Source organism: Pseudophryne corroboree, chromosome 2, assembly GCF_028390025.1.
Source record: "Pseudophryne corroboree isolate aPseCor3 chromosome 2, aPseCor3.hap2, whole genome shotgun sequence".
In the NCBI taxonomy this organism is placed as follows: Eukaryota; Metazoa; Chordata; class Amphibia; order Anura; family Myobatrachidae; genus Pseudophryne; species Pseudophryne corroboree.
In genome coordinates, this window is record NC_086445.1 from 891,799,952 (window position 1) to 891,944,130 (window position 144,179).

The following is a 144,179-nucleotide window of genomic DNA, read 5'->3' on the forward strand; positions in this document are numbered from 1 at the left end:
AGGGAGATGCTTCTCAAAGTGACTGACAGCTTGGCAGACTTGCTTTTCAGTAATGTACTGTGTAGACCTGTTGACTCATGCACAGGGTAAGAACCAGTGGTGCCGCAAAAACTCAAATACCTTCAGAATTAGTATTTTGACTGACATCAGATCACATTAGGAAATGTGCAAAAAATGTGGAAGGAGCATTAGCTTTTTTTAATGGAGCGGAGGAGATAATAATTGAATAATCGATATTGAGACTGCATCTATTCATATGTATGTTCAGAGCGAGGAGAGTAAAGTTGGGGCTGAAAGAGTAAAGGTAAGGAGTGAAGGCCCTCATTCCGAGTTGTTCGCTCGCTGGCTGCTTTTAGCAGCATTGCACACCCTAAGCCGCCGCCCTCTGGGAGTGTATCTTAGCTTAGCAGAATTGCGAACGAAAGATTAGCAAAATTGCGAATAGAAATTTCTTAGCAGTTTCTGAGTAGCTCCAGACTTGCTCCTACATTGCGATCAGTTCAGTCAGTTTCGTTCCTGGTTTGACGTCACACACACACACAGCGTTCACCCAGACACTCCCCCGTTTCTTCAGACACTCCCACGTTTTTCCCAGAAACGCCAGCGTTTTTTCGCACACTCCGAGAAAACGGCCAGTTTCCGCCCAGAAACACCCACTTCCTGTCAATCACACTCCGATCACCAGAACGATGAAAATGCTTCGTTATGCCGTGAGTAAAATACCTAACTTTTGTGTAAAATAACTAAGCGCATGCGCTCTGCGAACCTTGCGCATGCGCAGTAAGCGACTAATCGCAGTATAGCGAAAATCGTCAACGAGCGAACAACTCGGAATGACCCCCAATTTGCAGTGTTCATAATAAGTACCCAAGTGTGACTTATATGTTATGAATATAATGGCTGCATGAGGAGACCACAGTGTCTCTTCTATGGGGTGATTGTTGGAACATTTATAGCGGGAGCTTCAATGTCCCAACAGAGCTTGATTTGCTAATATTACAGGACGGATGGAATCTATACTGATGTCATCATGGATTTCTGAGGGAAACCATCATCAGCATAAAACAACTTTGGGTGAAGCCACATACTCCGTTCATTCCTGGGCCATGAAAACTGTGCCCTAATACAAAGTGCAAGGCAAAGCAGACAAACTACGGCAGAACAACTTATTACAAATGTCAAACTGTCAGCTTCACACAGCAGAGGAGAAGATGAATCATCCTTCTCCAAGGTCTCAACAAACAAGTGAGTAGACATGCAACGTCAGCCTAAAGAATTTGATAACCCTGAGTGTTTAGTTCCAGCACTGGAGGATTATAGTGGTTCCCTAATTTTAGGAAACACATGTTCATAGTTCATAATATAGTTTGGGTCTAGTTATTACCCGAGAGGAAAGGTTAATACTATTCGCTACATAATTGTACCCCATGTTGCAGCATTGCTTTCCTGACGGAATGATAATGCTCCCATCCACAAAGCACTGGTAGTCACTTAATGGTTTGATAACACTGATGTTATACATAATTCATTGACGCCTCAATTTCCTGAGCCCATAAAATAATTTATGGAATAATATGGAATGACTCATATTACAGCATTTATGCTATCATCATCCAGGCTGTAGTTGTGTCACTTTCTTTTAGAAGAATAGTGCAATATTGCTTCAGCACAATTCCAGGGGATTGGTATGCGATCCCGGTGAACGGGATGCCTGCGATTACAATACCCGGCATCTTGATGGTCACAATCCCGACTGGGGTGAAGTAAGTATTCTACCCCTCTACCCTCCTAACCCTAACCCTCCCTTACTGCAGTCTAACCCTAACCTCCCCCTTTAGTGTCTAACCCTAACCTCACCCTTAGGGCCAGATGTACTAAGCTTGAAAAGTGATAAATATCACTGTGATAAAGCACCAGCCAATCGGCTCCTAACTGTCATTTTTCAAACACAACCTGTGACATGGCAGTTAGGAGCCGATTGGCTGGTGCTTTATCACAGTGATATATATCACTTTTCAGGCTTAGTACATCTCCCCCTTAGTGCCTAAACATAACCACACCTCTCAGCAGCCTAAACCTAACCCTCCCTCTTTGTGCCTAAGCCTAACCCCTCTCCCCCCCTCCGGTGGTGCTTATCCCTAACCTACCCCCCCCACTGCAGCCTAACCCTAACCCCCCCGTGGTGGTGCCTAAACCTACCCTCCCCAACACCCAAATCCTAAGCCTCCCAGCTATACTTACCTTTGGGATCCCAGCTGTTGCTCTTCCGGCATCGGGATGCTGACCTGTTAGAGATTCCGGCACCAGCATTCTGAAGGCAGTCGGGATTCCGGTGTCAGCATTTCGGCTACCAGGATCCCGACAGCCGGGATCTTGAACGTATACCCAATTCTGCACATTGGTCAACCTAATAACATAGGACATGCAATCTATAGTGCTGCATTTGGTGTCCTAATGCCTTACTAATTATATTACTTTATTTATGACATTCGATTTTTTGGGCACTACCTGTCATTCCATCGACTACAGTATGTATGTTCTCTGGCCTGCTGCATACTCCATACTAGTTAGTAAATGTGTTGATGCAGGAACTACAGTATTTAAAATAAATGATTATTTAACACAATGCAATGATAATCACAAAGGGTCTAACTATGTATTTTATATATACATATTGTAAATATTGAATTATATATACATAGAGATGTGTGTGGAGTCTCGTGTTTTGGTTCTGATTTCATGATTGTATTTTGGTTTTGGTTTTTCAAAACTGCACTGGACTGTTTGCACTATAGATGTGCTGCAGGCACTTTTCATGTTTTGTGTTTTGGTTTTGGTTCTAATTCCCAGCTCGTGTTTTGGTTTTGTATTGGTTTTGCCAAAACCACCCTTTCGTATTTTAGTTTTGGATCTGGACGATTTTTGAAGAAAAAAAATAAAAACGGCTAAAATCACAGAATTTGGGGGTAATTTTGATCCTACGGTATTATTAACCTCAATAACAGTTATTTTCACTCATTTCCAGTCTATTCTGAACACCTCACACCTCACAATATTGTTTTTAGGCCAAAAGGTTGCACAGAGGTGGCTGTATGACTAAGCTAAGCGACACAAGTGTGCGGCACAAACACCTGGCCCATCTAGGAGTGGCACTGCAGTGTCAGACAGAATGGCAGATTTAAAAATAGGTCCCAAACAGCACATCATGCAAAGAAGAAAAAGAATTGCAATGAGGTTGCTGTATGACGAAGCTAAGCGACACAACCACCTGGCCCATCTAGTAGTGGCATGCAGTGGCTAAATGTCGAAAGTGGCCCGCAATTTTTCAGTCCACTGACAGCATCTCCTGCACGCCCCTGTCATTTATAAAAAAAATCTGCAATTGGTGGACTTATACGGCAGTACCCCAGGACTGAAACAGCAGTACCCCTGGACTTATACGGCAGTGTCAGACAGGATGGCATTTTAAAAAACCATGCCCCAAACAGCACATGATGTAAAGATGAAAAAGAGGTGCACCAAGGTTGCTGTATGACTAAGCTAAGCGACACAAGTGTGCGGCACAAACACCTGGCCCATCTAGGAGTGGCATTGCAGTGGCAGACAGGATGGTACTTAAAAAACTAGGCCCCAAACAGCAATTCATGCAAAGAAGAAAAAGAGGTGCAATGAGGTAGCTGTATGACTAAGCTAAGCGACACAAACAATTGGTCCATCTAGGAGTGGCACTGCAGTGTCAGACAGGAGGGCAGATATAAAAAAGGCCCCAAACAGCACATCATGCAAATATGAAAAAGAGGTGCAATGAGGTAGCTGTATGACTAAGCTAAGCAACACAAACAATTGGCCCATCTAGGAGTGGAATTGCAGTGTCAGACAGGATGGCACTTTAAAAAAATAGTACCCAGACAGCACATCATGCCAAGAAGTAAAAGAGGGCAATGAGGTAGCTGTATGACTAAGCTAAGCGATACAAGTGTGCGGTACAATCACCTGGCCCATCTAGGGTTGGCACTGCAGTCCCACTGCACTAATGGCAGATACCGGACGCATGTCTAACACCAGCATAGTTGTTATGGCCTCAGTAATCCGCTTTGCAACAGGGAATATATACATATATATATATATTTATATATATATATATATACGGCAGTATCACTGGAATTCTATGGCAGTACCAATGGATATACTGTATACGGCAGGATCACTGGACTTATACGACAGGATCACTGGACTTATACGACAGGCTCACTGGACTTATACGGAAGGATCACTGTAATTATATGGCAGGATCACTGGAATTATACGGCAGGATTACTGGATTTATACGGTAGTACCGCTGGACATATACGGCAGTATCAATGGACATATTCGGCAGGATCACTGTACATATACGGCAGGATCAATGGACATATATGGCAGTACCACTGGACATATACAGCAGCACAGGGACACCACCACTGGACTGATGCAGGACAACACAGCACCACTGCAATGGACTGGACTTATACAGCAACACTGGACATATGGCAGCAGAGGACACCACCACTGTGACTGGACTGATGCAGCACAACACACCACCACTGAACTGATGCAGCACAACACAGCAACACTGTAAGGGACTGATACAGCAGCAATGGACATATGGCAGCAGAGGACACAACCACTGTGATTGGACAGATGCAGCACAAGACACGGACACTGAGGACGGAGACACGTCCTCTCTCTACACTCTCCAATGCCAGAGTGAAAATGGCAGCGACACCCGGCTCCTTATATGGAATCCAAAACCCGCGAGAATCCGACAGCGGGATAATGACATTTTGCCTCATTCTGGTTTCTGAGTCAGGCAGGAAAACCCGAGCTTGACTCGGATCCGGGCTCGGGTGGTGAAGTCCGGTAGGGTTCGGTTCTCTGAGAACTGAACCCGCTCATCTCTAGTTTGCACTCAATTGTTTTGGTTTGTAATTTGGATTTAAAATCTGAATCTTAAGTTTTCGATTTCTTGAAAATGAATAAAAATATGGGTGATATCGCGGAGGGTAATGTCTGGACGCTAAATAAATGTAAAAGGTGACAGTGCTGTGCAGTGCAGTGGGTGTTCAGTGTCACTGACACTGCACAGCACTCTCACCTTTTACATTGCTTCAGCGAGTCAGTCAGTTCTGCCAGCCAGTCACTATTGTTAGTGCCGGTGTACCAACGCGCTGCATTACAATGAAGTAGAAGCACTAAATAAACTACAGCTCCCAGCAGTCCCCAGTAGCACTCCCGCAATCGCCCCTACCCTACCCACGCCACCACCGCACCCGGCCCTTCCCCACCCACGGCACCCCAGCAACCGCTCCTACCCGCGGTGGCTCCGGACCCCCACCCACGGCACCCACGCACCCGCCCCTCCCCCACCCATGGCACCACTGCACCAGCCCCTCCCCCACCCACGGCACCCCGCAACTGCCTCTCCCCCACCCTCAGGCATCCCCGAACCCCGTTTCCCATCCACATCTCCCTCGCACCCGCTACTACCCCAACCACAGCATCTACACAGCACTTACTACATGTGCTGTTCACGCCATTGCAAGGGGCTACGACCACTTAACCATTGCACGCCCTTTGTCTGTGCAATATTTAACCACTCACTCACACAGTTATGATTGGAGGTAATACTCCATATAATACAAATATTGCATGCCACAAGGGCGTGCAAGGGTTAAAGGAACGTAGACCCTAACGGTGGTGTGAAGAGCGCCCGTAGGGCGCGATGAATCACCTAGTATCACATATTTATCCTCTTGTGCAATTAGCAAAGCTTTAAACAAAATGAATGTCTGCATAGCAAACTTATAAAGAGTATGTAGAAATACAGTATTCATAAGCCATAGAGTTGTTAATTGTAAAGCTTGGTGATGACCTTGCTAATAAACAATCTGTTAGTATAGCATGCAATTAGTTTATTTCTCATCTGTTTTAGTAGGATATAGCAGTGATTTTACTCACACACCATTTTGGAGGGAAAAAACATAGAAGAAAAGTAAAAGCGCAAGTTGTCAGTTAATTGAATTTAATAATCAACGCGGCCAGTGTAAAGAACTAAAATCTATTAAAATACCTCAAAGTGAGACCTGTAGTATAAATATCACATATTCATCCCTTTGTGTAATTAGCATAGCTTTAAACAAAAATGTATATCTGCATAGCAACCTTATAAATAGTATAAAATTGTACAAATCAGTATCTATAAGCCAGAGAGTTATTAATTGTAAAACTTGGTGGTGACTTTGCTAATAACAAGGTGTTAGTATTGCACGCAATCAGTTTATTTCTCACCTGTTTTAGTAGGAATGATTTTACTCACATTCGATCCCTACAGTGTTTGATTCACTTAGCGCTGGGCACAGAAGAATCCAAACTACAGCTGTGTGCTGGTGCATGATGAATTAGAAAATATAATACCGATGCACACACCAAGCACTACTTATCAAAATAATTATAATGATTCTGTAATCTAGCTGTCACAAGCCACCGTGGCTCATCTGCATTGCAGGTTCTCGTTGTTGCTAGGCTTCCTGCCGGTCGCTAGGCAACAAAGACACCTGGCGGCAGCGTGGGGGTTATAGGGCGGCACTGTGGACTCCAGCTGTACAAGATGTTAATTAAATGGGTCCTGACTGAGTCAGCTTCTGTATTGGCTCACCTACCCTTTATCTCCATGTCAGTCCTGTCAGGACCTGCCAGTTATAGTTCATGCTTGCAGTGTGAGTCCCTGGTCCTCTGTGCCTGGTTCCAGAAGGTTTATTCCTATTGGTACTCCTGTCGATTCCTAAGAATATCCTGCATTCCTGGCATGCCTTAATATCTGCCAGTACCCTGTACATGCTGGAACCGCAATCTCTTAGGCCAATCCTGCATTCCCGGCCTGCCTTAACATCTTTTGGTACCCTGCATGGCTGGAGCCACAGCCTCTTATCCTAATCAAGCATTCCTGGCCTGCCTTAACATCAGCCAGTACCTTGCAGGGCTGGAGCTGCAACCTCTCAGCCTAATCCTGCATTCCTGGCCTGCCTTTATATTTGCCAGTACCCTGCACGGCCAGAGCCGCAACCTTTTGGCCTACTCCTTCATTCCTGGCTTGCTCAAACATCTGCCAGTACCCAGCACAGCTGGAGCCAATGTCGGACTGGGGCATGTATTGCCCACCGGGGAATACAGTGGTAAGGGCGCATGTTTAGGGGTGTGGCCAGTCTCTAGAGGTGGTGTGCCCAGCCGCCACATTGGTTTGCCTAACCATTTTGCAAGTGTTGGTACCCTAGATAAATATATACAGTAAATACTGTAGTGCATGCATGATAATGTACTAGATTAGTAACAGCACAGTCTGGAACCTGATGCCTAGTGGAGGGAGTGGGGCCCCAGGCAGTAGGGCCCACCGGTGGTTTGCCCTGTAACCCTGTGGGCCAGTCCAACCCTGGCAGGAGCTGCAACCTCTTAGCCATATTCTGCATTCTTAGGTTCTCTTGTTTCTGCCAGAATTCTGCATGGCTTGAGCCACAGCTCTTCAGTCATATCCTACATTCCTGGCCTGCTTAAATATCTGCCAATACCCTACATGGCTAAAGCCGCAACCACTTAGCCACTTCCTGCCTTCTTGGTTCTCTAGTTTCGGCCAGAATCCTGCACTGGTGGAACCGCAACTCTTAAGTCAAATCCTTCATTCCTAGCCTGCTCAAGTATCTGCCAATACCCTGCATGACTGGAGCCGCAACCTCTCAGCCTAATCCTGTATTTCTGGCTTGCTCACACATCTGCTAGTACCCAGCACAGCTGGATCTGCAACCTCTTATTCATGTTCTGCATTCTAGGGTTCTCTCATTTCTGCCAGAATTCTGCATGGCTTGAGCAGTAGCTCTTCAGTTATATCCTGTATTCCTGGCCTGCTTACATATCTGCCAATACCCTACATGGCTAAAGCCGCAACCTCTTAGCCATTTCCTGCCTTCCTCAGTTCTCTAGTTTCTGCCAGAATCCTGCACTGCTGGAACCGCAACTCTTCAGTCATATCCTGCATTCCTGGCCTGCTGAAATATCTCCCCTGTCCAATGTATCAAAGAACCCAAAATAAACCTTCCCGACCAGTTTTCTGGTGACTCTAGGACATTTTTTAATCTTTGTGACAGTTGTAAATTCTCTTTTAAGCTTAGACCTCAATCCTCAGGTTCAGAAACCCAGCGAGTAAGGATCATTATATCTCTTCTTCAAGGTTACACACAGACTTGGGCTTTTGGTCTAAAATTAGGTTGTGAAGTGCTTCCCTCGGTGGATGCCTTCTTTACTGCCATGGGGCTTCTTTATGATTATCCAGATAAAGCAGCATCCACAGAAGCACGTCTTCATGCGCTAGACTTATTGCCTCTTACTTTTAGTCTCTTAAATGTGGATGTTGCCTAGTCTGTCGGTTGCAGGATAGCGGTGATAGGGCAATTTGCTCTTTCAATATTTCTCTAGGTCTAAGTTCTGTTGAACTATGTGATGTCATTGCACATCATTATGGGATTCGTCGTCAGTCCTTCTAAGGTATATGAGAAAAAAAAGTCCCACTCATCCTTAACACTGAAGCAGTTATTTGACTATATGTATAAGTCACATACCCCCTGATTTCAATAATTTTGTGGTTGACTAAAGGGGCGTATTCACGATTTGGGGAGAGATGTGTGCTGAGCGGTTCGCTCAGCACACATCTCTTTCCCCGCTCAGCACAGCGCGATGTGTGCTGAGCGTGTGAGGGGAGACGGGGGGGGGGCGCTCATTTTATGCAGTGTGTGAAGTGAGCGACCTGCTAGATTGGCCTGTATGCAGGCCAATCTAGCATCAGCGATAGCGATGCGCAGGACTGCGCATCGCTACCGCTGTGAGGGGTACACACAGAGTGATCGCTGCTTAAAATCTAAGCAATCTAGTCAGATTGCTTAGATTTTAAGCAGCGATCGCTCCGTGAGTACCCCCCTTTACACTTCTAGAGAGTCCAAAGGCCTCTTATCTTTATGTGTTTTGCTCTGAATCAAATTTCATTATTTGCATTTTAACATCACTCCAATGCACAGACTGCAATCCTTGCACTGCAAATTCAATTCCAATGGGAGTGACAAGCTAACACATTTCGAGTTTACACTGACAAATATGCAAAAGCAATTTTTAACCTACATTTGTTTGCAAATCATCAGCAGTGAGACATGGCTGTATAGGGAGCCAGGCTTTTTTCACCCTTTAGGGAAATCTTGCTTTGAGAGCTGTGCTAAAGTTAGGTTCACACTTCTTCAAACTCCCTTTCCAATTGCATATAGTGCTTAGAGATCTTAAAAGCTGACCTAGAATAGCATGATTCTGTTGTACCTTATGTAAGGGTATCTAATTTGTCCTAGATTTCTAAGGAGTCATTGATAAATAGTTTCCCATCTGAGCTTCTTATTTAATTTCCTATGTCGGAAAAGGAGAAATCAAATAGTATAAGAGTTGTTGGTCCCAAAGGTAATCTTTTTTTGTAACCATTTTTTTATATTTAAACCAAAGTTGTTTGAAAAATATACAGTACATGTGGAAGGCCATTGTAATCTATGCAACAACATGTAAAAATACATATATTAAAAAAAAAAAATGGAAAAAATCAGCATATTAATAGATCCTATACTAACATCTGTGTTTAGGAAATACAATTACAGTATTTGTATTTTGCTGTCAGTTATCTGTCAGTGCACATTAAGAAATCTACCAAACTAGCATACATGGATAGCAAGACCAACTATCCATATGTTAAGGGATGTCTTGGCAACCATCAAAATAATTTACTGTATGTTCTCTACATATTTTGTCCTAAATATTTCAACCAGACTACTAAACTAAAATTAGTATATTCCAGGTATGATGTGTTCTCATCTATAAGTAAACCTATAAATCTGAAATTTTGGAAAGTTGGGAAGTAACTTTATTCACTTAAGTCAATATTTTGGATGGTTTTCCTCCTAGTAGTTCACCTGAAACAGTCTCAGTAGTCCAGTCGTTCAGAGAATGAAGTGTATAGTTTCCAAATATGTGATAAATACACTTCTTTATAGTGCTATGGGGGCAGTGTCTGCCTATCTTCCCCCTCTGCTCACTTCTGCTCTATCACTAGAATTGTAAATATGGCAATTGCTATGATATCACTATGCAGTATATTATGGCAAAGAGAACAGTTTTCCCTGACCCTTTAGTCGAAGGGCTGACAGGCTTTTAGGGAATCTGTATGCAAAAACTGCAATCAGGATTATATACATAGAGACCTAGGGATGCCTTTGTACAGATGCGATTTTCAGTAGATAGCATTTAATCAATTAATCAATGAAAGCCAGATGTTCCAAATATAGTATAGCCATCTGTATTCAGAAATGCAGTATGTCTTCAGCATTTGAAGCACACACCGATCCAAGTGTGTGCACAATCCCTTTATACTGTTCCTTATCATTAGGCAGATTATGATACACATTAGTTACATATCAATTTGTGATGCATTTGTTTGCTTAATCAGATGCATGTGACTCAGTTGTGGTTATGCATGTGTTTTGTGATAATATAACACATTGGCAAGGCAAGCAGGATATCTCTGTAGAACATCTAAGCAATGATGAATATCAAAGTTGTATACCATATATGCAGTATGTATTTAGTGATGTGCACCGTACATTTTTCGGGTTTTGTGTTTTGTTTTTGGATTCGGTTCTGCAGCCGTGTTTTGGATTCGGACGCGTTTTGGCAAAACCTCCCTGAATTTTTTTTTGTCGGATTTGGGTGTTTTTTTTTTACAAAAAACCCTCAAAAACAGCTTAAATCATAGAATTTGGGGGTCATTTTGATACCATAGTATTATTAACCTCAATAACCATAATTTCCACTCATTTCCAGTCTATTCTGAACATCTCACACCTCACAATATTATTTTTAGTCCTAAAATTTGCACCGAGGTCGCTGGATGACTAAGCTAAGCGACCCAAGTGGCCGACACAAACACCTGGCCCATCTAGGAGTGGCAGTGCAGTGTCAGACAGGACGGCACTTCAAAAAATAGTCCCCAAACAGCACATGATGCAAAGAAAAAAAGAGGTGCACCAAGGTCGCTGTGTGACTAAGCTAAGCGACCCAAGTGGCCGACACAAACACCTGGCCCATCTAGGAGTGGCACTGAAGTGTCAGACAGGATGGCAGATTTAAAAAATAGTCCCCAAACAGCACATGATGCAAAGAAAAAAAGAGGTGCAATGAGGTAGCTGTGTGACTAAGCTAAGCGACCCAAGTGGCCGACACAAACACCTGGCCCATCTAGGAGTGGCACTGCAGTGTCAGACAGGATGGCACTTCAAAAAATAGCCCCCAAACAGCACATGATGCAAAGTTAAATTAAAGAAAAAAAGAGGTGCAAGATGGAATTGTCCTTGGGCCCTCCCACCCACCCTTATGTTGTATAAACAGGACATGTACACTTTAACAAACCCATCATTTCAGCAACAGGGTCTGCCACACGACTGTGACTAAAATGACTGGTTGGTTTGGGCCCCCACCAAAAAAGAAGCAATCAATCTCTCCTTGCACAAACTGGCTCTACAGAGGCAAGATGTCCACCTCCTCCTCATCATCCAATTCCTCACCCCTTTCACTGTGTACATCCCCCTCCTCACAGATTATTAATTCGTCCCCACTGGAATCCACCATCTCAGGTCTCTGTGTACTTTCTGGAGGCAATTGCTGGTGAATGTCTCCACGGAGGAATTGATTATAATTCATTTTGATGAACATCATCTTCTCCACATGTTCTGGAAGTAAAATAGAATAGTGTAGTTTGATCTGCGCTAAAACTTAATAGTGGCAGCCTATGTGGTACAGATGAGCCTTCACCAAGACCCCAAACAAGAACCAAACACACAATGTAGTGACCACACCCGGCGCTACTAGTTTCACCCAACAAGGATAAATCTTTTTGATAGCTTACTGCTTTTTGATACCGCGGTGGATGATATGCTATATTTATCCATATTTATGTGAGTTGAACAAATAAATAGCCCCTTCATCCACCATCAAAATTGGTTGCACTATGTTGTGTATGTCTTACTCTTTCAGACATGTGTCTTCCTTGAAATGAATTCATGACAACAAATGTAAAACATTTTTTCTAAAAAGTAAGCTATCAAAAAGATTTATCCTTGTTGGGTGAAACTAGTAGCGCCGGGTGTGGTCACTACATTGTGTGTTTTGTTCTGGAAGTAACCTCGTACGCCGATTGCTGACAAGGTGAGCGGCTGCACTAAACACTCTTTCGGAGTACACACTGGATGGGGGACAACGTAGGTAAAATAAAGCCAGTTTGTGCAAGGGCCTCCAAATTGCCTCTTTTTCCTGCCAGTATACGTGCCTACTTGGATGCGGTCACTCATATAATCCTCCACCATTCTTTCAATGGTGACAGAATCATATGCAGTGACAGTAGATAGCATGTCAGAAATCGTTGGCAGGTCCTTTAGTCAGGACCAGATGTCAGCACTAGAGATGAGCGGGTTCGGTTTCTCTGAAACCGAACCCGCACGAACTTCATGTTTTTTTCACGGGTCCGAGCAGACTCGGATCCTCCCGCCTTGCTCGGTTAACCCGAGCGCGCCCGAACGTCATCATGACGCTGTCGGATTCTCGCGAGACTCGGATTCTATATAAGGAGCCGCGCGTCGCCGCCATTTTCACACGTGCATTGAGATTGATAGGGAGAGGACGTGGCTGGCGTCCTCTCCATTAGAAATTAGATTAGAAGAGAGAGAGAGATTGTGCAGAGTCAGACAGAGTTTACCACAGTGACCAGTGCAGTTGTTGTTAGTTAACTTTTATTTATTTTAATATATATCCGTTCTCTGCTATATCCGTTCTCTGCCTGAAAAAAAACGATACACAGCAGCAGCCAGTCACACAGTGTGACTCAGTCTGTGTGCACTCAGCTCAGCCCAGTGTGCTGCACATCAATGTATAAAAGGCAAAGCTTATAATAATTGTGGGGGAGACTGGGGAGCACTGCAGGTTGTTATAGCAGGAGCCCCCAGGAGTACATAATATTATATTAATTTAAAATTAAACAGTGCACACTTTTGCTGCAGGAGTGCCACTGCCAGTGTGACTAGTGGTGACCAGTGCCTGACCACCAGTATAGTAGTATATTCATTGTTGTATGTATTGTATACTATCTCTTTATCAACCAGTCTATATTAGCAGCAGACACAGTACAGTGCGGTAGTTCACGGCTGTGGCTACCTCTGTGTCGGCAGTCGGAACTCGGCAGGCAGTCCGTCCATCCATAATTGTATTACAATATATACCACCTAACCGTGGTATTTTTTTTTCTTTCTTTATACCGTCATAGTGTCATACTAGTTGTTACGAGTATACTACTATCTCTTTATCAACCAGTGTACAGTGCGGTAGTTCACGGCTGTGGCTACCTCTGTGTCGGCAGTCGGCAGGCAGTCCGTCCATCCATAATTGTATTATTATTATAATATATACCACCTAACCGTGGTTTTTTTTCCATTCTTTATACCGTCGTCATAGTGTCATACTAGTTGTTACGAGTATACTACTATCTCTTTATCAACCAGTGTACAGTGCGGTAGTTCACGGCTGTGGCTACCTCTGTGTCGGCAGTCGGCAGGCAGTCCGTCCATCCATAATTGTATTATTATTATAATATATACCACCTAACCGTGGTTTTTTTTCCATTCTTTATACCGTCGTCATAGTGTCATACTAGTTGTTACGAGTATACTACTATCTCTTTATCAACCAGTGTACAGTGCGGTAGTTCACGGCTGTGGCTACCTCTGTGTCGGCAGTCGGCAGGCAGTCCGTCCATCCATAATTGTATTATTATTATAATATATACCACCTAACCGTGGTTTTTTTTCCATTCTTTATACCGTCGTCATAGTGTCATACTAGTTGTTACGAGTATACTACTATCTCTTTATCAACCAGTGTACAGTGCGGTAGTTCACGGCTGTGGCTACCTCTGTGTCGGCAGTCGGCAGGCAGTCCGTCCATCCATAATTGTATTATTATTATAATATATACCACCTAACCGTGGTTTTTTTTTCATTCTTTATACCGTCGTCATAGTGTCATACTAGTTGTTACGAGTATACTACTATCTCTTTATCAACCAGTGTACAGTGCGGTAGTTCACGGCTGTGGCTACCTCTGTGTCGGCAGTCGGCAGGCAGTCCGTCCATCCATAATTGTATTATTATTATAATATATACCACCTAACCGTGGTTTTTTTTCCATTCTTTATACCGTCGTCATAGTGTCATACTAGTTGTTACGAGTATACTACTATCTCTTTATCAACCAGTGTACAGTGCGGTAGTTCACGGCTGTGGCTACCTCTGTGTCGGCAGTCGGCAGGCAGTCCGTCCATCCATAATTGTATTATTATTATAATATATACCACCTAACCGTGGTTTTTTTATACCACCTAACCGTGGCAGTCCGTCCATAATTGTATACTAGTAAACTATCCAATCCATCCATCTCCATTGTTTACCTGAGGTGCCTTTTAGTTCTGCCTATAAAATATGGAGAACAAAAAAGTTGAGGTTCCAAAATTAGGGAAAGATCAAGATCCACTTCCACCTCGTGCTGAAGCTGCTGCCACTAGTCATGGCCGAGACGATGAAATGCCAGCAACGTCGTCTGCCAAGGCCGATGCCCAATGTCATAGTACAGAGCATGTCAAATCCAAAACACCAAATATCAGAAAAAAAAGGACTCCAAAACCTAAAATAAAATTGTCGGAGGAGAAGCGTAAACTTGCCAATATGCCATTTACCACACGGAGTGGCAAGGAACGGCTGAGGCCCTGGCCTATGTTCATGGCTAGTGGTTCAGCTTCACATGAGGATGGAAGCACTCAGCCTCTCGCTAGAAAACTGAAAAGACTCAAGCTGGCAAAAGCACCGCAAAGAACTGTGCGTTCTTTGAAATCCCAAATCCACAAGGAGAGTCCAATTGTGTCGTTTGCGATGCCTGACCTTCCCAACACTGGACGTGAAGAGCATGCGCCTTCCACTATTTGCATGCCCCCTGCAAGTGCTGGAAGGAGCACCCGCAGTCCAGTTCCTGATAGTCAGATTGAAGATGTCAGTGTTGAAGTACACCAGGATGAGGAGGATATGGGTGTTGCTGGCGCTGGGGAGGAAATTGACCAGGAGGATTCTGATGGTGAGGTGGTTTGTTTAAGTCAGGCACCCGGGGAGACACCTGTTGTCCGTGGGAGGAATATGGCCGTTGACATGCCAGGTGAAAATACCAAAAAAATCAGCTCTTCGGTGTGGAGGTATTTCACCAGAAATGCGGACAACAGGTGTCAAGCCGTGTGTTCCCTTTGTCAAGCTGTAATAAGTAGGGGTAAGGACGTTAACCACCTCGGAACATCCTCCCTTATACGTCACCTGCAGCGCATTCATAATAAGTCAGTGACAAGTTCAAAAACTTTGGGTGACAGCGGAAGCAGTCCACTGACCAGTAAATCCCTTCCTCTTGTAACCAAGCTCACGCAAACCACCCCACCAACTCCCTCAGTGTCAATTTCCTCCTTCCCCAGGAATGCCAATAGTCCTGCAGGCCATGTCACTGGCAAGTCTGACGAGTCCTTTCCTGCCTGGGATTCCTCCGATGCATCCTTGCGTGTAACGCCTACTGCTGCTGGCGCTGCTGTTGTTGCCGCTGGGAGTCGATGGTCATCCCAGAGGGGAAGTCGTAAGCCCACTTGTACTACTTCCAGTAAGCAATTGACTGTTCAACAGTCCTTTGCGAGGAAGATGAAATATCACAGCAGTCATCCTACTGCAAAGCGGATAACTGAGTCCTTGACAACTATGTTGGTGTTAGACGTGCGTCCGGTATCCGCCGTTAGTTCACAGGGAACTAGACAATTTATTGAGGCAGTGTGCCCCCGTTACCAAATACCATCTAGGTTCCACTTCTCTAGGCAGGCGATACCGAGAATGTACACGGACGTCAGAAAAAGACTCACCAGTGTCCTAAAAAATGCAGTTGTACCCAATGTCCACTTAACCACGGACATGTGGACAAGTGGAGCAGGGCAGGGTCAGGACTATATGACTGTGACAGCCCACTGGGTAGATGTATGGACTCCCGCCGCAAGAACAGCAGCGGCGGCACCAGTAGCAGCATCTCGCAAACGCCAACTCTTTCCTAGGCAGGCTACGCTTTGTATCACCGCTTTCCAGAATACGCACACAGCTGAAAACCTCTTACGGCAACTGAGGAAGATCATCGCGGAATGGCTTACCCCAATTGGACTCTCCTGTGGATTTGTGGCATCGGACAACGCCAGCAATATTGTGTGTGCATTAAATATGGGCAAATTCCAGCACGTCCCATGTTTTGCACATACCTTGAATTTGGTGGTGCAGAATTTTTTAAAAAACGACAGGGGCGTGCAAGAGATGCTGTCGGTGGCCAGAAAAATTGCGGGACACTTTCGGCGTACAGGCACCACGTACAGAAGACTGGAGCACCACCAAAAACTACTGAACCTGCCCTGCCATCATCTGAAGCAAGAAGTGGTAACGAGGTGGAATTCAACCCTCTATATGCTTCAGAGGTTGGAGGAGCAGCAAAAGGCCATTCAAAAAAAAAAACAAAGAACCTAGGCGCTAATTTTTACGGGAAAATTAAATATATTTATATATATATATATAAATATATACACATGCAAATATGCACATGTATATCCAGTTTAATCGTATCTCTTTAGTTCCCGTTCGCTGCTGCAAACAAACTTCTGTATGTTTGTAATTGTATATAAGAAATAGGAAAAAGATACAGCAGCGCCTGGGATCAACAGAGCATACAATATAGCACAATTAGTCAATTAATTACACATACAAATATAAGTCACCGAGTGTCAAATCAATCCAACCCAATCAATAATGCACATAAAATGTTTTAATATAACACAATAGAATTGTATTTAAAATATACTGTGCACAGTATTAAATTGGAAAGATGCTTTGAAAAAGCCAAAAGAGAGAACATATAAAACATAAACATAAAAATGTGTCCACTATTGAACACAGTAGTATAGCATGTATAATATCACAGACCTGTCTCAGTTAGAAAATGTGATCATTAAGAAACACTGTTGCGCAATTTAACTTGAAACAATGACTATGAGAACAGTGTATAGTCCTCAACAATGTATAGTAATAAGTAAGTTCGGACAGATATCTCAGTTCATCAAGTCCATATATATAAATAATAATAATGAGTAATGTTCTTGTTAAATGATGTTCATGCAGAGGAAAAATAAATATGAATACTTGTTCTCTGAAACATATACGTGTGGCGTCCCACCGTATTGTTACCTGGTGAGTAATAAAAATGGAACCGATGGTCAGATTAACCACACCTCGTGTGGCTGCTGAATAGATAGAAAATATCGAGACCGCTGATCCCTGGTTAATTAACAAAGGGAAAGGTGCGAATACTGAACGCCAGACTGCGCTGGCCTGAGAGATCACCTTATGACGTTCTCACCGGAGATTCCGTCCCATAGATAGTGCTGATGATGGCCGCCAGACCGCGCTGGCCCGAAGGATCGCCTCACACCGCTCTCACCGGCGGACCCGTCCTGAGGCGAGGAGGAGTCAAGCTGGAATTAGACACCTCACGTCGACCCACCGGGTCAGATGGAAACGATGAGGCCGATGTGCTGCAGCGGAGATCGGCTTGCTGTGTCTCATAAGCACCGATCTGAGCTTACGTATCGGTTCAGACCTCTGGATGTCAGACAAGAGGTTTTGCATGTATCAGGTGTCCCAGGTGGGAACAATGAGGAGGAGTCCTAACGCGTTTCGTCACGCCCACGTGACTTTCTCAAAGGTATGACTCCTATGGCCGGGTTCTGATTTATATACCCCTTCCATACAGCACCTGTGTAGTATTTTTAATCACAGTGCAAAGCTGTTCTCAACCTTAGATCTAATTGCGCACAATTGTTATTCGTGCTTTAGCAGATAACCACAGTAATATATGAAAAACAGAACAAATTAGTGATAGTTAAAAACTTGCATTATACTATACATTGTTTTCCAATCTATATCCTAGAATAATGACACTCGGTGGCCTGACCCGATAAAAGTAATAAGAATTTGAAGTAATATAACACTCATAAAAATACATAAAAATATATAGCAATTATAAACACAGAGAGAAAGAGGTAACAAAAATACGAGATAAATAATATAATATACATATATTCTATATGCATTTGAACAGAGATAATTAGATCAAAAGCATTAAAATAAGATCCTGAGTAGTAATATACATTCCTGTACCTAGACAAAAACATTATGTTGTATATAAATATGTATAAATAATGTTATATTCCTACATATGAATCGGACATAACTATACTATTATAAATTAAATTTATACATAAAAATTTGGAGAAAAATTATATTAAAATATAAAATATATATAAATGTATAATTGAATAAAAATTGATATAAAATATCCATATATAGTGTGTTGTAAGCAAAAGAGAAAGGAAAAGGAAAAGGAAAAAAAGCAAACAAAAACGGAGTTTATGGAGACACTAAACAAAATGAAAGGAAGAATGGAGGATGAGGATTATTAACTATATGCTGTGAGTGATAGAAATATTGATAGATCAAAGATCTATATCAATATGTTCATTAAGTCCCTCTGGAACGAGGGTCCCTAACCTGTGTATCCAATAATTTTCTCTCACGCAAAGCTTTCTAAATCTATCCCCACCCCTCAATGTTGGGCTAATAATTTCAATACCCAGCAATTTCAAATCCCGTAGGTTCCTGCAGTGAAATTCCGAGAAATGTTTGGATAATCCATGTGTAAGAATACCCTTCAGAATGTTGCGTCTATGCTCGAGAAAACGTACCTTAAGTGGTCTTGTAGTTCTACCTACATATTTCTTGTTACAATTGCACATTAGCACATATATAACATATGTGCTATTGCAATTGATAAAGGACTGTATTTCAAAGGTTTCACCCTCTACATTATTAGTGGCCTCAAACTGTCGTGTCTTATTTAAGATGAAAGAACAAGTTATACAGAAATTATGACCACATTTAAAGCACCCTTTAGGTTTCTCTGGAAGCCACTGTAAGGAACCTTTGTTTGAATGTTCCGTTTGTCTTTTATCGACAAAAAAACTAGGAGCTAAGTTCTGCTGCAAACTGGAAGATTTCTTAAACACAACGGAAGGAATGTCATTAATACACTTCTTTAGGAGAGGATCAGCATGAAGAATGGAGAAATTGTTGGTTAATATCCTTTTAATCTTAGTGGACGCAGTATTGTATTTAGTGATAAAATGTGGATTAGTAGGATCAAAAGAAGACTTTTTTCCCCTATATTGCAAGAGGTCATCCCTATTTATTTGTGAAATTTCTTTATAGGCTGCATCTGTCAAACTAACTGGATAACCCCTCTGGTGTAAAGCAGTGGTCAATTCCTTAGCTTGTTTCTCATAAGTGGCCATATCACTACAATTTCGGCGCAAACGCCGTAATTGTCCAGAGGGGATATTGTTAATCCATGGTCTATGATGTGAACTGTTAAAATGTAAAAAATTGTAATTATCCACTGTTTTCCTATAAGTTTTAGTCGTGATATGGTTGGCGTCAACAGAGAGTGTAATATCAAGAAAAGAGATGGAGTGAGCATCAATAGTACTACTAAATATCAAATTAAAATCGTTGTCATTAAGGAGTGCTGTGAAATTTGTGAAAGAAGAAACATTCCCATCGAAAATAAAAAATAAATCATCGATATAACGGCCATAGAAGACGAGGTCCGCGCCCAAGTCCCGCCCCCATATGTGCGCTTCCTCGAAAGCGCCCATATATATGTTGGCGAAGCTCGGCGCGAACCTCGTCCCCATGGCCGTACCAAGTGTCTGCAAAAAAAATTCACAATTAAATAAAAAATAATTGTGTGTAAGGATGAATTGGATAGAATTCAATATGAATTCACGCAGATCCTCAGATATCGATTTACTGTTCTCCAGACAGGACCTGACTGCCCAGATACCTTTCCGATGTGGGATGTTAGAATATAGAGCTTGCACATCGCAAGTGACAAAAAAATATGTGTTCTTCCATGTGATTTTAGATATAGAATTAAGAAAAGCTGTTGTATCTTTAATATGTGAACGTAAAGTTGTGACATGTGGCTGAAGAAAAAAATCTATGAAGTGAGATAAATTAGCAGTGAGGGAACCAACACCAGAAATAATCGGTCTACCCGGGGGTGCAGTGAGTGTTTTGTGAATTTTGGGAAGGTGATAATAAGTGGCGGTAACTGGATATGTGGGGATTAGATACTTCATCTCTTGTCTTGTAATCGTCCCCTCGTTGAACGCCTCTTCCACTAGGTTGTTTAAAAGGTGAAGATATTCTCTGGTGGGATCTGATGGTAACTTAATATATGTATTGGTATCTCTAAGTTGTCTTTCTGCTTCTTTGAGGTAATCTACTGTGTCCTGAATAACTATCCCCCCTCCCTTGTCAGCTGGCTTAATCACAAGGGAGGGGTCTTTTGCAAGAGTTTTAACTGCTAATTTCTCCCTAACTGAGAGATTATTTTTATATTTAAATCGTTTGAGTTCACGTTTGCATAATGCATTGAATTCATCTAATGTTTTTTTATAAAAGACATTAATAGGTGCACTCCTATATTGTGTAGGGAAAAATTGAGATTTATTCCTAAATTGGAAACGATTCTCCTGAGAACGGTCTAAATCGAAAAGTTTCACAGTATTAATACCTGTTTGACCTTCTAGGGATAATGACTCCAACATCTCTATTCCTATATTATCACTGTCATCCAATACTATTGCTGTTCCCTCTATTTCCTGTTTATTAAGATTTTTAGAGGCGAAATATCTTTTTCGTGTTAAAGTTCTAGTAAATCTGTTGAGGTCAACGAAAAGATCAAAAAAGTCAGGGGGTTGTGTAGGAGAGAACTTCAATCCTTTATTTAATAAACTCAACTCATGTTGGTCTAGTTGTCTGGAGGAGAGGTTATAAATGTTAGAATTGTCTATGTTCTTAAATCCTTTCTTTTTTTGTACTCTGCGTCCTCCTCTCGATCCTCTACACTGATTTCCCTTCTTCTTTTTGGGGTCTCCAATCGGAGTACCTCGTACCGATTTCTTGCAGTTGTGGGCGACAGCCTGTTCCCCCCCTGATCCTCCCCTAAAAAAGATGCATGTTTAGTACTCCCGTTGTATGTTAAAGTATCTCTATCAGTTTGCTTAGGTCTAACTGTTTTGTCTTCCTGTTGTCTAACTGGAAGATCTCTAGCCATTTGTCGTCCCTGGAAATCCCTATGATTTGTATATGAATTTTTAGAATATTCTGTTGAAGATTTCGAATGACTATTGCGTTCTCTAGGAACTAAATGTTCCCTGTTAAATGGAGAGCCTGAATATATATAGGGTCCACTTTTGGCCCTATAGTCTTTTTTGTAAGCTCCCTGATAATAAGGGTTAAAGGTATTTCTTTTGTTGGAATTGCTCCTCTGCCTGGAGGTCTCATATGGTTTTTTATTATATGTTCTTACCCTATCTCTCCTATAGTCATCAAGATCCCTACTAAATTTCTTGTTCTTCCCCTCTATAATATTTTCTATCTATTCAGCAGCCACACGAGGTGTGGTTAATCTGACCATCGGTTCCATTTTTATTACTCACCAGGTAACAATACGGTGGGACGCCACACGTATATGTTTCAGAGAACAAGTATTCATATTTATTTTTCCTCTGCATGAACATCATTTAACAAGAACATTACTCATTATTATTATTTATATATATGGACTTGATGAACTGAGATATCTGTCCGAACTTACTTATTACTATACATTGTTGAGGACTATACACTGTTCTCATAGTCATTGTTTCAAGTTAAATTGCGCAACAGTGTTTCTTAATGATCACATTTTCTAACTGAGACAGGTCTGTGATATTATACATGCTATACTACTGTGTTCAATAGTGGACACATTTTTATGTTTATGTTTTATATGTTCTCTCTTTTGGCTTTTTCAAAGCATCTTTCCAATTTAATACTGTGCACAGTATATTTTAAATACAATTCTATTGTGTTATATTAAAACATTTTATGTGCATTATTGATTGGGTTGGATTGATTTGACACTCGGTGACTTATATTTGTATGTGTAATTAATTGACTAATTGTGCTATATTGTATGCTCTGTTGATCCCAGGCGCTGCTGTATCTTTTTCCTATTTCTTTTTCCAAAAGGCCATTCAAGCCTATACAATTGAGCACGATATAGGAGATGGAATGCACCTGTCTCAAGTGCAGTGGAGAATGATTTCAACGTTGTGCAAGGTTCTGATGCCCTTTGAACTTGCCACACGTGAAGTCAGTTCAGACACTGCCAGCCTGAGTCAGGTCATTCCCCTCATCAGGCTTTTGCAGAAGAAGCTGGAGGCATTGAAGAAGGAGCTAACACGGAGTGATTCCGCTAGGCATGTGGGACTTGTGGATGCAGCCCTTAATTCGCTTAACAAGGATTCACGGGTGGTCAATCTGTTGAAATCAGAGCACTACATTTTGGCCACCGTGCTCGATCCTAGATTTAAAGCCTACCTTGGATCTCTCTTTCCGGCAGACACAGGTCTGCTGGGGTTGAAAGACCTGCTGGTGACAAAATTGTCAAGTCAAGCGGAACGCGACCTGTCAACATCTCCTCCTTCACATTCTCCCGCAACTGGGGGTGCGAGGAAAAGGCTCAGAATTCCGAGCCCACCCGCTGGCGGTGATGCAGGGCAGTCTGGAGCGACTGCTGATGCTGACATCTGGTCCGGACTGAAGGACCTGACAACGATTACGGACATATCGTCTACTGTCACTGCATATGATTCTCTCAACATTGATAGAATGGTGGAGGATTATATGAGTGACCGCATCCAAGTAGGCACGTCACACAGTCCATACTTATACTGGCAGGAAAAAGAGGCAATTTGGAGGCCCTTGCACAAACTGGCTTTATTCTACCTAAGTTGCCCTCCCACAAGTGTGTACTCCGAAAGAGTGTTTAGTGCCGCCGCTCACCTTGTCAGCAATCGGCGTACGAGGTTACATCCAGAAAATGTGGAGAAGATGATGTTCATTAAAATGAATTATAATCAATTCCTCCGCGGAGACATTGACCAGCAGCAATTGCCTCCACAAAGTACACAGGGAGCTGAGATGGTGGATTCCAGTGGGGACGAATTGATAATCTGTGAGGAGGGGGATGTACACGGTGATATATCGGAGGGTGAAGATGAGGTGGACATCTTGCCTCTGTAGAGCCAGTTTGTGCAAGGAGAGATTAATTGCTTCTTTTTTGGGGGGGGTCCAAACCAACCCGTCATATCAGTCACAGTCGTGTGGCAGACCCTGTCACTGAAATGATGGGTTGGTTAAAGTGTGCATGTCCTGTTTTGTTTATACAACATAAGGGTGGGTGGGAGGGCCCAAGGATAATTCCATCTTGCACCTCTTTTTTCTTTTCTTTTTCTTTGCATCATGTGCTGATTGGGGAGGGTTTTTTGGAAGGGACATCCTGCGTGACACTGCAGTGCCACTCCTAGATGGGGCCCGGTGTTTGTGTCGGCCACTAGGGTCGCTAATCTTACTCACACAGCTACCTCATTGCGCCTCTTTTTTTCTTTGCGTCATGTGCTGTTTGGGGAGGGTTTTTTGGAAGGGACATCCTGCGTGACACTGCAGTGCCACTCCTAGATGTGCCCGGTGTTTGTGTCGGCCACTAGGGTCGCTAATCTTACTCACACAGTCAGCTACCTCATTGCGCCTCTTTTTTTCTTTGCGTCATGTGCTGTTTGGGGAGGGTTTTTTGGAAGGGCCATCCTGCGTGACACTGCAGTGCCACTCCTAGATGGGCCCGGTGTTTGTGTCGGCCACTAGGGTCGCTAATCTTACTCACACAGCTACCTCATTGCGCCTCTTTTTTTCTTTGCGTCATGTGCTGTTTGGGGAGGGTTTTTTGGAAGGGCCATCCTGCGTGACACTGCAGTGCCACTCCTAGATGGGACCGGTGTTTGTGTCGGCCACTAGGGTCGCTAATCTTACTCACACAGCTACCTCATTGCGCCTCTTTTTTTCTTTGCGTCATGTGCTGTTTGGGGAGGGTTTTTTGGAAGGGACATCCTGCGTGACACTGCAGTGCCACTCCTAGATGGGCCCGGTGTTTGTGTCGGCCACTAGGGTCGCTTATCTTACTCACACAGCGACCTCGGTGCAAATTTTAGGACTAAAAATAATATTGTGAGGTGTGATGTGTTCAGAATAGGCTGAAAATGAGTGTAAATTATGTTTTTTGAGGTTAATAATACTTTGGGATCAAAATTACCCCCAAATTCTATGATTTAAGCTGTTTTTTAGGGTTTTTTGAAAAAAACACCCGAATCCAAAACACACCCGAATCCGACAAAAATAATTCGGTGAGGTTTTGCCAAAACGCGTTCGAACCCAAAACACGGCCGCGGAACCGAACCCAAAACCAAAACACAAAACCCGAAAAATTTCAGGCGCTCATCTCTAGTCAGCACTCGCTCCAGACTGCCCTGCATCACCACCAGCGGGTGGGCTCGGAGTTCTTAGCCTTTTCCTCACAGCCCCAATTGCGGGAGAATGTGAAGGAGGAGCTGTTGGCGGATCACGTTCCACTTGACTTGACAATTTTCTCACCAGCAGGTCTTTGAACCTCTGCAGACTTGTGTCTGCCGGAAAGAGAGATCCAATGTAGGTTTTAAATCTAGAATCGAGCAAGGTTGCCAAAATGTAGTGCTCTGATTTCAACAGATTGACCACCCGTGAATCCTGGTTAAGCAAATTAAGGGCTCCATCCACAAGTCCCACATGCCTAGCAGAATCGCTCTGTTTTAGCTCCTCCTTCAATCTCTCCAGCTTCTTCTGCAAAAGCCTGATGAGGGGAATGACCTGACTCAGGCTGGCAGTGTCTGAACTGACTTCACGTGTGGCAAGTTCAAAGGGTTGCAGAACCTTGCACAACGTTGAAATCTATCTCCACTGCGCTTGAGTCAGGTGCATTCCCCCACCTTTGCCTATATCGTAGGTAGCTGTATAGGCTTGAATGGCCTTTTGCTGCTCCTCCATCTTCTGATATATTCTGCATAAAGAGGGTTGAATTCCACCTCGTTACCACCTCTTGCTTCAGATGATGGCGGGGCAGGTTCAGGAGTGTTTGCTGGTGCTCCAGTTTTCGGCACGCGGTGACTGAATGCCGAAAGTGGCCCGCAATTCTTCGGGCCACCGACAGCATCTCTTGCATGCCCCTGTCGTTTTTAAAATAATTCTGCACCACCAAATTCAATATATGTGCAAAACATGGGACGTGCTGGAATTTGCCCACATGTAATGCACGCACAATATTGGTGGCGTTGTCCAATGTCACAAATCCCCAGGAGAGTCCAATTGGGGTAAGCCATTCTACGATGATGTTCCTCAGTTTCCGTAAGAGGTTGTCAGCTGTGTGCCTCTTATGGAATGCGGTGATACAAAGCGTAGCCTGCCTAGGAACGAGTTGGCGTTTGCGAGATGCTGCTACTGGTGCCGCTGCTGCTGTTCTTGCTGCGGGAGGCAATACATCTACCCAGTGGGCTGTCACAGCCATATAGTCCTTAGTCTGCCCTGCTCCACATATCCGCGGTTAAGTGGACTTCAGGTACAACTGCATTTTTTTGGACACTGGTGACTCTTTTTCTGAGGTCTGTGTACATTCTCGGTATCGCCTGCCTAGAGAAATGGAACCTAGATGGTATTTGGTACCGGAGACAAGGTACCTCAAGCAATTCTCTAGTTTCCTGTGAATTAACGGTGGATACTGGAAACACGTTTAACACCACCCAGGCTGCCAAGGCCTGAGTTATCCGCTTTGCAGCAGGATGACTGCTGTGATATTTCATCTTCCTCGCAAAGGACTGTTGGACAGTCAATTGCTTACTGGAAGTAGTACAAGTGGTCTTCCGACTTCCCCTCTGGGATGACGATCGACTCCCAGCCGCTACAACAGCAGCGCCAGCAGCAGTAGGCGTTACACTCAAGGATGCATCGGAGGAATCCCAGGCAGGAGAGGACTCATCAGACTTGACAGTGACATGGCCTGCAGGACTATTGGCTTTCCTGCGTAAGGAGGAAATTGACACTGAGGGAGTTGGTGGTGTGGTTTGCAGGAGCTTGGTTACAAGAGGAAGGGATTTAGTTGGCAGTGGGCTGCTTCCGCTGTCACCCAAAGTTTTTGAACTTGTCAATGACTTCTGATGAATGCGCTCCAGGTGACGTATAAGGGAGGATGATCCTAGGTGGTTAACGTCCTTACCCCTACTTATTACAGCTTGACACCAGTTGTCACACGGCTTGACACCAGTTGTCCGCATTTCTGTTGAAATTATTCCACACCGAAGAGATGATTTTGTTTGTAATTTGACCAGGCATGTCAATGGCCATATTCATCCCACGGACAACAGGTGTCTCCCCGGGTGCCAGACTTAAACAAACCAACTCACCATCAGAATCCTCCTTGTCAATTTCCTCCTCAGCGCCAGCAACACCCATATCCTCATCCTGGTGTACTTCAACAGTGACATTTTCAATTTGACTATCAGGAACTGGACTGCGGGTGCTCCTTCCAGCACTTGCAGGGGGCGTGCAAATGGTGGAAGGTGCCACCTCTTCCCGTCCAGTGTTAGGAAGGTCATGCATCGCAACCGACACAATTGGACTCTCCTTGGGGATTTGTGATTTAGAAGAACGCACAGTTCTTTTCTGTGCTTTTGCCAGCTTAAGTATTTTCATTTTTCTAGCGAGAGGATAAGTGCTTCCATCCTCATGTGAATCTGAACCACTAGCCATGAACATAGACCAGGGTCTCAGCCGTTCCTTGCCACTCCGTGTCGTAAATGGCATATTGGCAAGTTTACGCTTCTCCTCAGACGCTTTTTATTTAGATTTTTGGGTCATTTTACTGAACTTTTGTTTTTTGGATTTTACATGCTCTCTACTATGACATTGGGCATCGGCCTTGGCAGACGACGTTGATGGCATTTCATCGTCTCGGCCATGACTAGTGGCAGCAGCTTCAGCACGAGGTGGAAGTGGATCTTGATCTTTCCCTACTTAACCCTCCACATTTTTGTTCTCCATTTTTTAATGTGTGGAATTATATGCCAGTAATATATCAATAGCAATGGCCTACTGTACTGCTATATATTATATACTGGTGGTCAGCAAAATTATGCACTGTCCTCCTACTATATATACTGCGCAAAACTTAAATGCACCACAGGTATAGATGGATAGTATACTTGACGACACAGAGGTAGGTAGAGCAGTGGCCTACTGTACCATACTGCTATATATTATATACTGGTGGTCAGCAAAATTATACACTGTCCACCTACTATATATACTGCACACAACAACTAAAATGCACCACAGGTATGGATGGATAGTATACTTGATGACACAGAGGTAGGTAGAGCAGTGGCCTACTGTACCGTACTGCTATATATTATATACTGGTGGTCAGCAAAATTATGCACTGTCCTCCTACTATATATACTGCGCAAAACTTAAATGCACCACAGGTGTGGATAGATAGTATACTTGACTACACAGAGGTAGGTAGAGCAGTGGACTACTGCACCGTGCTGCTATATATTATATACTGGTGGTCAGCAAAATGATGCACTGTTCTCCTACTATAGATACTGCGCACAACAACTAAAATGCACCACAGGTATGGATGGATAGTATACTTGACAACACAGAGGTAGGTAGAGCAGTGGCCTACTGTACCATACTGCTATATATTATATACTGGTGGTCAGCAAAATTATGCACTGTCCTCCTACTACTGCGCACAACAACTAAAATGCACCACAGGTATGGATGGATAGTATACTTGACGACACAGAGGTAGGTAGAGCAGTGGACTACTGTACCGTACTGCTATATATTATATCTTGGTGGTCAGCAAAATTATGCACTGTCCTCCTACTACTGCGCACAACAACTAAAATGCACCACAGGTATGGATGGATAGTATACTTGACGACACAGAGGTAGGTAGAGCAGTGGCCTACTGTACCGTATTGCTATATATTATATACTGGTGGTCAGCAAAATTATGCACTGTCCTCCTACTATATATACTGTGCAAAACTTAAATGTACCACAGGTATGGATGGATAGTATACTTGACGACACAGAGGTAGGTAGAGCAGTGCACTACTGTACCGTACTGCTATATATTATATACTGGTCATTAGCAAAATTATGCACCGTCCTCCTACTATATATACTGCGCACAACAACTAAAATGCACCACAGGTATGGATGGATAGTATACTTGATGACACAGAGGTAGGTAGAGCAGTGGACTACTGTACCGTACTGCTATATATTATATACTGGTGGTCAGCAAAATTATGCACTGTCCTTCTACTACTGCGCACAACAACTAAAATGCACCACAGGTTAGGATGGATTGTATACTTGACGACACAGAGGTAGGTAGAGCAGTGGCCTACTGTACCGTACTGCTATATATTATATACTGGTGGTCAGCAAAATTATGCACTGTCCTCCTTCTATATATACTGCACAAAACTTAAATGCACCACAGGTATGGCTGGATAGTATACTTGACGACACATTGGTAGGTAGAGCAGTGGACTACTGTACCGTACTGATATAATACTGGTGGTCACTTGTCAGCAAAATTCTGCACTGTCCTCCTACTATATACTACAATGCAGCACAGATATGGAGCGTTTTTCAGGCAGAGAACGTAGATATTTTCAGCACACTGAGCACAGATATTTGCAAGCACACTGAGCACAGATATTTGCAGCACACTGAGCACAGATATTTGCAGCACACTGAACACAGAAACTGAGAGAACGCTGCACGTCCTCTCCCTATCATCTCCAATGCACCAGTGAAAATGGCGGCGACGCGTGGCTCCTTATATAGAATACGAATCTTGTGAGAATCCGACAGCAGGATGATGACGTTCGGGCGCGCCTGGGTTAACCGAGCAAGGCGGGAAGATTCGAGTCCGCCTCTGACCCGTGTAAAATGGGTGAAGTTCGGGGGGTTCGGATTCCGAGGAACCGAACCCGCTCATCACTATATGTATTCATTCAATTTTATTTTTTTATCCCTTTCTTGTCATTTGTTTTATAAATACTTTATTTTCAGATTTTATGCACAACATGCAATATGGCAGGTCGCCAGTCCAGTGGAAATGAAACTGAAATGTTATAGAATGAGAATACAGAATAAAAACACAGTAACATTTGGAAACAGCAAGTTCCTAAACTATCTTACATTTGAGTTAACAAGGAATGTGCCATTTATTGTAAGCAGTGGCGGATCTTGCCACGGGCAAGCAGGACTTTTGCCCGGGGCGCCGCCTTCCGGAGGGCGCCGGCGCCATCCGGAGGGCGCCGCACCATGGCAAGATCCTCCACTGTCAGTGTGCGCCCCCGCTGTGCCCCCCCTCCCGCTGTGAGAAGGGAACCAGACGCTATGCGTCTGGTTTCCCTTCGTGGCGCTGGTCCTCCCCCGCTCTGAAGGGAATCAGACGCTAAGCGTCTAGTTTCCCTTCATGGAGAGGACCTTTGGTGTGCGGTGCGCGATGACGTCATCGCGCACCGCACAGCATTGTGGCATAGACGCTAGGGGTCATAATTGACCTCTGGCGCTTATGCTGTGCTATGGGAGAGACGTCATGACTGACGTCTCTCCCATAGATCCGAGGAGAAGAGCGGCGCCGGTCTGCAGGGTCTGGAAACAGGAGCGGGGTACAGTAAGTATACTTTTTTTTTTTTTTTTTCCCCAGCGGCGCTACAAATGGGGGGCGTGACTGACCACGCTCCCATGTTAAGCCACGCCCCTAAATTTTGCCCGGGGCGCCGAAAGAGCAAGAACCGGCCCTGATTGTAAGCAGGCTTAATAAGGGAAATAGAAGATGGGTAAGGGGGAAGTGGGAAGGGGGGGGTGTTTGCCTTTGGCTGATATTAGAGATGTGCGGCTGGAACTTTTCGTGTTTTGGTTTTGGTTCTAATTAGAGATGTGCACCGGAAATTTTTTGGATTTTGTGTTTTGGTTTTGGATTCGGTTCAGCGGCCAGTGTTTTGGATTCGGACGCATTTTGGCAAAACCTCCCTGAAATTTTTTTGTCGGATTCGGGTGTGTTTTGGATCACGTGTTTTAAAAAAAAAAACCTCAAAAACAGCTTAAATCGTAGAATTTGGTGGTCATTTTGATCCCATAGTATTATTAACCTCAATAACCATAATTTACACTCATTTCCAGTCTATTCTGAACACCTCACAATATTATTTTTAGTCCTAAAATTTGCACTGAGGTCACTGGATGACTAAGCTAAGCGACCCAAGTGGGCGGCACAAACACATGGCCCATCTAGGAGTGGAACTGCAGTATCAGACAGGATGGCACTTAAAAAAATTAGCCCCAAACATCACATGATGCAGAGATAAATAAAAAAAAGAGGTGTAAGATGGAATTGTCCTTGGGCCCTCCCACCCACCCTTATGTTGTATAAACAGGACATGCACACTTTAACAAACCCATAATTTCAGCCACAGGGTCTGCCACATGACTGTGGCTGAAATGACTGGTTGGTTTGGGCCCCCAAAAAAGAAGCAATCAATCTCTCCTTGCACAAACTGGCTCTACAGAGGCAAGATGTCCACCTCATCATCAGCCTTCGATTCATCACCCCTTTCACTGTGTACATCACCCTCCTCACAGAGTATTAATTCATCCCCACTGGAATCCACCATCTCAGGTCCCTGTGTACTTTCTGGAGGCAATTGCTGGTGAATGTCTCCACAGAGGGATTGATTATAATAAATTTTGATGAACATCATCTTCTCCACATTTTCTGGAAGTAACCTCGTACGCCGATTGCTGAGAAGGTGACCGGCAGCACTAAACATTCTTTCAGAGTACACACTGGAGGGGGGCAACTTAGGTAAAATAAAGCCAGTTTGTGCAAGGGCCTCCAAATTGCCTCTTTTTCCTGCCAGTATAGGTATGGACTGTCTGACGTGCCTACTTGGATGCGGTCACTCATATAATCCTCCACCATTCTGTCAATGGTGACAGAATCATATGCAGTGACAGTAGACGACATGTCAGTAATCGTTGACAGGTCCTTCAGTCTGGGCCAGATGTCAGCACTCGCTCCAGACTGCCCTGCATCACCGCCAGCGGGTGGGCTCGGAATTCTTAGCCTTTACCTCACAGCCCCAGTTGCTGGAGAATGTGAAGGAGGAGCTGTTGACAGGTCACGTTCCGCTTGACTTGACAAGTGTCTCACCAGCAGGTCTTTGAACATGTGCAGACTTATGTCTGCCGGAAAGAGAGATACAACGCAGGCTTTAAACCTAGGATCGAGCATGGTGGCCAAAATGTAGTGCTCCGATTTCAACAGATTGACCACCCACCCGTGAATCCTGGTTAAGCGAATTAAGGGCTCCTTCCACAAGTCCCACATGCCTAGCGGAATCCCTCCGTTTTAGCTCCTCCTTCAATCTCTCCAGCTGCTTCTGCAAAAGCCTGATGAGGGGAATGACCTGACTCAGGCTGGCAGTGTCTGAACTGACTTCACGTGTGGCAAGTTCAAAGGGTTGCAGAACCTTGCACAACGTTAAATCATTCTCCACCGCGCTTGAGTCAGGTGCAATCCCCCTCCTTTGCCTATATCGTGGGTGGATGTATAGGCTTTAATGGCCTTTTGCTGCTCCTTTATCCTCTGAAGCATATAGAGTGTTGAATTCCACCTCGTTACCACCTCTTGCTTCAGTTGATGGCATGGCAGGTTCAGGAGTGTATGCTGGTGCTCCAGTCTTCGGCACGCGGTGACAGAATGTCAAAAGAGGACCGCAATTTTTTGGGCCACCGACAGCATCTCCTGCATGCCCCTGTCTTTTTTTAAAAAATTCTGCACCACCAAATTAATTGTATGTGCAAAACATGGGACATGCCCAGATGTAATGAATGCACAATATTGGTGGCGTTGTCCGATATCACAAATCCCCAGGAGAGTCCAATTGGGGTAAGCCATTGTGCGATGATGTCCCTCAGTTTCCGTAAGAGGTTGTCAGCTGTGTGCATCTTACGGAAAGCTGTGATACATAGCGTTGCCTGCCTAGGAACGAGTTGGCGTTTGTGAGATGCTGCTACTGTTGACGCTGTTGTTGCTGCAGGAGGCCATACATCTACCCAGTGAGCTGTCACAGTCATATAGTCTTTAGTGTGCCCTCCTCCACTTGTCCACATGTCCGTGGTTAAGTGGACACTGGATACAACCGCATTTTGTAGGACACTGGTGACTCTTTTTCTGACTTCTTGGTACATTCTCGGTATTGCCTGCCTAGTGAAGTTGAACCAAGATGGGAGTTGGTACCAGGGACACAATACCTCCATCAATTGTCTAAATCCCACTGCACTAATGGCAGATACCGGATGCACTTCTAACAACAACATAAGTGTCAAGACCTCAGTTATCGGCTTTGCAACAGGATGACTGCTGTCATATTTCATATTCCTCACAATGGACTGTCAATTGCTTACTGGAAGTAGTACAAGTTGTCTTCCGACTTCCCCTCTTGGATGAAGATCGACTCCCAGCAGCAACAGCAGGCGTACCACACAAGGATCCTCTGGAAGAATCCCGGTTAGGAGAGGACTCCTCAGTTTTGACAGTGACATGGCCTGCAGGACTACTGATGTTCCTGACTGAGGAGGAAGTTGACATTGAGGGAGTTGGTGGTGTGGCTTCCAGGAACTTGGGTACAGGAGGAATAAGGGATTTATGTGTCAGTGGACTGCTTAGGCTCTTACCCAAAGTTTCACAACTTGACACTGACTTATGATGAATGCACTGCAGGTGAGGTATAAGGGAGGATGTTCCTAGGTGGTTAACATCCTTACCCCTACTTATTACAGATTAACAGAAGCAACAGATTGCTTGACACCTGTTGTCCGGATTTGTGGAGAAATAATTCCACACCGAAGAGGTGGATATTTTGGTAGTTTGCCCAGGAATCACAATGGGCTTCTTCATCCCACGGACAACAGGTCTCTCCCCCGGTGCATGACTTAAACAAACCACATCACCATCAGAATCCTCAGCGCCAGCAACACCCATATCCTCATCCTGGTGTACTTCAACAGTGACATCTTCAATTTCAATATCAGGAACTGGACTGTGGGTGCTCCTTCCAGCACTTGCAGGGGGCGTGCAAATGGTGGAAGGAGCCACCTCTTCCCGTCCAATGTTGGGAAGGTCAGGCATCGCAACCGTCGACACACTTGGACTCTCCTTGGGGATTTGTGATACCATCTCAGAACGCTCTTTTCTGTGCTTTTTTCAGCTTAACTCTTTAAATTTTTCTAGCGGGAGGATGAGCGCTTCCATCATCAAGTGAAACTGAACCACTAGTCATGAACATAGGCCAGGGCCTCAGCCGTTCCTTGCCACTCCATGTCGTAAATGGCATATTGGCAAATGTACGTTTCTCCTCAGATCAATTTATTTTTTGCGGTCTTTTTACTGAACTTTGGCTTTTTGGAATTTACATGCCCTCTACTATCACATTGGGCATCACCTTGGCAGATGACGTTGATGGCATTTAATTTTGTATGCCATGGCTAGTGGCAGCAGCTTCAGCACTAGGAGGAAGTGTTTCTTGATCTTTCCCTATTTTTTCCTTCAAATTTTTGTTCTCCATTTTTTTTGGAGTTATATAACACAATATGTCCCACAGGAATGACTGATGGCTGATGGCCAGGACACTACCACTGGTCTGATGCAGCACAACACAGCAACACTGTAAGGGACTTGTTGTTGTTGTTGTTGTTGTTGTTGTTGTTACTGTTGTTGTTGTTGTTGTTGTTGTTGTTGTTATTATAATATGGCATCAGTGGACATATAGCAGCAGCGTATACCACTGTGACTGCCAGGTCACTGGAATTACTGATGGCCAGGACACTACCACTGGTCTGTTGCAGCACAACACAGCAATACTGTAAGGGACTAGTTGTTGTTGTTGTTGTTATTGTTATTATAATACAGCAGCAGTAGACATAAAGCTGCAGCATATACCACTATGACTGCCTGGTCACTGGAATGACTGATGGCCAGAACACTACCACTGGTCTGATGCAGCACAACACAGCAACACTGTAAGGGACTTGTTATTATTATAATACGGCAGCAGTGGATATATAGCTGCAGCGTATACTACTGTGACTGCTTGATCACTGTAATGACTGATGGCCAGGACACTACCACTGGCCTGAAGCAGCACAACACAGCAACACTATAAGGGACTTGTTGTTATTATAATACGGCAGCAGTGGACATATAGCAGCAGCATATACCACTGTGACTGCCTGGTCACTGGAATGACTGATGGCCAGGACACTACCTCTGGTCTGATGCAGCACAACACAGCAACACTGAACTGATACAGCACAGCAGCAATGGACATATGGCAGCAAGAGGACACAGACACCATGGCTTAACAAATACAGCACAAGACACTACCACAGAGGACACTGAGGACATTGAGGATGGAGACACGTCTTCTTTCTACACTCTCCAATGCCGGAGTGAAAATGGCGGGGACGCGCGGTTCCTTATATGGAATCCAAACCCCGCGAGAATCTGACAGCGGGATGATGACATTTTACATTGTTCTGGTTTCAGAGTCAGGCACGAAAACCCGAGACTGGTTCGGAACCGGACTCAAATGGTGTTTAAAATAACAAGGATTGACAACCACAGAGGGAAGAATCTGAGAGAGTTAAAAAAAAAAAAAAAGTCCCATAGAGACTATAAGGCATCTAGATACATTGATTATATGTTTGTCTAGTCATTCATTGAAATGCCCCAGGAGGAAGGACCATGAGATTTTTTTAGGGAGTAGGATGTTGGTCACCATTAGATATAAGCGGGTTCGGTTCTCAGAGAACCGAACTCTACCAGACTTCACATCATGAGCCCGGAACCAAGTCAGGCTCGGGTTTTCCCACCTGACTCAGAAATCAGAATGAGGAAAAATGTCATCATCCTGCTGTCGGATTCTCGCAGGGTTTGGATACCATATAAGGAGCCGCGCGTCGCCACCATTTTTACTCTGGCATAGAAGAGTGTAGAGAAAGGACGTGTCTCTATCCTCAGTGTCCATGTCTTGTGCTGCATCTGTCCAGTCACAGTGGTTGTGTCCTCTGTTGCCATATGTCCGGTGCTGTCCAGTGGTGCTGTGTTTTGCTGCATCAGTCCAGTGGTGGTGTGTTGTGCTGCATCAGTCCAGTCACAGTGGTGGTGTCCTCTGCTGCCATATGTCCAGTGTTGCTGTATAAGTCCAGTCCACTGCAGTGGTGCTGTGTTGTCCTGCATCAGTCCAGTGGTGGTGTCCCTGTGCTGCCGTATATGTACAGTGATCCTGCCGTATATGTCCATTGATACTGCCATATATGTCCAGCGGTACTGCCCTATAAATCCAGTGATCCTGCCGTATAGGTCCAGTAATCCTGCCATATAATTCCAGTGGTACTGGCGTATATGTCCAGTCCAGTAATACTGCCGTATATGTCCAGTGATACTGCCGTATATGTCCAGTGAGCCTGTCGTATATGTCCAGTGATACTGCCATATATGTCCAGTGATACTGCCGTATATGTCCATTGATACTGCCGTATATTTCCATTGATACTACCGTCCTGCGGTACTGCCATATAAATCCAGTGATCCTGCCGTATAATTCCATCAGAACTGCTGTATAATGCCAGCGGTACTGCCGTATTAATCCAGTGATCCTGCTGTATAATTCCAGTGATCCTGCCGTAAAAGTCCAGTGATCCTGCCGTATAAGTCCAGTGATCCTGCCGTATAAGTCCAGTGATCCTGCTGTATATGTCCAGTGACCCTGCCGTATTTGTCCAATGATCCTGCCGTATATGTCCTGTGATCCTGCCATATAATTACAGTGATCCTGCCGTATAATTACAGTGGTACTGGCGTATAAGTCCAGTCCAGTGATACTGCCGTATATGTCCAGTGATACTGCTGTATATGTCCATTGATACTGCCGTATATGCAGTAGCGGATCTTGCCACGGGCAAGCAGGACTTTTGCCCGGGGCGCCGCCTTCCGGAGGGCGCCGCACCAGGGCAAGATCCGCTGCTGCTGTGCCCCCTGCTGCCCGCTGCCCCCACTGCCGCTGGCCGCTGTGAAGGGAAACTAGAGTTTCCCTTCGTGGAGAGGTCCTTTACTGTACGGTGCGCGATGACGTCATCGCGCACCGCGCATTAAAGGATCTCTCCACGAAGGGCTTCACAGAGGCCAGCGGCAGCGGGCAGCTGGGGGGCACATTTCAGAGCGCTACAGTAGTCTGTACAGGGGGCGTAAATGACCACGCCCCCTGTACGAAGCCACGCCTCCCATTGCCGCCCGAGGCGTGCAAAGCCCCAGAACCGGCCCTGCGTATATGTCCATTGATACTGCCGTATATGTCCAGCGGTACTGCCATATAAATCCAGTGATCCTGCCGTATAATTCCATCGGAACTGCTGTATATGGCCAGCGGTACTGCTGTATAAATCCAGTGATCCTTCCGTATAAGTCCAGTGATCCTGCCGTATAATTACAGTGGTACTAGCTTATAAGTCCAGTCCAGTGATACTGCCATATATGTCCAGTGGTACTGCCGTATATATCCAGCGATACTGCCGTATATGTACAGCGGTACTGACGTATATGTCCAGCGGTACTGCCGTATAAATCCAGTGATCCTGCCGTATAATTCCAGTTATCCTGCCATATAAGTCCAGCGATCCTGACGTATAATTACAGTGGTACTGGTATATAAGTCCAGTCCAGTGATACTGCCGTATATGTCCAGTGATACTGCCGTATATGTCCAGTGATACTGCCGTATAAGACCAGTGATCCTGCCATATAATTCCAGTGATCCTGCCGTATAAATCCATATAATTCCACTCCAGTGGTGCTGCCATATAAGTTCAGTGGTGCTGTCCTGTGTTGTATATTATTAACTCCAAATAAAGGGGTTTTAATATTTAATCCAAATAATTTTCACAGGGTTTGCCCTGTTTTGTGTAGAGGTACGCTCTCCTATACCGCATATTTTTATATAACTCCAGAAAAATAAGAACCACGTCCTTCTAGTGCTGAAGCTGTTTCCACTAGTCATGACATAGACCAGGCTTTTTCAACCAGTGTGCCGTCACACACTAGTGTGCCGCGACCAGTTGCAAGGTGTGCCGCGGACCCAGAACAGCTTCCTGTACCTTCAGAGTGAACTGTTGGCTCGGATTCTTCTTAGAGGATCAGTCATGCTCCAGCTGTGACCTATGCCTTGATGACGCGGCAGTGTGATATCATAGGTCATGGCCGCCGTGTCTCACCACCCAGCCAGCCCACCCACCTGTGTACACATCTTCCAGTTCCCGCCTGCGTCCACAGCTTTCCTTGCACATCCACACCTGCCCGACTGCCCGCTGCTCAGTATTCACAGCACTCCACTATGAACAACCCCCACCACTGAGGGTCGAGGAGGAGGTCAGCTGACCAGTAGGGGCTAATATTTGTTATGTTATTTCTCTTGTGGGGAGCAATAGGATTTATGGTTTTATGGGGGGAACAATGTGAATAATTCATGTGGGGAGCAATAGGATTTATGTGGGAAGAAATGTGATTGATTTATATGTGAGCAACATGATTTATGTGGGGAGCAATGTAATTGTTTTTCCTGTGTAGGCCAATGTATGTGTGGATTCTTTTTTACTGTGAGGATCAATGTGTGTTTTTTGTTTTTTTTTCTGTGGGGAACTGATGGTGTGCCTTGGCAATTTTAAAATATTGTTCAGTGTGCCACAAGAAAAAAAAGGTTGAAAATCACTGACATAGACAATGAAATGCCATCAACGTCGTCTCCCAAGGCTGATGCCCAATGTGATAGTAGAGGGCATGTAAAATCCAAAAAGCCACAGTTCAGTAAAAACACCCCAAAAAAGAAATTTAAATGGTCTGAGGAGAAAAGTAAACTTGCCAATATGCCATTTACGACCCGGAGTGGCAAGGAACGGCTAAGGCCCTGGCCTATTCATGACTAGTGGTTCAGCATCACATGACGATGAGTTAAGCTGGAAAAAGCACAGCAAAGAACTTTAAAGTTCTAAGATGGTATCACAAATCCCCAAGGAGAGTCCAAGTGTGTCGGCGGTTGCGATGCCTGACCTTCCCAACACTGGATGGGAAAAGGTGGCTTCTTCCACCATTTGCACGCCCCCGGCAAGTGCTGGAAGGAGCACCCACAGTACAGTTTCTAATATTCCAATTGTAGATTTCACTGTTGAAGTACACCAGGATGAGGATATGGGTGTTGCTGGCGTTGAGGAGGAAGTTGACGATGAGGATTCTGATGGTGATGTGGTTTTTTGTTTGACAGCCCACTGGGTAGATGTATGACCTACTGCAGCAACAACAGCAGCGGCACCAGTAGCAGCATCTCGCAGATGCCAAATCGATCCTAGGCATGCTACGCTATGTATCACCACTTTCCGTAAGATGTACACCGCTGACAACCTCTTACGGAAACTGAGGGACATCATTGCACAATGGCTTACCCCAATTAGACTCTCCTGGGGATTTGTGATATCGGACAACGCCAACAATATTGTGCATTCATTACATCTGGGCAAATTCCAGCATGTCCCATGTTTTGCACATACAATTAATTTGGTGGTGCAGATTTTTTTTTTTTAAATGACAGGGGCGTGCAGGAGATGCTGTTGGTGGCGCAAACGTTTGGGGGCCACTTTTGGCATTCAGCCACTGCGTGCCAAAAAATGGAGCACCATCAAACACACCTGAACCTGACCTGCCATCACCTGAACCAAGAGGTGATGACAAGGTGGAATTCAACACTCTATATGCTTAAGAGGATGGAGGAGCAGCAAAAGGCCATTCAAGCCTATACATCCACCTATGATATAGGCAAAGGAGGGGGAATGCACCTGACTCAAGTGCAGTGGAGAATTATTTATTTCTTGTGCAAGGTTCTCTAACCCTTCGAACTTGCCACACGTGAAGTCAGTTCAGACACTGCCAGCTTGAGTCAGGTCATTCACCTCAACAGGCTTTTGCAGAAGCAGCTGGAGAAATTGAAGGAGGAGCTAAGATGGAGCGATTCCGCAAAGTATGTGGAACTTGTGGATGGAGCCCTTTATTCGCTTTGTCAGGATTCAAGGGTGGTCAATCTGTTGAAATCAGAGCACTATATTTGTCCACCATGCTCGATCCTAGGTTTAAAGCCTACGTTGTATCTCTCTTTCCAGCAGACACACGTCTGCAGAGGTTCAAAGACCTGCTGTTGAGAAAATTGTCAACTCAAGCGGAACGTGACCCATCAACAGCTCCTCCTTCACTTTCTCCTGCAACTGGGGCTGCGAGGAAAAGGATAAGATTTCCTAGCCCACCCGCTGGCGGTGATGCGAGGCAGTCAAGAGTGAAAGCTGACATCTGGTCCGGACTGTCACTGCATATGATTCTGTCACCATTGAAAGAATGCTGGATGATTATATGAGTGACAGCATCTAAGTAGGCATGTCAGACAGTCCGTACATATACTGGCGGAAAAATAGGCAATTTGGATGCCCTTGCATAAACTGGATTTATTTGCCTAAGTTGCCCCCCCCTCCAGTGTGTTCTCTGAAAGAGTGTTTAGTGCAGCCGGTAACCTTGTCAACGATCGGCATAGGAGGTTACTTCCACAAAATGTGGAGAAGATTATGTTCATCAAAATTAATTATAAATTCCTCCAGGAAGACCTTGACCAGCAATTGCCTACAGAAAGTACACAGGAACCTGTGATGGTGGATTCCAGTGGGGACGAATTAATACTCTGTGAGGAGGAGGATGTACACAGTGAAAGGGGTGAGGAATCGCAGGATGAGGTCGACATCTTGCATCTGCAGAGCCAGTTTATGTAAGGAGAGATTGATTGCTTCTTTTTTGGTGCGTGCCTAAACAAACCACTTATTTCAGCCACAGTCATTTGGCACACCCTGGTGCTGAAATGATTGGTTTGTTAAAGTGTGCATGTCCTGTTTGTACAACATAAGGGTGGGTGTGAGGGTCCAAGGACAATTCCATCTTGCCCCTCTTTTTGCAGATATAACATGTAAATTACAGTGTAAGAATAAAGCAGCCAGTATTTACCATGCACAGGTACAAAATAACTTACCCAAATCTAACTGTCTCTGCAAATGTTATATTTGCCCCACCTGCAGTGCACATGGTTTTGTCCAACTGCTAACAAATTTGCTGCTGCGATCAGATCTGAATTACTCCCTTTATCCCAAATTAACAACTTCTGTAAATTTCCACCTGTTGGGTCATTTTCTCCTTCCTCCTCAATCTGTTTTCTGTTTAAGTCTCCCTCCACACCTCATCTATTTACATTCTTCTCCATGTAGGAATTATTTCTTCTCAAAGTCTTTGCACTTTGCATGGAATTTTTGGTTGAGAACTTAAAAGCTGACCTAGAATAGCATGCTTATGTTGTACCTTATGTAAGGGTATCTATTTTGTCCTAGATTTCTAAGGAGTCATTGATAGTTTCCCATCTGAGCTTCTTATTTAATTTCCTATGTGGGAAAAGGTGAAATCAAATAGTGTAAGAGTTGTTGGTCCCAAAGGTAACCTTTTTTTTTAACCATTTTTTTTATATTTAAAATAAAGTTGTTTGAAAAATATACAGTACACGTGGAAGGCCATTGTAATCTATGCAACACATGTAAAAATAAATGTATTAAAAATTTTAAATAAATGAGAAAAATCAGCATATTAATAGATCCTATACTAACATCTGTGTTTAGGAAATCATTTTATTTTGTATTTTGCTGTCAGTTATCTGTCACTGCACATTAAGGAATCTTCCAAATTAGCCTACATGGATAGCAAGACCAACTATCCATATCAATCACCAATGTCAAGGGATGTCTTTGCAACCATCAAAATAATTTACTGTATGTTCTCTACATATTTTGTCTGAAATATTTCAACCAGACTACTAAATTAAAATTAGTATATTCCAGGTATGATGTGTTCTCATCTATAAGTAAACCTATAAATCTGAAATTTGGTACAGTTGGGAAGTAAATTTATTCACTTAAGTCAAGATTTTGGATGGGTTTCCCCCCAGTAGTTAACCTGAAACAGTCTCAGTAGTCCAGTCGTTCATAGAATGAAGTGTATAGTTTCCAAATATTTGATAACAATACTTCTTTATAGTGCTATGGGGGCAGTGTCGGCCTGTCTTCCCTGTCTGCTCGCTTCTGCTCTATCACTAGAATTGTAAATATGGCAATTGCTATTATATCACTATACAGTATATCATGGCAAAGAGAACAGTTTTCCTTGACCCTTTAGTCGAAGGGCTGACAGGCTTTTAGAGACTCTGTACGCACAAACTGCAATCAGGATTACATACATAGGGGGTAATTCTGAGTTGATCACAGCATGAACTTTGGTGGTCATTCCGAGTTGTTCGCTCGGTAATTTTCTTCGCATCGCAGCGATTTTCCGCTAACTGTGCATGCGCAATGTTCACACTGCGACTGCGCCAAGTAAATTTGCTAAGCAGTTAGGTATTTTACTCACGGTTTTTTCTTCCTTCTGGTGATCGTAATGTGATTGACAGGAAGTGGGTGTTTCTGGGCGGAAACTGGCCGTTTTATGGGCATGTGGGAAAAAACGCTCCCGTTTCTGGGAAAAACGCGGGAGTGGCTGGAGAAATGGAGGAGTGTCTGGTCGAACGCTGGGTGTGTTTGTGACGTCAAACCAGGAACGACAAGCACTGAACTGATCGCACTGGCAGAGTAAGTCTCGAGCTACTCAGAAACTGCACAGAGATGTCTTTTCGCAATATTGCGAATCTTTCGCTCGCAATTTTAAGAAGCTAAGATTCACTCCCAGAGGGCGGTGGCTTCGCTTGTGCAAAGCTGCTAAAAGCAGCTAGCGAGCGAACAACTCGGAATGAGGGCCCTTGTTAGCAGTTGGGCAAAACCATGTGCACTGCAGGGGAGGCAGATATAACATGTGCAGAGAAAGTTAGATTTGGGTGGGTTATTTTGTTTCTGTGCAGGGTAAATACTGGCTGCTTTATTTTTACACTGCATTTTAGATTGCAGATTGAACATACCCCACCCAAATCTAACTCTCTCTGCACATGTTATATCTGCCTCCCCTGCAGTGCACATGGTTTTGCCCATCTGCTAACAAAGTTCCTGCTGCAATCAACTCAGAATTACCCCCATAGAGTCCTAGGGATGCCTTTGTACATATGAGATGTTCAGTAGATAGCATTCAATCAATCAATCAATCAATCAATCAATGAAAGCCAGATGTTCCAAATATAGTATAACCATCTGTATTCAGAAATGCAGTATGTCTTCAGCATTTGAAGCACCCACCGATCCAAGTGTGTGCACAATCCCTTTATACTGTTCCTTATCATTAGGCAGATTATGATACACATTAGTTACATATCAATTTGTGATGCATTTGTTTTCTTAATCAGATGCATGTGACTCAGTTGTGGTTATGCATGTGTTTTGTGATAATATAACACATTGGCAAGGCAAGCAGGATATCTCTGTAGAACATCTAAGCAATGATGAATATCAAAGTTTTATACCATACTGTATATGCAGTATGTATTCATTCAAATCTATTTTTTTATCCCTTTCTTCTCTTTTTCAAAAAACAAACAAAAAACTTTATTTTCAGATTTTATGCACAACATATATAAATGTACACTGAGGGGGTTTATTGGAGCAATACTGTAAAGCCCTTCTTAGTAACCAAATGCATGCATAACAAAGATACTTATTTATCTAGTATAGTATATGTGTTTAAAATAAAAAGGATTGACAAAACATGTACTCCATTCAAAATATAGTCCTAATCTTCACCAGCTCTGAGTGGGAGCAAAATGCAAGCATTATTGCAGAGTGTACAGTAAACGGCTGTGAAAGGCAAAAAATTAAATTTAGCTTGATGGTTACCATATGACACAATGCTGGTCATTCCGAGTTGTTTGCTCTCTAGCTGTTTTTAGCAGTCGTGCAAACGCTAAGCCGCTGTGAGTCGTAACACTAGGAGGGTTGAGATTTGAGTCAGGACTCTTTGGGCTAGTTGAGCATACTGGTGTTTTGGTGAAGCTTGATGACATAAAAATGCTGTTCCTCATGTGGACCAGTAGAGGGTGAGGAGGTGGGCTGCTACAGTATAAAGAATACAAGGGCTGCAGCAGATGGGGGGGGGGGGGACATTAGCTGCACAGGATAGATTAGCCAAGGTGTAGTCACAGGAGCAGAATGCAGGTTTACAGACTACACTGAGAGAATAAACAGGTACAGCATTTGATGAATCCACAGATGTGATCGCAATCTAGGAGTAGGTCTGGAGCTACTCAGAAACTGCAAGAAAATATTTAGTAGCAATTCTGCTACTCTTTAATTTGCTATTCTGCTAAGCTAAGATACAATCCCAGAGGGCGGCGGACTAGCATTTGCAATGCTGCTAAAAGCAGCTAGCGAGCGAACAACTCGGAATGAGGGCCCATATGCAGGCACTTTAGGACAGGCTATGGTTTTCAGGCTCATCAATGTAAGTACACTGGTGCAGGTTTTCAGGATATCCAGCGTAGGAAGACTGGTGCAGGTTTTCAGGATTTCCAGTGTAGAATAGGGATGGACATCGAAATCCAATGTTTACTAACTATTAACGTTTTTATTTCGATGGTAGGTCATTTTTCAATTCGATTGTGACCTTCTGATGGTTTGCCACCAGCGATGATACTCATTTGATGGTGTTCCAATGGTGGCTTTTTAAAAAAAAAATCTTGATAGCTATGCCTCCCCCAACTCCTTCCTGACTGCTGTTTCTGTTCATGGAGTCTTCATGGGTTTGTTGGAAGGCTGTCTCTGACTCTCTGCCTGCCTCAGATGTGGCCCTGCTCAGTCCCCTCACTACTTTCCCTCTATAGGCTGCTGCTATGCAACAGGGCACATTGCTAGCTCTGATTGGCTCTTACTGTCTCAGAGAGCCAATCAGAGTGCAGCCTTTGCCCTGCAGCAGTCACTCACACAGAGCAGTGCAGCAGTGACAGTGTCTCTCCTCCTCACCACCTGGCTGTCTAGACTCACTTCAGCAGCAGCAGCTATAGTGTACCCTCCAGTCCGAGGCACACCAGAGCAGCGCTGCTAGTTACACTACTAGCGTTTGTCTGTTGCTCCAGGTTCCACCCCAAACCTGCCCCTAGTCATGCCCCAATCCTGGCCCTAGTCACACCCCAATCCCACCCCTAGTCAACCGAGCTGCAAAGGTTTTTGCGCATGCGCAAATCATATAACTAGTTTTTACCATTGAATACTTTTGATGCGATGGTTAGTTACCCTCGCATTAAAAGTTTCAATGGTGGAAGCCCAGCCATCATTTGATGGTGGGCTTCCGATGTCCATCACTAGTGTAGAAACACTGGTGCAGATCTTCAGGACGTCTAGTGTAAAAAGACGAGTGTGTGTCTTCAGGAAATCGAGTGTAGGCTCATTGGTGCAGGTTTTCAGATTATTCAGTGTAGGAACATGGGTACGATTTGCAGGATCTGATCTGCAAAATACTGGAAATGTATGCCGACCCCAATATTTTTGTTTTGGATTTGTATTTCCTTTGTGTTTTGGATTTGGTTTTGGATTAGCCAAAACCGCACTTGCACATTTTGGTTTTTCCAAAAAATCATAAAAAAAAGCTTAAATCACATAATGTATGCCTGTGTTTTGGGCTAATTCAGACCTGATCACTACTGTATGCATTTGGATGCTCCCATGTGCAATTCTCTGCGATCACTACGCACCCGTGTGTACATATACAAATGCACTCCCACATCGCACTCATGCACGAAAATACTGCACACACAAAAGAGGAGGTAACTGTACTTCAGTGCAAAGCAGCTATGTGCAGCGGTGCGAGTGTGTATCCATTAGCATGTGTGTGAAGAAGTTGCAAACTAGCAAACATTCGTTGTTGTATTTTTAATCCTTCTACCTAACAAATCTGTTTATTTACACAATTAAGTGATCAAACATTGCAAATTATATATATATATATATATGTATGTATATATATATATATATATATATATATATATATATATTCCAATAAAGAAGGTGTACTCACCAGGGAATTCATTTCATCAGTGACTCCAATTTTATTGGCTCACATTACCAGTGCAGACATACAGGTCGATGTTACAGCTACAAAATGCAGCCTTCCTCAAGACATCCCACCAGCAGAAGAGACGGAGGCATAATGGAAGCTGCCCTGGAGCTGCCTATGTACTGTAACCAATAAAGACCCAGCTCTACCCACCAGCAAACTGATCAGATAATTGCTGTACAATTAACCACAACTAAGTGACCAAATAAACCTCCTATCTCTCGACCCATGGCAAAATATAGACAACTGCCAGCTACAGGGTTAGCAGGTGGTTTTACAGGATATGACGGCCTATAACTGTGAGGTTCATAGACAACTCAATGATATGGCTACATATAAGAAATTGTTATGCAATCCTATGATGAAGATCAAGCAGAAGGTTGATCAATTGATTAAATTAGCTGTGTTCAATGGTTCGATTGATACCAACCTAAGTAATTTCTTGACTGTTGAACATACAGAGTGTCCAGTATTTTATACCTTACCAAAAGTTCATAAGACTGACTAACCCCCTTGGGCATCCGATTGTTTCTGCCTGGGGTTCAGTACTACAAGCCCTTGCATAACTAGTCGATTTTTATCTACAAGATTGTGTGAAGGGGATTGATGGTTATATCAAGGATACAACTGACATTCTGAAAGGGCTTCACTTGTTCAATGCAGATGGTGGCATCCTGAATAACTGTTTATTAGCCACACTAGATGTATGTTCATTATACACAGTAATACCACACATGGACGGCATTGAAGCAGTACGGAGATCATTGCAAAAGGGTCCTTATTCGGGACCCCCGATAAAATGTATCACCTCTCTTATTGAGGTTCTGCTTGAATGCAGTCCTTTTATGTTTTGTAATGAGTTCTTCATGCAGTTGCCGGGGACCGTCATGGGGTCAAATTTGGCCCCGGCTTATGCAAATATTTATATGGATGATTACAAGGATAAGCACATTCTACCACAGTTTGGGGAGAAGCTTCTGTAGTTCAAGATATTTATAGACGATCTTTTTGTAATTTGGCAAGGTATCGAGGATGAATTTCATGATATGGTGGCAACACTAAACACCCTTGATAGTCTTATACGCTTTACTACATCTATTGATAAATCATCTATGAACTTTCTGGACATTTTGGTCTTCCGTAAAGATAATAGGTTGCCACACATTCTATATGGCAAACCTACTGACCGCAATACCCTACTTGTTCCCTTGAGTCATCACTCAGATGGCTTGAAGAATAAATTACCAGTGTATTGAGAAATAATTCAAAAAAGGAGTTAGCAGAGGAACAACTTGAAGAGACCAAACAAAATTCTTACTTGTATTGAGAAATAATTCAGAAAAGGAGTTGGCAGAGGAACAACTTGAAGAGACCAAACAAAATTCTTACTTGTATTGAGAAATAATTCAGAAAAGGAGTTGGCAGAGGAACAACTTGAAGAGACCAAACAAAGGTTTCACTCGAAAGGTTACAGTAATAAGATTGTGGAGGGGTGCCTCACCAGGGCGAAAATATTGTTCCACCAGGGGACTGTAGAGCCTAGAGGACCGCAAAAATCCTGAAAGGATGATTCTGGGCACAAGATGTGACACTGGCCTATGGACAGTAAAGCGTTACATAAGAAAGCATTGGCCAATTGTGACGTCAGATGCGAGCATGGGTAATATTGGAACAGCCCCACCCTTGCTGAGTGTTAGGAGTGGTCCTAACTTGAAGGACATTCTCTACAAGACCAGCATGCAGGCACTGTCACCGAAAAGTGGAACCTGGTTGGTGACCAGCAAGGGCTGCTTTCAGTATAATTCTTGCTGTGCCCATGTGGACACAGCACTTAGGGTTAGAATGACCTAGCATCAGTCTGACATTAAGCTGGTGCATGAGAAAGGTACAATGGACAAACCGGTGCCATGCACTTTTTGCAAGCTGGTCCCCAGGTTACTACCTTGAAATACATGATAAATGACTGGGTACCTCCACTGAAGAGAGGTAGTGTTAAGGGGCTAATACTTTTAAAAAAAAAAGAGGCCAGATGGAAACATCACTTGGACACTGGCCCCAAAGGGCATGAATGAGTATAACCATCTTAATATATTTTTATGATACTTCTTGGTCTCACTGACAACTGCATTATTGTATTAATTGCATTGCTTTGCTCTTTTTGTTTGACTTAGACCTAGTGATTCTGTTGTGCCTCCAGGTATTCATTATTCAGATGATATGTGTTTGGTGTGATTTTATGTATTTCACATGATTGTTTTCACTATGTATTTTTATAATGTGGTTTCTGTATGTTCATGCTGGTCGCTGCCTTGGTGCCCCTTTGTGCCTTTAAATCTATAGTAGAACATTATTTGGGGACGGATTCATAATTTCCTGTATGCTAACACTGTCTGTCTTTTCACGACCAGTGGTTTGAATGGTCAGAGTATTAACGCGTTCACCGGCACTTCCGGTCGGTGGAATGCATATGTGGCTTACTTTCAGTGGCGGTGGAATGCAAACCGGAAGTAAAGCGGTGCTCAATGCTTATTTTAGCTGGATTACTATGTTTAGAGGAATTTAAGTTACTCCTGCTAACCCTGTAGCTGGCGGTTGTCTATATGTTGCCATGGGTTGGTGGGTGGAGCTGGATCTTTATTGGTTAGTGTATAAAGGCCGCTCCAGGGCAGCTTCCAGTATGCCTCTGTCTCTTCTGCTGGTGGTATGTCTTGAGGAAGGCTGCGTTTTGTAGCCAAAACGTCGACTTGTATGTCTGCACTGGTAATGTGAGCTAATAAAATTGGAGTCACTGATGAAATGAATTCCTGGTGAGTGCAACCCAAGCAGGTGTGTTCAAGCAAAGTGTGTGTGCCAACCACAACATGGAATCTAAATGAATATATATATATATGTATGTATATATATATATATATATATATATATATATATATATATAGTCCAGTGTAGAAGTTTCACTCACAAGTAAACCGAAATCCACAACAGCTGGGGTGTCAAATCCAGAGGAAAATCTGTATCAGCAGAATCCCCAAATATATGCAAGTAGAAACGGATGCACTCACCAGACTTCTTAATAATGAAAGTACTTTTAATCCAACCTCATATCAGTGATGACAGCATGTTCAGGGTCAACGTTTCGGTCCCCCACAGGACCTTTGTCAAGACCAGCGTAACAGCTGGCAAAGTCACAACATACTCACTGGCAGCAGACCTCATCTGTGCTTCCTGGAAAGTGAGGCAAGGTGGACACCACACTCTCAGTCATGCTAGCGTTGCTGCAGAGCTGTCCGTTGTCTTCTATGCGGTAGTGGTGTGCTCAACAGAGAAGGAGCCAAGTGCACCAATACATACATGACAGCGGGCAGCACTGCAGCCTATGGCAGTGGTGGTGAGCGGCCCTGTGGGTGCTGCCTGGCGGTGCGCTCACAGTGCATATGCGCTGTGGACAAGGCACCTCAGGCACACACCTAGTTACGGCCCTGGATATACTATATCATATTACTTTTTTATACCCTCTAACTTATTCATAATTCACAATAAAATAGTATTGTTATTATAGCATATTTATTGTTGTTTATTGCAGTTATTTTGTGTCCATGTGAACTTACATACATATGCAAGACTGACTGCCAATTTAAGGTACGGAGGGCAAAGCATCGCTATGCCATCCGGGAGGCTTTGAAGTCAGGGACAAGTGAGAAGCCAGTGGCCAGCATTTTGCTGTGGCTAGACATAATATGGCCACATTGCAGTACAAATTAATAGATCATGTACCATAAACATTAAGAGGTGGGGATCACTCTAAGAAATTATTATTGCAGATCGAATCCAAATGGATACATTTGTTAAACACTGTATACCATAAGGGGTTGAATGAAACATTGAACCTTAGATGCTTTAAGGTACCTTTGAAAAAGCTGCAAGCTATATTCAGTGAAACGCATCAGTTGCTATTGATTGACTTCGATCCGAACCAGCCCTTGGCACTCATCCATCCACCAGAAGGGTCTCAGAGAGGATACCGACACCCTATCGACACCGTATTGCATGAGGAACCCACTAATCAAATGGGACTGTACATCTGCTATTCCCTCTAACAGTGCATTGGATATTACATTATTACATTATTGATCGGACTCTCCTCACTTCCAAGAGACTCCTGCTGCACTGCACTTTATTTTTCAAAAGGGCACTTTTTTGAACGGATTCCTTTATTGACTCAACTACATACCTCCTGACCCATTACCCAGGGTACTATATACCTTTCTTAAATTTGTACATGAATTCATGTTAAATGTTTTATGTATGCATTCGTTATTTTTATTAAATTGCTAATTCTAAAATGTATTTATTTGAAATCAGCTAGTGTTGTTTAAATCTAAACATAGCGTAGCCTCATTTTGCTTTATATATCACTACCATGCCTTCAATAGGTCACAGGTACCAAGATACTCCAATCACGGGTGTTCATAACTTTGTTAAGTTCAGCACTCACTTGAGCCTCCATGACGTGGGTCTGATGCAAATAATAATAAAAAAAACACCTCCTGGTCTGTTTACACAAATTAGTATCTATCTGACTCACTATTATTTTGTTAAATGTAATTGCCGCCACAGAGAGTATTTGAGGAGTAACACACTCCAAGTAGGAAGTTTATGATCTCCCTACATAATTTCATTTAAGTCCCAGTTGTAATTGCTCAAATAATATCCTGTAGTACATATACAGTATGTAGCAAGGAATGGCCGAATTCTCAGGCAAAATGTATCCAATGAGACAGATACAGTCCAATGTTTTAAGAACATACAAAAAACATTAATAAATGTAACAGACAATGATAGTCTTTGATATACAATTTTGTTAAAAACAAAAAAGTTAAAAAGAACAATCTCACATGAATCTTTGCGGGAGAGACAAGAAGATGGAGCAATTCCAAATTCAGATTGGCTTCCCAAGAATTGTACACATACTGCCTATGGGATGTTCTATTTAGGGATAAGTCAAACAGCCCCCCTTCTTTCCTTGCATTCTGTAGCAATGCAAATGACAACATCTTATAGCCCTTAGTGGCTAATTCAGTATTGTACGAAATGGGGAATTATCATGCAATGGTGCAATGTATCGGGTTTGTGCATGCATGCAGTGTGTAATGCGCACACGCCAGTGAACATTTGCAAATGCATATGCAAGAACACAGATAGCTTAGGCAGAATACCGAGATACTGCTGGGCATGGGCATGTCAAAGGATTGGCTGAAAATTAATTGAAAAAGTGGGCGGAGACAGTGGCGTGAGATGGGCTGGGCTGGATGTGCACATGTTCACAATTGCATACTCACACACAATGATGTAGAGAGATAAACCTCTTAACTGAGCCACTGTGTCTGAGTAGCTCTGGGTGTACGTAGACAATGATAATGATATATGGTTCCAATGTTTTAATTTCTGTAGTTAAAATCGATAATCAAGTTAGGTCTTCTGTATTAGCAGAACCATCATGAAGTGTCTGTGGATACAGCAGTGATGCAAATAATTGCTAATGCCACAGGAGACGTCTGAAGAAAAAAGACACTTCCTGCCTGTATTGCAGCTCAGAGTGCTGCATACAAAGACTCCGTATCGGATTAACATTGCAACCATCAGTCTTGATAGTCACAGACATCGGCCATCTGAGTAAGCCTAAGTTTACCCACAACTACTATGCTGGGACCAGGAAATCAGGAAGACGCAGACGCTGGCTATGACAAACCTATAAGACGGGGGCTTGGGGGCACAGTGAGAAGCAATGCAGGACCCCTTTTGCACATACGCTGAACAAGTCCTGCACATGCGCAGTCAACACACCATCGGAGTAATATGCAAACCATTAGGGTTTGAGTGCTCCTCTGAATCTGGCTCTAGGCTGCATTTTGTTTATGCACAGTTTTATCTAGTCTTATTTTACTGGTTAACATCTGTGTACTGGTTATTTTTTGTGTTTCTATATTATAATATGGACTACAGTAACAATAGACCTGTTTAACTTTGTAATCTGCACAGGGGTGTTTCTAGAGAGGAAGAGGCCTGTGTACAGGCTTCGGCTTTGCCCCCTCCTCTCTAGACGGCAGCGCTGTGTAGACTTTGGGCACTAGGATCCCTAGGGGACCCTAGCGCTGTCTCAGAGTCTACAGCACATGCGCAGATCTCCGGGAAAATGGCACAGCTGCCATTTTTCCATTGTCTTTCCTACTGCGCATGCGCTAATCACTGGGAAAATGGCGCTGCGCCATTCTCCGAGTGATTTCGGCAGCGCTGCTGCTGCGCCAATTAATGGGTGCAGGTGCCCGTGTGCACAGCACACACTGCACCCATTATAAATACACCAGTAAATATGCATACAAATCCTCTTAACTACAATTAGATTTTTTTATGTTAATGGAAAAACATATATCATTAGCTTGAATAAAAACTTGATTTAATGTTATTCTTGAGCACATGCATGTACATTTCTGAACTTGATTTTACCTCCAGGGTGAACTGTTTCAGTGTGTCTAACCGGGAGTACAGTTACAATTTCCAGCCAAACTCTGACATAATTAAATTCTCCTTACAAGGCTATTTGTTTGCCGGAAAGCCCTCACACTGTGTAAAGACATACACTTGGCTCTATTAATTGCAACAAGAGCCAGACAGAGAGGAGTTTTTATGATGGCAGCCTATTTTCATAATGGAACAAGGCATTTATTATTGATATGCTATAGCGGTAGCCAGTGCTGTGACTAAAAGAGTGCATCCGTTTCAAGGCTGAAGTAACTGAGAGTAAAGACTTACAGGTGATATTGAAATACATTTACTGAAGAAATTCAAGGTTTAGATCATGTAACTATATCACAAAACTATTGTAAAACATGCAGTTACAATAAAGCATTGACACAAGCTTAACAGAAGTCTACCATAAAGCATTAAACAGTCTACCTGGTATTAACCAAACATACAGGTCAGTTAAAGACACTAAAGTGATTCTTTTAAACAAAACACCACATCCAGCACATTAGTAGATTTGCATCTTTATACTACAGTATTATGAACTTCTCTGACACGGTTTTACAGTTGTACATTTTGCAGTGATTTGGTACTTAATTTCCCGCATTCTGGGGGGAAAATGTGGGAAGTGGAGGTGCATGGGGTGTGGCTCTCTGAATATCATAATTGTGGAACCTCCCTCTCCCGCAGTTGTGCCAATGGGTAGCAGGGAGAGGGCCATGATGATACATCTGACTGCAAATCGCGGTCTGCAGTATGTATTGTCTCTACTGTTACTAATATTGTTAGAAAGTAATGCACTACTGCATTCCCCATCTCAGTCATATCCCCACTATGTATTCATGCAGGACACTAGGACTCAGGGAGGTCTGTTCTCCAATGTGGTGTACTGCTGCACCATGTGACTGTAGCCATCTTTAGTATAGTGAAGACTGTGTAAAAGAGACACAGCAGAAGCAGCATGTCTTCCACTTAACTCCAGAGAGACCTGATATAAAGCTACTCTTGCCTCTTGCACCACTACCTGCAAACAGCCGTTGCTTAGGAGTCGGAAATCTGCGCCTCCTGCTGACCCCTGCCTGGTGCTTAGCAACGCGTGGACATCAGACGCAAAGCCTTTTGATCTCCTCCCAGCGCCTAGCAACAGGCTGACTCCGAGCGCTGGGTGCCGCTGGTCTCCTAGCAACGGGGACGCTAGGGGCAGATGGCGTTCCCCGTTGCTGGGTGGTAATTAATGTACTCAGCTGTCTGTTAGGTACGTGCAGCAGGGCAACTGCACGGCATTGATAATTAGAGGTCCTAGCAGTTATTGGTGCAGCACCATTTATATTCTTCCCCAGTAAACTCCCAAACGCTGGTGATACAGTAGTACCTGCTTTTGTGAGAACCTGTCAGCTCGTGTGAGAACGAGTATGCTCGTGTGAGAACATGTCAGCCTGTGTAAACCCGTGATTCTGAGACCTTGCCTGATTGATTCATGATCTGATCCAGCTTGCCATGTTCTCAGGTTTTTAGTGTGAAATTTCCACACAGGCACTGTCTTGCCAACATTTCTTTATTGTAATATCTTGTGCACTGTTGCATTTACAAATCATTTATTCTACGGTCTTGTTGTTCATAACACCCTGTGCATTGTTGCATGTACATTGTCGTTGTGTTTATATCATATTCCAACCTGTACATTGTTGCACTCACATGCATTAGGTTATCTCTCTCTGTCCGCAGCGGTATCTAGATAGGGTTCAGTTAACATCTCACCGTACTGCAACCTACTCTTGTCCAGCCTCCAATAGCTGCCTTGTCTATACATAAAACCTGGGGGCATCTGAGTACGGGGCGAAACTAATCTGCCCTGGAACGGCGGCTGCTGTAGGAAGTGTTTGGATGCAGGAGGCTAAAAGACCACTGGGCAAGGGTAATTGCATGAGCGTGACCCAGAACCATCGGATAGCCTATAGCACACTGTAGTCCACGTAACACACATGCCATCATCTGTTTGCAATTTACAGCAACGGGATCAGAGTTTAAAGTTCTGCTCCAAAAAGTCTCTTTTTTTGGTAATGTCTATATTTTTCAGTACTGACTAACTGCACATCCCCAAATCCTGTTCTGCTTAGTGAGTTTCATTTGTAATATCTCTACTTAGTATTAATGCCATAGAAACTAAAGTTTATTGTATGCTGTATAATCTGATATTTGTAGTAGTAAAGTGTTTAACATTAGTCCAGTTGTCATGTCCAGTGGCGGATTTTACCTATGAGCTGAAGTACTGCAACCACCCCCCCAGTAAAATCTGCCACTTCAGTGAGCTCACCTGATCCAGCTGCAGTTTGTGTCTCTCCACTGGCTCAGTGGCTTCACTGTGACTGGCAGTGACTTCCTATTGGAAATCCTACTTACCAATCACACGCAGAAGAAGCAGTCCCATTGGGATGTGTTTCCTCCCTCTGTAACTGCCAGACCGGGCTTCGATTAGGAAGCCACTCCCTGATCATCAGCCCAATCCGGCTTCTATGGGCTGAATCTTCAAAAATGCAGGAGTGTCATGGCCATTTTTGACGCATGTTTCTGCCTTCAGCTGCGATAATATATGTAAAGAAGCATGGCGCCAGCGTCGCCACTGCTGCATCCAGTCTGCATGACCCCTAGACACAACTGGTGAGTCATTGTTTCTCAATTCTGCATCAATGCTGAGTATGTGAACTCAGCTGCTGATGACTTTACAATGGCTGCTTCAAATGTGATGCTTAGCAAGAACATAGGCTGAAAAATTACAAGCTGTGTAGGCATATGCGTACAAATCTAACTCAGGCCTCTAATGCTGACTATCTTACCCAATGGAAACATTAAATTTGCATGCGGTTTTGCCTCACCTTTATGTGGTTCAAGGGTTGCAGATCACAACTTATTGGATGATGTTTAAATTTTCACATCAGATATGATTTGGCTCTGACAACTTCATCCAATATATTTGAGAACCCCATAAAAAAAGCACAACAGTATATTTCCCAATTTTTTTTAGTTTTTGAATTTAATCAGAGAGAAATTGTGATGCTACTCCAATTCCAGTGCTGGAGCGAAATCGTAATTTGTACTGACAAGCTCTAAGAGTCTTTCTTAGATACGAAGTCTGTCTTGGCACTGACCCTTGTCATGCACAGGAAACCCAGTAGAAACAACATTTGTTCACAGAGCAGTCATTAAATTTTAATTTCCCAGATGTCTCCAAATTACTTGTTGCAAGATTTTCACCCCTGACACATCCAGCCTGTTATTGTATGTCATAAATGTGTCCTGACACATTGACTGTTATCGAGTCAGCAATGTAGAGACTCCACAATTTATGCAATTTACTGTACATTAAGTAATGCAAATAGATGAAATATCATCACCTTTACTTCTGTCTTTTACTGTCAATTAGTCCATATAATTAGCTGCAAACAGCACATTCTTTAAAAAATTGCAGTCTGAGAAAACCAGTTATACATTTAAAAATCCCCTGAGAAATTTATAACAATATACATAATTGTGCAGTGTATTTCATATACAGAAACCAAGCATTACAAAACTGGACGTTGCAGGTAATATTACGTTCAGATTACCCTGGACCTAATAATGATGATGACCTAAGAGACCTACAGACGTGTCCTCATACATCAAGTCTCGATACGTCATGCTGTGCGATGCCTGGCATGAGTGAGCCACCAGGTCCCTTCAGCATTTTTTGTGGCAGAAAATGTGGTTTAGTCACAATGTTATGCAATTCCAATGCACCAGGAAACTGTGGATTAATTTGATATACAACACTTGTATATCTGGGTGCAAGTGAGTCTGTGTATGAAGCACAACAGAACTTAGCATAGAAAAAAGCCATGGCCACTGCATTGTAGCACTTTGTGTACAGACTCAGAGACTCAGTTGCACACAGATATTTGTCGCAAGTCAAATTAATCAGCACAGTCTCCTGGTGGGTCCCAGCTGCATCACATTGTGACTAAGTGGTATTTTCGAGTAAAACAATGTCAAAAAAGATGTCAATCACTAGCAGAGTCTCACGGGACCTGGCACACCAAGGGGGGCTGTTTGGCGTGACTGCAGCAACAATGTATGAGGATACATTGGTATAATGCTGAAATAGCAGGGGCACACTTAGATGGGGATTCTAGCTGCCTGGAAACCTCCCTGTACATGGATCACCACCTCCTAAAGTATGCAGCACCACTGTCCACACACTGTAAATTACCATGGAGAAGGCAGTGCAAGCCACATAGGCAGTTTGGATAGTGCAGTTCCCATACCTAGCACAGTGTAGTAAGTGCACATGTCTGTTACTGTATTGCATTATTTTGCTACTGCACTCGTACAGTAGATGCAGTTTCCTGGTCACCTCATTCAACAGGGTACTAAAACTAAGTGTATCTGACTGAACTCACATAATGGTTTTATTTTTGGCAGTGTGTGTCTACTGTAATCTGATGTTTTGTGCATAAAAGGGTGTTGATGTGACTCTGATTATTAGTTTATTTTCCTGACGCTAGACAGTGCTCTGAGTTTGTCAGTTTTCCAGCGATAGATATTTCTTATTGCAATGTCAATGCAAATGTATATTGTGATGTATATATTATTATTCACCAAATGTGCCAGATTATTATATCCTGGATTATAATTTTAACTGTGTTTCTTGAAGTTTATTGATGTGTGGTCAACAATTATAGTATTGTATAGTGACCTTCACTGGATCTGTACATATATATAAGCTTATATATTTCTGACAATGGTTACCAAAACCACTCATCTATGATATACTTAATTTAGTTGTTCCTTAATGGAGTACATTTGTAATTCACAGAACCTACCCTGCTGTAAAGTTTAAGATGAATTGCATATTCTACTAGCATAAAAGCTATTCTTTTATAAGAGGCATTTTTATATATTATACAATAAAAACTTAAGTATCTGCATTAGTTTTAGAGATGCGCAGGCTCAGTTTCTAGAAAACCGAGCCCACCAGAACTTCAAATTTCCGATGGAATCCGAGCACTGGCTCAGGTTTTCCCATCTTGCTTGGATTCCAAAATGAGGAAAAATGTAATCTTCTCAGCTTCGGATATCACGTGTTTTGGAGACAATATAAGTCTCTCCCATGGTGATTTGGCTACCATTTTACACAGGACTCCAGATGGAGAGCATATCAACTAGACTGCCTCGCTGGGAATTATAGCAATATTTATCCTTTAGGACCTTAACTGATGCTCTTGACACAGCCCAGAGCTCCTCCTAAGGACAGCATTATTATTTTTTATGCACATTTTTTAACCATTAGATTAACCCTTTATTGGTGTGCTGTATCTGCCTACAGTGCAGCCCAGAACTCCTAGTGCAGCATAAACTATTGGTGCACACTGGTGTTGTTTTTTGTCACTTGTCTACAGTACAGCCCAAAACTCCTAATACATAGCAGCATTAACTCTTTACTGGTGCACCTTGATGCTGCAACTGCCCACCATTTCTATAAAATAAATGCAGTGATTTGCAGCAATGTGTAAAAAAATAAAATAAAAAGCAAAAAACAATTGTGTATGTCAGGGCAAGGCAGTGGCACTGTGTTACAATAACGCTCAGTAGGTGCCATGCCACCATGTTAATAATATAAATGCTGTGAGAGTTGTAGTGTGAAGTTACTGTAATTTGTTAAAAAAACAGAAAAAAAGTTTTTTCTTTTTTGTAACACTTGTTTGTGTTCAGTGCCAAGCCATGCCAGTGCATTGATAATGTAAGCACTGTGAGAGTCACATTGTGAAGATGTTGTCATTTGTTAAAAACTTGTCTGTGTTCAGGGCCAAGCCGTGCCACCGAATTAATATGTAAGAGATGTGAGATTCGCAGTGTGAAGTTTTCATCTGTTAAAAAACAGAAAAACTTGATTTATTTTTTTGTAAAACCTGTGTGTGTTCAGAAACAGGCAGTGTTACAGTAATGTTCATTAATATTATAAGCACCGGGAGTCTATATGGATCAGGATCAGTGTCTAGAAGAGCAGGAGCAGCAACCAAGTACTAGTGCTGCAGCTGTTGCGAGTAAAAAAACTAACCTTCTGGTGATAAGGAGTCTACTCAGTGCCGCAGAGTGACACAATATATTGACATCTGGTCAGGTTTCAAAGAATTGCCCAACATTAGTGACACCTCTACAGTTACTTAATCTGATACTTTAACCATCCATAGAAAGGTGGAGGATTATTTTAATAACAGTGCACAAATTAGCATGTCAGACAGTTCCTTTGACTGTTGGGTGAAAAAAAAAGGCAATTTGAAGGTTGACTGTACAAACTTGCTATGCTGTACTTAATATGCCCTCCCTCCAATGTGTACTTGAAAAGAGTTTTCAGCATAACTGGGAACCTTGTGAGTGATTGGCGTAAGAGGCTACTTCCTCAAAATGTGGAAAAGATGATGTTCATAAAAATGAACTACTACAAATTCCATGAGGAAGACCTTTCACCAATTACATCAAAGTACAGCTACTTCTGTAATGGTGTATTTAAGTGGGGATAAATTAGTATTGTGTGATGATGATGTTAACACTGATGAGGATGAGGAAGATAATGACAACAGCTTCCCACTGTAGAAAGATCATCAAGAAAACAAAACTGCCAGCTGCCTTAAGCTTATTGGCAGACTGCTATGTGGGGGCAGTGTCGGACTGGGGCATGAAGGGCCAACTGAGGGGATGCTGTTGTAGGGGCCTATGCTTAAGGGTGTGGCCAGGCTCCACTGGGGCGTGACCAGCCACCACAGATGTTTGGCTAACCATTACAGAGTACATGTTCTGTTCCCCTAATTCAAGTGCACTAAGATAGACACTGGATCCTGATCCCTAGAGGAGTATGAGGGCCCACAGGCAGTGGGGCCCATAGGTGGTTTCCCCTGTTCCTCTGTGGGCCAGTCCGACCCTGTGTGGGGGCACAAACAAGTTAAGCACTTCAACCACAAAAGTGTCAGTCCCTGTCACTGAAGTGCTTGCTATGTTAAACTGTGCATGCCCTTTTTAATATCCAACATAAGGGTGGGTTGGGTGAGATATGGGTGGGCCCAAAAACAATTCCATCTTGCACCACTTTTCTTTTCTGCCACTGCTGTGTGACACTGTTTCATAGATATCCCGACTGCTGACAATACTGACAGCTGAATCCCGGCTCACTGGTGTCCAGCGAGCTCACAGCGTGGCAAGTGCTGTGAGCCCGCAAGGTAATGCTTTGCTATCACCCCAATGCCGGCATACTAATGGCCGGGATGCCATTGTCGGTATACTGACGGATGGCATTTATTTTAAAATTGAACATAAATACTTGGTACCTGTTACTGATTATCCATTTGGCTCTCTTTGTTGTGTGACCATTCTTGGTGAGAGGGTTATGTTTCACAGGATCGCCTTCCATATTACCACTGGATTAAGATTGACAGAGTAAGAAGAACTGTGCATACTGTATATGAGGTTTACCCTGCAGAAAAATGAATCACTCTGGTGAGAATACAATATAATCCCACTCTATTATTTGGTCTGGAATTGTGTTTTGTATATATATATATATATATATATATATATATATATATAATATATAGATACTAAAGAAAATGACCGGCACTCCTAACATACAGTTCCAATGGCTATGGTGCTTACTCCATGCAAATTGAATAGATACCAGAGAATTGAGCGGCACTCATAGACTTTATAACCTGCTAATCACCGGCGTGGACAAATAGTCATGAAGCCAGTGATAGATTCCAACGTTTCATGTCTTTTATGACATTTTGTCAAGGGTACAACCAGAATACATAGAAATACAAACTTTTATAGTGACTCACCCAAGTGTAACGCGCTGCCGTCCCGATCTCTGCTATGGCACGATGACATCATTCTCATGCGCGTTAGCGCTGACGTCCCGGCTCCTAGCAACGAGGTGCGCGGCTGCCGTGCTCCCATCACCCTGGAAACACTAATAAACAAAAGGTAAAAACAAAACATGTCAGGATGGCTGCAGAGACTAAAAACAAAAACATCAAACACAGCTGTAACGATGCCAACTGGACACATATAACTGTAGTTAAGTATGCCAACATCCATCTGTATGGCTAATAAGTTACATGTAACAAGTTAACGAACATTGATCATTTAGACCCAAAGGATGCAGGGTCTGCAATTTGTGTATCCACATTGCTTCCTTCTGGAGCAAGAGACGCGCCCGGTCCCCCCCCTCTGCTATCTAATGGCACATGGTCTATCATCTTGTATCTTAGACTGGCTAAATTATGTCTGATATTTTTAAAGTGTCTTGCAACAGGTTGTTCTTGATCAGTCCCTTCCAAAGCCTGGCGAATTGAAGTTCTGTGCATGGCCATGCGCTCCTTAAATTGCCTGATAGTTTTTCCAATATACAATAGCCCGCAAGGGCACTTGATGTAATAGACAACATATTTTGATGAGCATGTCAACGGGTATCTGATATTAAACTTTTTGCCAGACCTAGGATGAAAAAAAGTGTCCCCTGTGTCCAGATAGCTGCAGGTAGTACACCCTGAGCAACGATGGTTGCCTGTTTTTTTTGTTAAAAAATGTCCCGGAGGTTTTGGTTTTAATTTAGCAACATCATTGTGAACCACATAGTTTTTTATGTACCTCTACGCTGCCCAATCATAAGGTGCTTGTTGTAAAGAGCGGGTAACTCCTGTTCTGTATTAACTAGAGGCCAGAGACGCTTAGCCGCAGCATTGATGTAACTGCTGGCTGTAGAGAAATCAGTGACCCAAATGATGGAGTCTTGAAGTTTAGAAGATCCTTGAGATTCCAGAGCCCTGGCTCTCGGAATTGACAATGCCTTCAGCATCATTTGCTTTAACGATCTAGGATTGTATCCTCTGGCTATAAACTTGTTCATCACTAAGTTGAGTTGTATTTTTAGATCTTGTGTGTCACTGCAAATTCTCAACGCTCTCATAAATTGCGAAAATGGAAGTCCTTGTTTGAGGGACCTAGGGTGATGGCTCTCGGCTCTTAGGAGGGTGTTACGATCAATTTGTTTGTGGTACACAGAGGTATTAAACATGCCATTATGAATAGAGATGGATACATCCAAAAAATTGATATTACTGTTACTGATGTTGTATGTGAACTTGCTGCAATCGTCTCGCTGATTGATGAACTCAATCATGGAGATGAACTGCTCTTTGCTTCCAGTCCAAAGGACAAAGATATCATCTATGTAATGATGGTAGCTGTGGATGAACTGTGAAAAATTCTGATCAACAAAAAATAGATCTTGTTCCAATGCGAACATGAACGCATTCGCGTAGCTGAGTGCCACGCAAGATCCCATTGCACAGCCTAGTCTTTGGATAAAGAATTTTCCATCATATTGGAAATAGTTTCTTGTCAACGTTAATTCGAGGAGATTCATAAAAAAATCTAGATCCGGACCTTGATAGTGTGGATTGTTCCTAAGTAGTCGCCTGGTCGCCGTCAAACCTCTATTGTGCGGGATGCTTGTATACAGGCTGACCACATCTATAGTAGCCATCCACCAATGTGTTTCGACTGTAGAAATCTCCAATAGTTTTAACAAAAAGGACGTAGTGTCCTTTAAAACGTCCTTTCATGTTGTACTACTGGTTGCAGATATGTGTCCAAGAATTTGAAAATCCCATAAAACAGAGAATCCCTCGCCGAAATAATCGGCCGACCCGGGGTATTCGTGGCATCTTTATGCAGCTTAGGTATAGTATAAATCAATGGAATCCTAGGATGTTCTTTTATGAAGGAGTCACATACCTTTTTATTGATGATGTTGTCTTGGACTGCTGATACAAGAAGAGTATCGAGTTCATTCTTAAAGATAGTAGTAGGGTCCTGTTCCAAAGGGCTATAGACATTTGACTGGTTGAGTTGCCTCTCGATGTCTAATTTGTACTTAGAAAGATCTTGAACAATAATGCCCCCACCCTTGTCGGCGGGGCGTACAATAATGTCCGTGTAGGAGCTCAAGTTCTTGAGGGCAATTTTTTCACCTTTAGTGAGGTTGCTACGTGTGGAGAATTTCGTTTCCACACAATTTTCCATTGTCTTCCCTAACTGGGAAGTAAAGCATTTGATGGCAGGATTATTGGATGCAGGATCAAATGCAAATACTTTCTTAATAAATGTCGGAACAGCATTATTGCTCTTGGTGTCACCAAAAAATTCCTTGAGTCTGAGCTGTCTGTTGAGACACTGGAGATCCACCTTGTTTTTAAATGCATTTGGTCTGTTGGTGGGCACAAAAGATAGTCCTTTATTAAGGACTGATAGTTCATCCGCAGTCAGGGATCTTGATGATAAATTGAAGACTACGTCTTCTTTTTGTATTTCCTTTTTCCTTTGCCTTGCCCACTGTCCTCCACGTCTTGTGCAAGATCTTCTACCGAGCTGGCTTTGGCCCGGGTGGTGACCCCTAAAGGGAGTCTCTTCTTTGTTGCTTTAGAGCCTATGCCCGAGGACTCACCCTCACTGGTTGATGTTGCTCCCCCACTGGAGTTGTCTGTCTCCAGACGATGTTGTTTCCTGTATTGATTGGATTTATTTCTATTGGATTGTGGAAAATGAGGTTTCTGATTAACCCATGCATACACTCGGTGTTCTTCATGATATTTTTCCACCGTGATGCGATTCTTTCTTTTGAACGCCACTAGATCTGCCTTGTATTTGACGATTTGTTCAGAAAGTTGCTCAATCCACTTATTCTCAGTGTCCTGTTTGAGCTTATCCAAGTTGTTGATTTCAAACTGCTCAATTTTTGTTTTAATGATTTTTAACTCTCTCCCAGCCAGCTCGGTAGAAGATCTTGCACAAGACGTGGAGGACAGTAAGCAAGGCAAAGGAAAAAGGAAATACAAAAAGAAGACGTAGTCTTCAATTTATCATCAAGATCCCTGACTGCGGATGAACTATCAGTCCTTAATAAAGGACTATCTTTTGTGCCCACCAACAGACCAAATGCATTTAAAAACAAGGTGGATCTCCAGTGTCTCAACAGACAGCTCAGACTCAAGGAATTTTTTGGTGACACCAAGAGCAATAATGCTGTTCCGACATTTATTAAGAAAGTATTTGCATTTTATCCTGCATCCAATAATCCTGCCATCAAATGCTTTACTTCCCAGTTAGGGAAGACAATGGAAAATTGTGTGGAAACGAAATTCTCCACACGTAGCAACCTCACTAAAGGTGAAAAAATTGCCCTCAAGAACTTGATCTCCTACACGGACATTATTGTACGCCCCGCCAACAAGGGTGGGGGCATTATTGTTCAAGATCTTTCTAAGTACAAATTAGACATCGAGAGGCAACTCAACCAGTCAGATGTCTATAGCCCTTTGGAACAGGACCCTACTACTATCTTTAAGAATGAACTCGATACTCTTCTTGTATCAGCAGTCCAAGACAACATCATCAATAAAAAGATATGTGACTCCCTCATAACAGAACATCCTAGGATTCCATTGATTTATACTATACCTAAGCTGCATAAAGATGCCACGAATCCCCCGGGTCGGCCGATTATTTCGGCGAGGGATTCTCTGTTTTATAGGAGTTCCAAATTCTTGGACACATATCTGCAACCAGTAGTACAACATGAAAGGACGTTTTTAAAGGACACTACGTCCTTTTTGTTAAAACTATTGGAGATTTCTACGGTCGAAACACATTGGTGGATGGCTACTATGTATACATAGTCTGTATACAAGCATCCCGCACAATAGAGGATTGACGGCGACCAGGCGACTACTTACGAACAATCCACACTATCAAGGTCCGGATCTAGATTTTTTTATGAATCTCCTCGAATTAATGTTGACAAGAAACTATTTCCAATATGATGGAAAATTCTTTATCCAAAGACTGGGCTGTGCAATGGGATCTTGCGTGGCACCCAGCTACGCGATTGCGTTCATGTTTGCATTGGAACAAGATCTATTTTTTGTTGATCAGAATTTTTCACAGTTCATCCACAGCTACCATCGTTACATAGATGATATCTTTGTCCTTTGGAATGGAAGCAAAGAGCAGTTCATCTCCATGATTGATTCCATCAATCAGCTAGACGATTGCATCAAGTTCACATACAACATCAGTAACAGTAATATCAATTTTTTGGATGTATCCATCTCTATTCATAATGGCATGTTTCATACCTCTGTGTACCACAAACAAATTGATCGTAACACCCTCCTAAGAGTCGAGAGCCATCACCCTAGGTCCCTCAAACAAGGACTTCCATTTTCGCAATTTATGAGAGAGTTGAGAATTTGCTGTGACACACAAGATCTAAAAATACAACTCAACTTAGTGATGAACAAGTTAGATCGTTAAAGCAAATGATGCTGAAGGCATTGTCAAATCCGAGAGCCAGGGCTCTGGAATCTCAAGGATCTTCTAAACTTCAAGACTCCATCATTTGGGTCACTGATTTCTCTACAGCCAGCAGTAACATCAATGCTGCGGCTAAGCGTCTCTGGCCTCTAGTTAATACAGAACAGGAGTTACCCGCTCTTTACAACAAGCACCTTATGATTGGGCAGCGTAGAGGTAAAAACATAAAAAACTATGTGGTTCACAATGATGTTGCTACATTAAAACCAAAACCTCCGGGACATTTTTTTTTTTAAATATGTTTATTAAGGAATAAAATGGATATACACACACATTACCACAATAACTGTAGAATATTGACAATAGGAAATACAGGGATATCAATAAAAATGATGATATATAGGAATGTATATCATAACATTTGTTCAATACAAATCACATAAGAAATCGCATAAGAGAGTAGAGAAGCTAGGGGATAGGTTCAATATGTAAAACAGGAGACTAACAACATTTAGTGTCAGCAAGAAGTCAAATAATGCGATCAGGAGAGTACGAGTGTTGAGGCTAAAAGGGCGGTGATCCCTTCATGAGTACCTCAGTAGTGTACCCAGTAGTATGTTTAACCACCTTGCGTATGTTGTCACGAGTTGACTGAGACAGGGTTATGATGTAGGGCAACCATATTGCAAAGAATTTGGAAGAGTTGGAGTCTGCTCTGAGAGAGCATTCTATCCAGTCCATTTGATATAGATATGTCAATCTAGGGAGCAGAAGAGTTATGGATATAGGGGTTTTATGTATCCACTGAGAAAGTATGGTCTTCTTGGCGGCTGCCGCAATCCGTGCTAATAACAGTTTATTACCCGGGGACAGTGAATGACAATCAGGATCATACTGATTCCAAAAAACCCAAATTAAAGTAGCCGTGAAAGAAATATTCAGGGTCGTTGCAATGTAGGTACAAACATCTTTCCAGAACAATTGTATTATCGGGCATGACCAGAGGCAGTGGATGATATCGGCATCAGGAGAAGAACATTTGAAACATTGAGAGTTATCAGAGATGCCCGTAAGAAATCTAAGACGAGGAGTGTAGTATGCTCTATGCAAAATTTTTAAATGCATTTCTGAATAAGAAGAGGAGACTAAATGTTTATTAAGTAGTAAGTGCCAGCGTATTACAGTTTGTAGATCAATTCCCGGCAAGGTATCTGTCCATTTAGCTAGGCCTGTAGTTAGACTTTTCAGATCTATCTTACGCCTGGTGTATGCATAGATAAAGGATGTGGGGCAGGGAGAGTGAGGAGTCAATCGTAATTGGGCGTCTAGGGGAAAGTTGTAGTCCGCAGGTTGTAAGCGTGATATCAGTCGCGTTGCAAAACTGCGGACTTGAGAATTTGCAAAGAGTGGTATATGTAGGTTCGGAAATCTGAGTTTCAATTGGGACAGGGTGAGTACTTCGGTGCAGGTGACATTCAGTAGTTGATATATCAAACGCAAGCCGTGAGAATACCAATTTTTGATAATCGCGTCGGTCTCCCCTCCTTGAAAGTCTGGATTATTTAAGAGTGGTTGGTGTAAGGAGCAGGTCACTGTAAGTCCCATGCGTTTTCGTACATGGGTCCATGCCTTGCACGGGGAAATTAATAATGGATTCGAACGGAAGGGTTGCAATGAATCAGGAAAATGTAATATGGAAGGCAGGTTACCATGAGGTAGCATAGATTGCTCTAGTGACAAATTAACATAGTTGTCAGAGCCTCTAACCCAGTCAATAGCATATCTGTAATTAGCGGCCAGAGAGTAATCTTCTGGGCATGCAAGTTCACACCCCCCAGCGTAGTTGGTTGTTTCAATTTAAAAAGGGCTATGCGCGGGCGTTTATTTTCCCAGATAAAAGTATTAAGGGATTTATTAATTGTTTGGATATCACGTTTAGCTAGAAGAAGTGGAAGCATTTGGATCGGATATAGTAGACGGGGGAAGGAAATCATTTTGTATAAGTGGCATCTACCTAAATATGAAATTGGTAAGTTTTGCCATCGTGCAAAATCGTCCATCATTTTATTAATAGCGCGAGAGAAGTTCAGTGCGTATAGAAACATAAGCCTAGGTAGGTTATAGAGCTAGCGGCCCATTTGAAAGGGAATCGGGAGCCCCAATTTTGTGTAGTTTTGGGGCCTAGAGCCAGTGCCTCCGTTTTATCAAAGTTGATTAGGAAACCTGAGATCAAATGAAAATCACTGAGTATTGCCAATAGAGAGGGGAAGGCCTTTATGGGTTCATTAAAATAAAGTAATAGATCATCAGCAAAAGCCGATACCTTCACTGATTGTGAGCCAATTTCTATCCCTTCCCAAGTAACATCCTGCACGCAGGTGCGTATTAACGGGTCAAGGGCCAAGTTAAAGAGTAGGGGAGAGAGGGGACATCCCTGGCGCGTACCCCTATGTAAGGAGAAGGCGGATGTGTTCAATCCATTAATAGTGAGGTGTGCCTGCGGACTAGAATAAAGCATATTGAAGACTCTAATAAACTCTGCTCCGAATTCTTGAGTATGGAAGATTCTAAGTAAGTGTGTCCAGGATACCCGGTCAAACGTTTTATCAGCGTCGCAGCTAACCACTAGCGCTTTAGATGTTGTAGAGCCATCGACACTATGTATTGCTGCAATCAGGGTACGTACATTATGTACTGATGTTCTAGTCTTTACAAACCTGGTTTGGGCAGGATGTAAGATACGGTTCAATATTAATTGGAGACGAGCGGACAATAATTTGGTGAATAGTTTTAGGTCTTGGTTTAGAAGGGATATAGGACGATAGGACTGGACAAGTGAAGGGTCTTTACCCGGTTTAGGAAATACTACTATTCTAGCTTCGGTGAATCCCGAAGGGGGAGAGGATCCTTGCAATAGTGAGTTAAACAATGTTAGCAAATAAGGTAACACATGAGGAGCTAGCATTTTATAATATTCTGCTCCGAACCCATCCGGGCCCGGCGTTTTCCCATTATGGAGTGATTTAATCAAATATAGCAATTCCGTTTCCGTTACTGGGTCCGTCAATGACGCTCGTTCCTCCTCCGTTAATGTGGGTAAGCCTGCTTTTTCCAGAAATAACATACCCTCAGTGGGGTTATCTAAGGGTGCTGCATATAAATTCTTATAATATTGTAGGAAGGTGTCAGATATGGTTTGCGTGTTCATAGTTGAGGAAACTGAGTCTGTGTGTAAGTGAGTAATGCGAGAAGGGACTGTAGATGATCTCACTAAATTAGCCAACAATTTGCCTGACTTGTTACCACCACGGAAAAAATTGTTTCGTTGGACATCATAGGAAAAGTTAGCTCGTTCAGTGTATAACGCGTCATAAAGATGTTTTGCGTCAGTATAGGCCCGCCTAGTGGCTGGAGAATCATGTAATACCATAGCGTCATATGCTGCCGTCAAAGCTTTGCTCAGATCATGCAACTTGGCGTTCAATTGCTTGCGCTTTCTGGAAACATATTCAAGGATTTGTCCACGGACAACTGGTTTGGAAGCCGACCAAAACAAGTTGATGTCGTTGACATGAATTTTGTTATCATTTACATAGTTAAGGAAGGCCTGGGTAAGAAATTGGCTAAAATCTGAGGAATGTTCCAGATAAGCAGGGAAACGCCAATTATAGGATCTAGTCAAAGGGGTATCTAAAGTGATCGAGAGCCAGATCGGGGCATGGTCCGAGAGTGAAATGGGTTCTATCGCAGCATCCACAATATGTTGCAGAAGGGTATCCGCAATTAACCAAAAATCTAATCTAAAAGAGGAGTGGTGAGGGTGGGAGTAGAAGGTATATTCGCGAGCGTCTGGGTTGCGTATTCTCCATGGGTCAGATAGTCGTAAAGAAGAGGTGAGCAGTGTGAGCGAGGTAGGAGTGGCAACAGTAGACAGATTAGGTGTGGACGTCCTGTCAAGACCAGGTGACTGTACACAATTAAAATCTCCCCCCATAATAATTTCTCCCTCTGCCCAACCTTGCAACTTCGAGTATATATCAGAGAAAAAAGATGCATTAGGGCCATTAGGGGCATAGATATTGGCCACCGTATAGGTCGTATTTAGTATTTTCAGTTTCAAGAATAGAAATCTACCCTCTTGATCAACCAGACTATTTAAGATAATGGCGGGGAGTGATTTATTAAGGATAATCAAGACGCCTCTGCGTTTGGATGTGTAAGAGGCCGTTCTATATTCTCCCACCCACGTATCACATAGCACGTTAGGGTCCGATACCTTCCAATGAGTTTCCTGTAATAATACTATGTCAGGTTTTAGCTTTTTCAAATAGGTAAGAACCTTTTTCCGTTTAATAGGGGTATTGAGTCCCTCAACATTCCATGACACTATCTTGAAACTTGATTGTGTTATCATAGAAGAGTCCTGTGTCAGCGGCATTCAACCGATACCAACCCTAGGCCAATATCAAACTACAATATGCTGTAACAGTTGATCCCGGCCCTTCCCAGCGAGCGGGCCGTAGTGGATCAATGATGAAAAGTAACAAAGATAAAGACGTACGTACATTCCTATCAAAATTCGTGAAGATTTTGTGTGTATAGCAATAAAGTTATAAACCAAGCTACAAAACATTTTCAACAGTTTAAGAACCCATGTAAGTGCCCTATGAAATTCCGTCAACATCCAGAAAAAAAACAGTAACACACATGAGGAGGATATCCTCAAACATAGAATCCAAGGGCACCATAAACTAAAGTAACATATCAAAAGACGAGAAAAAGGGGAGAGGAGCAGGCAAAGCAGCCAGAAAAAGGATAGAAAAGGCGGTATCAGTAGAGAAAAGGGGTATAAAGGAAAGAACATAAGAGTATGACAAGTACGATATTGTAGTATAGCAGTTGGTATTATACTCCAACTGCAACAATAAACCATCGTCACAATGTTGAAATACAACCAAATCAATATATCAAATAGAAAAGCATTATTCATCTGTTTCTTGAATGGACAAGCCAAAGGTGACAATTAATCAACTGGTAAAGGATATAAAGGGTTAGTCCGCGTCATCCAGACCAGAGAGTAGAGTAGTATCCAAAGAGTTCACAAAGTTTCTGGCTTCCTGTGCGGTTTCGAATAGGTAGGATTTACCAACATGGGTAATTCTCAGCTTGGCCGGATACAACAATGCAAATCGGTGACCAAGTTCAAACAGACGTTTACAAATAAGTGAAAACTCGCGTCATTTCGCAGCCATTAGATAAGAAAAGTCCTGAAATAGTAAAATCTTGGAGTCTTGGTATCGAAGATCCGTACTTTTCCGATAGGCTTCCATCAAACGGACTTTATCGCATAGTTAAGAATTCTCATAATGACCGGTCTGGGTCTGTCTCTACCGGTCTGACGATCAGGGCCAATCCGATGGACACGTTCAACCAAAATGGACCCCGTTTCCGAAACGCAGCCCAGTTCTCTTGGTAGCCATTGGGAGACCAATTTCATTAGATCTGACGGTTTCACAGATTCTGGCAAACCCACAAGACGGACATTATTTCTTCTATTCTGATTTTCTAAATCTTCTAGCTTGTCTTGTAGGGACACCATCAGCTTATCGTGTTCTATCCAGTCCGACTTAGCCGCAGATAGATCGTCCTCTAAATCAGAAATTCTTTGTTCAGCTTCGGATATACGTTGATCATGGGCTGTGAGTTGCGTAAGTGCCGAATCTAAGGAATCCTTCAAGGGCGCCAGTTTTTGATCCAGCAGAGATGAGAGTATATTTGTGATTTCACTCGTGGAAAAGGACTTAGATGATTCCATAGTTGGAGCAGGTTGTGGTTGCCCCCTGGGACTAGAGCCCTGACTATATGTCGGGGAGACAGGAGCACTGCTAGCGGAGCTTTCACGATTTTTGCCTTTACCCGCCTGGGCATCCCGTGGATTACGTAGTGTTTTAGACATGAATTTGTCCATAATAATATATATAGATAGAATGAGCAGGTGATCCACAAAACTGCGGTGAAAGGTATCGTAGGGAGAGGCTACTGATCTGGACCAGCCACAATCAGAGCACTGGCGGGCAAGATATGTACAGGTAAAGCAGCATAGACTACTTGTAGAAGAGGTTTGTGAGGCGCGTGAGCGTGTAGCAACAGGCGATCCGGGTCTTCAGGCACTGAAAAAGGTCCCGGCTCCGGTGGTGAATGTAAGCCGTAGTCCGCGAGCACGTCAGTCTGACGACCCAGGTCAGGGATCCACACCTCCGGGAGCGGTCAGGACACTACCTGTCGTTGCTACGGTACGTTTTTTTTTAAAATAAATCTTTTATCGTAGCTGATGTAGCTCCAGACGGAGATAGAGTTATCAGATGGTTCCTAGCAAGCAGCGGTATAATCAGGGATAGGCTGCCACTTTGTGTCTGATTTAACCAATGTAGTTACACCAGGGACAGACTGAGGTATATCAGGGTTTCAGGGTGTATGCAACACCACCTCATGCAGGGTATAGTGTGGGGAGGAAAAGGGGAGGGAAGCCTCTAAATGTAGCCTATTACACCTCCAGTACCTGGGGCCCACACTGTGTCAGCGTGGGTCAGAGAGTCATCCCCAGCAGCCTCCTGATCACTCCCAGCACAGCGTCTCTTCTTCTGCCTCCCACTGAGGGAGAGAGAACGGCCGTCGTCGTTTGCAGCAGTAGCCGTGTGGCAGTCACGGGGGAGCTGAGCCCTTCACACAGGCGCGTCGATCAGCCGTACAGGGTCCCGTCTCGTTAGTTGCGCCACAGTCAGGGAGGAGAGGGTCCCGGCGCCGGAGCGACACCTCCGACGTCGCGGGGCAGATCCAGCAGTTGAGGTCCCGGCTTCAGGTGATGAGTAGGCCACAACCCGCGGGGACTGAGTAACAGCCCCCCGGCTCCGTGACCCGTCTCGTCGTGCAGTGGATGATTATCCCAGCCAGGGAATGTGGAATAGGGCTGCCGAGCACCACAACAAGGGCTGTTTTTTAATCTTTATTTGCAGGAGCTCCTGCGTCCCACATCTACTCAGGCTGCTCACCAAGCCACGCCCCCTCCGGGACATTTTTAACAAAAAAAACGGGCAACCATCGTTGCTTAGGGTGTACTACCTGTAGCTATCTGGACACAGGGGACACTTTTTTTCCTCCTAGGTCTGGCAAAAAGTTTAATATCAGATACCCGTTGACATGCTCATCAAAATATGTTGTCTAATACATCAAGTGCCCTTGCGGGCTATTGTATATTGGAAAAACTATCAGGCAATTTAAGGAGCGCATGGCCATGCACAGAACTTCAATTCGCCAGGCTTTGGAAGGGACTGATCAAGAACAACCTGTTGCCAGACACTTTAAAAATCTCAGACGTAATTTAGCCAGTCTAAGATACAAGATGATAGACCATGTGCCATTAGATAGCAGAGGGGGGGACCGGACGAGTCTCTTGCTCCAGAAGGAAGCAATGTGGATACACAAATTGCAGACCCTGCATCCTTTGGGTCTAAATGATCAATGTTCGTTAAATTGTTACATGTAACTTATTAGCCATACAGATGGATGTTGGCATACTTAACTACAGTTATATGTGTCCAGTTGGCATCGTTACAGCTGTGTTTGATGTTTTTGTTTTTAGTCTCTGCAGCCATCCTGACATGTTTTGTTTTTACCTTTTGTTTATTAGTGTTTCCAGGGTGATGGGAGCACGGCAGCCGCGCACCTCGTTGCTAGGAGCCGGGACGTCAGCGCTAACGCGCATGAGAATGACGTCATCGTGCCATAGCAGAGAGCGGGACGGCAGCGCGTTACACTTGGGTGAGTTACTATAAAAGTTTGTATTTCTATGTATTCTGGTTGTATCCTTGACAAAATGTCATAAAAAACATGAAACGTTGGAATCTATCACTGGCTTCCTGACTATTTGTCCACGCCGGTGATTAGCGGGTTATAAAGTCTATGAGTGCCGCTCAATTCTCTGGTATCTATATATATATATATATATATATGTGTGTGTGTGTGTGTGTGTGTGTGTGTATATATATATATATATATATATATATATATATATCTATATCTATCTATCTATATACAGTATATATATATATATTTATATATATATATATATATATATATATATATATATTAGTAGAACCAAGAGAAAGCTGCGCCACTTGTGATTATAACCACCCGTAAAATACATATAAATATTTCTGTTTATATGGCACTCCTAAATATTGTAGGTGTCAGCTGACCCTTAAGTACACAGTGTTGGTGAACTACCATAATAAAAACTAGAAAAAAAGAGATAAGAGTTCAAGCGACCACAGAGAATAAAGGAGATTTTTAACCTAGTGAGCTGGAGGTCATAGAGGGAAAGCCAATGTGTTTCGTCCTTTAGACTTCTTCAAGTTAAGAATCTCCTTTATTCTCTTACATCTTGGTTTTAACTTGTTTTTTTCAGATGTATACCTTTTAATTAATTTTTATTCATTTTATGGTTTTTGGGTTTTCTTAAATATTTCTGTGATATTAACTCTGTTCAAAATAAATATCCCCTTATTAAAATTTTATTCTGATCACATATGCTACATATTAGCATATTGACACCATTGGTCGCTTGAACCCTTATCTCTTTTTTTCTAATATATATACACCTCTCAAAAAAATAAAGGGAACACTTAAACAACACAATGTAACTCCAAGTCAATCACACTTCTGTGAAATCAAACTATCCGCTTAGGAAGCAACACTGATTGACACTCAATTTCACATGCTGTTGTGCAAATGGAATAGACAACAGGTGGAAATTATAGGCAATTAGCAAGAAACCCCCAATAAAGGAGTTGTTCTGCAGGTGGTGACCACAGACCACTTCTCAGCTCCTAGGCTTTCTGACTGATGTTTTGGTCACTTTTGAAAGCTGGCGGTGCTTTCACTCTAGTTGTAGCAAGAGACAGAGTCTACAACCCACACAAGTGGCTCAGGTAGTGCAGCTCATCCAGGATGGCACATCAATGCGAGCTGTGGCAAGAAGGTTTGCTGTGTCTGTCAGCGTAGTGTCCAGAGCATGGAGGCGCTATCAGGAGACAGGCCAGTACATCAGGAGACGTGGAGGAGGCCGTAGGTGGGCAACAACCCAGCAGCAGGACCGCTACCTCCGCCTTTGTGCAAGGAGGAACAGGAGGAGCACTGCCAGAGCCCTGCAAAATGACCTCCAGCAAGCCACAAATGTGCATATGTCTACTCAAATGATCAGAAAACAGACTCCATGAGGGTGGTATGAGGGCCCGACGTCCACAGGTGGGGGTTGTGCTTACAGCCCAACACCGTGCAGGACGTTTGGCATTTGCCAGAGAACACCAAGATTGGCAAATTCGCCACTGGTGCCCTGTGCTCTTCACAGATGAAAGCAGGTTCTCACTGAGCACATGTGACAGACATGACAGAGTCTGGAGATGCCAAGGAGAACGTTCTGCTGCCTGCAACATCCTCCAGCATGACCGGTTTGGTAGTGGGTCAGTAATGGTGTGAGGTTGCATTTCTTTGGGGGGCCGCACAGCCCTCCATGTGCTCGCCAGAGGTAGCCTGACTGCCATTAGGTACCGAGATGAGATCCTGAGACCCCTTGTGATACCATATGCTGGTTGGCCCTGGGTTCCTCCTAATGCAAGACAATGCTAGACCTCATGTGGCTGGAGTGTGTCAGCAGTTCCTGCAAGATGAAGGCATTGACGCTATGGACTGGCCCACCCGTTCCCCACACCTGAATCCAATTGAGCACATCTGGGACATCATGTCTCGCTCCATCCACCAACATCATGTTGCACCACAGACAGTCCAGGAGCTGGCGGATGCTTTAGTCCAGGTCTGGGAGGAGAGCCCTCAGGAGACCAGCCGCATCAGGAGCATGCCCAGGCATTGTAGGTAGGTCATACAGGCACGTGGAGGCCACACACACTACTGAGCCTCATTTTGACTTGTTTTAAGGACATTACATCAAAGTTGGATCAACCTGTAGTGTGTTTTTCCACTTTAATTTTTAGTGTGACTCCAAATCCAGACCTCCATGGGTTAATATATTTGATTTCCATTGATAATTTTTGTGTGATTGTGTTGTCAGAACATTCAACTATATAAAGAACAAAGTATTTAATAAGAATATTTCATTCATTCAGATCTAGGATGTGTTATTTTAGTGTTCCCTTTATTTTTTTGAGCAGTGTATATTAGTCTACAGTATGTGAAATGTGATGCATGTTACCCTGCAGGACTCGTTACAAAGTTTACAAATTAGAGCTGTGCACCAACCCCTATGCTTTGGTTTTGGCTTTGCTGAAAATTTTAAGCAATGAGGGCATTGGGGACAGTAACTAAAATTCTTCTTTTGTTGCCTTTTCTTTCCCAGCTGCTGTAAAACAGGCTGCAGCTCTCGAATATGTTATTTGTAATTAATTTTCACACAGGTTAATGAATCAATAATTCTGATGTTCTGTTATGACCATTTTTCTCCTCATTAGCAGTTGCTGCAAAATAGTGCTATTTAAAAAATTAAAAAGTACATTCACAGTTTAACAAACCAAGTACTTCATTACAGGGACATTTGTGGCTGAGCATGGTTTGTTTGGGGCCCCCACACAACAAACTACCAATGGGCAGCTAACAGTGCTGTTAATGATGGGCTTAAGGCATATAACAGCCATAATTAAAAGAAAAGCAGAGAAAGATGGAATTATCCTACGGCCCTCCCACCCACTTATCTTATATTTTAAAAAGGACATGCACAGTTTAACAAACCAAGCACTTCAGTGGCATGGACTATCCATTGTAAGGCTGAAGTGCATGGTTTGTTTGGGGCCCCATATAACAATTTTTTGGACGGACTACCTCTGATCACTAATGAGGAGGTTGGTAATGAGGGTGCTAATTACAACAAATTATCATTTTGTAAAAATACATTTCATGAACTTGCTGCAAATGATGTAACATGGAGGATGTTGCTAGATGGTTAGCATCCCTACCTCTGCTAAATTTGGTCTCACAAATAGAGCAGATGCTTTCACAAACATTGTCAGCATTTGGGTAAAAATAATCCCACACCCAAGAATTGTTTCTATTATCACGGGTAAGAACTGCTGCCATTGGTGGCTGACTTACATGAACAACATCATCAACATCCTCATCTCCATCATCCTCAGTAGCCTCAGATAGTACAGAAATATCCCCCTCATCCTGTTTCACTTCCACACTGGCATCTTCAATTTCTATTATGTCATCATCACCATCTTTACTTGTACTGCTCATTCCCACATTTGCAGATGGTGCTGAAATTGTAGGAGGCAAAGGAGGCTTTTCTACAAGTACAGTATGAGAAATGTCAGACTCACACATAGCTAATGTGGATACACCTAGACTCTCCTCAAGAATTTGTGAACACACAATCTGTTCTTCAACCTTTGTATTCCTTTTTTTGGCACTGATTTATTATTTTTTTATGTAACACCTCTTCCTCTTTTTTTATCATTGGGAATGATTTTGATTTCAGGTGCCCTTTCCTAAACTTTCTGCCCCATGGACCACCTCTACTTGATATTGTAGTACTATCATGACAGGCAGCAGTCCCAGCTCTAGTACTTGGTTGTTGCTCCAGCTTTTCCATAGATTGATTATGATCCATTTCAACTCTTTTATTTATTAATTACGCTTTTATTTATTTATTAAAACGCTTTTATTTATTAATGCAGCGGCACAGCACTTGCTGAGCTTTATGGAACACACAAGTTGTACAAACCCCCCCCCCCCCATTTTTTTTCTTCACAATGACAATTCATTCTGCAGAGTCACAGAGCTTATAATTATATGAATACAGTGGGTACAGCCTGTGGTGTCACAATGCTTATATTTATGTGAACACACTGGGGTACAGCATCTGCAGCACACATAAGTTGTAAAAAAAAATTCTTTTAAACTTTTTTTGCAAATAAAAACTCACACTGCTGAGTCACAGTACTTATATTTATGTGAATGCTGTTTTTTCACAAATGACAACACCAAAAAGTTTTGGGTGCACCAGCATGCACTGTACGCCAAAAAAAATGAATACTGCCCCTGTATTATATTTTAGATTAGCTCTGGGCTGCACTGCGACCAGTGGAAAAAAAAACACCAGTGTGGTATGCACCAAAGGTTACAGATGTTCTACAGTATATGTGTGTAGTTGCAGCTAGGGTGGCCAATCCCGGGATCGGGATCGGCGGGATCCCGGGATTTAGGGCCAAAAATGGCCGGGATTCAATCCCGGGATTGGAAGCTCCAATCCCGGGGATTGAGGGATCAGCATTGAGCGTCCACAGGACGCTCAGACACTGCCCGGCTTCCTCCTTCCGGGTCCCAAGCGCAGCGTGAAAGGTCACGCTGCGCTATCAGAAGCCGTCAGCAGCGATGAACAGACGATCCCCTCCCGCCCGCCCTCGGTATATGGTATGTTATATGTGCGGGGTGGGCGGGGTGGGGTGGGGCGAGGGGGCGGCCACCTATCTAAAAGCCAATCCCGGGTATCCCGGGAATCCCGGGATTGGCCATTTTTCAATCCCGATCCCCGGGATTGAAAAAATGGCCCGGGATTGGCTTCCCTAGTTGCAGCCAATGGTTAATACATGCATCCATGTGACACTTAGGGTTACACAGCAGCACCAGTGTGACACACTTAAACAATAGATGCAACTTCAAGGTTCCTGCACTATAAAAATAAAATAAAAATGATTTGCTAACTGCCTGTATTGTATAAAGCTCAACCAATATTAACACTAAGGAGTCTGAGGGGACTGGACTGGACAGATAGTGGTCAGCCCAGCACTGGAATGGACAGATAGGGGCCATTTCAGCACTGAAGAGGACATATAGTTCAGCTCAGCACTGGAATGGACAGATAGAGGTCAGCTCAGCACTGTAGAGTACAGATAGGGATCAGCTTAGCACTGAAGAGGACAGATAGGGGTCAGCTCAGCACCGAAGAGGACAGTTAGGGGTCAGGTCAGCACTGGAGTGGACAGATAGGGGTCAGCTCAGCACTGAAGAGTACAGATAAGGATCAGCTCAGCACTGAAGAGGACAGATAGGGATCAGCTCAGCACTGAAGAGGACAGATAGGGGTCAGCTCAGCAATGGAGTGGACAGATAGGGGTCAGCTCGCACTGAAGAGTACAGATAGGGATCAGCTCAGCACTGAAGAGGACAGATAGTGATCAGCTCAGCACTGAAGAAGACAGATAGGGATTAGCTCAGCACTGGAGTGGACAGATAGGGGTCAGCTCAGCACTGGAGTGGACAGATGGGGTTAGGTCAGCACTTGAGTGGACAGATAGGTGTCAGCTCATCACTGAAGAGTACAGATAGGGATCAGCTCAGCACTGAAGAGGACAGATAGGGATCAGCTCAGCACTGAAGAGGACAAATAGACATTCAGAGTGAATAGATACTCTAGCTCAGCTCAGTCAGCACTGGACACATAGTTCGGCTCAGCACAGCACAGACACCATCAGTACACAGCTCTCCAGCGGTCCTCTGTGAAATGGAGCCTGAATTACCATGGGAGGGCTTGCTATATAGCAAATCCAAAACCCATGAGATTCAATGCTGCAATGATGGCATTATGCCTTGATCTGGAATCTGAGCATTGTGGGAAAACTGGAGATGGCACTCAGATTCCCTCGGATCCCAAAAGTTTGAGTGGGCTCGATATAAAAAACGGAGTCCGCTTATCACTATTACAAATACAGATTTTGTGTTGTTTGGGGGACTTAGTGATAATGCATTTACTTGTAATATAACCCCTTGGTTGATTGCAATTGTATAGACCTGTTTTGCTTGTCATTTCTTTTATTTTTCCAATATGTGAACCTTTTAAGGGTAACTATATATCTTCATGTAGCATAGTATTAATTCTTCTTCTTCTTCTTCTTCTTCTTCTTCTTCTTCTTCTTCTTCTTCTTCTTCTTATTGTTTAGTGGTGTAACAAATATACACTTTAAATTATTTAACCCCTTCAGTAGCAGGTTTTCAATTTAAAAACATACCCGGGGGGGTGTTTTTAAATTGAAGTGGGAGCAGGAGGGGAGAAGGTGAAGGGGGGTGAGTGATGGGGCAGGGTGAGGTAATCGCCAGCCCCAGCGCTGATTCCCGGGCCCTGCAAGGCGCCCGGGAATCAGCATAAGCCATTTTACAGCTAAGCCCGCTCCCCGGCCAATTGGTTTCCGGGGGGCGGTCTAAACTCCATAATGGAGTATAATGATTCCCGGGCGCCGTACACGCTGCACGGCTGTCCCCGGGGAATCAGCAGGTAGTATGCCCGGAAATCTTCCGGGGTGGCCAGCGCTATCAGTGCTGGCTAGCACGGAAGATTTCCGGGCAAACCACTGAAGGGGTTGTCTATTTGGGACATATACTTCTATTATCTAGCTGCTGTTTTCTATGGTAATTTAGTTATTACAGTATTATAGGATCTCAGTACTCATGTTATGTGTTCCTAAATGTTTGTTTTTCAATTTCAATGATTGAAATTACTTTTATATGGGATTTCGTTGTTGAAGATTGAGGCTTATTTGTTCCTAATTATTAGTTTGTGCTTATGTTGATATATTTTTTATGCGAAATACTCCTAGTATATCTTTTATATATGTTTTCTATACATCTTGAGAAAGTTCATTAATTTCTTTGTCTGATTGCTATAAACTCCATAACCACTGTCCCGATTGTGATGTGGTTATCACCATTGTGTAGGTAATATTGGCAGGCAGGTTTTAGGCTAAGTATCATCACGATTGGCCGTCAGGGGGTTATGGGCATGCTCCGTGGAGAGGGATCACCTGCACTGCTCTCAGCAAGTCAGCAGCGACAATCAAGACAAGGATGATATGCCAAATTTGTTATTGATCCCGTGTCCTCCCAATATACACAGTGTTTGGTTGCAAGGCGTCCGGTAGCCATGCCAACATTCACGAGATCACCGATTCATTTGAAGACAAATTGCTATAATATGCACAATCAATACCTCCTTATATAAAACACATTTTCCCAACACCCACCACCTACCATATACATTACAAAAATCAGAATACCCTAGGTAACCGACTTCTATTGTCACCGATTTCCACTCAAGTGAACTCAGGTACTGCAGCTAGTATATTATATATTCTTGATCTCTCACCAGTTATAGCTTATTCATCTGTACTGTGTTCTAGAAGTATTTTATTTTCTTTCCTGGTTGTTATTTAAGATATAAATAGAGTTTTTTTTTATTTTGTAATGGAGTTGGTGCATACTTCAGTTTATGTTTATTACAGAGTGTACAAAAACAAGGCTAAATAAATGGATGTATAATTGTCAGCAAGGGTATTAAACACCTACAGTAAGTGTTAGGCAGGGCCGGTTCCGGGGCTTCTTGCGCCCTGGGCGGCATTAGGGTGTGTGGCTTCATACAGGGGGCGTGGTCAGTTACGTCCCCTGTACTGTAGTAGGATGTGCGGTGCGCGATGACGTCATCGCGCACCGCACAGCAAAGGTCCTCTCCACGAAGGAAAACTAGACGCTAAGCGTCTAGTTCCCTTCGTGGAGAGGACCTTTGCTGTGCGGTGCGCGATGACGTCAACGTGCACCGCACATCATTACAGTAAAGGTCCTCCCACGAAGGGAAACTAGACGCGTAGCGTCAAGTTTCCCTTCACAACGGGCAGCCGACGAAGGGTCTAGTTTCCCTTCACAGCGGACAGCGGGCAGCGGCACGGAGGGCACAGCAGCAGCGGATCTAGCCATGGTGCGGCACCCTCCGGAAAGCGGCGCCCCGGGCAAAAGTACTGCTTGCCCGTGGCAAGATCCGCTACTGGTGTTGGGTTAACTCATATGAGCAACTTGTTTGATTTTTAACTGAATATTTTGTATTAAATTGAATAATGTACAGTATATTGCATAATAAAAATAAAAATAAAAGGCATTGACATTCTATATATAAAAGCATGTAACCATTGGCAGCTTTAAACAACAAATTTCCCATATCACACTCATGACAGTGAGATGGATCTAGCACTTGTGATGCCCAAAACATACATTTGAATTGCAACTATCAATAAACATTGGGCATGATTCAGATTTGGATGCAGTATAGTGTAGATTTGGTTGCAAATTACCAATGTTTTGTGGGAGCCACACATTGCACATAGGCCACGAGGTATGCTGTTAGCATCTGGGCAACGGGATGCCCGCTGTCATGTGACCAATGCCGGAAACCTGACACCACTCTGAATCCTGGCGTGGGAACACCGGCTGCCGACATCCAGAAAGATAAGTATTGTGGGGACTGTTAGGGTTAGGGCCTGGGGAAGGAGGCGTTAGGGTTAGGAACTAGACAGGGTGGTTAGCCACAGCCGTCAACCCCCACCCCTGGTGTCTTAGTCCTAGCCCCCCCCCCCCCGAATCTTAGACCTAGCCGCCACCTCAGGTATGTTAGGAAAGGAGACAGGGGAGGGGTAAAATAATTATTCAATCCCCATAAGACATTTTCTTTGTAGGAGTGTCGTGTCGGTCATGTGACCACCAGCATCCCAAACGCCAGGATTCTGTATCACACCAAGGCCATGATAATGTTGTCACAGTGTGGATGTAGATGCAATGTGACTGACAGGTACCAACAGGTTAATGGCAGTGAGGGGAGTGTCAATTAAAATTCAGGCATGTCGGTGCCATTTTGGGGGCCGTCAAAGCCATTTTATATTGTTCATTTTAACCCTTGTCTTGAGGTCATGGGTTTAAGTCAAACCATGGTCCTTACTGTGTGGAGTTTGTATATTCTCCCAGTGCGTGCGTGGGTTTCCTATGGATGCTTCAGTTTCCTCCCACAATCCAAAAATATACTGGTAGGTTAATTGGCTTCTGACAAAAATAACGTGTGTGTGTGTGTGTGTGTGTGTGTGTGTGTGTGTGTGTGTGTGTGTGTTCGGGCAGACTTGATGTGCCACGTGGTTTCTATCTGCCATTAAAATCTAAGTGATTATATCCACTAATGTATACTTTACTTTGGCCTAGGACCCACATGTTTTTGTAGTAACAGAGAAATGACCGCTATGAAGCTGATGTAGAGTTAGACATAAGGGATAAACTTGCCTTATTGTACTGCGCATGCTCACAATAAATTCTTACCCTCCACCCCATGTAGATTTGGTTGCAGTAGTCGCCTATTGCTATTGCAACTCATGCAGCTACTGTAGGTACACACTATTCTGATCAGTCTGAGCAGATAAACTCTCTGATCCTTGGAGTGATCTGATCACTGTGTACCGCATACACACTGAGCTAGCCATAACATCTCAGACGCAGTCTCACTGGCCGTGGCATCTTAGCTGCAATGGACATTCTGAGCATCCATAGGGTTGGTCAGAGGTCCGACTGAAGTTTCCGATGCACTGGCGATGCTGCAGATCTGAGAAGATGGCAGTGGGTGTCTTTTTAGATCCGCTGTGATTTAAGACACAGAACTGATACAATTTGCGCCCAGCCTCTGAGTCACGTACATTTTTAGTTACAGGATAAATTTACTAAAGGTTGATTTTAATCGATTTTAAATCAATGTTTCACTTTAGGGGCTATAATGCACATTACTAACAGACAATTTTTGTAATTAAATGTGAGTTTTAGGCCCTGGAATACAACATCGATTTAGGCCGATTTAGATTAGATTGATTGATTAAAATTGACTTTTAGTAAATTTACTCCAACATCTCTTTACACTATGGAGGTCATTCCGAATCGTTCGCTCGGAAAATTTCTTCGCATCGCAGCGTTTTTTCCGCTTAGTGCGCATGCGCAATGTCCGCAGTGCGACTGCGCCAAGTAAATTTGCTATGCAGTTAGGAATTTTACTCACGGCTTTTTCTTCGCTCAGGCGATCGTAGTGTGATTGACAGGAAATGGGTGTTACTGGGCGGAAACAGGCCGTTTTATGGGATTGTGGGAAAAAACGCTACCGTTTCCGGAAAAAACGCAGGAGTGGCCGGAGAAACGGAGGAGTGTCTGGGTGAACGCTGGGTGTGTTTGTGACGTCAAACCAGGAACGACAAGTACTGAACTGATCGCAGATGCCGAGTAAGTCTGGAGCTACTCAGAAACTGCTACGAGGTGTGTAATCGCAATATTGCGAATACATCGTTCGCAATTTTAAGAAGCTAAGATTCACTCCCAGTAGGCGGCGGCTTAGCATGAGCAAATCTGCTAAAATCCGCTTGCGAGCGAACAACTCGGAATGAGGGCCTATATACACTGTACCTATGTTCTTATGTAATAATATAATATTGACTATTTTATGCAGGTCATCCAACATTAACCGTCTAACAGGGCTCGGTTAATTAAGTTATATTTAATGCTCATTAATTAATTAATTATCTGAAGTCAAGCTACTGCAGTAGAATAATAAACTGTACGTTTGGCAGTAGAAAGGGTTGAGCAGGAGGGTCAAAATCACTAAATCTTAGCATAAACACTATTGGACCTTACTGATCTGACTGATAAACTGTTGGAGTGAGAGAAATCATTATATTAGTTTACACATTTGTTTTTCAACATTTTGAAAAATCTACTCCTTAAAAAGTTATAATTTTTTACAGTATCACACGCTCACTCTCATAAGTATAAATACAATTTAAAATATCTCACCTTTGACCAATTTTAAGGACACAATTATTGTGTATTTACACCTATTTTGTTGAGTTTTGCGGCAAAATAAATAAATAAATGAATCTAAACTGAATTGTTGCTGGTTAATGCACAGTTGCTGCAAAAATCCTTGTATACTGTACACATATAACTGGTACCACTATAGTCTAAAAAACTAAGCGATTAGGGGTTACATTTCTGTATTTGCATCATTTGCAAGAATGAATTTCTAGGAATGATCACGCTGATTTTACCCACAATAACATATACTGTATGTCACATTGTAATGCAGTTAAAATGTAACACAATTATAATATGTTTAAAAGTTTAACCTCAAAACTCAAACTTAATTTGAAAGCCCCAGTGTATTAACTTATATCATATTCCTCCCTTACTGGATAGTCTCTTAATTTCACTTACGGTTACTAATAGCTCCCAGCTTTCGAACTCAGACAGGCTCTCTGATTGATTGATTGATTGATTGATTGATTGATTGATTGATTCTTGAATGTAATCTCTAGCTAAGCAGAGGAACATTGCATAATGGGGGTAATTCAGAGTTGATCGCAGCAGCAAATTTGTTAGCAGTTGGGCAAAACCATGTGCACTGCAGGGGGGGGGCAGATATAAAATGTGCAGAGAGAGTTAGATTTGGGAGGGTTATTTTGTTTCTGTGCAGGGTAAATACTGGCTGCTTTATTTCTACCCTGCAATTTAGATTTCAGTTTGAACATTCCCCACCTAAATCTAACTCTCTCTGCACATATTACATCGCCCCCCCCCCTGCAGTGCACATGGTTTTGCCCAACTGCTAACAAATGTGCTGCTGCGATCAACTCTGAATTACCCCCAATGTCTCCCAAAAAAAAAAAATATTTTTTTTTCTGTCTAGAATGTTTTGTGACATAATATAGAATATTGGCAGTAAAATTTCAAACCTAAAAAAATTAAATTTTTTAGCTAATCTTAAGTAGTATATAGTGGTAGTTTTAACCATTGTCTTGCCATAACCCTTGGTCAAGTGACTAAACATACCCAATGTATACTTTGGCACAGGACACTCATGTTTTTGTGGCAACAGAAAAAGGAATGGGGCATAATCATGCTTTATTTTATTTATTTATTTATTTGGGGGGGCGGGCGGATAAACTTACATAAAAACATTCTTACCCGCTAGTAGGTAGTCACTATGCTGATCACACTGCAGATCAGACAAATGATCTAAACATCGGAGCAATTATCCAATCAATGTGTACTTCACACTATTTGTGGCTCAACATGTAAATTATTCAATGGCTCAATAGGAGTTAAATATAAAACTGTTTATAAGATGTCCCCTCCCCCTCCCCGATCTTATTGTTTCCAGGAGCATTTTAAGCCATTTATTGGCTAACCCTCCTGGATACACAAGTATACAAAATATTGGGCCAATCAGACATTGGCCCTCATTCCGAGTTGTACGCTCGCTAGCTGCATTTAGCAGCATTGCACACGCTAGGCCGCCGCCCTCTGGGAGCATATCTTAACTTAGCAGAATAGCGAACGAAAACTTAGCAAAACTGCTACTAAATAATTTTTTGCAGTTTCTGAGTAGCTCCGGACCTACTCACAGATTGCGATCAGCTCAGTCCGTTTAGTTCCTGGTTTGACGTCACAAACACGCCCTGCGTTCGGCCAGCCACTCCCCTATTTCTCCAGACACTCCCGCATTTTTCCCTGACATGCCTGCGTTTTTTTGCAAACGCCGGGAAAACGCTCAGTTACCACCCAGAAACGCCCCTTTCCTGTCAATCATGTATTGAACAGCAGTGCGACTGAAAAGCGCCGCAGAAGCCACAGCAAAACTGCTAAGTTTTGTGTTAAATAACTAAGCGCATGCGCCCTGCGTGCCTTGCGCATGCGCAATTTGCAACAAATTGCAGCATAGCGAAAATTGGCAATGAGCGAACAACTCGGAATGACCCCCAATATCAGGTGGTCAGCCCTATAATTGTATAGGTGTGTATCCAGCTTTACACTTAAGAGATATGGAATTGGGGAGGAATGGGACATGCAAGCACTGGTCAAGTACATTAGGGCCGCTTCATGAAAATGCATCTCAGGATGCATAGAACTTGCAAAATGCACACTATGAACAGCCACTTCTGATTGGCGTAGTGTTTCTAAATAACTCCGAGCTGTGTGTTGGCTGCAATCTATGTGCATTATTTATTTGGTATTTGCGATCAATTTGAACTTTATTTTTAATATGTTTCTGTATATACTTATATTTTACATGGTAAATGCAGCTTTAGTATTTATTAATACCATTGTCCAGGCACAATAGACTGCCTTATGTATCCAGTGCGGCTCCATCGCAGGCATGCACTCCCTGCGTGACTAGTCAATCCGTCCGCCTAGCCCCGCCGGGAGTGCACAGAGACGCTCTCTCAATCTAGTGAATGGGGAGTATCTCTGTCAGCGTCTCCATCACGGACACGCGCGCACCACGGACGGAGATGCTCTCCTATTCTAGTGAATGGGGCGCGTCTCCATCACGCACCCACCTGGAGACACTCTCGGCATTAGGCGTGCCCGGGCGGGTGCGCCTAGGCACAGATGGAGCCATGACTAGCGTTAATTATAGTACTATGGGATTAATTCAGACTAACTAGATCTAACTCTCTCTGCACATGTTACATCTGCCCCACCTGCACTGCACATGGTTTTGCCCATTAGAGTACAATTTTGCTGCTGTGATCAGGTCTGAATTAGGCCCTATATTGTGTACAGATTCAGTGTTGTTACTTTAGCATTTACTACTACTGTAACAATATTAAATTGATATGAAAAGCTCTGGTATAAGGTAAAAAATCATTTTTTTATTATTATTATTATTATTATTATTATTATTATTGTAATTTTTTTGCAAAAATACAGTTGTCTAAAATATTTCACAATTTACACATGAGCATCAGCCAGCCGGCAATATATAGATTGGAAAAAAAAATTACAATAATAAAAAAAATATATATATTTTTACCTTATACCAGCACTGTTTATATCAATTTGTTTAAATCTCTTTTCCTTATTGTCTTGAGCATACTCATTGAAAAGCAGCAGGTATTTTAGGTAATTAATAGGCACCTGGTCACTTTCTGTCTTTGTAACAATTTTAAGCCACATATTTTGAAAAAAATAAAAATAAATAAAAGTCGCATACTGTATGCTACTGTTTTATAGAGATGTGCGCTGGTCCCCATGTTTTGGTTTTAGTTCTAAATCATCACCACATTTTTTTATGGTTTTAACAAAACTACCCTCAAGTGTTTTGGTTTTGGATCTGGAGCTGAAATTCTTAAAAAATGTGTGAATACAAATAAAATTTTGTATAGTGGATCTATTTTGGTTATTACAGTATTAGTAACATCAATACCATTAATTGCTTGTCATTTTCTATGTGAAATGGCACCTAAAATTCTGCTACCCCGGAAAATGTTGTGTGTACCCCTTGTAAGATCACTTACAGGTCCACAGCAGCGGCAGGGGAAGGCACTGGCACAGCAGTAGTTAAGCAAGGACCCTGGTCCGATCACTTGGTCAGGATGCGGAACGCTGACTGGGCAGGGCAACTTGGGAACAGAGAAGCCTTGTGTGAAGAAGAATGAGGAGTCGACTGGAGGTGCTGGATGCATGCTGAGTGACGAGCAGAGCAGGAGCTGAGAACAGGTGTCAGCCGCAGAGTCACGCTGGGCAGTGAGAGCAGCACTGCAGAGTGGAAGCAGTGGGGTGCTGCCGGGGAGCCCAGTGCCGGGTGAGCAAGTGTTGAGTCATTGCAGCCGGAGACCAGACACCACCAGGCCTAGTGAAAGGCGCAGACACATCCGCTGCAATCTTGTAAAAGTGAGGAACAATAGAAAACTGGTACAGTAAGTGAAAAAGTCTGCTCTAAGGGTCTGAGTGAGTACATTGGAACTGATTGAAAAAAGCAACGGATAGGTTTGACACCCAACTTAAGTATCCATTGTCGCCAGCTGCACAGTGTTAGAAAGGCACAGACAGCATAGCACCATTATCCACAAGCTAAACCCTGCCAAGGGGTTATTAAAGACAACCATTTCTCCTGCATTGACACTGTTGGGACATAAAAAAATAGTTTTTGTGCAAGTGCAAGACAGATATTTATTCTTAAAAGGTCTGATTTATTTATGCAGGCATTAGCAAAGCCCTGTAACTGAGAGAGACTGAGCTTATGTAACCTAAAGACCCTCATTGCTAAGGGAGTTAAATTTGTCAAAAGGCACTACCATCCCTTTGCTAGCTACGCCCTTTTTGGATAGAACTTAGATGAATTTGTCATTATCACAACCCAGGCTTCCTTATACAGTACATCTGTGTGCCCCCCCTCCCCTTCCCCCCCTATTGACTCACCGTGGCACTACAGAATTCTACCAGAGCTCAAACATTTATTAAGATCATTTTACCTTGGCTACTAGAAAGTTAATGTTTGTTATTGCTGAATGTGTTTTTCATCACTCTCCTCATGCCCACATTATAGACAGATTCCAATTATAATATGGTAATCTGTGATTCCAATTATAATCTGCCCATTTCTGTGATTTAAATCGATTGTCTTTTGCATTTTGAATGATCCATTGTGGTGTGAACTGTAGCCAATTGTCTTCTCTTTGTTCTTCATTGATGCCCATCTCTTTTTGTGATTATTCAAATTTAATGCCAATTAAGCAATCATCATATTCAATCCAGAGTTCATTGCAGCTCAATAATAAGACATTCTATTGGAATTGCTGACTCACTCCTGTTTTGTATTAATCTATCCTACCTCTCTGAGCATGGTACAACAGGACAAGGTAGGAGGAGAAACATTTCATTGGAAAGGTCCATCACATAGCCACCCAACACCTGTGATACCTCTCTCAACCACTTAGCTGCCAACCCCGGGGTGTTACAAAATCACTAGGCAGGGACTTACATGACATCCAAAACATGTGAGATTCGGATTTTAGATCCAAGATCTGAACTTGACAGGATGACTTGAGCCACAGCAGTGCTAGTGTGGCAGTACGGGCAGGTATGGCGTACCATTAAAAATTTGAAGCCACCATTAGTTACAAATTTAACTATTGGCTGGGGTTGAGAGCTGGGGTCCTGCTGTGCCCAGAGCAATGCTGACAGGGTTTTGCTGCTGCTGATCCGGAACTGCAAGCATCATGCCAGGCAGAGGGGTGGCCGTGGCCTCCTGGGTCCCCGAGCTGGAGTAGATCTGGGAGAGGCTGGGCCTCTGGAGGAATCTGAGGAGGAGGACGACAAGAGGCCCAGGGAGGAGGACATGCTGCTTCTGGGGTGCCTGGCCGCTCTCTCTATGCACAGGAATGGCAGCGACACCAAGAAGCTGGTCCTGGTTCCCTAGCTCCAAGCATGTTGCCAAGATTGTGGGGAGGCAGAGTGAGGGCTCTAGGGCTCTGCAGATGAGGTGACTATAATGAGGAATCCCTGAAAGGGAGGAGGAGACTAAAATGAGGGATCACTAATGGGACAAGGGGGACTAAAAGGAGAGATCATTAATAGGCAATGAGGAGTAAAAAGGAGGATCACTAATGGGACAATGGGGAGTAAAAGGGAGGGATCCCTAATAGTATAAGGCAGAGAAAAAAGGATGATCCCTAATATGACAATGTGGAGAAAAAGGAGAGATCCCTAATGGAACAATGGGGAGTAAAAAGGAGGGGTCACTAAAAAGGACAATGGGGACCAAAAGGAGGGAACACTAAAGGGACATTGGTGGGCACAGTTTCCCCCCACAGTGCAGTGAAGAGGACAGCACCAGCCGCAGCTGGCATCACAGGATTCTAAGGAGTAGTTTTCAGATCTAAGTAACTATAGAAACATAAAATGTGACTATAGGCCTGTAACTTCCTCCACAGGGCTGCTGCAGATTATTCTATTTTACTCTGAACAGGTTTTAATCCCCTCCTTCTCCACCTCAGATCCCAATTGTTATCATTTGGACTCTATGGTTTCTGGATTTTTGGTTAAACCGAGCGCTTGTGTGTATTGCTACCTGGTGTTGTGTGAAAAATACTTAAATAAATGTAGATAAAGAAATATAAAAAAATAAAATAAAAAAAATAAATAAAAATAAAATAAAAAATAAAAATAATAATAAAAATTGAAAATTAAAATAAAAAACGATTGGGAAGGGGGAGGGAGGAGGGGTAAAGTGCAATGTTTACAGCTCCTTTCAGAGTGATTGGTTGGGAGCTTGGAGACACTTATCAAGGGGCAAAGTCTTTTAGGGTGTAACTGTCCCTGACTTACCCTAATAGTACGTGCGAGCGTGGCTGGAGGTTCCTGTATGTGGTGGCAGAGATCAGGTTGGTGGGCGGGCTGGCCTCTCTCCTGATGAGCTATAACTGCCCTTCTTCTTTCTCCTCCTGCTGGCCGCGCTTATTGCCTCTGCTCCGTCTCCTCCGCCGCGACCGGAAGTTCGGGTCCTTACTTCCGGTATTGCGAGCGCTGGCGGTGACGGAGTAAGTGTCCTTGTGGTTGCTTCTAGAGAAGACTAGAGACCCGAACTTCCGGTCGCGGCGGAGGAGACGGAGCAGCGGCAATAAGCGCGGCCAGCAGGAGGAGGAAGAAGAAGGGCAGTTATAGCTCACCTGGAGAGAGGCCAGCCCGCCCACCAACCTGATCTCTGCCACCACATACAGGAACCTCCAGCCACGCTCGCACGTACTATTAGGGTAAGTCAGGGACAGTTACACCCTAAAAGACTTTGCCCCTTGATAAGTGTCTCCAAGCTCCCAACCAATCACTCTGAAAGGAGCTGTAAACATTGCACTTTACCCCTCCTCCCTCCCCCTTCCCAATCGTTTTTTATTTTAATTTTCAATTTTTATTATTATTTTTATTTTTTATTTTATTTTTATTTTTATTTTTATTTATTTTTTATTTTTTTTTATTATTTTTTTACTTTTATTTCCTTTTTATATTTCTTTATCTACATTTATTTAAGTATTTTTCACACAACACCAGGTAGCAATACACACAAGCGCTCGGTTTAACCAAAAATCCAGAAAGCACCAACAAACAACCTGAGCAGCATCTTTTTCATTCACAGCGCAGCAAACTATACCAAGTTTTATTGGACTCTATGGTTGTCTATTTCTCTGGACTCTTGCCCTGATTCAGCATGAGTTGTAGTTTTGCGAGAAATTGCAAAACTACAACTACTTTCTCTAGCATGCAGGGGGCTACCCAGCACATGACAAGGCCGCCCCACATCCCGGGTCGGTCCCCCCCCATGCTGAAATGCTAAACAGCAATGCACTCAGTAGCCCTATGTCTCCGCAGTCTAGCTGCGAAGGCAGTCACGGGCCGCCATGTTTTGGGTCGCAATGGCTGCGTGTGACATCACGCAGCCGCCGCGGCCCACCCCACAAACGATCCGAACACGCCACCTTTATCCAGACCACGCCCCCCCCATGCCGCATTGACACACACAAAACGCTGCGTCGATGTCCCGCGAACACCACTGCCTGTCAATCAGGCAGAGGCGTTCGCATAAGTGAGATGCCGTCACACTGCACAGGGGGCTTCAGTATGCAAATGCATCGCTGATGCATCTCATCCTGAATTAGGACCTCATGTCTTATTCTTCCCTTACCATTGTTTCAACGCTGCCTTTCATGCCATTGTGTTCCACTCTTATCTTATATTTTTTTCTGCCAGTTGTGTTGGGACCCTACTCCTAGCATTAGGTTGCTACAATAACCCTATTTTGTGTAATCTCTTCTAGGTGTGAATTATTGAACATACTTAGTGCACCCAAGATGTCGTCCTCATGTGGTTCCTTTCGTGGAATAGATAACCCATGGAATTTATTACCCAAAATGATTGCTCCAACTCCGCAGCAAGCCTATTCTCTAGGTTTTCCCTTTTATATTTCTGTGTGGTTTGTCGACATGCTGTAACACTAAATCCTTTGTACAGTTGTGTACTCACACAGCTTTGCCTGTGTGTTTATGCATCGCAGGCTGCTACTCCCAGCACAGCTCATTGTAGTGGAACGGATTGAGGAAGGAGATGGGACACCGAAACAGCTGTTGGGCTGAAGGGGACATGTCGTTATTCTAAGAATCCCTGGTCTTGATAAATTACATGTTTAACCTTAACATGAATGACTTTTCATTCATCTCATATATATGCTGCTTTGAGTATGAATCACTTTTTGGAATACAAGCACTTTTGAAATTTAAGGTGGTATGCTGGTCTCCTTTTTTGGGTACTGCATAGTGTTTAATAGTGTGATTAATGGTGGCTATATTACAGATTATGGGATTACAGCACCCGAATGAGATTAAGAAACTGGAACATTTGCGTTTTTTCTTTTATATATATATATATATATATATATATATATATACATACATATATAAAACAAACAATTTAAACAATTTAAAAAATTATAACAAGTTTATCTGATAAATTCATCGTTGGAGAGGTAGCGGTAGGTGGTCCAACGCGTTTCGGCCCTTTTTCACCTTTTGTGGGACTTTTTTAAGTTGTACGTACCCATCTTTATGTATGTTATTGTGATTAAAATTGTTAAAAACGATATCACACTATCAGTTCCCCTTTTTTTCCCTTCAATGGGAGAAAATCTATTTTTGCTTTAAGGTTTGCTTATTGCTGAGGATCCTGACATAGGAGCAGTATCTGTAAAAGGAGTGAGTTATCAATTCCTTTTATTAATCTGTATCACAAGGGTGACCTTTTTATGGCTAATGTATAGAGTCACAGGTTTTTTTTATAGTGGCTTTCAAACAAAAAATTGCACAAAGCACTTTTTTCATTGCAAATTTGCACACATATCACTGGTCACTTTATGATAAGCAGAGCACTTTTGTTGATACAAACCTGTCTCTCTGCCCACGTGATCACACCATTTTTTGATGAGGGCATACGTATAAGAAGTGAAGGACGAGAAAAGGAGCCTATGCAAAGACATCATTACAGGCACTTTCACATCCTATATCTGGTATGCATATTGGCCCTCATTCCGAGTTGTTCGCTCGTTCTTTTCCTTCGCATCGGTGCGATTTTCCGCTAACTGTGCATGCGCAATGTTCGCACTGCGGCTGCGCCAAGTAAATTTGCTAAGAAGTTTGGTATTTTACTCACGGCATTACGAGGTTTTTTCTTCGTTCTGCTGATCGTAGTGTGATTGACAGGAAGTGGGTGTTTCTGGGCGGAAACTGGACGTTTTATGGGAGTGTGTGAAAAAACGCTGCCGTTTCTGGGAAAAACGCGGGAGTGGCTGGAGAAACGGGGGAGTGTCTGGGCGAACGCTGGGTGTGTTTGTGACGTCAAACCAGGAACGACAAGCATTGAAATGATCGCACTGGAAGAGTAAGTCTCGAGCTACTCAGAAACTGCAAAGAAAAATCTTTTCGCAATATTGCGAATACTTCGTTTGCAATTCTGCTAAGCTAAGATTCACTCCCAGAGGGCGGCGGCTTAGCGTGTGCACTGCTGCGAAAAGCGACTAGCGAGCGAACAACTCGGAATGAGGGCCATAAACTGTAAAGACTTACACTGAAAGACTAATAAGCATCACAGCACTGAAGGCGCAGAGGTTTTATCCCCAATGAACATTTATCTGTGACTCACCGAAATATGAGTCAATAAGAAAATCTCATTTGCTGCCACAACACTTGGGAGTGCTGATTTCACAGAACTTCATTTATTTTATTATTTACAAATTTTCATGTTTTTGTTATAAGCATTGTTTATTGTGAACACATAAGGTGGAAGCGCTCTTTTTACATCCCTATTTTAGCATATATATATATATATATATATATATATATATTAGAGATGTGCACCGGTTCAGCGGCCGTGTTTTGGATTCGGACGCGTTTTGGCAAATCCTCCCAGATTTTTTTTGTCGGATTCGGGTGTGTTTTGGATTTGGTGTTTTTTTTACAAAAACCCTCAACAGCTTAAATCATAGAATTTGGGGGTCATTTTGATCCCATAGTATTATTAACCTCAATAACCATAATTTCCACTCATTTCCAGTCTATTCTGAACACCTCACACCTCACAATATTATTTTTAGTCCTAAAATTTGCACCGAGGTCGCTGGATGACTAAGCTAAGCGACCCAAGTGACCGACACAAACACCTGGCCCATCTAGGAGTGGCACTGCAGTGTCAGACAGGATGGCACTTCAAAAAATAGTCCCCAAACAGCACATGATGCAAAGAAAAAAAGAGGTGCACCAAGGTCGCTGTGTGACTAAGCTAAGCGACCCAAGTGGCCGACACAAACACCTGGCCCATCTAGGAGTGGCACTGCAGTGTCAGACAGGATGGCAGATTTAAAAAATAGTCCCGAAACAGCACATGATGCAAAGAATAAAAGAGGTGCACCAAGATCGCTGGATGGTTAAGCTAAGCGATCCAAGTGGCTGACACAAACAACTGGCCCATCTAGGAGTGGCACTGCAGTGTCAGACAGGATGGCACTTCAAAAAATAGTCCCCAAACAGCACATGATGCAAAGATAAATTAAGGAAAAAAAGAGGTGCAAGATGGAATTGTCCTTGGGCCCTCCCACCCACCCTTATGTTGTATAAACAGGACATGCACACTTTAACAAACCCATCATTTCAGCGACAGGGTCTGCCACACGACTGTGACTGAAATGACTGGTTGGTTTGGGCCCCCACCAAAAAAGAAGCAACCAATCTCTCCTTGCACAAACTGGCTCTACAGAGGCAAGATGTCCACCTCATCATCATCCTCCGATTCCTCACCCCTTTCACTGTGTACATCCCCCTCCTCACAGATTATTAATTCGTCCCCACTGGAATCCACCATCTCAGGTCCCTGTGTACTTTCTGGAGGCAATTGCTGGTGAATGTCTCCACGGAGGAATTGATTATAATTCATTTTTTGATGAACATCATCTTCTCCACATTTTCTGGAAGTAACCTCGTACGCCGATTGCTGACAAGGTGAGCGGCTGCACTAAACACTCTTTAGGAGTACACACTGGAGGGGGGGCAACTTAGGTAAAATAAAGCCAGTTTGTGCAAGGGCCTCTAAATTGCCTCTTTTTCCTGCCAGTATACGTACGGACGGTCTGACGTGCCTACTTGGATGCGGTCACTCATATAATCCTCCACCATTCTTTCAATGGTGACTTAATGATATGCAGTGACAGTAGACAACATGTCAGTAATCGTTGGCAGGTCCTTCAGTCCGGACCAGATGTCAGCACACGCTCCAGACTGCCCTGCATCACCGCCAGCAGGTGGGCTCGGTATTCTTAGCCTTTTCCTCGCAGCCCCAGTTGCGGGAGAATGTGAAGGAGGAGCTGTTGACGGGTCACGTTCCGCTTGACTTGACAATTTTCTCACCAGCAGGTCTTTGAACCTCTGCAGACTTGTGTTTGACGGAAAGAGAGATCCAACGTAGGTTTTAAATCTAGGATCGAGCACGGTGGCCAAAATGTAGTGCTCTGATTTCAACAGATTGGCCACCCGTGAATCCTGGTTAAGCGAATTAAGGGCTCCATCCACAAGTCCCACATGCCTAGCGGAATCGCTCTGTTTTAGCTCCTCCTTCAATCACTCCAGCTTCTTCTGCAAAAGCCTGATGAGGGGAATGACCTGACTCAGGCTGGCAGTGTCTGAACTGACTTCACGTGTGACAAGTTCAATGGGTTGCAGAACCTTGCACAACGTTTAAATAATTCTCCACTGCGCTTGATTCAGGTGCATTCACACTCCTTTGCCTATATCGTAGGTAGCTATATAGGCTTGAATGGCCTTTTGCTGCTCCTCCATCCTCTGAAGCATATAGAGGGTTGAATTCCACCTCGTTACCACCTCTTGCTTCAGATGATGGCGGGGCAGGTTCAGGAGTGTTTGCTGGTGCTCCAGTCTTCGGCACACGGTGGCTGAATGCCGAAAGTGGCCCACAATTCTTCGGGCCACCGACAGCATCTCTTGCACACCCCTGTCGTTTTTTAAATAATTCTGCACCACCAAATTCAATGTATGTGCAAAACATGGGACGTGCTGGAATTTGCCCACATGTAATGCCCGCACAATATTGGTGGCGTTGTCCGATGTCACAAATCCCCAGGAGAGTCCAATTGGGGTAAGCCATTCTGCGATGATGTTCCTCAGTTTCCGTAAGAGGTTGTCAGCTGTGTGCCTCTTCTGGAAAGCGGTGATACAAAGCGTAGCCTGCCTAGGAACGAGTTGGCATTTGCGAGATGCTGCTACTGGTGCCGCCGCTGCTGTTCTTGCTGCGGGAGGCAATACATCTACCCAGTGGGCTGTCACAGTCATATAGTCCTTAGTCTGCCCTGCTCCACTTGTCCACATGTCCGTGGTTAAGTGGACATTGGGTACAACTGCATTTTTTAGGACACTGGTGACTCTTTTTCTGAGGTCTGTGTACATTCTCGGTATCGCCTGCCTAGAGAAATGGAACCTAGATGGTATTTGGTGCCGGGGACACAGTACCTCAAGCAAATTTCTAGTTTCCTGTGAATTAACGGTGGATACCGGAAACACGTTTAACATCACCCAGGCTGCCAAGGCCTGAGTTATCCGCTTTGCAGCAGGATGACTGCTGTGATATTTCATCTTCCTCGCAAAGGACTGTTGGACAGTCAATTGCTTACTGGAAGTAGTACAAGTGGTCTTTTCCGACTTCCCCTCTGGGATGACGATCGACTCCCAGCAGCAACAACAGCAGCGCCAGCAGCAGTAGGCGTTACACTCAATGATGCATCGGAGGAATCCCAGGCAGGAGAAGACTCGTCAGACTTGACAGTGACATGGCCTGCAGGACTATTGGCTTTCCTGTCTAAGGAGGAAATTGACACTGAGGGAGTTGGTGGTGTGGTTTGCAGGAGCTTGGTTACAAGAGGAAGGGATTTAGTTGGCAGTGGATTGCTTCCGCTGTCACCCAAAGTTTTTGAACTTGTCAATGACTTCTGATGTATGTGCTCCAGGTGACGTATAAGGGAGGATGTTCCTAGGTGGTTAACGTCCTTACCCCTACTTATTACAGCTTGACAAAGGCAACACACGACTTGACACCAGTTGTCCGCATTTCTGTTGAAATAATTCCACACCGAAGAGGTGATTTTTTTTGTAATTTGACCAGGCATGTCAATGGCCATATTCGTCCCAACAGGTGTCTCCCTGGGTGCCTGACTTAAACAAACCACCTCACCATCAGAATCTTCCTTGTCAATTTCCTCCTCAGCGCCAGCAACACCCATATCCTCATCCTGGTGTACTTCAACAGTGACATCTTCAATTTGACTATCAGGAACTGGACTGCGGGTGCTCCTTCCAGTACGTGCAGGGGGCGTGCAAATGGTGGAAGGCGCCACCTCTTCCCGTCCAGTGTTGGGAAGGTCAGGCATCGCAACCGACACAATTGGACTCTCCTTGGGGATTTGTGATTTAGAAGAACGCACAGTTCTTTGCTGTGCTTTTGCCAGCTTAAGTCTTTTCATTTTTCTAGCGGGAGGATGAGTGCTTCCATCCTCATGTGAAGCTGAACCACTAGCCATGAACATAGGCCAGGGCCTCAGCCGTTCCTTGCCACTCCGTGTCATTAATGGCATATTGGCAAGTTTACGCTTCTCCTCAGACGCTTTTAATTTAGATTTTTGGGTCATTTTACTGAATTTTAGTTTTTTTGATTTTACATTCTCTCTACTATGACATTGGGCATCGGCCTTGGCAGACGACGTTGATGGCATTTCATCGTCTCGGCCATGACTAGTGGCAGCAGGTTCAGCACGAGGTGGAAGTGGATCTTGATCTTTCCCTATTTTACCCTCCACATTTTTGTTCTCCATTTTTTAATGTGTGGAATTATATGCCAGTAATATATCAATAGCAATGGCCTACTACTATATATACTGCGCACAACTTAAATGCACCACAGGTATGGATGGATAGTATACTTGACAACACAGAGGTAGGTATAGCAGTGGCCTACTGTACCGTACTGCTATATATTATATACTGGTGGTCAGCAAAATGATGCACTGTCCTCCTACTATATATATACTGCGCACAACTTAAATGCACCACAGGTATGGATGGATAGTATACTTGACGACACAGAGGTAGGTAGAGCAGTGGCCTACTGTACCGTACTGCTATATATTATATACTGGTGGTAAGCAAAATTATGCACTGTCCTACTATATATATATATACTGCGCACAACTTATATGCACCACAGGTATGGATGGATAGTATACTTGACGACACAGAGGTAGGTAGAGCAGTGGCCTACTGTACCGTACTGCTATATATTATATACTGGTGGTCAGCAAAATTATGCACTGTCCTACTACTATATATATACTGCGAGCAACTTAAATGCACCACAGGTATGGATGGATATTATACTTGATGACACAGAGGTAGGTAGAGCAGTGGCCTACTGTACCGTACTGCTATATATTATATACTGGTGGTCAGCAAATTATGCACTGTCCTACTACTATATATATACTGTGCACAACTTAAATGCACCACAGGTATGGATGGATAGTATACTTGACGACACAGAGGTAGGTAGAGCAGTGGCCTACTGTACCGTACTGCTATATATTATATACTGGTGGTCAGCAAAATTATGCACTGTCCTGCTACTATATATATACTGCGCACAACTTAAATGCACCACAGGTATGGATGGATAGTATACTTGATGACACAGAGGTAGGTAAAGCAGTGGCCTACTGTACCGTACTGCTATATATTATATACTGGTGGTCACTGGTTAGCAAAATTATGCACTGTCCTCCTACTATATACTACAATTCAGCACAGATATGGAGCGTTTTTCAGGCAGAGAACGTATAATAATGGTGGTCACTGGTCAGCAAAACTCTGCACTGTCCTCCTACTATATAATACTGGTGGTCCCCAATCCCCACAATAAAGCACACTGAGCACAGATGTTTGCAGCACACTGAGCACAGATATGGAGCATTTTTCAGGCAGAGAACGTAGATATTTGCAGCACACTGAGCACAGATATTTGCAGCTCACTGAGCACAGATATTTTCAGCACACTGAACACAGAAACTGAGAGAACGCTAGCCACGTCCTCTCACTATCATCTCCAATGCACGAATGAAAAATGGCGGCGATGCGCGTCTCCTTATATAGAATACGAATCTCGCCAGAATCCGACAGCGGGATGATGACGTTCGGGCACGCTCGGGTTAACCGAGCAAGGCGGGAGGATCCGAGTCTGCTCGGAACCGTGAAAAATGGGTGAAGTTCGGGGGGGTTCGGATTCCGAGGAACCGAACCCGCTCATCTCTAATATATATACGAAAGCCTGCACTCACTCACTCACTCACTGACTGATCACTAATTCTCTTACTTACCGATGTGTTGGGAAGCTGAAATTTAACATAGGTATTCTTCAGGTGGTAAATAGGAAAACTGCGTAATTCGATTTTTAGGTAACTATAAAAAAGGGGGGGGGGGTGACCTGCACCAACTGGTTGTATTGTGAGAATGTAGGTAGCCAACCATAGCTAATGATAATGGTTTTTGATACCTTAAATATGTATCAGTGTGTTGGCGGTGCTCCCCCGGGGTATAGACAAATTAAATTATTCAGACAGGTACTTTACTGCATGAGGCAAAAAGAAAAGAGATAACCTCTTTGTGAGGGGCACACTCTGGATAGTAGAAATACTTAAAATATAACTTTTATTCAAATGATATATTAAAAACAGTAAAGACAAGGTACGTGGGATGTAGAGCTCTCACTTTTTAGACATATCATGGAGATAGGGTTGGCATATGTTTTTTCGGCCACTCTGGGTGAAATGATTATATAGACTGCAGCAGCTTCCAATAGCTATATATATATATATATATATATATATACATACACACACACACACACACAAGGGCATACCCTCCCCTCAAAAAAATGACAGAGGCGCAGGTGCGGGGGATCACTTACCTCCAGATCCATAAGGGCGGTATCTCCTTTACAACCAGCCTGCTACCGCAGGGTTCTGTGTCCTCCTCCTATCTTCAGTTCTCTGCCCTAGCCGACTGTCTCTCCTTCACAGATGCATGGGAGACACTCCCCCGCTGCCCGGGGTGGGGGACTAAAGAGGGAGAGGAGGCCAGTACCATGGGGGGCACCAAAATATTTTTTTCTCTACTCCCCCCCAACCTAAAAACATTCTGGTGCCCCTACACACACACACACACACACACACACACACACACACACACACGGATGTTGATTTCCCTAGTCTGGCTTCCCCCTTCAATGGCTAGCATCTAGCATTGTCATATTGCTATACAAAGATTGCTCTAGGACTATTATAAAATACATTTGATCTATCTATCCATCATCTCATGTACGTCTATCTATCTACACTCGTTTAAAGGACCCAGCATATACTCAGTCTCCACCCGAGCTTGGCTCCACCCATCTCTGTAAACACCCTCCTGCAAATCCCATGTTATCCTCTAAGGGGGAGGGTTAGCGCTAGGGTTGCTTTACTTGAGCGCACCTGTCACATGAACTCGTGCATTTTTTTAAAGCGGCAATAATTTACAAGACAAAACCAATCCCCCCAAAAAATAAAAATAAACAAATACCCACAAAATCAACCTAAAAATGGCCGTGGGTGCGTGGCCACACATCAGAAGGGGTGTGGTCACATACCAGAAGGGGCATGGCCACTGAAAATGGGGCGTGTCAACATGACTATCACTTACCCCCTGTGTCGCCTTTCAGCACACTATCACCTCCCCCTTCGTCGTCTCTCAGCACACCTTCAATCCATTTTTGAACATTACGGCAGTAGAGTTCCCTATTTACATAGTACAAAGGCAGAGTCCCCTTTTTACACAGTACGCAGACAGATACCCCTTTTTACACAGTACACACAGTGCCAGATACACATTGCCCCACAGTGCCAGATACACAAATGCCCCACAGTGCCAGATACATACTGCCCCAGGGTGCCAGATACACATTGCCCCAAAGTGCCAGATACACATAGCCCCACAGTGTCAGATACATATTAACACCCCCCCCCTCCCGCTCACAGCTGCTATCTGCTATGTGAGGGTAGGAGAGCACAGCGCCTCAACTGCCTCATGAAGTCCGGTCTCTGGCGGCGGGTATCTTGGCACTGGTTCGTTAGCAAATCAGAGCTCCTGAGGAAGCTGGCAGCCATCAGTCCAGCGTAACACATTGAGCTTCTCAACATCTGACCACCAGCACTGCATTTATCTCTGCTCCCCCTTGACTTTTGACCCGGAATCCTCTCCTTTTGCCATCTGGATCTACAGCTGCAATTGAGATCCTCTGGGGATTACATCTGCAAAGAACTGGGTAACACTACATCTTTAAGTAAACCAATGGCTAATGAGGAATGAGCCCTAACCAGAAGTTGTGCACAGTAATTTGAGACAGAATTAAGTGGTCAGTTGTATCTAGATTCTATCTGTCAACAATTCATTACAGACATAGAAATTGTGTCAATCCAGTTTAGGTTGAGAATTGTGACAGTTTTAAAATTTTATTATATTTTCATAATGGTTGTTTAATAAATTGTGGATAATTTTATTACACTAATTCATCGTCCCTTATTGGACTAACAGCCGGCGCCAGTATACTATTCACACTTCTATACATTATTTATTAGGGGCTGACCCCCCCTATATAGGCTCCCGCTGACAGCGCACTCATAATCTTTTCTATTTGTATATATGTGCCCCCTGCAGCAGCATCATGCATATAGCACTGCATGTCTGCACTAAGCTGGAACAGTTATATGAGAGTTAGCGCTGTACCTGTAAATGTACTGCTGCTGTGTACAGGGATGTATGACCCAGTCGCTTAGCGCTACAGATAGATCCTTAGCAGAGATAATAGTTCTCCCACAGGCTGGGTGACAGTGTGTGTGCATGGGTAACTTGTGGGATTCCCAGGTATATGCTGAGCAATCCCGCCCTGACAGCTGCACAGCACCCCTATTGACTTCTGTCATCTCTGACTTGCAGCATCAAGTCGGGGAAATCAGGCTGTTGTATAGCACTGCGCAGCCGGGGGAAGTCCCTGCTTCCGACCCCTCCCTCACCCGGAGTGTCACAGCAGCCACTTTGGCGTGTATTGTGCAGCCGGATAGCACCAAACAACTCATCAGGATGCTCGCAGAGTTTATAGATCAGAGAGAGATTAAATTAGATATGTGATGGACATCAGAAGCCCTTAAGACTCGCCCCATCGCCGCCAGAGACCAGACACTGAGCACATTGAGGGGCAGTAGAGGCACTGTGCTCTCCTCCCCTCACATAGCAGCGGGATGGCGGACTGCCCGGGGGCATAGCAATAGTAGCGGGAACGAGTGGGCATGATGCCCTGGCCGCCGGCAGCGCCCCCCTATTCTGGGCCTGCCATGGCACCCAGGGCACGTGCCCTGCTCAACCCCTATTAGTTACGCCTCTGCTCATACCCAACCCACTATACTATCTTGATGAGCTGGAACCGGATTGAGCTATGCATTATTGGGGCACATTTCATACCTATGTTTTGTTTGCATCCAAATCTGCATCAGCCTCTATTACTATTGTATGTACTACAGAGTCCTCATTTCAAAGAGTCATAATAATTTATTATTATGGTATATTTAATTTTCCAAATGAAACATGTCATGCTGTATATATATCTATTGCCAACAATTCCTATATTCTACAGTAGGTACATAAGAATTAAAGACGAACTGGCAGATTCACCGGAAAACAAAATTGTGTCCATATGTTCAGCTGGCTGTTTAAGGGAAAATTATCTAGGCTTCCAAATACAGTGTAATTTCCTGCAATCTGTGCAATATAAAACTAAACTGTAACATTATAGGAGCCCGAATGTTACTTAATACATTGAATCCTACAAACACCATGCACAGCTCAGTGGTTCTCTGAATGTCTTCCACTCCATCACTTTAATACCAGATAAATAATTTATTACATTTCAATCAGCAGTGAAAGTTTGTGTTGATAGAATAAAAATATGTGCATCCACTAAAAGAAGTAAATATTTCAAAGTGCTTTTGTTTCATCCTGTGGGTTTATTCTTAACCAAAAATGCACAAATCAGACCTGCATACAATGGAATACACTAAGTTTGTGCAGCAAAGTACATTCCATTAAGGTCATAGCGTATCTGAGCTTTACTAATGCGGGGCAATGTAAAAAAACAACTAAATTATATATATAAATATTTAACTTCTATAAAAAAAACTATATATATATAGAGAGAGAGAGAGAGAGAGAGAGAGAGAACTTTAACCAGAAAAACACGGCACTCACAAGACTTTTAAGCAGGCAAAGTATATTCAATACAGCATGTCCAGAATGTTATATAGAAGTACAGCAAAAGTTTTGGCACTGTGCCCTTATTTATATTCCCTTCTGATATATGTGGGCATTGTACTAAATACAGTGAAGGCATTGCCAGTAGCCAGGGAGAGATGGTATTGAAATCCCAGCAGTCTCCATCCCGATCGTCTGAATATTGACTGCGGCATCCTGTCATTCCCAATCCCAACTAATCCCAGTAAGTATTTAACCCTAATCCTTACCATAACCCACTCCTCCTGCAGACTGTCCCTAACCATCCACTCCGGTAGCCTAGCACTACCCACACACACACACACCCCTGCAGCCTTACCATAACCTTCCCCCTTGTGCCTAACCCTAAAACTAACCCTAACCCCAGTACTTACGGTTGTGATTCTGACCAACATGATGTCACTGTTTGCAGGGCCATCTTAACAGCAATGTAGGCCCTATCTTCCAGCGGTAGGGGTGGGGGATGCTATCAGTTGCAGCTTTGATGTCCCCCGGTCAGTAGAGGGTATTCTATCTTCTGCTCAGCATGTAGGATCTGGAGCAGTCATTTCTTCTAATTAGACATATATAGTGGCAGATGCTCAATTATCTTAGTGATATCACTCAGATACTTGCAAGGGAGGGGTATTTCTAAGCAAGCATAAACAGCATTTTGTTTTCCCCAGCACCCTGAATGATACCAATAACCAAATTTAAATCCCACACAATATTAGAAAATTAGAGATCTCGGTTACATATATTTGCGCAAATGTATGAATAAGCGCCCAAGCCGTGTCAAGGCCTCTCTGCATATTGGGGTCCCTAGCGCTATATCTAGGTGCAGGATGTACTACCCCAAAAATCAGCATAAGCCAGAAAGCCCAGGGCAGCATGCCAGTGAAAAACTATAGTGTTAATAAATTAGTGTTAGGAAGCCGAAGCTATAGACAGAAAGTGATAAAAAAAATGAGATGTAATTAGAATAGAATGTAAAAGTTATGCCACACTAGAGCCATCCAACCCAGTCAATCCAGAGGCACTGCACCCCACACCTCCATTACCCCAATCTGGGTCTATGATTAGCCAGCAAAGAGCCACATGATAATGGCTCTTTACTTAATATATGTAAGCTACAAGTTGCCTACCTTAGAGCAACCCCATAATGCTCCATATGGCATATCAGGACCTGCGCCTCCTCCTAATGCAAGATTCTTTCTGCCTCTCAGACATATATAGTGGCAGATGCCCAATTAGCTTAGTGATATCACTCAGGTGCTTGCAAGGGAGGGGTATTTTTAAGCAAGAAAACAAAACATTTTGTTTCCCCTAGCACCCTGAATAATACCAGTAACTAGCTGACGTCAGACACCCTCCCTGAAAACGGATGGTCTGCATTTTTCCAGACACTCCTGTAAAATGGTAATTTGCCACCCACACACGGCCTCTTCCTATCAATCCCCTTGCGATCGCCCTTGCCATCGCTTTTTTGCACCATCCCGTTGCTAGGCACCGATGCCTGTTACAGTCATCTGACACGCCAGCGCATTACGGTGCATACGCGAAAACGCACAGCAGCGATCCGGTCTGAATTACCCCCAATGTTTGCCTCATAGCCAAAATATAGTTTACCACACATAAAGAACAAAGAAGACAAATAGTGCAGAAATCCTTTAAATCCACCTGTGATCTGGACCCTGCCTCAACCATGCTAATTGGTTGTATAGATATAATTGGTCCTGTCTTTGCAAAAATTGTTCAATGCTCTTTGCAGACAGGCATTTTTCCTGGACCCCTAAAGGAAGCAATTGATAGACCTCTTCTTAAAAAACCTAACTTAGATCCCGACTGCATGACCAACTACAGACCGGTATCAAACCTTCCTTTTCTAGGAAAGGTTATTGAGAAAGTGGTTGCAAATCAACTGGAAACCCGCCTGACAACCCATGATATTTATGATCAGTTCAAATCAGGATTCAGGAGAAGACATAGCACTGAAACAGCCCTGGTATGTTTGTTAAATGATTTTCTGATGGCAAGAGACAGAGGTGACTGTTCAATATTAATCCTTCTGGCTCTCTCTGCAGCATTTGATACCGTGGACCACGGGCTTCTGATTGAGCGACTGATACAATTTTGTGGACTGGATGGCACAGTCCTTAGCTGGTTCAAATCATTTCTCACAGGCAGGTCACAGAGAGTGTTGTCTGGAGTATACTCATCACCATCAGTGCCATTGCCATGTGGTGTCCCACAAGGTTCTATACTATCCCCCATGCTATTTGCAGTATACATGCTCCCGGTGGGTGAAATAGCGCCATGGCCTGGTCTACCACTGCTATGCAGATGATACACAACTGTACTTGTCCTTTGCTCAAGGCACTGATAACTGAAAAGCTACCCTAAATGGCTGTCTAGTTGAGCTTCAGGAGTGGATGAGTGCCAGCTGGCTGCGACTGATCCCAGATAAAACAGAGGTCCTTATGATAGGACCGCAACATCAATGGACAAGACTGCAGCATAGCCAACCAACTGGACTTACACTCGGGGATTCAGAATTACAAACCACTGATCGTGTGTGGAATCTTGGCGTTGTCCTGGATGGTGGCTTGACACTTAAACATCAGATATCAGCCACAATCAAATCCTCGTTCTTTAACCTGAGGAACATAGCCATAATCAAACATTTAATTCCCTTAGATGATCTGCTAAAAGTCATACATGCATTTGTATCATCTCGATGAGACTACTGTAATGCCCTCCACCTTGGTCTCCCAGCAAAAGAATTGCACCGCTTACAGCTGGTTCAAAACACAGCTGCCAGGCTGTTAACCAACCAGCCCCACTCTAGCCACATAACACCCATCCTCTACTTCTACCTTCACTGGCTGCCTGTAAGATGGTGAATCATTTTCAAGATTGGCTTACTGAGTTTCAAAGCACTACATGACCAGGGCCCAAGGTACCTGAAGCAGCTTCTGATCCCATCTGCTCCACTCGATTACTGCGATCTATAGATGAAGGACTTTTAGCAGTACCTAGAATCTCCTGTAATTCATCTGGTGGTCGAGCTTTTAGTTATGCGGCTCCGACTCTATGGAGCTCACTTCCCCGCACAGCGCGAGAGGCCCCAACTATAGAATCCTTCAAAAGTAGACTCAAGACTTTTGTGTTTACTCAAGCATTTCCATAATGTCCCTTTAGTATCTACATGCTTCTGTGTTTTATAAAAAGCTGTTCTGTACTTTATTATTTTCTATACTATATTATGCTATGTATCTGTTAAGTCCTATTGGAGAAAGAGCACTATATAAATAAAATTATTATTATTATTATTAATTATTATAAATAATGTCAGGTTTTCATGTAGCAAATTACACTCACAAAGTAATGTATAATTGAAAGCACATCACGTTTTCTTTGTATGTAGTAGCCTTAAGAATGTCCCACCTAAATGTTAAGTGAATATCAGGTAGCCAGATAGATTTGTTTTCCTCCCCGTAGTTCACAACCTGTAAGTAATGTGTCTATGTTTACCTCATAGGCAGAATACAGTTTTTTTTCACACATTAAAAAGAGGAGACTTATATTGTTATGTGAATGTGACTTCTGCTCTAAGTAGTTAAAAGCATATGTTATCATCCTCATGTCATCTCCTGCGACTCCATAAAATCACACCAGATCGTTGACTTGGTAATTCACAGCAGGTAAGTTAGAGTCCTGGAAACACATAGCTTACCCTTCCAAGGAATACTTGGATGGTATAATGGCAGTCAGTATGGATAGATGACACAGTACCGATTAACGCATTTCGGTTTTCCCTTTATCTAAAACTAGAGAGTCCCACCTTTCAGAAGGTACTGGAGACTTAGGGGATCAAAGTTCAGGAGCCAGAGCAATCCACCAAAGAAAATATAAAACTGCATACCAGGCATGTGAAGCAGGGACCAGCTACTAGGGTTGCCACCTCCCTGATTTCCTGGATTCTCCAGGATTTGGAATAAGGGGACCCTGGGAGCACCAGCAGTGTTCCTTGGTAGCCGAGGAACTACAGTAACTGTCTCGCGAGATGATGACATCAAATCTCGCAAAACTGTGTTCAGCCCAGACTGAGCCGAAGCTGCCTTGATGCTGCCAATGGCAGCTCTTCCTCAGCGTTTCCCCAGGCTGTGGTGGTGAAGTAACGCCAGCCCGGCTCATGTGAGAAGAGCAACGAGAGCTGACAGGCATGTCACACGTATATTTATAATATAATGAGCATGCATTAAACAAATAGAGGCTCAAGTTATATCTAGATATATGTATATTTTTTAATCTCTAATAGACACCTTTTAGTAGTGCATTTGTTTGTTTAACCTGTTGAAGCTTGATAATGATTAGGTTGTGTGTAACACACTTCCATGGTTCTTCCCTCTTTCACACAATATACTTTTAAGGCACCAACTGCCTGTAATTTATCCAAGTGGCGACTATTATACTCCTATGTATATAGATACACTGTTCCATTTAGATTGTTTGGACGTAAAATATTTTATAAATATGGTACATCATTGTGTTTGCGATGGAGGGGTGGATCTCCAGGAATCGATGATGCATGAGGTGGCAACCCTACCAGCAACTGGAAGGCTGAGATCTCTGGTTCTGGCCATAGCAAAGACAAGCTGCCAGTGTCCACCGAAAGGGGAGAGTCCCAGATTTTGGAAAAACTCTGATAGGCCCTACACACTGGCCGATTTTTTGAAAGATATGAACGATCTCGTTCATAAATGAACGAGAACTCGTTCATATCTTTCAGTGTGGAGACTTAAGCGATGAACGATGCGCGTCCCCGCGCTCGTTCATCGCTGGTCTCCCGTCGGCTGTGCATGCAGGCCAATATGGACGATCTCGTACATATTTGCCTGCACTTCAATGCAGCCGTGTGACGGGGGGAGTGAAGAAACTTCAGTCCCCCCGTCACTGCCCCCCCGCCACCGGGTCGCTCGTCGGCCGTATCCGCCGTCGGGCAGCTCGGCGGCGGGTCGGCCAGTGAGTAGGGCCCCTAACTCAGAGAGAACCTAAGATATCTTGCTGAAAAGATCAATAAACATGCTCGGATGGGGACCAATGCTGTGAAATTGGATATCTCTGGTTCCCCAGGGCCGATTTTTTTAAATCTTGTACCCCTGGAAAAAGGGGACCCTCAGCTATTGGCCTAGTGCCCTTAAACATCTGGGGTCCTTGGGCAACTGCCCATTGAGTCCATATGAATAGACGGGCCTGGTTGTCGGAATTCTGACTGTCAGGATTCCAACTGCTGGGATCCTCACCACATCCTGCCAGGAAGGATTGAAGCTACATCACAGTGAAGCAGTAGGTAACTGCTGCATTAACTATTTGTGTGTTTAGTTTAGTTGGCAGCTACAGTTATAACTCATTTGCTTTAACTAATATTATCTTATGATTCAACAAAATTACTGTATTTGCTGCATTCTTTAATGTGCCTTTATATCAGTGTACCTTGCTGTAAGAGAATTCATTTGCCAGAAATTCCCAGAGTAAGTAACAGTTCACAAAAACTTCAGGCCAAACATAGGGCCTAATTCAGATCTGATCGCAGCAGCAAATTTGTTAGCTAATGGGCAAAATCATGTGCAGTGCAGGTGAGGCAGATATAACATGTACAGAGAGTGTTAGATTTGGGTGGGTTATATTGTTTCTGTGCAGGGTAAATACTGGATGCTTTATTTTTACACTGCAATTTAGATTTCAGTTTGAACACACCACACCCAAAACGAACTCACTCTGCACATGTTATATCAGCCCCCATGCAGCGTACATAGGGGGTAATTCAGAGTTGATCGTAGCAGCAAATTTGTTAGCAGTTGGGCAAAACAATAGTGGTCATTCCGAGTTGTTCGCTCGCTGCTATTTTTAGCAGAATTGTTAATAAGCTAAAATCCGGCAGTTCTGCGCATGCGTATGCACAGCAGGGCGCACGCGCTAAGCAATTTTACACAAAACTATGCTATTTTACTCACGGGCAGAGGCAGAACTCTGGGAGGCAACGGAGTCATCTGCCGCCGGGCTCCTGCTCTGAAGGGGGGCACCTCTCCTCCCATTCTGTGACACCATTGAATTAAGTTAATTGATATCTGTCGCTGTCTTTTCAGTGGCCGACTTCCTCACTGGTCCCTGCACATTACAAATCACACCCTCTTTATTATACTGAATATACACATTTTACAAGTATCAAACCCAGGATTAGAAACCACAACCTAGTACACTGGAAGCAGACACCTTACCGATGAAGCTGTTTACTCCTGTATAGGAAATATGAGAATTTTAACTATATGAAGATACTTCTCTGACAATTACACGTAACTTCATATAGTTAGAATTCTCATGCTTCCTCTACAGGAGCAAATAACTCCATCAGTAAAGTGTCTGCTGTTAGTGTAACAGGTCATGGGCCCTCATTCCGAGTTGTTTGCTCGTTATTTTCCTTCGCATCGGTGCGATTTTCCGCTGACTGCGCATGCGCAATGTTCGCACTACGGCTGCGTCAAGTAAATTTGCTAAGAAGTTTGGTATATTACTCACGGCATTACGAGGTTTTTTCTTCGTTCTGGTGATCGGAGTGTGATTGACAGGAAGTGGGTGTTTCTGGGCGGAAACTGGACGTTTTATGGGTGTGTGTGAAAAAACGCTGCCGTTTCTGGGAAAAAAACGCGGGAGTGGCTGAAGAAACGGGGGAGTGTCTGGCCGAACGCTGGGTGTGTTTGTGACATCAAACCAGGAACGAAACTGACTGAACTGATCGCAGTGGCAGAGTAAGTCTCGAGCTACTCAGAAACTGCTAAGAAATGTCTATTCGCAATTTTGCGAATCTTTCGTTCGCAATTCTGCTAAGCTAAGATTCACTCCCAGAGGGCGGCGGCTTAGCGTGTGCAATGCTGCTAAAAGCAGCTAGCGAGCTAACAACTCGGAAAGAGGGCCATGGTTTCTAATCCTGGGTATGACTGCTAAGAAATGTGTAATTTAAAATAAAAGACAATTAAATGTATAAATACAGTTTATTTTTACACTGCAATTTAGATTTCAGTTTGAACACACCCCACCCAAATCTAACTTTATCTGCACATGTTATATCTGCCCCCCTGCAGTGCACATGGATTTGCCCATCTGCCAAGAAATTTGCTGCTGCGATCAACTCTGAATTAGGACCATGGGCCCTCATTCCGAGTTGTTCGCTCGCAAGCTGCTTTTAGCAGCTTTACACACGCTAAGCCGCCGCCTACTGGGAGTGAATCTTAGCTTCTTAAAATTGCGAACGAAAGATTCGCAATATTGCGAAAAGACATCTCTGTGCAGTTTCTGAGTAGCTCGAGACTTACTCTGCCAGTGCGATCAGTTCAGTGCTTGTCGTTCCTGGTTTGACGTCACAAACACACCCAGCGTTCGTCCAGACACTCCTCCGTTTCTCCAGCCACTCCCGCGTTTTTCCCAGAAACGGTAGCGTTTTTTCCCACACGCCCATAAAATGGCCTGTTTCCGCCCAGAAACACCCACTTCCTGTCAATCACATTACGATCACCAGAACGATGAAAAAACCGTGAGTAAAATTCCTAACTGCATAGCAAATTTACTTGGCGCAGTCGCAGTGCGAACATTGCGCATGCGCACTAAGCGGAAAATCGCTGCGCTGCGAAAAAATTTACCGAGCGAACAACTCGGAATGACCCCCATGGTTTTGCCCATTAGCTAACAAATTTGCTGCTGTAATCAGGTCTGAATTAGGCCCATAGTCCACATGGAACTTAAACAAGCCAAATCAGCAAGCATGAACAAATGTCACATGTCTATAGCCTTACAGAAATATCTATTTAGGTGCAGCATGTTGTATATACAGATTTATATATATGAGCAGTTGTTGAACTGTCAATATAAACTGCCGAGGTCAGAACATTATTATAGGTGAATACATTTCAGGTGTTTGGAGGAAAAATGACACTTACACATACGTAATTATAGACACATAAACTGTAAAGTTCAGACATGTAATATTGAAGTGGACAGCAGGAGTAGATCTACTATAAAACTAATGAAGCTTAAGCTTCAGGGCCCCTATACCAGGAGGGGCCCATTTTCACCTCTTGTTTTTGTGTACTGTATGGTTATAGCTGATTACCAATAACACCATGACAACCAGGCTTCTAGTACCGCATAGCTGATATTAAAGCTTGGTTGCGCAACGCTTAGTACTGCTGGAGCTGCTTGGATTTGTAGTATAGCTGTGTGATTTGCGCTTCTTAAATAGCGTGAAATCAATGTGTATCTGATTTAAACTAAATTCCCGACAGACTGCATAAGTTCTCTTTGTGACATTCCCAGGAATGGCAGAGCCTGAGACAGCATGTCCTAGTAAGGAGGCTGGGTGCAATTAAAGGAGAGAATATTGCTGGCGCTGAGTGGTGTGTGCTGTCAGGTGTTTATTGAAGAGTTGGAGAGGGAGGAGAAGGTCTGTGAGGTGATTAATGAAGTGGGGGTGCTGTTCAGTGGCGGATTTAGGGGGGGGGCACCAAGGCACGTGCCCCCCCTGTCATTTTTAGTGCAGACTGACATGCGGACGAGTGTCCGCATGTCAGTCTGCGGTCTCGTTTCGTCCCCTGCTGTTAGGATGGACACGGAGGGCACAGTGCGCGCCTCTCCTGCGTCCCTCCTGTGTCTCCGGCGGCCGCTGGTCTCATAAAGGAAGTGCCGTTCGTGAGCACTTCCTTTATTACAGTGACCCGCGGCCGACGGAGACCCAGGAGGGACACAGGGAGGCGTGCACTGTGCCCTCCGTGTCCCTCCTAACAGCAGGGGAGCGGGGGGAGCAGCGGCGGCGGCGGAGGAAGGGGGGGGACGGGGGACGCACTGGGGGGGAATATCTGGCACTGGGGGCATATTTGCAGGGAGGGGGGGGGGCGAATATCTGGCACTGGGGACATATATGGCACTGGGGGGAATATCTGGCACTGGGGGCATATCTGGCACTGGGGGGGGGATATCTGGCACTGGGGGCATATGTGGCACTGGGGGGGGATATCTGGCACTGGGGGCATATCTGGCACTGGGGGGGGGATATCTGGCACTGGGGGCATATGTGGCACTGGGGGGGGGATATCTGGCACTGGGGGGAATAACTGGCAGGGAAGGGATATCTGGCACTGGGGCATTGTCTGGCACTGGGGGCATATGTGGCACTGGGGGGGAATATCTGGCACTGGGGCATATCCATATGTGGCAATGGGGGCATATATAGCTCTGGGGGCATATGTGGCACTGTCGGGGAATATCTGGCACTGGGGGTATATGTGTACCTGGCACATGGGGGGGGCTATATTTGGCACTGGGGGCATGTGAGTACCTGGCACCGTGGGGGAATATCTGGCACTGGGGACATATGTGGCACTGGGAGCACAGCCCTAGCAACAAGGACTACCTCCTAGCAACGAGCATGACACCCAGTGCATGAAACCCCTGGCAACGAGCATGACACCCAGTGCATGAAACCCCTGGCAACAAGCATGACACCCAGTGCATGAAACCCCTGGCAACGAGCATGACACCCTGAGCATGAAAACCCCTGGCACCGTGCATGGAACCAAGAGCATGAAACCCCTGGCAACGAGCATGACACCCAGTGCATGAAACCCCTGACAACGAGCAGGTATTTGAAAAGTAATTAGAAGCCTTACTGTAGGACTTAATGTGTAATGGGCATTACGGTGTGTGGCATAATGTATCACGGACATTGCGGTGTGTGTCATAATGTGTCGCAGGCATTACGGTGTATGGTATACTCTATCGCTGGCATTGTGATATGTGGTATAATGTCTCAGGGTCATTGCAGTGTGTGGCATAATGTATCACGGACATTGCGGTGTGTGCCATAATGTGTCAGGCATTACGGTGTGTGGTATACTATATCACGGGCATTGTGGTATGTGGTATAATGTCTCAGGGTTATTACAGTGTGGCATAATATATAACGGGCATTGCGGTGTGTGGCATAGGGTATAACGGGCATTGCGGTATGTGTCACAGGCATTACGGTGTATGGTATACTATATCACGGGCATTGTGGTATAATGTCTCAAGGTCATTGCAGTGTGTGGCATAATGTGTCCCAGACATTGTATGTGCTATAATGTATCAGGGGCAGTGCAGTGTGTAGCATAATGTATAACGGGCATTGCGATTCCTGTCATAATGTGTCACAGGCATTACGGTGTGTGGCATAATGTGTCTGGGGCATTACAGTGTGTGCATATTGTGTCATGTGCATTATTGTGTGTGGAATAATGTCTAAGGGCCATTGCAGTATGTGGAATAATGTATACTGGGCATTACTATAAGGAGGAAAAATGACAAATAATGTAAGGGGCATGAATCAGGATTATTTTTCTTTTCTGTGGTGGCCAACGTCTGGGCGTGCAGGTTGCAAAACTGGGGTATAAGGTAGTCTTTTCCTGCAATACCACGCCCATTCCAACGAAGCCACGCCCATTCCAACGAAGCCACGTCCCTTATGGTGCCCCCCCTGTAATTTTTTTCTGGATCCGCCCCTGGTGCTGTTAGTTTGCTATTGAAGGGGGGAGGGTTGTGAGAGGTGGGGGTGGGGGGGTGGGAGTGTAACCAGACTTGCCCCATATACTCTTGTCCTGTCACCCACCACATCTGTCCTGCAGACTCTCTCACCATGCCAAATACGTGATCTGTCCCCACAGACATAGACTGCTGGGAAGGGATTCACTATAAGGCCCCATTTTTTAAACATGCCATCTCACAACCCCATGTCAGCCTCAAGGTCCTTGCAAGGGCAGCAAAGCTCTTTGAACCTCATTGGATGTTACCCGATTCTTACTGGGTGCGAAGTGGCCCCCATAACCATTCAAGCTTCAGGGCCCAAAAAAAGTATGTCCACCACTGGTTTACATTATGATAAAAGCTACAGATAGATGCATTAGTACTGGAGAGACAATTACAGTAGATGGCTAGAAAAAGGCATAGATACAGTATGCTCATGTGGTACTTGTGGGGATATCACAGATACTGTAGGTTACAATCAATTGGCTTGCTAAGTGAAAGTCTAATAGATCAGTGAGTTTAAAACATAGCTTTTACTGACGAGCTTCAAGCTTAATGGAAACTAGTGATGTGCACCGGACATTTTTCGGGTTTTGTGTTTTGGTTTTGGATTCGGTACCGCGGCCATGTTTTGGATTCGGATGCATTTTGGCAAAATCTCACCGAAATTTTTTTGTCGGATTCGGGTTTGTTTTGGATTCGGGTGTTTTTTTCAAAAAACCCTAAAAAACTGCTTAAATCATAGAATTTGGGGGTCATTTTGATCCCATAGTATTATTAACCACAATAACCATAATGTCCACTCATTTCCAGTCTATTCTGAAAACCTCACACCTCACAATATTATTTTTAGTCCTAAAATTTGCACCGAGGTCGCTGGATGTCTAAGCTAAGCGACACAAGTGGCCGACACAAACACCTGGCCCATCTAGGAGTGGCACTGCAGTGTCAGGCAGGAAGGCCCTTCCAAAAAATTGTCCCCAAACAGCACATGATGCAAAGAAAAAAAGAGGCGCACCAAGGTCGCTGTGTGACTAAGCTAAGCGACACAAGTGGCCGACACAAACACCTGGCCCATCTAGGAGTGGCACTGCAGTGTCAGGCAGGATGGCACTTCAAAAAAATTGTCCCCAAACAGCACATGATGCAAAGAAAAAAAGAGACGCACCAAGGTCGCTGTGTGACTAAGCTAAGCGACACAAGTGGCCAACACAAACACCTGGCCCATCTAGGAGTGGCACTGCAGTGTCAGGCAGGATGGCACTTCCAAAAAATTGTCCCCAAACAGCACATGATGCAAAGAAAAAAAGAGACGCACCAAGGTCGCTGTGTGACTAAGCTAAGCGACACAAGTGGCCGACACAAACACCTGGCCCATGAAGGAGTGGCACTGCAGTGTCAGACAGGATGGCACTTCAATAAAATAGTCCCCAAACAGCACATGATGCAAAGAAAAAAAGAGACACACCAAGGTCATTGTGTGACTAAGCTAAGCGACACAAGTGGCCGACACAAACACCTGGCCCATCTAGGAGTGGCACTGCAGTGTCAGGCAATATGGCACTTCAAAAAATAGTCCCCAAACAGCACATGATGCAAAGAAAAAAAGAGGCGCACCAAGGTCGCTGTGTGACTAAGATAAGCGACACAAGTGGCCGACACAAACACCTGGCCCATCTAGGAGTGGCACTGCAGTGTCAGGCTGGATGGCCCTTCAAAAAAATTGTCCCCAAACAGCACATGATGCAAAGAAAAAAAGAGGCGCACCAAGGTCGCTGTGTGACTAAGCTAAGCGACACAAGTGGCCGACACAAACACCTGGCCCATCTAGGAGTGGCACTGCAGTGTCAGGCAGGATGGCACTTCAAAAAAATTGTCCCCAAACAGCACATGATGCAAAGAAAAAAAGAGACGCACCAAGGTCGCTGTGTGACTAAGCTAAGCGAAACAAGTGGCCGACACAAACACCTGGCCCATCTAGGAGTGGCACTGCAGTGTCAGGCAGGATGGCACTTCAAAAAAATTGTCCCCAAACAGCACATGATGCAAAGAAAAAAAGAGACGCACCAAGGTCGCTGTGTGACTAAGCTAAGCGAAACAAGTGGCCGACACAAACACCTGGCCCATCTAGGAGTGGCACTGCAGTGTCAGGCAGGATGGCACTTCAAAAAAATTGTCCCCAAACAGCACATGATGCAAAGAAAAAAAGAGACGCACCAAGGTCGCTGTGTGACTAAGCTAAGCGACACAAGTGGCCGACACAAACACCTGGCCCATCTAGGAGTGGCACTGCAGTGTCAGGCAGGATGGCACTTCAAAAAAATTGTCCCCAAACAGCACATGATGCAAAGAAAAAAAGAGACGCACCAAGGTCGCTGTGTGACTAAGCTAAGCGAAACAAGTGGCCGACACAAACACCTGGCCCATCTAGGAGTGGCACTGCAGTGTCAGGCAGGATGGCACTTCAAAAAAATTGTCCCCAAACAGCACATGATGCAAAGAAAAAAAGAGACGCACCAAGGTCGCTGTGTGACTAAGCTAAGCGAAACAAGTGGCCGACACAAACACCTGGCCCATCTAGGAGTGGCACTGCAGTGTCAGGCAGGATGGCACTTCAAAAAAATTGTCCCCAAACAGCACATGATGCAAAGAAAAAAAGAGACGCACCAAGGTCGCTGTGTGACTAAGCTAAGCGACACAAGTGGCCGACACAAACACCTGGCCCATCTAGGGGTGGCACTGCAGTGTCAGGCAGGATGGCACTTCAAAAAAATTGTCCCCAAACAGCACATGATGCAAAGAAAAAAAGAGACGCACCAAGGTCGCTGTGTGACTAAGCTAAGCGACACAAGTGGCCGACACAAACACCTGGCCCATCTAGGAGTGGCACTGCAGTGTCAGACAGGATGGCACTTCAAAAAAATAGTCCCCAAACAGCACATGATGCAAAGAAAAAAAGAGACGCACCAAGGTCACTGTGTGACTAAGCTAAGCGACACAAGTGGCCGACACAAACACCTGGCCCATCTAGGAGTGGCACTGCAGTGTCAGGCAGGATGGCCCTTCAAAAAAATTGTCCCCAAACACCACATGATGCAAAGAAAAAAAGAGGCGCACCAAGGTCGCTGTGTGACTAAGCTAAGCGACACAAGTGGCCGACACAAACACCTGGCCCATCTAGGAGTGGCACTGCAGTGTCAGGCAGGATGGCACTTCAAAAAAATTGTCCCCAAACAGCACATGATGCAAAGAAAAAAAGAGGCGCACCAAGGTCGCTGTGTGACTAAGCTAAGCGACACAAGTGGCCGACACAAACACCTGGCCCATCTAGGAGTGGCACTGCAGTGTCAGGCAGGATGGTACTTAAAAAAAATAGCCCCCAAACAGCACATGATGCAAAGAAAAAAAGAGGCGCACCAAGGTCGCTGTGTGACTAAGCTAAGCGACACAAATTGCCGACACAAACACCTGGCCCATCTAGGAGTGGCACTGCAGTGTCAGGCAGGATGGCACTTCAAAAAAATTGTCCCCAAACAGCACATGATGCAAAGAAAAAAAGAGACGCACCAAGGTCGCTGTGTGACTAAGCTAAGCGACACAAGTGGCCGACACAAACACCTGGCCCATCTAGGAGTGACACTGCAGTGTCAGACAGGATGGCACTTCAAAAAAATAGTCCCCAAACAGCACATGATGCAAAGAAAAAAAGAGACGCTCCAAGGTCACTGTGTGACTAAGCTAAGCGACACAAGTGGCCGACACAAACACCTGGCCCATCTAGGAGTGGCACTGCAGTGTCAGGAAGGATGGCACTTCAAAAAAATTGTCCCCAAACAGCACATGATGCAAAGAAAAAAAGAGGCGCACCAAGGTCGCTGTGTGACTAAGCTAAGCGACACAAGTGGCCGACACAAACACCTGGCCCATCTAGGAGTGGCACTGCAGTGTCAGGCAGGATGGCACTTCAAAAAAATTGTCCCCAAACAGCACATGATGCAAAGAAAAAAAGAGACGCACCAAGGTCGCTGTGTGACTAAGCTAAGCGACACAAGTTGCCTACACAAACACCTGGCCCATCTAGGAGTGGCACTGCAGTGTCAGGCAGGATGGCACTTCAAAAAAATTGTCCCCAAACAGCACATGATGCAAAGAAAAAAAGAGACGCACCAAGGTCGCTGTGTGACTAAGCTAAGCGAAACAAGTGGCCGACACAAACACCTGGCCCATCTAGGAGTGGCACTGCAGTGTCAGGCAGGATGGCACTTCAAAAAAATTGTCCCCAAACAGCACATGATGCAAAGAAAAAAAGAGACGCACCAAGGTCGCTGTGTGACTAAGCTAAGCGACACAAGTGGCCGACACAAACACCTGGCCCATCTAGGAGTGGCACTGCATTGTCAGACAGGATGGCACTTCAATAAAATAGTCCCCAAACAGCACTTGATGCAAAGAAAAAAAGAGACGCACCAAGGTCACTGTGTGACTAAGCTAAGCGACACAAGTGGCCAACACAAACACCTGGCCCATCTAGGAGTGGCACTGCAGTGTCAGGCAGGATGGCACTTCAAAAAAATAGTCCCCAAACAGCACATGATGCAAAGAAAAAAAGAGGCGCACCAATGTCGCTGTGTGACTAAGCTAAGCGACACAAGTGGCCGACACAAACACCTGGCCCATCTAGGAGTGGCACTGCAGTGTCAGCCAGGATGGCACTTCAAAAAAATTGTCCCCAAACAGCACATGATGCAAAGAAAAAAAAAGAGACGCACCAAGGTCGCTGTGTGACTAAGCTAAGCGACACAAGTGGCCGACACAAACACCTGGCCCATCTAGGAGTGGCACTGCACTGTCAGACAGGATGGCACTTCAAAAAAATAGTCCCCAAACAGCACATGATGCAAAGAAAAAAAGAGACGCACCAAGGTCACTGTGTGACTAAGCTAAGCGACACAAGTGGCCGACACAAACACCTGGCCCATCTAGGAGTGGCACTGCAGTGTCAGGCAATATGGCACTTCAAAAAATAGTCCCCAAACAGCACATGATGCAAAGAAAAAAAGAGGCGCACCAAGGTCGCTGTGTGACTAAGCTAAGCGACACAAGTGGCCGACACAAAACCTGGCCCATCTAGGAGTGGCACTGCAGTGTCAGGCAGGATGGTACTTCAAAAAAATAGTCCCCAAACAGCACATGATGAAAAGAAAAAAAGAGGCGCACCAAGGTCGCTGTGTGACTAAGCTAAGCGACACAAATGGCCGACACAAACACCTGGCCCATCTAGGAGTGGCACTGCAGTGTCAGGCAGGATGGCACTTCAAAAAAATTGTCCCCAAACAGCACATGATGCAAAGAAAAAAAGAGGCGCACCAAGGTCGCTGTGTGACTAAGCTAAGCGACACAAGTGGCCGACACAAACACCTGGCCCATCTAGGAGTGACACTGCAGTGTCAGACAGGATGGCACTTCAAAAAAATAGTCCCCAAACAGCACATGATGCAAAGAAAAAAAGAGACGCACCAAGGTCACTGTGTGACTAAGCTAAGCGACACAAGTGGCCGACAAAAACACCTGGCCCATCTAGGAGTGGCACTGCAGTGTCAGGCAGGATGGCACTTCAAAAAAATAGTCCCTAAACAGCACATGATGCAAAGAAAAAAAGAGGCGCACCAAGGTCGCTGTGTGACTAAGCTAAGCGACACAAGTGGCCGACACAAACACCTGGCCCATCTAGTAGTGGCACTGCAGTGTCAGGCAGGATGGCACTTCAAAAAAATTGTCCCCAAACAGCACATGATGCAAAGAAAAAAAGAGACGCACCAAGGTCGCTGTGTGACTAAGCTAAGCGACACAAGTGGCCTACACAAACACCTGGCCCATCTAGTAGTGGCACTGCAGTGTCAGGCAGGATGGCACTTCAAAAAAATTGTCCCCAAACAGCACATGATGCAAAGAAAAAAAGAGACGCACCAAGGTCGCTGTGTGACTAAGCTAAGCGACACAAGTGGCCGACACAAACACCTGGCCCATCTAGGAGTGGCACTGCAGTGTCAGGCAGGATGGCACTTCAAAAAAATAGTCCCCAAACAGCACATGATGCAAAGAAAAAAAGAGGCGCACCAAGGTCGCTGTGTGACTAAGCTAAGCGACACAAATGGCCGACACAAACACCTGGCCCATCTAGGAGTGGCACTGCCGTGTCAGGCAGGATGGCACTTCAAAAAAATTGTCCCCAAACAGCACATGATGCAAAGAAAAAAAGAGACGCACCAAGGTCGCTGTGTGACTAAGCTAAGCGACACAAGTGGCCGACACAAACACCTGGCCCATCTAGAAGTGACACTGCAGTGTCAGACAGGATGGCACTTCAAAAAAATAGTCCCCAAACAGCACATGATGCAAAGAAAAAAAGAGACGCACCAAGGTCACTGTGTGACTAAGCTAAGCGACACAAGTGGCCGACACAAACACCTGGCCCATCTAGGAGTGGCACTGCAGAGTCAGGCAGGATGGCACTTCAAAAAAATAGTCCCTAAACAGCACATGATGCAAAGAAAAAAAGAGGCGCACCAAGGTCGCTGTGTGACTAAGCTAAGCGACACAAGTGGCCGACACAAACACCTGGCCCATCTAGGAGTGGCACTGCAGTGTCAGGCAGGATGGCACTTCAAAAAAATTGTCCCCAAACAGCACATGATGCAAAGAAAAAAAGAGACGCACCAAGGTCGCTGTGTGACTAAGCTAAGCGACACAAGTGGCCTACACAAACACCTGGCCCATCTAGGAGTGGCACTGCAGTGTCAGGCAGGATGGCACTTCAAAAAAATTGTCCCCAAACAGCACATGATGCAAAGAAAAAAAGAGACGCACCAAGGTCGCTGTGTGACTAAGCTAAGCGACACAAGTGGCCGACACAAACACCTGGCCCATCTAGGAGTGACACTGCAGTGTCAGACAGGATGGCACTTCAAAAAAATAGTCCCCAAACAGCACATGATGCAAAGAAAAAAAGAGACGCACCAAGGTCACTGTGTGACTAAGCTAAGCGACACAAGTGGCCGACACAAACACCTGGCCCATCTAGGAGTGGCACTGCAGTGTCAGGCAGGATGGCACTTCAAAAAAATAGTCCCTAAACAGCACATGATGCAAAGAAAAAAAGAGGCGCACCAAGGTCGCTGTGTGACTAAGCTAAGCGACACAAGTGGCCGACACAAACACCTGGCCCATCTAGTAGTGGCACTGCAGTGTCAGGCAGGATGGCACTTCAAAAAAATTGTCCCCAAACAGCACATGATGCAAAGAAAAAAAGAGACGCACCAAGGTCGCTGTGTGACTAAGCTAAGCGACACAAGTGGCCTACACAAACACCTGGCCCATCTAGTAGTGGCACTGCAGTGTCAGGCAGGATGGCACTTCAAAAAAATTGTCCCCAAACAGCACATGATGCAAAGAAAAAAAGAGACGCACCAAGGTCGCTGTGTGACTTAGCTAAGCGACACAAGTGGCCGACACAAACACCTGGCCCATCTAGGAGTGGCACTGCAGTGTCAGGCAGGATGGCACTTCAAAAAAATTGTCCCTAAACAGCACATGATGCAAAGAAAAAAAGAGGCGCACCAAGGTCGCTGTGTGACTAAGCTAAGCGACACAAATGGCCGACACAAACACCTGGCCCATCTAGGAGTGGCACTGCCGTGTCAGGCAGGATGGCACTTCAAAAAAATTGTCCCCAAACAGCACATGATGCAAAGAAAAAAAGAGACGCACCAAGGTCGCTGTGTGACTAAGCTAAGCGACACAAGTGGCCGACACAAACACCTGGCCCATCTAGGAGTGACACTGCAGTGTCAGACAGGATGGCACTTCAAAAAAATAGTCCCCAAACAGCACATGATGCAAAGAAAAAAAGAGACGCACCAAGGTCACTGTGTGACTAAGCTAAGCGACACAAGTGGCCGACACAAACACCTGGCCCATCTAGGAGTGGCACTGCAGAGTCAGGCAGGATGGCACTTCAAAAAAATAGTCCCTAAACAGCACATGATGCAAAGAAAAAAAGAGGCGCACCAAGGTCGCTGTGTGACTAAGCTAAGCGACACAAGTGGCCGACACAAACACCTGGCCCATCTAGGAGTGGCACTGCAGTGTCAGGCAGGATGGCACTTCAAAAAAATTGTCCCCAAACAGCACATGATGCAAAGAAAAAAAGAGACGCACCAAGGTCGCTGTGTGACTAAGCTAAGCGACACAAGTGGCCTACACAAACACCTGGCCCATCTAGGAGTGGCACTGCAGTGTCAGGCAGGATGGCACTTCAAAAAAATTGTCCCCAAACAGCACATGATGCAAAGAAAAAAAGAGACGCACCAAGGTCGCTGTGTGACTAAGCTAAGCGACACAAGTGGCCGACACAAACACCTGGCCCATCTAGGAGTGGCACTGCAGTGTCAGACAGGATGGCACTTCAAAAAAATAGTCCCCAAACAGCACATGATGCAAAGAAAAAAAGAGACGCACCAAGGTCACTGTGTGACTAAGCTAAGCGACACAAGTGGCCGACACAAACACCTGGCCCATCTAGGAGTGGCACTGCAGTGTCAGGCAATATGGCACTTCAAAAAATAGTCCCCAAACAGCACATGATGCAAAGAAAAAAAGAGGCGCACCAAGGTCGCTGTGTGACTAAGATAAGCGACACAAGTGGCCGACACAAACACCTGGCCCATCTAGGAGTGGCACTGCAGTGTCAGGCAGGATGGCACTTCAAAAAAATTGTCCCCAAACAGCACATGATGCAAAGAAAAAAAGAGGCGCACCAAGGTCGCTGTGTGACTAAGCTAGTATACTTGATGACACAGAGGTAGGTAGAGCAGTGGCCTACTGTACCGTAATGCTATATATTATATACTGGTGGTCAGCAAACTGTGCAAAACTGAAATGCACCACAGGTATGGATGGATAGTATACTTGACGACACAGAGGTAGGTACAGCAGTGGCCTTCCGTACCGTACTGCTATATATAGTATACTGGTGGTCACTGTGTCAGCAAACTGCAAAACTAAAATGCACCACAGGTATGGAATGTAGATGGATAGTATACTTAATGACGACACAGAGGTAGGTACAGCAGTGGCCTTCCGTACAGTACTGCTATATATACTGGTGGTCACTGTGTCAGCAAACTGCAAAACTAAAAAGCACCACAGGTATAGAATGTAGATGGATAGTATACTTAATGACGACACAGAGGTAGGTACAGCAGTGGCCTTCCGTACCGTACTGCTATATATAGTATACTGGTGGTCACTGTGTCAGCAAACTGCAAAACTAAAATGCACCACAGGTATAGAATGTAGATGGATAGTATACTTAATGACGACACAGAGGTAGGTACAGCAGTGGCCTTCCGTACCGTACTGCTATATATAGTATACTGGTGGTCACTGTGTCAGCAAACTGCAAAACTAAAATGCACCACAGGTATAGAATGTAGATGGATAGTATACTTAATGACGACACAGAGGTAGGTACAGCAGTGGCCTTCCGTACCGTACTGCTATATTTACTGGTGGTCACTGTGTCTGCAAACTGCACAACTAAAAATGCACCACAGGTATAGAATCTAGATGGATAGTATACTTAATGACGACACAGAGGTAGGTTCAGCAGTGGCCTACTGTACCGTAATGCTATATATTATATACTGGTGGTCACTGGTCAGCAAAACTCTGCACTGTACTCCTCCTATATAATATTATACTGGTGGTCCCCAGTCCCCACAATAAAGCAGCACACTGAGCACAGATATGGAGTGTTTTTCAGGCAGACAACGTATACTGGTGGTCACTGTCAGCAAAACTCTGCACTGTACTCCTGCTATATAATACAGCTGCTCCCCAGTCCCCACAAGTAAGCAGTGTGAGCACAGATATATGCAGCACACTGAGCACAGATATGGAGTGTTTTTCAGGCAGACAACGTATTACTGGTGGTCACTGTCAGCAAAACTCTGCACTGTACTCCTCCTATATACAGCTGCTCCCCAGTCCCCACAATTAAGTAATAAGCAAGCACAAAATATTTGCAATGCATCAACATAAACGGAGAGGACGCCAGCCACGTCCTCTACCTAACATTTCCAATGCACGAGTGAAAATGGCGGCGACGCGCGGCTGCTTATATAGAATCCGAATCTCGCGAGAATCCGACAGCGGGATGATGACGTTCGGGCACGCTCGGGTTACCCGAGCCATACGGGAGAATCCGAGTATGGCTCGGACCCATGTAAAAAGGGTGAAGTTCGGGGGGGTTCGGTTTCCGAGAAACCGAACCCGCTCATCACTAATGGAAACTAGAGATGTGCACCGGAAATTTTTCGGGTTTTGTGTTTTGGTTTTGGGTTCGGTTCCGTGGCCGTGTTTTGGGTTCGAACGCGTTTTGGTAAAACCTCACCGAATTTTTTTTGTCGGATTCGGGTGTGTTTTGGATTCGGGTGTTTTTTTTCAAAAAACCCTAAAAAACAGCTTAAATCATAGAATTTGGGGGTCATTTTGATCCCAAAGTACAGATGTAGCCACCTTTACCTTGACTGTTTCTCCGCCGAGACGGGCGTTTAGCCACGCTAAGGCGATAGCTGAGTTTCATCACAGGCAGGCGCGTTGAGACGATCTAGATACTCATCATGCATTACACATCTCCACCACTGTGTCGCTAATGCTCCACTAATCCAGTACTTTCGATCGTACAGTATAGCGGCGGATTGATCTACAGCTCTGGCAATACTGTAGGCGTAACGGGAGGCGGTGGAAAAAGTATGGAGTACTGTACAGTATGTGTATGGAGACGCAACTACAGTAATTGTGTAAAAGGAAGAATGTACAGTACAATGTATAAACACCGTGCTTTTAAAATATATGAGCGTCTGAGTTCGCTAATGCATAATGGGAATGGAGGACTAGCAAATGCGAGCGTCCGAGTCCTCTAAGGCATAAACCAACAGCAATGGGGCGGGGGCCGGGCGCTGTTTGCAGTACTTTCACACATGAAATTGGAAATCTCTCATGAGGCGTCGTGGGCTAGGGGTGAAGGCTCCCACCTCCCTCGCTGGGAGTCCAGGGTTCGAGACCTGATGTGCTTTCTTTCTTTTTTTTTTTTTTTTCTGTAATAATGCACTGTATTATTTTATTTACATTGTAAGACAGTCAATGGAAGGATGCACACAGGTTTCACATAAATCAAAGTACATCTGCAGGAGCGATTCTTTACGCTAAATGCACCTAAACAGCGGGAATGAAATGAGTGTATTCTGACGCTACCAACTGAGCAAAACAGTACTGTAGATCTTCAGCGTTTGTGTATTGCACAGGACCTGAATTTCCTCCCTGTGCAGGCCCCCAGGGGGGAAGGGCGATGGGGGTAGGGGGGAGACGATGGAAAATACTGTGCCTTTGAAATGCAATTACATGAGCGTCCGAGTACACTACGGCATACTGTAAACCAACACCAATGGGAAGGAAGTGCCAACCTTATTTTTAATGTGTTCCCGTGACATTCACTTTAAAAAAAAAAAAATTCTCTCCAATACAGTACATCCAATGGAAGGATGCACACAGGTTTCACATAAATCAAAGTACATCTGCAGGAGCGATTCTTTACGCTAAATGCAACCTACAGTACGGTACTGTAAGTGAGCAAAATAGTACTACAGTGGGCGTTTGTGTATTGCACATGACCTGCATTCCCTCCCTGTCTACTGCATGATCTGTGCAGGCTCCCATGGGGGAAGGGCAACAGGCTAGCAGGAGGCGGAGGAAAACACCGTGCTTTACAAATGCGAGCGTCCGAGTCCTCTAAGGCATAAACCAACAGCAATGGGGCGGGGGCCGGGCGCTGTTTGCAGTACTTTCACACATGAAATTGGAAATCTCTCATGAGGCGTCGTGGGCTAGGGGTGAAGGCTCCCACCTCCCTCGCTGGGAGTCCAGGGTTCGAGACCTGATGTGCTTTCTTTCTTTTTTTTTTTCTGTAATAATGCACTGTATTATTTTATTTACATTGTAAGACAGTCAATGGAAGGATGCACACAGGTTTCACATAAATCAAAGTACATCTGCAGGAGCGATTCTTTACGCTAAATGCACCTAAACAGCGGGAATGAAATGAGTGTATTCTGACGGACTGTGCATCTTCGGTATTTGTGTATTGCATAAGACCTGTGAAGGCTCCCAGGAGGGAAGGGCGTAGGGCAAGACAGTGGAAAATACTGTGGTCAAAGAAAGGGCATATTTAAAACTAAGGGAAACTGTCACAAAGTACAGTAACTACAGTACTGTACGTTGAATGCCTGGACCGCACGACGTCTGAGACGCACGACGTCTGAGGCGCACGACGTCTGAGACGCTCATTGAGCATAAGGACGGTTATGGCTGCTGCACGGGACCGTCCCTATGCTCTTGGTGAGCTGCGTCTCCTCGTTCGCTGGCGGGACAGAACTCTCGCCAGCAACGAGGAGAAAGTGAGGGCATACCGGAGGGCCAGCAGGGACATCCTCCGGAAGTATAACAGGAGGAGAACGGTGAGGTCTCTCCAGAGGAGGTGGAGTGACCTCGTGAGGCGGACCCCACGACGCCTGCAGGCCATAAGGGATTGTAAGTACAGTACATTACTGTAGATAACTGTACTTTAAGTTACTGTAGTTACAGGTACAGTACATTATAGCAGGGGCTGCTGTAGCAGCAGGTATCCGGTCTATACAGCACTGTACAGTATTTGTGGTAAACAAATGGTTAAACAAGGACCAAACATTAACCCGGGTCAAAAGGTCAATTTGTTTTTTTGCGTCGACCTAGATGGTGCGGCTTTTGAAATTGGTTGACACCAGTTACTGTAGGTTGACATGGTCGTTAAGTTGACATGGAAAAAGATCGACATGCGTTTTACAAAAACAATTGTTATTTTTTTAAACTTGTGTATATACAGTAGTTCTTTACAATCCAGGTGGTCTACGATTGTGCAGTGTACAGTATCATGCAGTGTACAGTATATGCAATGTATCACAGTGTATCGTGCTGCGTAATTGCAGCGTGTCATGCAGTGTACATTCAGAATATGGTATTGTGCAGTGATTGTAATACATAGTGAATCACATCGTGCAGCAGAGCCGGCCTTAGGCATAGGCAAACTACAGTAGGCAAATGCCTAGGGCATTTGCTATGCTTAGGGGCACCAGCAGCTTCTGCTGATTAAAATGATATGCGGCATGCCTATATTTTGCGTGACTGCGGCTGTATCTGTACCTGGCTAGGGCCAGCACTGTCGTGCAGTGTACTGTATACACATGTGGTAATTGCAGTTTTTTGTGTAGTGTACATTGTATCATATTTTGCAGGGAAATGTGCAGTTTGTCATATCACGCAGTCGTGCAGTGCATTGTGTGGTTTAATTGCAGTGTGCCGAAATTTGTGTTTCAGATAGTACAGTGTTCTAAGGGATGTTACTTTGGCAGAAATTATTCTAAGGGATGTTACAGTGGCCTAATGTGTTCTGACGTGCATTACTCTTGCATAAGGTTCATGACTGGCAGATCTCTACTTTGTGACGTAATGTGGATATACTACTGCACTACTGTGACGTACAGTAACGTGAATAAGGTGCTCTACTGTGTGACACAACGTGAATCAAGGACAGTACTGTGACGTGAATACGGTGCTCTACTGTGTGACACAACGTGAATCAAGGACAGTACTGTGACGTGAATAAGGTGCTCTACTGTGTGACACAACGTGAATCAAGGACAGTACTGTGACGTGAATACGGTGCTCTACTGTGTGACACAACGGGAATCAAGGACAGTAATGTGACGTGAATAAACTGCACTACTGTGACATGACGTGAATAAGATGAATTCAGGTGAGTACTGCATCATCTGTCATGAAATCAATTTGTAATGTACAGTAATGAACAGTACTGAGATGGTTAAGGGTGGGAGGGCTGCATGCTGATGTGTGTCATAATGTTTATAAGGGCAATGCTTATGTGTGTTACAATGTCTATAAAGGTAGTGTTCTGTCTAATACCCTGGACCTACTGTACTGTAGCGATACTGTAAGTGTACTGTATGTCACATTTAGAAATGTGCCCCTTAAGTTTTGAAGACAGTACAGTACACTATGCCCTCCTGAGTGATTAGGTGCAGGGTACTAGAATGAACAATTCCATTTATTGTGATGTCATAAAGATGCTGTCAATGTTGAATTTCATTGGCTGTACAGTATGCTGCCATTATACTGTATATATATTTTTACAGGGCTGGTAGCACGACGTCACAGGAGGCGGGACAGGCGCCGCCAAGCTGGTAAGTATTGTCAAATACAGTAGTGTACAGTACATAGTGATTTCTATAGTCCCAACCCCCTGTCCTGACCATCACAGATAACTCGCTGCAATCCGTTAATGTTAAGAATGTCTGTTTACAAAACTAAATGTAAATATTAAACACAAAGTATAAATAACATTGTAGATAGCTGAATACCCGTGCTTCGCTACGGGATGAGGATGGTAAATTCCAGTGATAGTTGTTTGTTAATTTACGTTTGTTGGCGATCTAGTATATAGTACTGTATACTTTAAGCATACTGTATCTTGCTTCTCTGATGCAGATTGTTTATTGGCCGGACCCCTTTTTGGTCCTGGATACTGTGCAGTACATGTTTCAAATTGACAGCTTCACTTACAGTACTGTAATTTTTTTTCCCACAGTACCACCACCACCACCACCTGCTGCGCTGCCAGGTATTGTGTAACGAGAATTCTGGTGCTACTGTCATCGTTGTTACACTACTGTACATGTGTCCTGGATACTGTGCAGTACATGTTTCAAATTGACAGCTTCACTTACAGTACTGTTATTTTTTTCCCCACAGTACCACCACCACCACCACCACCACCACCACCACCTGCTGCGCTGCCAGGTATTGTGTAACGAGAATTCTGGTGTGACTGTCATCGTTACACTACTGTACATGTGTCCTGGATACTGTACAGTACATGTTTCAAATTGACAGCTTCACTTACAGTACTGTTATTTTTTTTCCCACAGTACCACCACCACCACCACCACCTGCTGCGCTGCCAGGTATTGTGTAACGAGAATTCTGGTGCTACTGTCATCGTTGTTACACTACTGTACATGTGTCCTGGATACTGTGCAGTACATGTTTCAAATTGACAGCTTCACTTACAGTACTGTTATTTTTTTTCCCACAGTACCACCACCACCACCACCTGCTGCGCTGCCAGGTATTGTGTAACGAGAATTCTGGTGCTACTGTCATCGTTGTTACACTACTGTACATGTGTCCTGGATACTGTGCAGTACATGTTTCAAATTGACAGCTTCACTTACAGTACTGTTATTTTTTTTCCCACAGTACCACCACCACCACCACCACCACCACCTGCTGCGCTGCCAGGTATTGTGTAACGAGAATTCTGGTGTGACTGTCATCGTTACACTACTGTACATGTGTCCTGGATACTGTACAGTACATGTTTCAAATTGACAGCTTCACTTACAGTACTGTTATTTTTTTTCCCACAGTACCACCACCACCACCACCACCTGCTGCGCTGCCAGGTATTGTGTAACGAGAATTCTGGTGCTACTGTCATCGTTGTTACACTACTGTACATGTGTCCTGGATACTGTGCAGTACATGTTTCAAATTGACAGCTTCACTTACAGTACTGTTATTTTTTTTCCCACAGTACCACCACCACCACCACCTGCTGCGCTGCCAGGTATTGTGTAACGAGAATTCTGGTGCTACTGTCATCGTTGTTACACTACTGTACATGTGTCCTGGATACTGTGCAGTACATGTTTCAAATTGACAGCTTCACTTACAGTACTGTTATTTTTTTTCCCACAGTACCACCACCACCACCACCACCACCACCACCACCTGCTGCGCTGCCAGGTATTGTGTAACGAGAATTCTGGTGTGACTGTCATCGTTACACTACTGTACATGTGTCCTGGATACTGTACAGTACATGTTTCAAATTGACAGCTTCACTTACAGTACTGTTATTTTTTTTCCCACAGTACCACCACCACCACCACCACCTGCTGCGCTGCCAGGTATTGTGTAACGAGAATTCTGGTGCTACTGTCATCGTTGTTACACTACTGTACATGTGTCCTGGATACTGTACAGTACATGTTTCAAATTGACAGCTTCACTTACAGTACTGTTATTTTTTTTCCCACAGTACCAACACCACCACCACCACCACCTGCTGCTGCATCCGAGAGCTCCGGAAGTGGTAATAATTACTTTTTGTTACAGACACACTAGTTTCCTACAGTATTACTGTAATTTTTGTATTTTACAATACTTGTCATCTTTTACACACAGACCGCCTCGTAATTGATACAGAGGAGGAGCTCATTCCCATTGATTCGGGGGAAGAGGAGCCAGATTATAGTAAGTACAGTAGGATTTTCTCAAGCCCATTCTTAAAAGTATTGACCAAGTCCACTTTTATTACTTTTCAGGCAGGGAATTCCAAACATGTACTGTACAGTATTTCCCTCACTGTGAAGACCCCTTTTCGCCTCTGTGCGAAATCGCCTCTACTTCAACAAGAGTTACTGTGCACGTGTCCTCTGTGTCCATCTTATCAAAAACCGTTCCTGTGTATTGTCCCCTTACTGTATACAGTATATTTGTAAAGGTTAATCATGTCCCCTCTTAATCTCCTCTTTTCCAATGTAAACATGCCTAGCCTGCCTTTCCTTGTATTCCATCTTCTCAATCCACTTCATCACTTTGGTCGCCCGCCTCTAAACCTTTTGTAGTTCCACGATATCCATTTTGTATTATGGTGCCCAAAATTGTGCATCCGACCCACCCTCCACTAGCCTAACCCTCCAATCATACTCTGAATCCACACTCTGCATTCTGAATGCCGGGATCCAGACAGCAGGTCTTTTAAATACAGTACTGTATGTCCCCTACCGCTGGACAGTCATTCTGCTCCTACTGTATTATGAATATATCTCTGCCTCCTGTAGCACTGTACTACTGTGCAATTTTGTAGTAACTGTACTCTACTGTATTTTGTTTATAATATTTTTTTATTTTCAACTCAGTAATTATTGACAGTGAGGATGAGGATGAAAAACCCTCTCCCCAACAACCCTCTCCCCAACTTGGTAAGTAAACTGCAGTATTGTACTGTACTGTACATTGTGTTAAACCAATGGGTTGGGTTTGCGTGACCAGCAGTCAGGATTCTAGCGGTCAGGTGACCGACAGTGGCATCCTGATTGCAGCAATCCCAACAGGGTGAGGTACGGTATCCTAACCCTCCTCCACTACCCCCTAATTCTGGCCTCGACATTCTCGTCTCTGTGTGCGAAATCTACTCTCTTTTTTTATTTATTTATCTTTGCATCATGTGATGTTTGGGGAAAATTGTTATAAGGTTTGATGTAAAAAAAAGGTTAAAAAAAAGAGGCAGATTAGATGGGCAAAGTGGTTCTTACAGTATTTGTCATCAAATTCTATGTTTCTGTATGCAGACCCTCCAACATGACCCGCCGCACTGCTCTGTTTCTAGACTTCCCTCTTAATTTATGATTTCCATCACCTGTGTTGAACTAGTTATATGATAAGAAAGCTGTTTCTTCACAGGTGATGGCAATAATAAATTAAGAGGGAAGTCCAGAACCAGAGCATTTTGTACCTAGTGGGGCGGGTCATGTTGGAGGGTATGTGTATTTCCTGGAATGAACCTTTTTTTTTTTTCACATTAATGTTTTTTTTCACAGGCCCTACACTGGAACAGGCCATGGAGGAGGAGGAGGATGATGATGATGCTGCTGCATTTAGTGGTAAGAATTATTACTGACATTGATCTGATGCCATCAGAGTAGCACTTTTCATCAGATTTTTCTGGCAAATGCGTAGAAATCGGATGAAAATTGTTTTTGTTTGAACTGGTGATATTGCCCATACAGTAGCAACCGATCACATCCCACATTAACATTTACAGTATCTAGTTACACTTACAGACGATAATACAGTACAGTAGGTAATATTTGATTGGTTGCTACTGTATGGACAACATCCTGTTCTAAAAAAAACACCCATCTTACTCAATTTCTCTCTCTCTCTCTCTCTCTCTCACCCCTTGTCACTGTCTCTCCATTCATCTCTCTAGATACTGTCAGTGATGAATTTCCCATTAGGCACGAGAGGCACGTACTGTACCTAGTGGCGGCATCTGTTTGGGGGCCTCAGTTGGATGCTTACAGTATGCTAATACTGTCATCCCAAAAATTACCACTACAGTAACTGCTAAATATTTTAAGTGTACTGTACAATATGCACATACAGTACTGTACAGTATACATAATTCAAAAGAAAAAAGAGTTGCTACAGTACCTTATTCTAGTCATAATCACCGGCATACGGGTCACTCACAAATTTTCTGATGGTCTCGGTGGGGTCCCTTGGAATCACCATGCCTGTCACAAGCATACCTTTTTTTACCCACCTGACACTGGGCCTGGACACTAGTGTACTATTACTATACTTTTTACTGTATACTGTATCTTATAATATTCTTCTCTTTTACCCACAGACGACGAGCCAGAATACATTTTTGGTAAATATACTGTACAGTAGCAATAGTTGGTACTGTAATTACAGTATTTTTTTTTCTCCAACATTATTTTAAGTCAAACTGATATGACTAACTGTACTGTATTTTATCTTTTTACAGTCCGTCGCCAACCAGTGGAGGAGACACCTGGTAATAAAATAGAAATACATAATGCACTGTACTGTATTCTAACTTACTGTAACATGTATAACACTGAGCTGATCATCTTCACACCCTCTGACATAACCTTACAGTACAAACTGTACTTTCTCTCCTTTTTCATCCTCTTCACTCCACAAATGCATGCTGCGTTTCCTGACTACTGATATAATAGTGTGTAGAGCGTAGCGAGGCACCGTGCCCACCGCGTGGCGAGCGAAGCAAGCATGCAAGGGGCTGCTTTCCGCTCGCCGCCCATGTCGGGATTGTGTGGTCGGGATTCCGGCGTCTGTATTTTGACTGCCGGGATCCCGTCCAGCGGGATTACGTACTGATCTCCAGTCTGAGCCTGCCCTAGGCATAGGCATACTTGCCAAATGCCCAGGGGCACAAGCAGCTTCTGCTGATTAATATGATATGCAGCATGCCTACAGTATATTCTGTGCATACAAAATGCATTACTAATGTGCAGCATTATGTGTATACAGTACTTTGTTGTGTAACATATACTGTAGCAAGGGCACTACTGTGTGGTCTAATGTGAACAAAGAGCAATATGATGTGATGCAATGTGAATAAGTGGGAATACTTTGAGGAGTAATGTGGTACTATCATATGATGTAACGAGAAAAAGAGACACTATTGCATGATATGTTGTGAATAAAGTTGCAGTACTGTGTGGCGTCATTTCAGATTGGGGAATTACTGTGTGGCCTTGCCCCTTCCCAGCAAGAACATGCACCGTTTTGGGATGCACACCGAATGTGCACACTGTTGCTATTTTAAACATACAGTACAGTAAGTTGGAGGAGCACCAAAATGAGGACTGCTATGGTTGAGGGGTGATGGTGCTGGGAAAGGGGTACAGGCTCAGAGGCGGAAATAGCATCTGTGCAAGGGGGCAGCATCCAAAAACTTGACTAGGGAATCATATTATTTATGGCTGGCTCTGAGTACAGTCCACTATTATGGATAGTACTCCCTACAACACCACCTACAGTACTGTAACCCTCTTTTTTCTGAAGCGGTCATGAAATGTCATGACTGCTAATACATACAGTAAATGTCTACAGTATTTGTACTGTGGTGTTTAATTCCTTTGACAATTTGTTTATGACCTATTGAAGCTAAACTCTTGTACAGTACTTTATATTTTGAATACCAGCAATACAGTATAATACTGTACCTACAGTATACAGTAATAATTGTTTACTATTTGAATGTGACTAAATGTTTTTTTTTCTCCAATATAGTGCCAATTATTTATGGGGGCCCCAGACAGGGGCAAGATAGGTGGGCTGGCCCAGAAGCGGGCAGGCAGCAGCCCACTTATACAAGAGGTAAACTAAAGCAATGTTTAAATTACCTCGACAGCGTACAGTAGTGTTTGATTTACTGTACTGACAATACAGTACTGTACATTGTACAGTAAATAACAATATTGTCTAATATAGAGTAAAGTACTGTATTGCCATTACTACACTGTAAAGTATTCAGTATTTGTTTTGTAATACTGTCCTTTTTTTCCCACAGAACAGTTGCAGCGTGCCATCCAGCTCCTGCGGGTGGTGGTCCACCTCCTAGTGGACCACTTTTTTAATTTGTTATTGCGATTAATTTAATTTTATTTAATAAAAATATTTGTTCTTGTACTCCATTGTATAGTATCTTTTTCTACTGTATAAGATAGGCATACTGTACACCATACAATTATCTGGCAGATAATCTGCAAGATCTGGCTGTTTGTAATGAAATTCTCTCCTAATTTAGCTGTGGTGTACAGTACCTCCTGAGTGTGCTGGGGTGCTTTCTGGCCAGTTTGGGGTGATTTGGAGCAAGTTTGGTCGGCCATCTGGCCGACATGTGCTGTCGACTGTTTGGCAAACATGTGTTTTCACTCCAGCATGTGTGTGTCAGGCATTTTGTGTGTGTCAGGCATTTTGTGTGTGTCAGGCATTTTGTGTGTGTCAGGCATTTTGTGTGTGTCAGGCATTTTGTGTGTGTCAGGCATTGCTGTGTGGTTCCACAAATGTTAGCGTGTCAAAGTGCTGACCACTGACACCACTATTTCACTTTGTACCGCATGCCTTTTGTGGAACCACACAGCCCAGCATGACTTATTGCTGGGCTGTGTGGTTCCACAAATTTTCTTGGAAAACAAATGAACATGAGTGTCTTTACTTTAATACTTTTTTTTTTTTCCCCCCACAGATATCTATATACACAAGAAAAGAATGTAACGAAGAACAAACTACTTTTTTGTTTTAATTAACTTTCAAACTTTATTTAAAAAAAAACACCTTTTTTTTCTTCAATAAACTTTTAAAAATAGAAGTTTCCTGTGGTTTTTATTAAAATATGAAATGCAAGATGCCTAACCAAGTTGTTTTACATACAGTATACCACTCTTAATTGAATTCCCATCATACAGTAGTACTAATTTATACAGTACAGGAAGTTGGGAATACAAACATTGGAAACCACGTCATGTTTATTTTAAGAAACACTTTATTTACGGACAAAATCATTTGGAACATGTAACATCACACATACTGTACTGTATTGTAATAAAGCCAACATCACACATACTGTACGGTACTTTAATCAAAAGGTAACAGCACAAATACAGTAACAATATCAACTTTAACATTTTTATAATTTATTTTTTTGTGGTGGTGGTGCGGGGTAATGGTTTTTGTACTTTATTTTTAGGTTTTGCTTTTTTGAATTATTTTTCGTTTTTGTCTTTTGCTTTTTAACACTGTCGCATACGGACACCAGAATAGAGGACTGACAACAGCAGCCCCTGGATGGAAACGCAGCCCAAGGCCCCAGATGGACACAGCACAATGGACTCGGCTGCTACTGGATAGATACAGCAGCGCCCAAAAAATCAACAGGAATAAAAGGGGCAACTTGTAACAGGCCCTTACATTACCAGGAATGTGGTGAGCCAAGTTCATGCACTCCCCTTTGAGTAACCGAGCTGCTCCAAGTGGATTCAGCACAGTGCATGCAGCCCCAGAAAATGTACAGGTCATACAGGTACATTGACACAATTTTTTAGCTTCAGCTGTGTGAAGCTGATGTGCTGAAGCTAGGAGGTAGGTAATGATCTGGTTTCATCATAGTCGAGCTTCCAAGTCATTTTCCTCTTCGTTCTCAGCACAGAGTTTATGGTATCCCTTATCTTCCTCTTTTCTGGATCACCAATCCTCACGCGGCGTTCACACCTAGCCATGATGTCATGTACCAGATTTTTGGGCAGCGGAAGTTTGCCCTTGGAACCATCAAAGTTCACACGATTGGCCCACGTCAAGTATTTGTCGTACCGTACATGGTGCTGGAACAGAGAATATGCATATTTCTGAATATGTCCATTTGAAGCTCTGTACAGATGGTCGTCCAGGGAAGTTGAGATGACAGCCAGGGCAATATTGTTCAGAGAGCCTCCGAATGTATTGCGAAGTGGCCTGTGAGCAGGTGTGCTGGTCATCATTGGTGTTCCTGGCAACAGCACACTTGAATCCAGGCCTCTGCGGTCGTCCAGCCCTCTGCGGTCGTCCAGGCCTCCTCTGCGGTCCTCCAGGCCTCCTCTGCGGTCCTCCAGGCCTCCTCTGCGGTCCTCCAGGCCTCCTCTGCGGTCCTCCAGGTCTCTTCTGCGGTCCTCCTGGTCTCTTCTGCGGTCCTCCAGGTCTCTTCTGCGGTCCTCCAGGCCTCCTCTGCGGTCGTCCAAGTCGCTGACTTCGTCCAGTCCGCTGCTGTGGTCCAGGCCTCTGCGGTCCTCCAGGCCTCCTCTGCGGTCCTCCAGGCCTCCTCTGCGGTCCTCCAGGTCTCTTCTGCGGTCCTCCAGGCCTCCTCTGCTGTCCTCCAGGTCTCTTCTGCGGTCCTCCAGGCCTCCTCTGCGGTCCTCCAGGCCTCCTCTGCGGTCCTCCAGGCCTCCTCTGCGGTCCTCCAGGCCTCCTCTGCTGTCCTCCAGGCCTCCTCTGCGGTCCTCCAGGCCTCCTCTGCTGTCCTCCAGGTCTCTTCTGCGGTCCTCCTGGTCTCTTCTGCGGTCCTCCAGGTCTCTTCTGCGGTCCTCCAGGCCTCCTCTGCGGTCGTCCAAGTCGCTGACTTCGTCCAGTCCGCTGCTGTGGTCCAGGCCTCTGCGGTCCTCCAGGCCTCCTCTGCGGTCCTCCAGGCCTCCTCTGCGGTCCTCCAGGCCTCCTCTGCGGTCCTCCAGGTCTCTTCTGCGGTCCTCCAGGCCTCCTCTGCGGTCCTCCAGGCCTCCTCTGCGGTCCTCCAGGCCTCCTCTGCGGTCCTCCAGGCCTCCTCTGCTGTCCTCCAGGTCTCTTCTGCGGTCCTCCAGGCCTCCTCTGCGGTCCTCCAGGCCTCCTCTGCGGTCCTCCATGTTTCCTCTGCGGTCCTCCAGGCCTCTGTGGTCGTCCAGGCCTCCTCTGCGGTCGCCCAAGTCGCTGACTTCGTCCAGTCCGCTGCTGTGGTCCAGGCCTCTGCGGTCCTCCAGGTCTCTTCTGCGGTCCTCCAGGTCTCTTCTGCGGTCCTCCAGGTCTCTTCTGCGGTCCTCCAGGCCTCCTCTGCGGTCGTCCAAGTCGCTGACTTCGTCCAGTCCGCTGCTGTGGTCCAGGCCTCTGCGGTCCTCCAGGTCTCTTCTGCGGTCCTCCAGGCCTCCTCTGCGGTCCTCCAGGTCTCTTCTGCGGTCCTCCTGGTCTCTTCTGCGGTCCTCCAGGTCTCTTCTGCGGTCCTCCAGGCCTCCTCTGCGGTCGTCCAAGTCGCTGACTTCGTCCAGTCCGCTGCTGTGGTCCAGGCCTCTGCGGTCCTCCAGGCCTCCTCTGCGGTCCTCCAGGCCTCCTCTGCGGTCCTCCAGGCCTCCTCTGCGGTCCTCCAGGTCTCTTCTGCGGTCCTCCAGGCCTCCTCTGCTGTCCTCCAGGTCTCTTCTGCGGTCCTCCAGGCCTCCTCTGCGGTCCTCCAGGCCTCCTCTGCGGTCCTCCAGGCCTCCTCTGCGGTCCTCCAGGCCTCCTCTGTGGTCCTCCAGGCCTCCTCTGCTGTCCTCCAGGCCTCCTCTGCGGTCCTCCAGGTCTCTTCTGCGGTCCTCCTGGTCTCTTCTGCGGTCCTCCAGGCCTCCTCTGCGGTCCTCCAGGCCTCCTCTGCGGTCCTCCAGGCCTCCTCTGCGGTCGTCCATGCCGCTGACTTCGTCAAGTCCGCTGCGGTCCTCCAGGCCTCCGCTGCGGTCCTCCAGGCCTCCTCTGCGGTCCTCCAGGCCTCCTCTGCGGTCCTCCAGGCCTCCTCTGCGGTCCTCCAGGCCTCGGTCGTCCAGGCCGCTGACTTGAACCGCTTGGTGGTGTGTTGCAATGATGGTGCGGCAAACTCCAACTTGCCATTCTTCCCTCGTTTGTTCAATAACTTTCTTCATGGCTTCTACCATCTGTTCCTTTATGCCTTCTTTAAGGCCAGCCACATCGGTCTGCAGCTGATTGACCTGTCCACCAACTTCTGACTCCATATTGGTCACCTTACTGAGTAGCTCCTTTAGTAAAACAGGACAGGTACACTGGCAGTCCTGCACTTTGGTGTTCACATCTGTGAAATGCAACCTTCTTCGTGGTGAATGTGTCATGTCTTCTTGTCCAGGGGTGGCTACATGGTCCAAAAAAGAAGCTTCCTGATGCAGCGTGTTTGTCACGTCCTCTAGCACCGGTATTTCCAGATTCATTGGCTGAACACTGTGATCTGCAGGAGATGGAACAATTACATCATTTGCCACACCACATATCATCTCCAACGTATTATTCTTTGCCTTGGCATTTTTTCGTGGTTTCACCACATTTTCTTTCTGAGCCGCCTTGGCAGTTTTCTTCTTCTTTTGTGGGACTAATGCAGCAAGTTTCTGTGCCACTGATGGGTGGGTTTTGGCACTCCCGTAAAATCTGGTAGTCTGCACATTTAGTGCCAGCCCAAAACAGTGTACAGTATGTTCTTGCTGGGAAGGGGCATGGTAACACAATAATACCCGAAGATGAAATGACACAACACAGTACTGCAACTTTATTCACATTATATCATGCAGTGGTGTCTCTTATTCTCATGACATCATATCATAGTACCACATTACTCCTAACAGTAATGCCCCTTATTCACATTACACCCCACCACATTCATCTTTATTTACATTAGACCACAGGTTCTCAAACTCAGTCCTCAGGACCCCACACAGTGCAGGTTTTGCAGGTCTCACAGAATCACAAGTGAAAAAATTAGCTCCACCTACTGTATGGACCTTCTAAAATGTGTCAGTTAGTAATGAATACATCTGTGCACTTGCTGGTTTACCTGCAAAACATGCACTGTGTGGGGTCCTGAGGACCAAGTTTGAGAACCACTGCATTAGACCATGCAGTAGTGCCCTTTCCTTATGTTACACCAGAAAATATTGTAGTACACCTTATACACATACAGTACAGTAATGCCACACATTAGTAATGCATTTCATATTTAAATTTTCTGATTTAATTTCATAGAGCCGCAGTCACTCACAGAATATAGGCATGTACTGTAGCATCTCATTTTATTCTGCAGAAGCTGATTATTCCCGTTTGGCTAGTTTGCCGCCTCTGTACAGTACAGTATATCACAATAGAAAAAAGTTATAGTGTCAGTGAAAAAAGCACCTCATGACAGATACTGTACACAAGCTCATGTCTAAATACTGTATACTGTAAGCAGTGACATTAAGGGGTACAGTACTGTATATGCAATTGCAGTCGAATTCCGGAAGGAATACGGAAAAAATGGACACGGGATCCCCCATCTTTTTAGAACCAGCACCGGGCTCTGCGCCTGGTCCTGGTGCAAAAAATAAGGGGGACAAAAAAAGCGTAGGGGTTCCCCATATTTTTTGAATCAGCACTGGGCTCCACTAGCTGGACAGATAATGCACAGCCGGGGGAGACTTTTATACAGGTCCCTGCGGCCATGGAATTAAATACCCAACTAGTCACACCTGGCCGGAGTACCCTGGAGGAGTGGGGGCCCCTTAAATCAAGGGGACCCCCCTCCAGCCACTCGATTATCTCTATCACCCCTGTGTATTGTAGCTAGGGGATTGTGACGCTCCTTCAGCATTGCCCCGTAGCCTGCAAAATCTGTGCTGTTATTTGCTCCATAGCTGAGTGCCTCCTAGGAGCTACTGTAGGAGTCACAGGCGGTAGCCATTTCAATTGAGTCTGCCCTGCTATAGAATTGTACAGGTATGTGTACATTACCGTACGGTGCATAGAACCTTTACAGTAGAAACTCTCCTGCAGCTTTGGCCTGCTTTACTGTATGTACTGTAAAACTTGTGTTTTGTCAGTTTGCTATGCGACCGAGCCCGGTGTAACGTACTGTACAGTACTGTAATGTGCATAGACCTCGCTTACAGTATCTCTGTGTATTTTGGCTAGGGGATTGTGACGCTCCTTCAGCATCGCCCCGTAGCCTGCACAGCTTATGCCATTTCTCATTCCATACCCAACTGCTGCCTGCCACGAGGTGGGGGTTCAGGAGGTGGGGGTTCATGGGTAGTGGTCGTTTTGACAGTGTGCTATGCGATTGAGTCCGGTGTACCGTAATACTGTATGCAATCCTACAGTAGCTTATCCCTCCCCTGTGTATTTTGGCTAGGGGATTGTGACGCTCCTTCAGCATAGCCCCATAACCTGCACAAGGGTTCAGGGGCGGCGGCCATTTTGCCAGTGTGCTACAGTATGTCATCGAGTCCGGTGTACCATAATATGCATACTGTGTATTTTAGCTAGGGGATTGTGACGCTCATTCAGCATTGCCCCATAGTCTGTACAATCTGGACTATTACTTGCTCCGTAGCCTAGGGCCTCTGTGGGGCAAGGAGTCATAGGTGGTAGCCATTTCTATTCAGTCTGCCCAGCTACAGAATTGAATGCGTACTGTGTACGGAGCATAGTACCTTAACCTGCATAGAACCTGCAGATTATGGTACACCGGACTCGATCGCATAGAACCGCTCATGCAGCTACTGTATGCCCTGGTTTGCAGTATGTGAATAAAACAAATAATAAAGTGTCTGAAAAAAACTACAGTAACATGCATTCGTACAGTACTTAAGGAATCGAACCCTGGACTCTGAGTATAGGAAGCGAAACACTTCACCACTTCGCCGCAGACAAATGTATAAATCCGTTGGTTTTGATTATGCTGTAATGGCTACGGGATTAGGACGATAACACTGTAGAAAATTCCTAATCTTGAGAGGCAATAGTGAACTTGTAACACACATCCATTTGCGACAGTGTACACTACTGGTTTTACAGTACTGTGTTTTGTCTGCGGGACTTGCACGCTCACATACAGTATTCATAAAGTATTGTAGATGGATCATATACTGTATGCTGTACTACTGTATTTGCGTCGGTGTCGTACTGTATATACTGTACAGTACTGTATTAAATAATGCAGCGTAATGAGTACAGTATTTGCTGTATGCAGCGTAATGAGACGCCTTAGTAAAGTAGTCCTTATTATGTATGTCAGTATTGTATTTTACGGGAGACCACACGCATGCGCAGTGGTGATTGTAAAAAGCGACATCTGGTGGCTGATCGCAGGTATTACACGTAAAGGTAACGCCAAACGTCAAATGTCTGTCTCCGTGCGATTAGATAACCTCTCTGTGGCTAGGCGCGCCTCGCTACGCCACAGTACGCTGCGTATGGTCGAACGGGCCAACCGCCGCGGCCACTCAAGATAAAGGTGGCTACATCTGTATTATTAACCTCAATAACCATAATGTCCACTCATTTTCAGTCTATTCTGAACACCTCACACCTCACAATATTATTTTTAGTCCTAAAATTTGCAACGAGGTCGCTGGATGACTAAGCTCAGCGACCCAAGTGGCCGACACAAACACCTGGCCCATCTAGGAGTGGCACTGCAGTGTCACGCAGGATGGCCCTTCCAAAAAACACTCCCCCAAACAGCACATGATGCAAAGAAAAAAAGAGGCGCAATGAGGTAGCTGTGTGACTAAGCTCAGCGACCCAAGTGGCCGACACAAACACCTGGCCCATCTAGGAGTGGCACTGCAGTGTCACGCAGGATGGCCCTTCCAAAAAACACTCCCCAAACAGCACATGATGCAAAGAAAAAAAGAGGCGCAATGAGGTAGCTGTGTGAGTAAGCTAAGCGACCCTAGTGGCCGACACAAACACCTGGCCCATCTAGGAGTGGCACTGCAGTGTCAGGCCGGATGGCCCTTCCAAAAAATACTCCCCAAACAGCACATGACGCAAAGAAGAAAAAAAAGAGGCGCAATGAGGTAGCTGTGTGACTAAGATAAGTGACCCTAGTGGCCGACACAAACACCTGGCCCATCTAGGAGTGGCACTGCAGTGTCACGCAGGATGGCCCTTCCAAAAAACACTCCCCAAACAGCACATGACGCAAAGAAGAAAAAAAAGAGGCGCAATGAGGTAGCTGTGTGACTAAGATAAGCGACCCTAGTGGCCGACACAAACACCTGGCCCATCTAGGAGTGGCACTGCAGTGTCACGCAGGATGGCCCTTCCAAAAAACACTCCCCAAACAGCACATGACGCAAAGAAAAATGAAAGAAAAAAGAGGTGCAAGATGGAATTGTCCTTGGGCCCTCCCACCCACCCTTATGTTGTATAAACAGGACATGCACACTTTAACCAACCCATCATTTCAGTGACAGGGTCTGCCACACGACTGTGACTGAAATGACGGGTTGGTTTGGACCCCCACCAAAAAAGAAGCAATTCATCTCTCCTTGCACAAACTGGCTCTACAGAGGCAAGATGTCCACCTCATCATCATCCTCCAATTCATCACCGTGTACATCCCCCTCCTCACAGATTATCAATTCGTCCCCACTGGAATCCACCATCTCAGCTCCCTGTGTACTTTGTGGAGGCAATTGCTGCTGGTGAATGTCTCCATGGAGGAATTGATTATAATTCATTTTAATGAACATCATCTTCTCCACATTTTCTGGAAGTAACCTCGTACGCCGATTGCTGACAAGGTGAGCGGCGGCACTAAACACTCTTTCGGAGTACACACTTGTGGGAGGGCAACTTAGGTAGAATAAAGCCAGTTTGTGCAAGGGCCTCCAAATTGCCTCTTTTTCCTGCCAGTATACGTACGGACTGTCTGACGTGCCTACTTGGATGCGGTCACTCATATAATCCTCCACCATTCTTTCAATGGTGAAAGAATCATATGCAGTGACAGTAGACGACATGTCCGTAATCGTTGTCAGGTCCTTCAGTCCGGACCAAATGTCAGCATCAGCAGTCGCTCCAGACTGCCCTGCATCACCGCCAGCGGGTGGGCTCGGAATTCTGAGCCTTTTCCTCGCACCCCCAGTTGCGGGAGAATGTGAAGGAGGAGATGTTGACAGGTCGCGTTCCGCTTGACTTGACAATTTTCTCACCAGCAGTTCTTTGAACCCCTGCAGACTTGTGTCTGCCGGAAAGAGAGATACAACGTAGGTTTTAAATCTAGGATCGAGCACGGTGGCCAAAATGTAGTGCTCTGATTTCAACAGATTGACCACCCGTGAATCCTTGTTAAGCGAATTAAGGGCTCCATCCACAAGTCCCACATGCCTAGCGGAATCGCTCAGTGTTAGCTCCTCCTTCAATGTCTCCAGCTTCTTCTGCAAAAGCCTGATGAGGGGAATGACCTGACTCAGGCTGGCAGTGTCTGAACTGACTTCACGTGTGGCAAGTTCAAAAGGTTGCAGAACCTTGCACAACGTTGAAATCATTCTCCACTGCGCTTGAGACAGGTGCATTCCACCTCCTATATCGTGGTCAGTTGTATAGGCTTGAATGGCCTTTTGCTGCTCCTCCAACCTCTGAAGCATATAGAGGGTTGAATTCCACCTCGTTACCACTTCTTGCTTCAGATGATGGCAGGGCAGGTTCAGGCGTTTTTGGTGTTGCTCCAGTCTTCTGTACGTGGTGCCTGTACGCCGAAAGTGTCCCGCAATTCTTCTGGCCACCGACAGCATCTCTTGCACGCCCCTCTCGTTTTTGAAATAATTCTGCACCACCAAATTCAAGGTATGTGCAAAACATGGGACGTGCTGGAATTTGCCCATATTTAATGCACACACAATATTGCTGGCGTTGTCCGATGCCACAAATCCACAGGAGAGTCCAATTGGGGTAAGCCATTCTGCGATGATCTTCCTCAGTTGCCGTAAGAGGTTTTCAGCTGTGTGCGTATTCTGGAAAGCGGTGATACAAAGCGTAGCCTGCCTAGGAAAGAGTTGGCGTTTGCGAGATGCTGCTACTGGTGCCGCCGCTGCTGTTCTTGCGGCGGGAGTCAATACATCTACCCAGTGGGCTGTCACAGTCATATAGTCCTGAGTCTGCCCTGCTCCACTTGTCAACATGTCCGTGGTTAAGTGGACATTGGGTACAACTGCATTTTTTAGGACACTGGTGAGTCTTTTTCTGAGGTCTGTGTACATTTTCGGTATCGCCTGCCTAGAGAAATGGAACCTAGATGGTATTTGGTACAGGGGACACAGTACCTCAAACAAGTCTATAGTTGGCTCTGCAGTAATGATGGATACCGGAACCACGTTTCTCACCGCCCAGGATGCCAAGGCCTCAGTTATCCGCTTTGCAGCAGGATGACTGCTGTGATATTTCATCTTCCTCGCAAAGGACTGTTGGACAGTCAATTGCTTGGTGGAAGTAGTAAAAGTGGTCTTACGACTTCCCCTCTGGGATGACCATCGACTCCCAGCAGCAACAACAGCAGCGCCAGCAGCAGTAGGCGTTACACGCAAGGATGCATCGGAGGAATCCCAGGCAGGAGAGGACTCGTCAGAATTGCCAGTGACATGGCCTGCAGGACTATTGGCATTCCTGGGGATGGAGGAAATTGACACTGAGGGAGTTGGTGGGGTGGTTTGCGTGAGCTTGGTTACAAGAGGAAGGGATTTACTGGTCAGTGGACTGCTTCCGCTGTCGCCCAAAGTTTTTGAACTTGTCACTGACTTATGATGAATGCGCTGCAGGTGACATATAAGGGAGGATGTTCCGAGGTGGTTAACGTCCTTACCCCTACTTATTACAGCTTGACAAAGG